Below are 140,809 nucleotides of genomic sequence, written 5' to 3'. Positions count from 1 at the left end.
GTGTTGTAATTTCGTAGAAGTGTTTGAAATAAGCAGATGAGGTTTTGTAACTTTATAGAAGTTTCTCATTTAAACCGTTTATGTGTATTAATTTTGATAGAACTGTTATATTTTTTAACTCTAGAGATGTAAATTTTGATAGAATTCACCTTAGAGTCGGTATTCTCCTTGATTGAACTGTTCTACTCGAATTTCTTGAAATTTTAAATTTTGGATCGTACTGGTGCTATTTGAAGAGTTACAGATGTACTTTCTTATAACTTTTGTACATAAAACATTTTTATGTAGTAGGTTTATAAACCAATCCTTTAAGCGGTTCAGCTTTGTTCTAACTGTGAAGTGTTTGAAATAAGCAGATTTTGTACCCTCAATAGAAGTTTTCTCTTAACCGTTTCTAGTATTACTTGTATAGAATTGTTGTATTTGGACCTGAGATAATTCTCTAATTGACCTGTTCTATCCAACTGTTAAATAATATGGTTCCTTCATAGAACTGTGTCTCATAGATTGTTGAGGTGTAGTAATTTGATGAAAATGTTCTTATTTAAAGTATTAAGATAAACTTTTTAGAACCGTTGTAGAGAATCTTTGAACTTTAGAAGATTCATAGAACTGTTTTAGTTAAACTGTTTAGGTGTTATTTTTTGATAGAACTGTTTTATGTAACCGTTTAAGATGTAGTGGTATTGACGAACTCTTTCTTTTAAACTATTCAGTTGCATTACATTCTTCGAAGTGTTCCAAATAAACCCTGATTTGTGTTTCATGAATGGAAGTTTTCTACTAAACATTTTTGGTGTATTACTTTATGGAACTATTCTTTTAGCGTTATGATAGTAGGTTTATAGAAGTGTTCTTTTAAACTATTCAGCTGTAGTAGTTCTTTGAAGTGTTCCAAATAAACAAGTGAGGTGTGGTACTTTCTACAGAAATTTTCTATTTTAAAGATTTTAGGTGTATTATTTTACAGAACTTTGTCTTTAGACTGTTGAGATGTAATATGTTGTAGGCCAGATCTATTTAAGTCGTTAAGAGGTTGTAATTTGATAGAACCTTCCATTTAGAGTGTTAAAGTGCAGTACCTCTCATAGAACTGTTCCATTTAGAGTGTTGAGGTGTAGTGTTTTTTTTTTTATATATGTTCTGTTTAAATGTTACGATGTCGTACTTTCACAGAACTGTTGTAATGTAAACATTTGAACAGTATGATATCACAGAACTGTTATATTTTAAACTCTTGAGATGTAAATTTTGATAGAATTCTCCTTTATGAGTCGGTATATGTTCTTTGATTGAACTGTTCTACTGAATTTCTTGAAATTTAGTTTTTGATCGTACGGTGCTATTTGAAGAGTTAAGATGTAACTTTCTTATAACTTTGTACATAAACATTTTTATGTAGTAGGTTTATAAAACCAACTTTTAAGCTATTCAGCTGTTCTAACTTTCGTAGAAGTGTTTGAAATAAGCAGATGAGGTTTTGTACCTTAATAGAAGTTTTCTATTTAAACCGTTTCTGTGTATTACTTGTATAGAACTGTTGTATTTGACTGTTGAGATGTAATTTTCTAATTGACCTGTTCTATCCAATCCGTTAAATATGGTTCCTTCATAGAACTGTGTCTCATAGATTGTTGAGGTGTAGTAATTTGATGAAAATGTTCTATTTAAAGTATTAAGATGTGTACTTTTTAGAACCGTTGTAGATAATCTTTGAACTTTAGAAGATTCATAGAACTGTTTTATTTAAACTGTTTAGGTGTAATTTTTTTGATAGAACTGTTTTATGTAACCGTTTAAGATGTAGTGGTATTGACGAACTCTTCTTTTAAACTATTCAGTTGCATTACATTCTTCGAAGTGTTCCAAATAAACCCCTGATTTGTGTTTCATGAATGGAAGTTTTCTACTTAAACATTTTTGGTGTATTACTTTATGGAACTATTCTTTTAGCGTTATGATGTAGTAGGTTTATAGAAGTGTTCTTTTTTAAACTATTCAGCTGTAGTAATTTCTTTAGAAGTGTTCCAAATAAACAAGTGAGGTGTGGTACTTTCATAGAAATTTTCTATTTAAAGAGTTTAGGTGTATTACGTTTACAGAACTGTTGTTTTAGACTGTTGAGATGTAATGTTTTAGTAGGCCAGATCTATTTAAGTCGTTAAGAGGTGGTAATTTGATAGAACCTTCCATTTAGAGTATTAAAATAGTACTTCATAGAACTGTTATATTTAGAGTGTTGAGGTGTAGTTCTTTTCTTATATATGTTGTGTTAAAATCGTTAAGATATCGTAGTTTCACAGAACTGTTCTAGGTAAACATTTGAACAGTAGGATTTCACAGAACCGTTCTATTTAAACTGTTGAGATGTAAATTTTTGATAGAACCTTTCTTTATAAGTCGGTATATGTTCTTTGATTAAAATGTTCTACTGAATTTCTTTAAATTTAGTTTTTGATCGTTCAGTGCTATTTAAACAGTTAAGATGTTGTACGTTCTTTCAACTTTCTACATAAACATTTATATGTAGTAGGTTTATAAAACCAATCTTTTTAAACTATTCAGGTGTTGTAATTTCTTAGAAGTGTTTGAAATAAGCAGATGAGGTTTTGTACCTTAATAGAAGTTTTCTATTTAAACCGTTTCTGTGTATTACTTTCATAGAACTGTTGTATTTGGACTGTTGAGATGTAATTTTCTAATTGACCTGTTCTATCCATCCGTTAAATATGGTTCCTTCATAGAACTGTGTCTCATAGATTGTGGAGGTGTAGTACTTTGATAAAAATGTTCTATTTAAACTATTAAGATGTTGTACTTCTTTGAACCGTTGTAGATAAACTTTTGAACTTTAGATGATTAATAGAACTGTTCTATTTAAACTGTTTTGGTGTAATTTTTTGATAGAAATGTTCTATTTATCCGTTTAAGATGTAGTGCTATTGACGAACTCTTCTTTTTAAACTATTCAGTTGAAGTACATTCTTCGAAGTGTTCCAAATAAACCTTTGAGTTGTGTTTCATGAATGGAAGTTTTTTTACTTAAACATTTTTGGTGTATTACTTTTATAGAACTATTCTTTTTAGCGTTATGATGTAGTAGGTTTATAGAAGTGTTCTTTTTAAACTATTCAGCTGTAGTTCTTCTTTAGAAGTGTTCCAAATAAACAAGTGAGGTGTGGTACTTTCATAGAAATTTTCTATTTAAAGAGTTTAGGTGTATAACGTTTGCAGAACCGTTCTCTATAGACTGATGAGATGTAATGTTTTGTAGGCCAGATCTATTTAAACCGTTAAGAGGTTGTAATTTGATAGAACCTTCCATTTAGAGTGTTAAAGTGTAGTGCTCTCATAGAACTGTTCCATTTAGAGTGTTGAGGTGTAGTGCTTTCTATATATGTTTTGTTTAAATCGTTACGATGTCGTGCTTTCACAGAACTGTTCTAGGTAAACATTTGAACAGTATGATATCACAGAAGTGTTCTATTTAAACTCTTGAGATATAAATTTTTGATAGAATTTTCTTTATAAGTCGGTATATGTTGTTTGATTGAACTGTTCTATTGAATTTCTTGAAATTTAGTTTTTGATCGTACGGTGCTATTTAAACAGTTAAGATGCTGATCTTTAACATTTTTTTCAGTAGTAGGTTTATAAGACCAATCTTTTAAACTATTTAGGTGTTGTAATTTTGTAGAAGTGTTTCAAAAAGCAGATGAGGTTTTGTACCTTGATAGAAGTTTTCTATTTAAACCGTTTCTGTGTATTACTTTCATAGAACTGTTGTATTTGTACTTTTGAGATGTAATTTTCTAATATATCTGTTCTATCCAATTCGTTAAAAGTGTTACCTTTATAAAACTGTGTCTTATAGATTGTTGAGATGTAGTATTTGATGAAAAGTCCTATTTAAAGTGTTAAGATGTTGTACTTTTTTTTAGAACCGTTGTAGAGAAACTTTTGAACTTTAGAAGATTCATAGAACTGTTCTATTTAAACTATTTAGGTGTAATTTTTTTGATAGAACTGTTTTATGTAAACCGTTTTAGATTTAGTGCTTTTGAGGAACTCTTCTTTAAACTATTCATTTGTCATAATTTCTTAGAAGTGTTGCAAATATAAAGCTGAGGTGTGGTAATTTGATGAAAGTTTTCGAGTTAAACATTTTTGGTGTATTACTTTTATAGAACTGTTTTTTTCGCGTTATGATGTAGTAGATTTATAGAAGTGTTCTTTTTAAAATATTCAGCTGTAGTACTTCTTCTTCTTTAGATGTGTTCCAAATAAACAAGTGAGGTGTGGTACTTTCATAGAAATTTTCTATTTAAAGAGTTTAGGTGTATTACGTTTTCAGAACCGTTGTCTATAGACTGTTGAGATGTAATGTTTTGTAGGCCAGATCTATTTAAACCGTTAAGAGGTGGTAATTTGATAGAATCTTCCATTTAGACTGTTGAGGCAGTACTTCATAGAACTGTTCCATTTAGTCTGTTGAGGTGTAGTGCTTTCTTATATATGTTGTGTTTAAATCGTTAAGATGTCGTACTTTCACAGAATTGTTCTAGGTAAACATTTGAACAGTAGGATTTCACAGAACTATTGTATTTAAACTCTTTAGATGTAAATATTTGATAGAACTCTCCTTTATAAGTCCGTATATGTTTTTGATTGAACTGTTCTATTGAATTTCTGAAATTTAGTTTTTGATTTTACGGTGCTATTTAAACAGTTAAGTATGTTGTACTTTCTTATAACTTCTACATAAACATTTTTATGTAGTAGGTTAATAAACCAACTTTTAAACTATTCAACTGTTCTTAACTTCGTAGAAGTGTTTCAAATAAGCAGATGAGGTTTTACCTTAATTGAAGTTTTCTATTTAAACCGTTTCTGTGTATTACTTTTATAGAACTGTTGTTTTTAGCGTTATGATGTAGTAGTTTTATATAAGTGTTTTTTAAAACTATTCATGTGTAGTACTTTCTTAGAAGTATACCAAATAAACAAGTGAGGTGTGGTACTTTCATAGAAATTTTCTATTTAAAGAGTTTAGGTGTATTACGTTTGGAGAACCGTTTTACTTAGATTGTTGAGATGTAATGTTTTGTAGGCCAGATCTATTTAAACCGTTAAGAGGTGGTAATTTGATAGAAACTTCCATTTAGACTGTTGAGGTGCAGTATTCTCATAGAACTGTTCCATTTAGTCTGTTGAGGTAGTACTGTCATAGAACTGTTCCATTTAGAGTGTTATGGTGTAGTGCTTTTATGTATGTTCATTTAAATCGTTAAGATGTCTTACTTTCACAGAACTGTTCTAGGTAAACATTTGAACAGTAGGATTTCACAGAACTGTTCTATTTAAACTCTTGAGATGTAAATTTTAATAGAATTCTCCCTTTAAGTCGGTGTATGTTCTTTGATTGAATTGTTCTATTGAATTTATTGAAATTTAGTTTTTGATCGTACAGTGCTATTTAAACAGTTAAGATGTACTTTCTTATAACTTTGTACATAAACATTTTATGTAGTAGGTTTATAAAACCAATCCCTTTAAGCTATTCAGCTGTTCTAACTTCGTAGAAGTGTTTGAAATAAGCAGATGAGGTTTTGTACCTTTATAGAAGTTTTCTATTTAAACCGTTTATGTGTATAAATTTTTGATAGAACTGTTGTATTTGGACTGTTGAGATGTAATTTTCTAATATATCTGTTCTATCCAATTCGTTAAAAGTGTTACTTTATAGAACTGTGTCTCATAGATTGTTGAGATGTAGTACTTTGATGAAAATGTTCTATTTAAAGTATTAAGATGTGTACTTCTTTAGAACCGTTGTAGATAAACTTTTGGAATTTAGAAGATTCATAGAACTGTTCTATTTAAACTGTTTAGGTGTAATTTTTGATAGAACTGTTTTATGTAACCGTTTTAGATTTAGTGCTTTTGATGAACTCTTCTTTTTAAACTATTCATTTGTCGTACTTTCTAAGATGTGTTCCAAATATAAAGCTGAGGTGTGGTATTTTGATGAAAGTTTTCGAGTTAAACATTTTTGGTGTATTACTTTTATAGAACTGTTCTTTTTAGCGTTATGATGTAGTAGATTTATAGAAGTGTTCTTTTTAAACTATTCAGCTCTAGTACTTTTTTAGAAGTGTTCCAAATAAACAAGTGAGGTGTGGTATTTTCATAGCAATTTTCTATTTAAAAAGTTTAGGTGTATCACGTTTATAGAACTGTTGTCTTTAGACTGTTGAGATGTAATGTTTTGTAGACCAGATCTATTTAAGTCGTTAAGAGGTTGCAATTTGATAGAACCTTCCATTTAGAGTGTTAAAGTGCAGTACTCTCATGGAACTGTTCCATTTAGAGTGTCGAGGTGTAGTGCTTTCTTTTTATGTTCTGATTAAATCGTTAAGATGTCGTACTTTCGCAGAACTGTTCTAGGTAAACATTTGAACAGTAGGATTTCACAGAAGTGTTCTATTTAAACTCTTGAAATATAAATTTCTGATAGAACCTTTCTTTATAAGTCGGTATATGTTCTTTGATTGAACTGTTCTATTGAATTTCTTGAAATTTAGTTTTTGATCGTACAGTGCTGTTTGAACAGTTAAGATGTTGTACTTTCTTATAACTTTCTACATAAACATTTATATGTTGTAGGTTTATAAAACCAATTTTTTAAAACTATTCATTTGTTGTAATTTCGTAGAAGTGTTTCAAATAAGTAGATGAGGTTTTGTATTTTTATGGCAGTTTTCTTTTTAAACCGTTTATGTGTATTACTTTTATAGAATTGTTGTATTTGGACTGTTGAGATGTAATTTTCTAATGGACCTGTTCTATCTAATCCGCTAAATATGGTTCCTTCATAGAACTGTGTCTCATAGATTGTTGAGGTGTAGTACTTTGATAAAAATGTTCTATTTAAACTATTAAGATGTTCTACTTCTTTTGAACCGTTGTAGATAAACTTTTGAACTTTAGAAGATTCATAGAACTGTTCTATTTAAACTGTTTGGGTGTAATGTTTTGATAGAACTGTTCTATTTATCCGTTTAAGATGTGGTGCTGTTGAAGAACTCTTCTTTTTGAATTATTGATGTGTAGTACTTTCTTAGAAGTTTTCCAAATAGACTGCTGATGTGTGGTACTTTCTTGGAAGTTATAGTTTTGAGGTTAAGTACTCTCATAGAACCGTTCCATTTAGTGTTGAGTTGTAGTGCTTTCTTAAATATGTTCTATTATAACCGTTAAGGCTCGTATTTTCACAGAACTGTTCTATTTAAACTCTTGAGATGTAAATTTTGATAGAACTGTCCATCATAAGTCGTTACATCTTCTTTGATTGAACTGGTCTATTGAATGTCCTCAAATTTAGTTATTGATTGAAGTTTCTTTTTAAACAGTTAAAATGTTGTGCTTTCTTAGAACTTTCTATATAAACATTTTAATGTAGTAGTTTTATAAAACCAATCTATTTTGAACTATTCAGGTGTTGTAATTTCTTAGAAGTGTTTCAAATAAGCTTATGAGGTTTTGTATCTTCATAGAACTTTTCTATTTAAATCGTTTAGGTGAATTATTTTAATAAAACTGTTCTATTTTGACTGTGGAGATGTAACTTTTTCATAGAACCGTTCTTCTTAGGCTGTTGAGGTGTAGAACTTTCATTAAAGTCTTTTATTTAAACCATTAAGATGTTGTACTTCGTTAGAACCTTTCTAGATAAACTTTTGTACTTTAGTAGATTCAAAGAACTGTTCTATTTAAACTTTTCAGGTGTATATTTTTGTTAGAACTATTCTATTGAAACTGTTGAGGTTGAGTAGTTTCAGAGAACTGTTTTGTTTATATCTTTTGGGTATTTAAACAGATGACGTGTAGTACTGAGTACTCTCTTAGAAGTATTCTATTTAAACCGTTAACATGTTCTTTGTTCATAGAACTGTTCTAGTTAAACCGTCAAAATGTTTTAATTTTATGGAACGATTCTGTTTAAATTGTATATTTAATTTTTTTGATAGAATTGTTCTATTAAAACTGTTGAAGTGTAGTTGTTTCTCAGTATTTTTCTTTTAAAATATTAGAGTGTATTACTTTTATGGAAATGTTCTATTTGAATAGTTGATTTGTAGTACTTTTATGGAACTCTTCTGTTAACCGTTAAGATGTAGAACTTCAATAGAACTTGATGTTCGATATAAATTCTTGAAATGTAGTTTTTTTCATAGAACTGTTCCATTGAACCGTGAAGATGTACTTTCATTGAACTATCTTATTTAAAACGTTAAGATGTAATAATTTCGTACAATTGTTCTTTTTAAACTGTCTAGGTGTAGTACTCTCATAGAACTGTTCGGTTTAAACTTTTGAGTTGTAGTACTTTCATGGAGCTGTTCCATTTTAGTGCTGATGTGTAGTACCTTTATAGAACTTCTGTGTTTGTACAGCCTAAGTGTAGTACTTTCATAGAACTGTTCTATTTACAGTGTTAAGATGTATTTCTTTTATAGATCTGTTCTAATTAAACTGTTAAGATGGAATTTTTTGATAGAATAGGTTTATTAAAACTGTTAAGATGTTCTACTTTTGTGGAAATGTTCTATTTAAACTGTTCAAGTATAGTTCTTTCATACAATTACAATTGTTCTTTTTAAACTGTCTAGGTGTAGTACTCTCATATAACTGTTCGGTTTAAACTTTTCAGTTGCAGTACTTTGATGGAGCTGTTCCATTTTTAGTGCTGATGTGTAGTACCTTTATAGAACTTCTGTGTTTGTACAGCCTAAGTGTAGTACTTTCATAGAACTGTTCTATTTACAGTGTTAAGATGTATTTCTTTTATAGATCTGTTCTAATTAAACTGTTAAGATGGAATTTTTTTGATAGAATAGGTTTATTAAAACTGTTAAGATGTTCTACTTTTGTGGAAATGTTCTATTTAAACTGTTCAAGTATAGTTCTTTCATAGATCTGTTCCATTTATAGTGCTGAGGTGTAGTACGTTCATAGAAACGTTCTTTTTAAATTTTTGAGGCGTGGTACTTTTGTAGAACTGCTTTGTTTAAACTGTTAAGGTGTATTACTTTAATTGAATTGTTGTTTTTAAAGTGTTGAGATGTAATTTCTTGATAGAACTGTTCTGTTGAAACCGTTGAGGTGTAGTTCTTTTATACAACTGTTCTGTTTAAACTGTTAACGTGTGTTACTTGTATAAAACTGTTCTAGTTAAACTGTGCTATTTGCGTTTCAGAGAACTGTTCTGTTTAAACTCTTGAGAAGTAAAATTTTGATAGAACTGTTATATATAAACCATTATGATGTTGTACTTATATCGAACTGTACATTATTGTAATTACTTAGTACATTGTACATTTTTGTATACTTAGTGTTTTGTTTTTTGTACTATTATCGTGAATAATAAATTAAGAATTGAGTATTGTGCACTTTAATGCTTTCGTGTTAATTTATTGCCAGAATCAGATACATGGTGCGGTTTTCACTTTACTGTTAATCAGAGCAGTAATGCTCTTCTTTTCTATAAGTACAGTTGTTATAAACCCAAGTTATAAACAGAAAACTGAATAGCCATTTGTAAACGCGCAACAATTACTTACAGTATCAGATTTTAAAACTTATTATTGTAGTTAGATAAATTACCCATAAAACTCATTAGAAAAATACTAACATAAGAGAGAACTTTATTCATTCCTTGGTCTTAACTTTCTACGTAGTATTATAATCCTGTTACTTAAAATTAAACGTCGTGTTTCGACGTTATACAGCATCTTTTTCTAACAAATATCTTAAATTTCTTCAGTTCTGTTTTATTCAATCCACTATTATAAACTATTAACAAGACATCTGGTAACAGGCATTATAATGTTTTTCCTATAATATGTGTTTATGTTGTTCTTTTGAATTAAGCACAAATCTACACAATGGGCTATCTATGCTCTGCCCACCACGGGTATCGAAACCTGGTTTTAAGCGTTGTATGTCCCCAGACATACCGCTGAGCCACTGGGGGCATGTATTTATGAAAACGTCATTCTCACATTTACATTTTATTTACAAAACTGTTACAATCAAATTATAAAACGTCATATTTGCTACACTGAAATGTGACTCAGTGTCAGTATAGAACGATATAACTTCTTTTGTATAGTCGCCTATAAAAGACTTAGCCGATCCTTTGTCGTTAATTTCAAAATGGTTCTTGTGCTTTTTTTGGCAGCGGTTTATTTGTCACCAGGTGCTATTTAAAACAATGCTTCCAAATAGAGCATCTTACATTCTCATCCAACTCATTAGCGTACAGTGAAGTTGAAAGACACCTTTTATTTTCGATACTTATAAGTTAAGTATTTTCAATGATAAAAGTAAATTAGACTTATCGGTTTATTGCGTACCATATGGTTTTCGAATAATACATTAAGACACTGTATGTGTTGTTACAATAACTTGTTGTTTTCATTGATAAAACATTAAATCCTTTCACTGTTAATTATTGCACGATTAACTTTACTCTAAATGTTATTGTGTTCACAACAGATCATTTGCACCTAACTTTTTAAAATTGTCCTTTAGAATAGTCCCTAACGTTTAAGTACTCACTATATGTTTACCAACTGCTACTCGTACACAAATCATGACTACTACGTACAAATAATCCACAAACCTAAGTTCGCACAGATGGAACTTTCGAAAGAGTTTGGCAGGAAGAGAGCAGGTGCTACAATAATGAACAGATCAGGTAGAATCACATTTGTGATTTGGTGTCACTAATATTTTGATGTCGGTGTTAATGTAACACCAGAGTATTATAGCCTTGTATAAGATAGGTAGTTCACTCATTACTTATTTGGGATATTAATTTATGAAAGATCAATTTGATATGTATAACATCACTGTTTTACTTCCCATTAATTTGATTTCATCTAAGCCCATAGCTCTACAATGGTCTGTGATGATACATACTACGGATATCGAAACCCGGTTCTTAGCATACAAGATTGCACACGTACCATTTTGCTACAAAAGAGCCTTTCCTTTAATTTAAACTACTATTTAATACATAGTTAATATATGGTGTATAAATTTTCATATATTCTATCACATTAAGCAGATTCTGGTGTTGGCTTATTGTGGTTCAAATCAATATTGAATTAACCTGTAGATTGAAATATACCATGAATACAGATATTCTCGGTCTATATCTGTCTCTTTATTGCCGCTTTAACTATTTACAGAGTGCTAACATTAACTGAGTTCCTTCAAATTCTCGGAAACTAGGGTAAAATGTGATATTAGTTAATTAAAAATTAATTTGTCTCTTCGTTATGACCAGCTGGTTTCTAATCTCGAAAAATTGCTTACAGATATATGTATATATTAAACGGTGAAGTAATATATTTAGATTGATATACCTTCTGAATTAATTCAAAGTTCTTTAAAATTGGCTCATGTAATCTAAATTCACGGCACAAACAAATATGTAGAATTGTATCTTTGCTTTATACTATCTTGGTAAACAATCACATTTCATTAATAACGTATAGCCCCTCGCTATAGCCCCTCCGGATTTACAACGCTAAAATCAGGGGTTCGATTCCCCTCTATGGGCTGAGCAGATAACCCGATATCCCGATGTGGCTTTGCTATAAGAAAAAACACAAAATAAAAATAACGTATAACAGGTGAACGATTGCAGTTTCGTATACACTTGTCTGTTCCTGGTACTTTAAAAGTAAATCATCATGTATTAAAGTATCCAATTTCATTATGTAACAATAAATGTCACATGTGACATAAGTCTATGAGATCCCTGTTAAACTGTTCACACATTTTATAGTAATATTTTTTTACACACGTGAAAGAACGTATTTTACCGTCTTTGTTCATTTACTGTTACGTGTTAGCTAATAGTATTTTCATATTTACAATAATGTTCTTTAAAAAAAACGAAACAAAAATTCTAGAAAATAATTATATTTTACAAAATTAATTTAACACTTTTTTAAAAAAATTTTGCTACATCGGTAAGAGAAGAACTCTTACTGACGATATAAGTTTCTCTTGAACTTCATGTTAAAGAAAGAATACACTTATATTTATACTCATTTATAACATTAATGAGGCTATCAAATATATAAAATTGTTATCCCATTTCTTCAGAGAGATGTCGTTCTTCGCTCTTTTTAATTCCATTATTTTGAAGGTTCGACTTAAAAATGACAACAAAATATTTCTAAAAATGGTCAAATGATTTTATTTGTTTTGATGAAATGTATTAACATGGAAAACGAGTAATGTTTATTCACGAAACATTATCCCAATATACGGAAGTCTGTTTGTTTTTTTGAATTTCGCACAAACCTACTCTACGGCTATCTGTGCTAGCCGTCCCTAATTTAGTAATGTAAGACTAGAGGGAAGGTAGCTAGTCATTACCACCCACCGCCAAATCTAGGGCTACTCTTTTACCAACGAATAGTGTAATTTACCGTCACATTATAACGCCCCCACGGCTGATAGGGCGAATATGTTTGGTGCGACCGGGATTAGAACCCACGAAACTCAGATTACCAGTCAAACGCCTTAACCAACCTGGCCATGTCGGACCACAGAAGTCAGAATCAGATACATGATCAGGTTTTCACTTTACTGTTAAAAATACTGTGTTATATCTTATATAGGTAACGTATTACTATTCCATATAAAAGGAAATTTTGATATAGAAGTTAATTAAGTATTAATATCTTTTAAAATTATGAATTTAGTCGAAAAGACTGATACACCCAATTTTATTTCTCAACAAAATATATTTAAATATACAAAAACTATACACTTTATGATAAAGATAACTAATAGTTATTACATATGATGAATTATATACTAAAGTTTTACAAACGTACTAAAACCACTGTCTAATATCTGGTCTTTCTTCAGTGTTCATGTAGAGCACATTAATTATTTGTTAACACACCTGTACAATTTTTTTGATGGGTGACTATCCATGAAGCAAGTATCCACAAGTTGCATTTGGGGCAATACGTAATATCCTTGTAGAAATAATAGTGTCCGAAGTAATTCACAGAAATTGAATGCTTGTAGTGTTCGAAATCTATACACGTTCCTGATTAAATACTGTTAAACGCAATTACAGCTTCTGAGACCTACAGCATACTGAATGTAGCTGTCTAATAATACTCTTCTTCTAATATCTCTCCACTAGCTGCTTTTATACGATTCACGTGCTTTTCTCTAAGTTTCAACAATTTTCCAAAATGAGCTAAGAGTTTTCTGAACACAAATATTGTTAATTTTTACTCTCAAGAATCTTCTATAAATTTAGATAACAAGCGGGTCTTCCGCAATACATAATCAACAATACACGTCACATGCAAATACAAAATACAGAAACAAGCGAAGGCATTAAAATAAATGTATAAAGGTAAATTCGTTACAGATTACAGGGATTTGTTTCAACCTGAAGAGTTTGATAAAGTACTAAATTCCACCCAAGGTAAACTAGTAACTTAATGAGAGATTCGGACCATTTCAATGTATTATTTAAAAATTTTGGGTTCCAGAGTTTGGACTAAGAACTTACTTTCTTCTCGAACATCATTTTGCTGGTGCAGAAACTATGAGGACTTTATAACAAAATTATTGGAAGAAGATTAACTAATTTACCATAAAAGTATTGCCGAATTAATACCAATGACAGGATCTGCAGTCTATGAACTAAATGATTATTCAATGATTCCTGCAAAAGAAATGTTAAATGTGTTTTCCATCACAATGATAGCATACATACATTTGTTCCTATTGTTTATTTGGTTTACTTGAATAAAATGTACGAAAATCATGAACTTCTTCATAACAAATTCAAATACAAATACCTCGGTTGGTCACTTTATAGAGATTTAAAAGTCCTTTCCATGATGTTGGGTGAACAATGCAATTATAAAAAAATTCACGTTTTTCTAATTTGAATACGACACGAAATCAACACTGGATAAAGAAAGAATGGCGATGCAGAGTCAGTCAGGATCGAAAATGTTTGAGCATGATGTTTTTGTTGACACAAAGAAAACCCTATAACCTGCACTCCATATAAAACTGCGTCGATGAAACAGTTTATAAAAGCCTAAGATAAAGATAGGCAACTTCATAAGCAAAACTTAAAGAATTGATTTTAGATGGTATCATATAGGGAAAGTGAAAGCGTATGAAATATTTGATAGGACAATGCGGAAAGTTGAAAAAGAAGCTTGGATTGCCTTTAAAGATGTTATTTAATTGTTTTAGAAAAGAAGAAAGACTCAAAATACGAGCAGTTATTAGGTAATTTCGAACTATGATGACTGATTACTGCTGGTTATAGAAATGAGATGTTCCACGTGCAACACATCGAAAAAGTCTATAACAATAACGTAGATTACTTATAAACAAAATCCGAATTAATCAGAATGCACACTGGTTTGACATCGATGTTCTTTTAATTTTAATAAAAGTGCTGACTATGTTAAATGAAATAATAATTTGTTCAAAATAATACCGTTATATTCATCTGATTTGTAAAATTCCTTATGAAAAACGGATTGTTTCGAAATCAGCTTAGCTGAATTAAAAACAAAAGAATCAACGTTTGAATTTCACATGATCAGGCTGATTTTTATAACGGATGGAACAGGGTTTAAGGGTCCGTTGGCTACAACATAATTATGCTTGTAAAATTACATGAATTACTTTATCCCCTTCTTTTTTGCTTCACTTTGTCTCATCAGCTACAAAAGCAGCACCAATCTCATCTGATAAAGTTTTGGATATTTAGTGAAACATATCATCCTAGATATTTAGCACTGAAAGTACTATCTTAAACATTTATTAAACAGAATTCCATTAATGCTGAGCTTTACCTATTATGTATGTTTTCATATTTGTTATTTCTTCACAACAACAAGTAATAATGTTAGGCTTGGTTGAACATATTGATCTCAAAGTGAAAAAGTTATCTTTTCTTCTAAGAATGAAATGAAACTTCTGATAATGTTTTGTTCAAAACACCGAATTCCTATGAAATACTGACAAAATGAAGATATACATATATGTACAATAATGTGTTAACTTTCATGGGTATTATTACTGTATTTGTAAATAAACTATAAATGTTCAAATAAACACCCTAACAAACAAATATATGTAACTATAGTTAAATTATGAACATGACAACAATCGGCAGTTACTACTTGAATTCTCTACCAGTAATGTAAACATTTATATATGTTAAAAAGAACAAGAAAAATAAAATGAGCTATGTTATAGGTCAAATCAACAATGAATTAATTACATGTACATATATTTTATTATTTATTTTATTTTCCAGAATGATATAATTTATTTTGCCACCATTTAACATAGAAAACAGTTTAGTGTATTGTACAGGAGTAAAACAAGTAAATAAGTATAAATCACGGTTACATTCGAGGAAACTATTCAACTTATAATAGATATTGTAAGACCTATAAAATTCTTTAAAGTAGAGATTTAGTTTTATTTTTGAAATAAAAATAATGACAGATACTGATATTATTTTCCATATACAATACTTGGTCAGTATCCACTGGTTTTTACATTCACTTAGCAAACATTATCAATCATAACATCTTCACGTACGATATATATTTCACAGTATGAATTATAAAAACAAAATATAAAAGTAAATGAATATTGACAAATTCAGAACTTTGTAATTATTTAGGATTTTCTCCGTAAAGTAGGTGGTGATATGATGTTCAAATAAAAAATTTAAGTTTACATGAAAGTAGTTAATTATATTAGCATGCAATACACAAATCTAATGTGTATTTACTTCTTCGAACAGTATGTTGTTTCTTCTCGTATTAGAATTCATATTGTTTGATAAAGAAGTAAGAAAAACAATCATTCAAGAAAAAATGTATACACTGATATGTTGATTAATTGATGACTACGTATTCAACAAGTACTGAAAAAGAACATTAGCTTAGGAAAGCCTTGCTATCCTTAATGAAACTGGATATGAAAGTTAAAATTCTTTAATTTACTATAAATTATTTAATGACTGAATTATTATTTGATTTAATATGACAACTAAAAATGAACAAAAAATTGTACCTAAGTAATTTTTATTAAAAGTAATAAAATATATTAATTAAAGATACAACAAGGCACTCATAATAGCAGAAAAAAGAGAGTGAGGATAATACTGTTCCTTTAAAGACATTTTGTTTGGTTTGAATTTCGCACAAAATTATTCAAAGGTTATTTGTGCTAGCCGTCCCTAATTTAGTAACTAGACGGAAAGCAACTAGTCATTACCACCACAGCCAACTCTTCAGTTACTCTTTTACTAACGAATAGTAGGATTGACCGTCACGTACTAACATATTCACGGCTGAAAGGATGAGCATGTTTGGTGTGACTGAGATTCGAACCCGCTCACTCATAGGTTAGCCACGTTTCAAGAAGATGTGTGAAGACCATAAGAAACCCCTGAAATAGAGAGGTGTGAAGAGAATGGGATCAGCCAAAGATCTCGCACCTTTAAAGACAACTTGATATGCCCCAATGAAGAATGTGTTACAAGATAAGATCAGCTAAAGGTCAGACGTACACTGCCGGCCAATATCTTAAGGCCAATGAACATAAAGAAAAAATATGCATTTTGTGTTGTTAGACTCATCCATTTATTTCAGTAGAGCTTCGAAAGATAAAAATAAGAAAAAGGAAAATAAAAAACTTTTTTAGCATTTAATAGGGAAAATGTAAACACTATGAAATTAGCATAAATACCAGCTGGTCAAAGGTTTAACGCCATACCAAAAAACAACCCAGTTTTTAGCGTTGTAAGTCCGCAGAAATACCGCTGAGACATTGGGGGGGGGGGCACTGGCTAATGCCAAATTTTACCTCCGGTGGCGAGGGTTATAAAAAAAATTAAATCCGAGAAAAGAAATCAAGAGAAAACGAAATTTGTTTGATAATTATTATGAATGTCAGTACATAAGTATAGAAAGTCGAATATTCATATTCAGGAATCATCTAATTCATTGTTATACTGGTTCTTAGCCTTGCTAGCTATTTACCGGTAATTTAAGTATGCTACTTAGGTTTATGAAAAGGTTACTTGTAATAGGGTAAGACGCTAAATTTGTTTCGCTGCTACAGATTTCCGACATTTATGTTTAGATATTCCACTATGTAAAATGGATAATATAAATTCTCTATTCACTTGCGGTCTATATGGTCTTAAATACACTGCTGGACAAAATTTTAAGGCCAATAAACATCAAGAAAAAATATGCATTTTGCGTTGTGAGACTCAACCACTTATTTGAGTAGAGCATCTAAAGATGAAAATAGGAAAAGGGAAAAAAAAACAAAACTTTTTGACATTTAATAGGGAAAATGTGAACACTATGAAATTAGCCTAAATACTAGCTGGTCAAAAGTTTATGACCATACCAAAAAGAAGTCCTAAACAAGGAAGGAAATTCCCAACAAGAAGTCTCAGTAGTGAATTGCACGGCCGTCATTGCGAATAACTTCAAACATTCTCTTTGGCATGGTCGATATAAGAGTTTGCAGAAGGCTGGCTGGAATGTTATTCTAAGTGGTGGAGATGGCTTCACGAAGATCGTGCACTGTTTGGAATTGACGTCCATTTCTAAAGACTTCCCTTGCCATCCACCCCGAAACATTTTCAATGGAGTTCAGTTCGGGCGAACACGCTGGATGGTCCAAAAGAATCACGTTATTTACAATGAAAAAGTCCTCTGTCCTGCAAGCACTGTGGATTGCAGCATTGTTCTGCTGAAAGATCCAGTCATTTCCACACAAGCGAGGACCTTCAATCAATAAGGATGCTCTCACCAACGTGCTAATGTAGCCAGCTGCTGTTTGATGCCCCTGTATAACCTGAAGCTCCATTGTTCCATGGAAGGAGAAAACACCCTAGATCATGATGGAACCTCCTCCACTGTGTCGTGTAGAAAATGTCTCAAGTGGGATATCATTATCATGCCAGTAACGTTGGAAGCCATCTGGACCATCCAGGTTAATTTTTTTTCTCATCAGAGAACAAAACCTTCGTTCACTTTTCTATGTCCCATGTTTAGTGCTTCTCAGCAAAGTTTAACCGAGCTGTTTAGTGGTGTGGTCTTTGAAGACGTTTACGGTTTTTAAAGCCTTTCTCTCGTAGATGCCATCTTATTGTTCTTGAGCTGAATTCTGCGTCCATAAGGGCCTTAATCTGGTTCGACGATCAGCTGGTGTCTTGCCAGACAACCCGTCGAATCCTCATGTTCAATGGCGATGAAATTTTCTTCGGCTGCCCACTTGAAATTTTTGTTCCATATCCCTCAGAGTCATTTAAGAAATTTGCAACAGCATATATATATGTGAAAACGGCTCATTTGGGTTGAGAAAATTTATATGTGGAAGAGCAAACAACAGGTTCACAAAGAAAGAAAGAGGTAACTGACCAATAGCACATGTTTGAAGGGGTTTGTGTAATTGAGTGTAGGAATGTAGAGGGCGTGCGTAGATGTTTGAATATATATATATTTTATTCTTGTTTATTTTACAAATTGACTGTTTTTTCCATTTTATGTTTCTTACAATCCCCACTTAACGTGGAAACATTATCACTTGATGTGAAATGTTTGTATATAATTGATAAAAGTTCGAAATAGAATTTATATTAGACAAGTCTTACTTCTCACATCACCAGCTTTCCCTCTTTTTGCCCCTCGGTGTGGATTCCTGTACGTGGTGAATGGTCTCCCAGGGAAGGTTCTGTTCTTTCAGTTTACCTCCTCCGGGATCTAAACATCCACCCACGTGTCTGCCGTGCGTGGCAACCCGTGAAGGGGAGGAGAGGATCCTGTGGTTGAGGGGTCCAACCCTAACACACCACTTTGGCCTTGAATTCCTGTAGACGGGCGGCCTTGGGGTGGACCCCCTTGGGTCAATTGGCTGGTCCACTCGGGCTAGGATCAACCAGGTACCAGTGTTGGATGTTCTCAACAGGTGTTGTGGACATTATATCTGACACTGGTGTTTGGGTATAGTGCTCACGAAACCCTGGCATTGCTGCAGCGTCCTTATTTGACATTGTAGTGCATCCCTTCGTCGATCTCCATGGTGAGTGGGTACCGAAATTTCACTTTCTTTATTGTTGACACTCCAATTAAATATCTTAATAAAATAGTGAAAAAAATCTATAGGTCAACGACCACGTCTTGAAGATTCTGAGCAGCAATCCTCACTATTCGTAATATCTGTTGTACCTCATTTTCTTACATTGCTCTCACTGTCAGACAATCCTTTAGGGCAATTGTCTCCCTTTTTCATTTAGAATGGACTAGTGGGACTTACTGGCTCTCCAAAGTCAGTAAAAAAGCTTCGATTTGGTGACATACTTGTGGAAACATCCACATCTCAACACAGTGAACTCCTGTTACATTCAAAGGCAATTGGGGATATGCCTATAGAGGTTACACCTCATGCTACTATGAATTTATCACGAGGAGTTATTGTTGAGAAGGATTTGAAGACTATCCTAGAGTCGGAGATTCTCGCTGGTTTCTCCACCCAAGGAGTTTTTGCAGTGAGGCGTATCTCCACTCCCAAAGATGGAATTATGGTGCCGACCAATGTCCTTATTCCGACATTTATGTCACCAAGTCCGCTTGCCTCAATGAAGGCAGGTTATCTTAATTGTAGAGTATGGCTATACATTCCAAACCCTCTCCGATATTTCCAGTGTCAACGGTTCAGTCACTCGTATACATAAGGTCGTGGTTCCTTGATGTCTGCTCGTTGCAGTGGCAAGGACCATGATACCTGTGAGGGTGAAACGAACCCTCATTGCATCAATTGCAATGGCTCTCACCTGTCATACTTTCGTTCTTGCCCTAAATGGTTGGAAAAAAAAAGAGGTACAGAGTTTGAAAACGATTCATAACATTACCTATCCTGAAGCTCGAAAATTGTTGTCCATCACCTCATATCAGACTATGCTGCTGCACTTCGTTCCACAGCTACTGTGGGAGTGGAGACAGATCTTTCTGTGCCTCCTAAAGAATCATTCTCCAAAAAAATGAAGTCTTTTGACCTCCACGCTTAAAAAGTTAATTAATCAAATTCAACACCTATCTCTGTCCCTGATATACATTTCACCAAACCCCAAGATCCATATCCTTTGGTTCCAGGTACATGCATTTCCTCGAATCCATCTTCCTCTCTCACCCCAAGATGCAAAACAATCATTCGTTCACATCCTCAGTCTCTGGGATTCCCTTCCAACAGCAAAGACCTGCCCAATCGACCCAGGACAGGATCCATGGAGGTCGATAGACCTCCCTCGAATAAGGAGAGTAGGGAAAAAGACGTGGTCGTAAACAGAAAGGTTCTCTGCCCAATTCACCTACACGTAAATAAAAATGGCCACTATGACACAATGGAACTGTAGAGGTTCCAATCTGGATGACATCAAAACACTGATTGCTTCCTTCCATCCTGTTTGTTTCTCCTTACAGGAAACATTTATGAAATTTGCCGATACAGTCACCTTACAGCAGTTTTCTTTGTACAGAAAGCCAGCCGTGTTTCATTGGGTCATACCACCACTGTTTGTTCATCTCACCTGGAGAGACATGATCAATCATGATGCTCTCATTTAACACTTGCCGTCTCCCTTTTGTATCCTGGAGGATTTAAATGGACATCATCACCTCTGTGTAAGTACTGATATTGATAGGAGGGGGTCGCTCTGTAGAGCATATGCTCCCTGATCGCAACTTCTCAGTTTAATACTGGTTCTTCCACTTACTTCCACGCACCTAGTCAGTCTTTTACTGCTATTGATTTCTCAATTTGATCCTCTTTATTATTTTCCCATTTTTCATGGAGGATTGACAATAATCCACGAGGCAGTGATCATTTTCTTATAATCTAGAGACACTGGCTGTGGTCAATACCACCTGACCCGCGTGCTCCGGTGGAATCTGGATCAGACAAACTGGCCCTCTATCACTGCTCTCGCAGAACTTGATCCTGCCATTGTCTGTAAGCCATCAATAAACGACTGTGTGGCAGCAGTAACTGACTGTATTATACAAGCAGCTACTCAATGTATTCCTAAAACCTCGACACGTTTTCCACTGTATCTTCGTTCATGGTGGAATCCTGCCTGCCACATGGCACGGAAGGCTCAAGAACGAGCCTGGGATACTTCCTGTAGATATCCCACACTCCCAAACCGCATCCCTTTCCAGTGAGCCCGTGCACATGCTCGACTGTTAAGACGTCAAAGCTAAAAGGAATCTTGGATTAAGTTCACAACCAGCATATCCTCTGCTACCAGTTCTAAAGTCATTTGAGACAAGATTCAAAAGGTCAGTGGGCAATATCACTCTCTCCCCCTCTCGATTTTGCTCTCTGATGGCCAGGAACTAACTGATACCCAGAAAATCGCCCATACTCTAGGTGAAAGCTTTCGCCGGGTATCTAGCACTTCTAACTCTTCTTCCACTTTCTTAGCCATCAAGACTCTGGCAGAGCAATCACCTCTTTCCTTTCGAGCTGATTGTCTCTATGACTATAATGGTACCTTTACACTGATGGAACTCAAACTGGCATTTCATCGGTTGGACCTGATGATATACACTGTGGGATGCTGTGCCTTCTATCTCCTGCTTTTCTTGCTATCCTTCTAGTTGTTTATAACCAGATCTGGCAGGAGAATATTTTTCGTGATGCCTGGCACCAGTCTATTGTCCTGCATTTCTCCAAACCTGGAAAGGATCCCAAGATTCTTTCAAAATACCATTCAATTGCTTTGACGAGCTGTCTCTGTTAGACCTTAGAGAGGATGCTTAATACTCGTCTTGTTTGGTTCCTCGAATCAAACAACCTCCTCTAGCACACTCAGTGTGGGTTCCGACGACAGTGCTCCACCATGGACCACCTGATTCGACTTGAAACGTCAATCAGAGAAGCCTTTCTCAAACGACAACATCTTGTATCAATATCCTTTGACATTGAGAAGTCTTATGATACAAGATGAAGGTATGACATTTTGCGAGACCTCCAAATATATGGGTTACGTGGCCATTTGCCTATTTTTATTAAAATTTTTTAATGGACAGGAGATTCTGAGTTCATGTAGGTTCGACACTTTCCCGTTCTTTTCTACAGGAGCTTGGAGTCCCTCAGGGTTATGTTCTGAGTGTCTCAGTTTTCAGTGTGTAAAAATTAATGCCATTACTAAACAACTTCTCACTGTTGCAAACGGGCACTATGTCGACGACTTTCACATCTCATGTCAGTTGTCGAACATGAGATATATTCAGCGGCAGCTACAGAATGCCCTCAATTGTTTATTGAAGTGTACCACAGCAAACGGCTTTACTTTCTCTCTCTCTATGGCCTGGCATGGCCAAGCACGTAAGGCGTGCGACTCGTAATCCGAGGGTCGCGGGTTCGCGCCCGCGTCGCGCTAAACATGCTCGCCTTCCCAGCCGTGGGGCGTTATAATGTGACGGTCAATCCCACTATTCGTTGGTAAAAGAGTAGCCCAACAGTTGGCGGTGGGTGGTGATGACTAGTTGCCTTCCCTCTAGTCTTACACTGCTAAATTAGGGACGGCTAGCACAGATAGCCCTCGAGTAGCTTTGTGCGAAATTCCAAAACAAACAAACAAACTCTCTCTCTAAAACCGTTTGCAAGTTATAAAAAAATACCGCCGCCCACCAATTAAATTGTCTAAAGCAGGGGTGTGCAACATTTTTCGTCGGTGGGCCATATAACCAACTTCATCAATCAAGCGGGGCCACTTAAAAAACAAGCTTATTCGTGTACATGCACAATAAATTAAAAAAAAATTCTCAAAATGCAAGCAATAATATTTTATATTTTTGCATGAGTGATCATTTTAGTGCGACACTTGAAATTTAGAGTCCTTGCAGAGCTTGTCAATATCAGCTTTGACAGAAGTGGTTGCCACTCTTAACTGACTGGTCAAATGTTCATCAGTCAGCTGACTTCTACATTTGGTTTTGATGAGCTTCATTTTGGAGAAAAATTGCTCACAGCAGTAGGTGCTACCAAAAAGGGAGGCAATTCTTTGTGCATGACGGGACAAATTGGGAAACTTTTCACGTACACAGAGTTTGTAAAAGTCTAGCAAACTGTTTTCAGAGAATTTCCTTTTAGTGTCCATGTCAGCCTGCAGTTCAATGAGTTCCATTTGGCAATCATCAGGACTGTCTTCCACTGCCAAATCAAAAGGTTGAGCGAACAATTTCAATCTAATTTCAGTTTGTCTGAAATCTGGAAATCTGTTTGCAAACTCATCACGCAGCTTTTGTACACTGGTTCCATATTTGGTGCAATCCAGATTAGGAAATTCCAGTTTCCTGGTTGCAAGACATGTAAAATGGGTCAATATGGCTCTTGTCAACTGAACCTGGAAAAGTTCCAATTTCTTCTCAAAAGCACAAATATGCTCAAACAACTCATTCACAAGTTGACTTTTCCCTTGTAGTTTTAAGTTTAAATCAGACAGATGCTGTGTAATGTCTGTGAGGAATGCCAAGTCATTCAGTCAGTTCTCATTGCTCAAGAAGTCCACATTCTGACGTTTGCTCTCCATGAAGAACTTAATCTCCTCTCGCAGATTCCAGAATCTCTTCAAAGTAGCAGCTCTACTAAGCCAACGTACAGCAGAGAAGTACAAAACATCTGAATACTCACTGTCCAGCTCATCTAAAAGTTTTAAATTGTCGATGATTTAATCCTCGTGTTCGAATATAATTTACGCATTGGACGACATTTTTCATGACTTCTGCAAAATCCAGAACTTTGGTGCACAAGCTCTCTTGGTGAATAATGCAATGGCTTACAACTACGTCTTGTGCTCCAATTGCAGTTAGAAATTTCTTGGTGAATCCAATTGTCCTACCTGTCATGGAAGGAGCACCATCTGTTGTAACACCACATAATTTATAAGGATTCAGTTCAAACTTTTCTACAACCTTAAGCACTTGTTCACAAATATCCTGTCCTGTGGTTGTGGAGGAAAGGCTTGCCATATCTAAAAACTCTTCGAAAACATCAAAGCCTGCAGTAACAGCTCTGATGAAAATGACAAGTTGGGATGTGTCATTGATATCAGTGCTTTCATCCAAAGCCAGACTGAAAGCTTCACACGAATTCAATCTCTCTTTCAAAGTTTCTTTGATGTCCTCTGGAAGATCTTTTGTCCTGCGTGAGACAGTAAAGCGGGAAAGGCAAGTTTGCTCCACCAAATATTTTTTTCTCTGGACATGCATATTCTGTGAATATTGTTAAACAATTTTTAATAAATTCTCCATCACTGAAAGGCTTTCCCTTTTCTGCCATACATTCACAAAGCTTAAAACTCAGTTTTGTCACCAGTTCTGAATTTTTCTTGAAAGTGGTAAAAACACCTTGTTGCTTTTCAATGGATGTTTTTAAATGTTCAATTTTGTCCTTTCGTGCCTGACCAACAATTTCATCAAACTGGGAGGAGTGCTTAGTTGCGTAATGTCGCTTAATATTGTACTCTTTCATGACTGCAATTGTAGTTTGACAGACGAGGCAGACAACACCTTGATTATGTGGGACAACAAGATATTTTGTGCACCATTCACTGTTGAATAACCTTCCCTCATCATCAATTTTTCGTTTCTTAACTGCTGACATTTTACTAGCCCTGAAATCAAAACAAAAATTATTCTCACGAAAATAGCAAAGTAGAAAAAACATAGAATTTATTTACACATGGAACCTCTTATGGACAGAAACACATGTTTCTAAATTGGCATCCCGATCATTGCCTTCCGGTACTTAAATTAATTGAGAATAGCAAAATACAGTGTGACCTCGCCTATTCGCGGTTCGCCATTCGCGGCCCCTCATATTCGCGGGTTATGCGCGAACTGCGTTTTTGTAGGTCACAGAGACTGAAAGGGCTTTTCGATGATATTTCTGTTGTATTTACTCAATCAAGCCGTTTTTATCAATTGTTGTCTTCACCAAACAAGATTGGACTGCTATTGGCTGACTGCCTCAGCTTCCCCAACAACGCAAACGGCAAAGCACAGCCCGGTAACGCACGGTACAATTTAGTGAAATACATAACAGTATGCAATATTGCTACATTATTACTGCATCAATGAGTATAAGTATCATTAGTGTTTGGGAAGCATTTCATATAGTATATAATCGCATACATATACGTTTTAAAACTGCGTCCAATATTCGCGGTTTTCGCTATTCGCGGGAGGGTAAAGAACGTAACCCCGCGAATAACGAGGTCACACTGTACATAGAATCAGATGCATCTGAAAGCAAAAATTTTAATAAATTCAGTAAAGTCACAACAATATGCTAAATAATAATCAATTTACCTTCAATCTCTTGTAGTAACTGTAAAAGGTAATAAAATTTTCACCAATAATGAATGACGGACAGCAGAGGTTAGGGAAAATTGTCGCCAGCGGGCGAAGGCGAGGTTCAGGACATAACGTTGAGTCGTAGACAATAGTGCTAGTGCACGTCACCTATTCATGCCCTAAGGAGGCCGACCAATCGAATTCGGCCTGCTCCTCTCTAGCAAAGATAATTTTAGAAGTTTGTCGAGTCGAAGCCTGGGAATCCCGTAGGATCGATGCTTTTAAAAATATTCCATTTGCGTTGGATTACAGATCAGGCCACATGGTTAGATTACAACAACTAGGGCCACACTAAATGGCTTGGCGGGCCGGGTTGTGGCCCGCGGGCCGCCTGTTGCACACCCCTGGTCTAAAGAAAAGATGAAAGAAAAAGGTGATTGACTTTCTGATATTTCGTTTATACAGTTTGATCTTATAACCATTTAATTAAGTCTAATTTGTTCGTTTTTCAGCTTGAACAGTGATTTATTTTCTTTCGATTTTCACATTTTCTTCTCTTGTTTACACAGGGCACTTGCTGTGAATAGATATATATGTATGTACCTAATATTAATAATTCAGTAAAGTAATAATAACATGATAAAACAAAGAAACAAAAAACGAGTAGTTTGCTGCAAATCGATTACATATCAGTTATCGCGTGTTTGAAATTTAAGATGGAGCTGCTCTTCCCGGTCTGGGCATTGAAAAACGTAATGCGGTAATACTCTCTCTATAAACAAAGAGACAAGAGGTGGCGATGGATCCTACAGTAGCGTCAAATATGATAAAATATGTTTGTTTGTTCTCTACGGCTATCTGTGTCATCCATTCCTTATTTTAAAATACTAGGGAAGGCAGCTAGTCAATATCGTACATTATCACATACTGTCAAACCGACTTGTGGAATTTACCAGAATTCTTATAGTGCAACTACACCGCCATAGTACGGAGCTTGATTTTTATTCACATATTTCTTCATGAACTAAAGGACGAGAACCACTAAACCTGTTTTACAATTCAGCACTTTAAATTCCTGTGCCGATTACGGAACTTCCTTGAATCCCTTATTTTTGTCATGTATAATTATGCTTTTTAGTTTTAGCGGAGCTGTTTATAATACGTTTTAAAATGTACTCTGTATTCTTCAGTGAAGCATTAACATTTTTAGGCTTGATATAGTTACATGTAATTGCTTCTGTTGGAAAATCGCAAGTTGTATTGCTACTGTTAAGTTTTGTAGGCGAGATTCTTTGTAGTATGTAATATATTGATTTACAGTATTGTACAAATTAATAATATAACTTAACTAATCTGAATGTAAACAGTACAGTACTTTAAAATAATAAAACATTTATGTTAATTCAAGTCTAATCCCCATGCAATTTTAAAACGATGATTTGTTGAATAGTCATTGGATGTTTGGGATTTTATTATGTGAACAGCTATGTAATTGTTGTAAGCTGTATTGACGCAGAACTTCGTCCAGGTTTAATCCCACAGTACCTATTTTCGACCAATTTTACAACAGACTCAAGCTTTCCATCCTCACTGTCTCCTTTTTTTTTTTAATTGCATGTCACATACAAACAAAAATAATTTTTATTTAATGACAAAAATTTCTAATGTGGGTAAAATAGGTATGATTTAACCCGTACGTTACAAGTTTTTTAGCAATTTAAACAGCTTCCAAAGAACAACTTTTAATCTTTGCACAGTACTCTTTTGTAAAACTACACCTTCCATCCAAATTAAAATTAAATAGATATTATTGTCCTAAAAGAGATAGGTTTCTAAATGTAAAACAAAACTGACAAACAACATAGAATAATAAAAATCTTATTGTAGAAGTCTAAAACAGTTTGTTCATTTTATCAGTAAGGTGCATAATTTCACTATGATATGATTCTAGTAACTGCTGTTGAAGTACATTTTAGTATGGAACATAATTTTAATTTTTTGTTCACATAAGTATGAATAAACATTTTGAATCTCAAAACATCATATGTTAAATTCAAATATAAACCACATTTCTCCATAAAGTGCCTCATGTTCATAGACACTACCCAGAAAAATTGATGACCACCTAGACAAAAGACTAATGTTTTCACGACAATAAATCCATGACCTAAAGGTACAGCACAACATTTTGTTGTGCATTCTTTATACTGTTGTACAACCAACATAACTTTCATACTCAGATATAATATTGTGAAAAATCAATATTTAAATGTTGACCTAAATGTGTGAAAAAAGCGCTTTTTCTTGCCACTCTGTTCTTAAAAGTTGTCACACTTCAACATTAACAAAAACAATGAAAAGATTAAAAACTCTAAGCTCATTATTATAAATGTTTTCCTCTAAGGTACAACCTAACATTCAACAAGACTTTCATTGAAATAATTCCTCACACTGTAAAAAATTCCAGGAAAGTCATATCTTTGACAATAATCAGTATTACATTCTGTTATATAGAAATATAATTCCAGAATACATTACTTACCCTAATAATTTCAAATTTTATTGTGCCTTTACAATTCAAATTATCTTTTTTAATTTTATTTTATTAATTTTTAGGGCAAAAAGATTTATTATTGAAACCAAATTTAATTTTATTTACTACTTTTTAACATTTTTGTTTCATTGTGATTTCTTTTCATAATCAAACTTTAAATTTTAGACCATGTGTTCTTGACACTGGTATGGTTTCTTGAAAGGGGTGTGCTCCATTATCATTAAAACTATATTTCCTGTAGGGTAAGCAACTTTATGGACTTACAATGTTAAAATTCAGAGTTCAGTTTCATGTAATGGATAGAGTGCAGATAGTCCATTGTGTAGCTTTGCTTAAAAATAATGATGTTAACATTAAGGTTTTGCCAGATGGAAAAAACTATTAGTTTCATCTATATAACAATGGATAAGTAACACAAACAAATCTACAAATGAAAACATCAAAAACACAAAACTAAAAGAAAAGACAAAATCACAATAATAAGATTAACATTTATGCATGGAAGAAGCAATTATTGAGTATGCATTCTTGCAACTGTACGGAAGTTTGGCATTTTTCAGCCCCATCCTGATAAGCCTGTACTGCTGAGACCTTCCTTTTCTTTTGGAGGTCAGCTTATTTGTGTTGATTGCTGAGGCTCTCTAAGTTTGTATTGGTTCTTAATATATACCCCTTTCACTTGGAGCTCTTTATGAGCTCATTTTCTGAGTTGGCTCAGTCTTTTGACATCTTTGAGATAAAGAACTATATCACTTTTTTATACCTATGCCAGATTTTCTGTTTTTTCTCTGAATGCTTGTCCTTTTAGAGTTTATTATTGCTTCTGATATATCCATTTGCATCCTTTCCAGTGGACCCTTATAGATCAACTGAATATATCCAGTTTGCCATTTACTTTCCCTCCATATTTTCACATCTCACTGTTGTGTTGACTCAGTCTGTACCACATGACCCTAGGCATCCATTTTTTTTCTAACTTATTTGGTTGTATGTTTATGTATGGATCCTTCTCTAGCTAGGTAGATTAAAATGTTGCATTTGTTCACCTTTTCTAGTGTTTGGTGTCCAGAGTAGTAATTTCCCTATATCACAATATTTTTCAATGGCTATTTAATTGGCTTACCATCATCTTTTATCATTTCTATGTAGTCATCTTATTATGATCAACTGGTACAACTCATCAATACTTTTGTACATCAGTCAATAGGGAAGAAAAGCATTCTTGTGATCTCAGCTTTTTTCATTATTTAACTTTTATTTGGACCCATGACCAAAATATCTAGCTGTTGACCTTTTTTTAATTGAGAAGCTTGAACTTAGAGGTGTATTTGGCTGTTTAATCCCCACTTGATACTTTCTATACAGTAGGACTTCCATCCTTTTGGTTTTAGTGGCTTTGTTTCCATTTCTGGAGACATCTTTTTGCTCATATCAGAGGCAGTTAAGTTTTCCCCTTTTACTTCATCAGTTCCAAACTTTGTGCCCTAGTTACGTAAGCTCTTAGTTTGGATTTTTGACAAGCCCAACTTCTTTCTGTATGTATATTTTCCTCTTTAACTTTGTCTTGGAGTACTGCTTCTAATTTGCAACATTTTTTGCAGATTACCCATTAATTTCCATTTGCTACACCAGTCATGGTTTCTGATTTTTCATCAGTTTGTGATCCAAAAGTCTCTACCTCTTCCAACTTGGATGTCCATCTCTTATCGACATGCCATGCATTCTTGACTTTTTATTCAAAATATTCTATCACAACTGAAAAAAAAAAACACTGGCTACATTAAGTTTAATTTCACCTTATACAAAGACACTGTCTGTGATATTATATACTGCTGATAATTTCATCTACTCATAAACATTTTGATTTTATCCAAAAAATACAGATGCTGTTCGATTTATCTTTCCCAAATATTTAATGTGAAAATTTAATGTTAGTACTTAGGAAAACAATAAGTATTCTATTCCGTGAAATAATACATTATTTATCATCAGTTGCAATTAACCTTATGAGGTTTTAGCATTCATATAAAATCCTTTATTTATATTCATTTGTAGAATGCTCGTGTTCTTTATATAACTAACTTCATGTTATGTTCCTAAATGCATATGGGGCAACATACATATATTTATTTGAACACGTATATTACCACTTAGAGAGATCTTTATTACACATCTTCCCATACATCAGTAGCTTACAAAGAAACCTCCTTCTATTCCCACAAAATTACTTCATAATTATCTCTGGTTACTCTTCGAAGCTACCACTTGATATCTCTAGTATTGTAAATTGCTGTCATTTAGGAACTGACAAACTAAATAGTTTTTTTTTTAAATACCACATAATAACTAATCATGCACAGAATTCATGTAAAGTAAGAGACTTAATATTTGTTCTGTTACTACAAACTATATCAGTACAAACTGTCATGAAATACAACCCCTTCACTACATGTGAAAAAGATAATTTTCAGGTGTACCAGATAACATCTAAAGAATATTATACAGTATTCTCTTTAGACATCTTGCAACTCAGCTAGGCTAAATGAGTTATTCTTTTAATATGTCTCTAATAGTTTGTCATGGAAAAGAGTTTAACAGCTCAGAAAGCAGTGGTTACAAAGCACTTAAATATGAATTTTCACACCTTCACTACCCATTAAGACCTGGATGATAATGTGATTAAATCACATTCTTGTAATACTGTTATCCAACGTGCTATCATTACTTTGTAACTTATAAAAATTCATCAATCATTTCAGAAATGCGTGGTCTGCTCCATCAGTGAGCTATCTACTAAATATCAAAAGTGTTTTATGAAGATTACATTGTTAATATTATGCAAAGCAAGGAAACTGGCCCTTTACTGTGGATGCTTTTACATGATAAGGGGACCTACCAAAGAAGGTTCTTTCTATTCAGTTAACCTTTTCTGGAACGTGAACGTCTACCCATGTGTTTCCTGTGTGTGTGGTGACCTGTGAAGAGAAAAGAATCTTAGTGGTTGAGGGTTGTAATGCAAATACACCATTTTAGCCTCGAATTCCTATAAATGAGTGGCATTGGGGTGCACTCCCAGGACGAATTGGCTAGAACACCGAGACTAGGGTCAATTGAGTTGCAGTATTAGACGTTCTCAATAGAATTTGTTGTGGATTTTATGTATCATAAGTTTCACTTAGCCACCAGATTTAAGGTAATAAGATGAAATTCGAATCTTCACTACACATAATACTTCAAATAATTCAGAGTAGTTTTCTCTTAAAATTAGCTCTTTTATTCTTGTGGGTTTATTGAGGTGCTTCATCCTAGTAGCACATTGCTCGAAAAGTATATCAAGCACAGATTGTGTGGACATATGTGCTAACATCACAAAGTAATCAACTGCATTTCCTCTGGGTGCCTCACACTGTACAGTATTCACATGAATGCTTAATGTTCTGACTCATGTGACCAGAATAGCTTCCATGGATTATTAATACAAATCCATATAAGACTTTCTTGCCCTCTAGTCTTTGTGCTTATATAAATTCTGGATAATTTCTCAGAATTTTGGGTCCCCTAGTTGTAATGCAGGCTGAGAATCATTGCTTACTGGTTGATAACTATGGTAACATAGGTAACAGGTATTTGAGTAACTTTCCACAATCTGGGCTGGTCTTTCTTTACCTTGCTGAATGACAAGAATTGCTCTTGCTAGATCTGGGTAGGGCTCAAAAGTGTTGTACATAAATCTATGGTCTCATCCAATAGTATGCTACATTTTGTTCAACCATTTATGGAGATTTTTATTTATAAATCACCAAACTGACAATAACTAATCACAGGAAGTCTCAATAGTTATTGATCATTATAGTATACTCCATCTAAGTGTTTTGGAATAATATAAAATGTTTTAAAATTAAGAATTTTAGGAGAGAAATACCCTTGAAAGTTGTCTAAGAAAGTAAAGTACTAACAGTTAGTTATCTAACTTCAACATACTCTAAGAAGCAATTGGTTTTCTTCAAAGTGACATAGTACTCAAGTGTAATTCTAGATGAAAAGAGAAAAGTATCTACTTTAGCTGTGAAATTCTGGGTTACTATAAGGACATGTCTTGCCAGTTTCAATTGATGACTTAACAAATTCTGGAGACTTAATAGCAAGCAATAAATGTTGCTATTTCAGATTGAGAAAATTAATGTAGCCCAACTGGAGTCTAGTTACTGATTGGAAGAGCATAATAATTAGATTGTGTGGTCAGCTCATCTCTAAGAGAGCTGATTGTATCTTGGTATGTAAGACTACAAGGATGAGAGAAATTGTGTTTTTAGTTGATTAAAGTGTTATTTATCTGCTATCAACTTTTGTTGTTTGTAATTACTATGGTTTGAGGAACACAGATCATTAATTAAATTTAAATGTGTAATGGAGCTGTGAATTAAGTAATTAACAAATGCTACTAACTGTTCAGCTCAAATCACAAGAAGTAGAGCATGACATCATTCTGTGCAGTCGTGAATAGTATGTTTTGCTTTCAAATTATGCAGAACAGGTAGATGATAAAAATCAACAGATGGTGTTGTACTGCATTGAAAATAAAAGCACCATAATATTCAATCAAATAAAAAAGGAAGTGCTCCTAAACAAAGTGAAGGTAATATGCTTCAGTAGAATTGTTGTAGCCCTGCATTACCCTTTTCAAACTGAACATTTATATGGTCTTGTTTATGTTATGTATGTGTATTACACCAACACATGGATGGGATATGGCAGCACAATGAAAAGCTACACTAAATTATTTTAGTGTTTTTATGATATAAACAAATTATGTGTAAATATGCTACACTACTACATGTGGCATTACATCTTGAAATTTATGGTTTTAAACTTTTTTTTTACAATACATTTTACAAATCACAAGTTAGTAATAGTAAATTAAGATAAATGAAAAGTATTTTTGCAATATCAGTCTGTGTGTGTATATAGACACACACACTATATATATATTTATTCTTTTGCTTCACATATTCACAATTTTATACATGATTTTCAAGATTTGCCTCAAATTATCAATGTGGTTTTCTCAAATCAAGTTAAATGTTTAACTTATACCACAGTTATGGTATCCTTAATAATTAGAATTTTACGTACATCATGATAATCAAGTTTCTGACTGAAAGATTTGATATGCAGCAGATATAATGGGTGATAAAAATTTAAACTATCAATACTAGAGTTGGATGTGAAAAACTTAACCTTAACACTGTCAGGTAAGAACAGAGATCTTTATTTACAATGGTAATGAAGAACAAAGAAACAAAAACGTAAACTTAGATTTTAGATTAAGAAATTGTTTTACAACCACAAAATTGAATATATCACAGCAAGAACTGGTTCAACATGTTTATCTTAATTAATAATCCCACAAATCTGAATTCCAGCATAAGTGGAAGAAAATTCATTAAGGTGAACTCAATCTAGAACAACCAATAACACAGTCTTCAAACCAATGATTCATCAAGGCAATAAATATGGATATATACTGTTATATATGGATACACTGGTAAACTGAGAAATTTCACTAGAGTTCCAAAATCAATAAACTTTATGGTACAACATTACATACAATAAGTAAACATGCAATGTTAATAAATGGTTGCTCTTAAAATACGAGAATAGAAGAAAAGACCGAATTTCATTCATGTGAAAATGAAAGGACATGTCCTAGAATACCAGAGTCAGTCACCCATAAATTGATATATGAAAGAACAGACAAATTAATTAGAATTAAGTTCTTTTCATGCCTACACTAGACAGTAAAATCTATAATGGCTAATAATAAAAAAAGCCTACAATATTCATCTTTTTTGACAAAAATATCAAAAGTGATAATTCCTTACATTTTATTTAAACTTCAATTTCATTCACGGGTTGATCAAAAATATAAAAAAACAAAACAACAACATATCACACTCTTATTTGTTCTTAGAAGAGTTTGAACAGTCAGAAGAAAGTTTTTATAAACTTAAGTATCCATATATTTATATCATGCTGATGTTTTTTTTCATGGTGATATATATATAAATATAAAATAAAAATACATGGAACATTTTAAAGAGTAACATGGTTAATACTCTTATTAATTTATAAAAACATTTAATATTTAATCAGCCAATTTTTATTATAAAAACTCACATACTTGTATAATTTACCATTTCATTGATTTTGGTTTTTTCGTCCATATTCTATGATAACAGGTCTTCCCCTAAGTAAATAGCCTGTGACCAATTGTTGAGCAGCAACTGCTTTCTTGACACCTACATGGAGAACATAATAAATGTACTAGAAATGTCATTATAAAAAAACTTTTATTAAATACCATTTGACCATATTAAAAGTGATCTTTAGTTAAGCAAACAAGAATAATATATCTATAGGAATGATTAATTACTAAACTTTCAAGCTGTCTAACAGAAAACGTCACTAAGTATTAAAAGTTTTTGAGTAGTACAGTAATGCTTTAACAAACTTTACAAAAGTTTTTGGTTAGTTCTAAGAGGACATATTTCAATATAGAAAATGTATTTCTGAAAAGCGACTAAGCATCATTCTTTGATGAAATTATCAATAAGACTTGAAGACTAACAACTGTAATGTAATTAACAAAATCTGATTGTGGATAATTGTTTTGAGTTCTTTTGTTATTAGAAGTTTAAACTTGATAAAGCAGACAAATAAAGAGAGTACCAAGTCACAAAAACATTTTTATGTTGGATGTTTTTGCTTATAGAAAATGTAATTTTAGGGACTTTTAGAGTAGCAGCCTTTAAAATAACTATTTCATAAAATGAAAATTTACCTACAAAAATAAGGGAACACTACAGTAGCAGTTAATAATTATTTACAAAATTGAGGATAATAAAGACAATTCTGCAATCATGGAGTTTCACCGAGTACCAAAAGTTTCAAATGTCAATTAAGTGGAATAACAAAACCTATGAAAACTCTACAATCAATGATACTTCAGGGAAAACAATATTTACGTGAAGGCCACGAAGATATGTGCATATCAGTATGGAAGTAAAAACTTTATTTTTGTGAGTTTTAATGTAATCAATTTAGAAATCCTTGACTTAACTGAAAATAGTAACCAGAATTCAAAATGGAAAAAATTTAGTTGCTTGGATAACTGAAGTAATGGAAACAAGTAATAATAAGAAACAAACTTTAATTAACCATAATTTTATGTCACACTTATTGATATAATTAAGTCAATTATCCAGCTTTAGTCCCACTGTCAAACATGCTTGCCCTCTTTGCTGGGAGTGGGTGGGATGGGAGGGGTTATAGTTAGCATTTTTCTTATCTGAAAATGTATTTCAATAAATATTTACCACTCTAAGAACAGTAGCTACTTATTCCATATGCCTCTAGCCTTAAGCTATCTCACACATAAGATGTGCATTATGAGGTGAACTGCACTAGTGCATGATTTAACTGCTGACCAGAGGGAAGACAACTGGCTGGCAGCATCCTAAGTTAATCTTTTATGAATGGATAATCTGCTCTACCATAACATTATAATAACTTAAGGCTGAAAGGCAAACATGTTTGGTGGCACTGGTTATCAAACTCACAAGACAAACACCTTGACATCTATGCTAGGCTGGCTTGTGGTGGTGTTATATCATGAAATCGTGCAACTTGTTCATGGTAAAGAGAACATCCTACGAGTTGGAGACAAATGGGTACTGAGGGCAACTTGCCTTTCTCTGTTAATCACTTCAAAGTTAGGGACAGCAGCAGATAGAAAAAAGGATAGAATACCTATTCAAAGTGCTCAGAATATACTGAGTTCATTTAATTATGATTTAGGTATATTTATTGTCTTACTTCATCTCAAAAAATTACGATATCATCAGAAAACGGTTTTTGCTCAACAATGTAAGTGATTACAAACTGTTGCAGGGATTACAAGTTATGAATTATTGTGCACCATTTGATGGAATGAGTTAATCCTATTGAACTCACAATTCTTTTAATGAGATTACAATCATGCATGCTCAGTAAGTTGTTCAACTTTAATGAAACTTGTTAATGTTTGTTGGACAATGTCTTTAATCTGCTTGCAAATGATGAGATAAAATTTATAGATAAAAATAAAATCATCATGAAAGACATTATAATAAAATACAAATTGCTGTTTCCTCATATGAAATGAGTTATTACAGTATGTACTTATTGGGCTTTACAAGGTTGTTGGCCTACCTATATTTAGTGCCTTACTTGTTCTCGAACAAGTGTACAATCACGTTACTGGTATCCCTTTCTATGACAGCTACGATCTGTCAAACTAACCAGGAAGGCTATTTTCACATTGTCACATATACTTTAAATGCACATCTGTTAAACATTTTCAGCCATAATTTTGCTAATTTTGTTTTCATATATAATTTGAAAAATTATGCTATAATTGGAACCCAATATTCTTATGCAAGTTTTCATAATTTCTAGGCAAAGTAACAAGTCCCATCTAACTTTATATAAACTACATAAAGATGTAATACAAATATTAGATATTGATAAATTTTAATGTGTTCTGTTGAGTAGAGCTAAAAAAACTATTTTACACAATTAATAGAAAATGTTGCAATGACTATATGGGTAAAGAGATTTAAAAATTCAAAATAACTAATGCATCAATGTGATGGTCAGACTGAATGCACAGTTTAAACAAATTCTGTTTGAAATCTGGCATCTTTCTTTAAAATATAAAGACTGTCCCATAGCTGATATTAATGAATTATAATTAGACTTGGTAAAACCTTGATTCTTTCAAAGTACAAAGCCATATTACTTAATAATTCTATCTGTATAAAATTACTGATTAGGGTATAGGTAACATGTTTCACAACATATTAGTTTCTTAACTGTCTTTATCCCCGAACCAATGTCTGGTATTAACATTTCCTTTAGTTGTGTAGGATATTCACAAAGTTCTATTCTGGTTTTAAAAATGTATTTCAATAAAATCAAAGTAATTAAGATTATACAGTCTTTAGCCATTTTGTGGCTTTATTAATGAAGGTTTTCTCTGAATTTACAGGTTGTAATCCAAGTTTGTAGTTGTTAGTGGTTCTAATTTGAATGAAAATGGTACTACACAGCTCATTGTATCATCAATGATAACTGTCCAACAGAATTACTGCTGTCAATATGTCAAAGATCCTACAAATACAGAATTAGGAGGTCATTTCACAAGTTCAGGGAAACAGAATGTGTGATTGACTTGCCTTGAAGTAGACATCCAGGTGTTTCTGAAGAAACCATTGCTAATGTCCAGGAGATATTCCAATGCATCCCTAGAAAGTCTATTCATCACGCTTCAAACAAATTCCAGCTATCAAAAGCAATGACACGTAATATCCTACATCAGATATTGCATTTTCATGCATATGAACTGCAAAGAGTCCAAGTTTTACAACTAAATAATATGCCTTGGTGATATCAGTTTGCATATTTTATGCTGAACTCTATTGATGAAGGAAACAAGTACCTAAGAAGGGTATTATCTTTTGATTAAGCCACCTTTCATGTGTCTTAACAATTTCACCACAAAAATATGTGAATATGGCAGTCTGAGAACTCACAGGTTTTGTGAACACATTCATGACAGCTCAAAACTTAATATTTGACATGGGCTTACACACAACAGGATGACAGGCCCATTTTTCTTTGCTGAGCAGAATGTCATAAGAGATGTGTATCTTGACATATCAGACAATTACTTGTGACTCTGGTTGGAAAAGTTGCAACCATTTGTTATTTTTCAACAAGATGGTGTGCATCCATACAAGTTTGATTGTACACAACTTCCTAGATGAGAACTTCCCTGTCAGATGGATTGGACATGAAGGACTAGTATCCTGGACCCCATGGTCATTTGATATTAAGCTTTAAGACTTCTATTTGTTGGGGTAAGCCAAGGATTATGTTTTCCAGACCCTCAGTTGCTGATATTGAAGCACATTGTACAAGGATAATTAATGACATCAGAAGAACAATAAAGGATATGAAGGGCAAGGGACAAACTGAAATGGAGTATTGGTTGGATGTGCTATGGACCAATAATGGTGCACATGTTGAGGTGTACTGAAAAGCACATACAAGCATATGCTATCGTTTTTGGTTTCATTCTAATATACTTTTAAAATTGGACAGGTCTTTGTGGACACCATGTACAATAAGATATTATTCCTATTAATGTTTTAACCACTAATTTTCATTAAAACATTAATCATAAAAATGATTTGTCTTTGCAAAAGTAGCAGAAAGTATACTCAGCTTCTCCCCAAAAGTTTTCAATTCTTTCCCACTTACCAAAATATTCTATAACAGTAAGGCTTTTCATACTGAGCTATTATAGCAGGTTATTTTTGAAGAATCTGTTTTTTGTAGTGGTGGTAAAAACAAACTTATAAAGGACTTACATTGCCAAGTATATTGTATAGAGGGCTAAAGATGTAAAAGTCAGGAAATTGCAAGCCAAAAGACACTATCTTAACTCGACTGACAACATAAGGAAGCAGCTGTAAACAAATGGTGCAACTTTGGAAGAACTTGTAGCAAAAATAGAAGGAAATACTAAATGATACTCTCAGAAACTGGTAGAACTTTTGTCTGAATAATTTGACAAAAGATACAAAAGTAAATGAATATATACTAAGTGTTTATCAAATAAATTATTTATCCTAAAATGAACTTGTTGTACTTAACATTCTAATACAGGGTAAAATACAATAAATGTAACTAAAGTATGTATAGAAAGAAAACAATTAAATATCTTTTACCTAAATGAATATGTTAAAAATTACGGTTGTTATGCTATAAAGAATAAGGTGCAAACCAAAGCAATTCTCTTCTTGTTGCAACCTTTTATGACAATATGTGTTGACACCTTAGAGTAAGTATTCTCAACAATATTATTTTATTAAAATACTGACAATTAGCATTTTAAAAGTGCATAATAATTTATTGTATAAAGATTAAAGCAATAAAATGATGTTACACAAAAGATATTAGAATCAACAACTTATTTTATGAATTTCTTCAACAAAAACTGTCAGTTGAATTTATATTAATGATGGTAGCTGGTTTGGAGATTTCACTGTGCAAAGCCATGCAGGATTATTTATGCCAAATAAATCAGGGGTAGAAATATTCTAAATTTTCAGCAGGACACATATCCTGCTGGACAGTAAAACTTGCTGGACATTTGAAATTTTAGCAGGACACCTCAAAATTGTCACCGGACATCACCGAAAACAAGAAATCAAGTAGAGACAATTATTATATAAAACAGAATCATTTTATTTATGGCACTGAAACATTATTTCAAAGCAAGTGGCAACAAGTCTTGCATCCATTAAAAATGACACATCAATCAAACTGGTAGATTTAGTCATCAAGCACTAAGACATCAGCTGATGTAGGCTCAGTATCTCTATTGTCTCTACGTGTGTGAGTTCCATGTGGACTCACAAATCGTCTGGTTTTTTTTACTGTCTTTCCATCAGGATTCTACAGACTTGCACAGTAATTCCGTGCTTGCAAGATCACAGGTCTTATTCTTAGCTAATTTTATTGTCATCAAGTCATTAAGAGAATCATTTATTAGTTTGGACCACCAGTCATTCTTAATAACTGCCATCTGGGAAAATCCATGTTCTGGTTCAGCAGATGACACGGAAACCACCTGCATGAGGCATACCAAGGCCAACACTGTTGATCCAGGGAAAGGTTTACTGTCCTCAACAGTAATTTGACTTAACATGTGGGCCCACAATCCACTTGCACTACTAGCCAGGGACTCATCTGATTTGGCAAATCTTGTGGCTTTGAGCAGTGTCTTGTGTAAGTTAGCTTGGCAAATATCAGCTGCAATGTTGAAACCCTTAGCTTCTAGCAGAGCACCAAAGTGGTCCAATAGTGTCTGGAGTTCATTACGACCACAAGATGACAATGCTTCTTTGCTTTTAGGCCAGTTGCTTGGTTGAAAAATTTGAAAGGCAGCAATAAAATCCTTATCAAATTCTTCAAATCTCTCATTCAGATATGAGACAATTTTACCTATGAAGATGGCAGTTTCTTCAGCCATGGATTGAGCAACTATCTCTTTTGTGGCACTTCTTGAGCCTCTGGCCCTTGTATGACCACTAATAGCAATCACCTTTCCTCTAAGTAACCACTTGCCAGTTTGTTCACATGTGAACTCTTTAACAATTTTCTGGGATCTCTCAACATGATTCAGATTGCCCAGCTTCTCTTTGCAAACAGGAGTTTGTCAGAAACAATGTTCAGAGTAGCAGAATTGTTTTGCATTTTGAGACTAAGACATGTCAAAACAGGCAGAACTGCCAAGAGTATGTCCATGTACAGGATGAATTTAAGGCTTGTCAAAGTACTGTATAATCCTGTAGCTTTCTGTCCACGTTCCCCTTTGTCATACAGCTTTACTTGATACAAATTCTCCACTAAAGCTGACCAGTTATGAGAAACTTGCCATATATGAACAAGGCTGCAAGTACAAAAATTTAGTACCCAATATTAGTTACTTTCTGTAAAAAAAAACAAAATATAAATTTGTACTTTGAAAAATTCAATTGCTCCATTATCTATTATGCTAGTTGTGCTAGGTTAAGCTCCAATTCTGTCAGTGGTAAATACATGGTTCTTCTTGGTTTAAATCAATTGAAAAATGCTTGAGTTTTCACTAATGTACATTAATAATGGAATGACAATATAAACCTGAATTAAAACACAAATGTACATGAAATATTGTCCATTTTAATTTTTCTTAATTAGGAATTCAGGATAGATCCAGAAAATTCTCATCCCAGGTAATTAAGAAACCTTTACCTGAACTAAGTGCCTGTAGCAAGTGTTCAGAATCAGCCTTCTCAACTGATTGCAGACACAGGAAGTGGGTTACTGGGTAACAGTCACTGTTCAAGTATCTTACATAGATTATCTCCTGCTCAATGTTGGCAATGTCTGTTGAGCTGTCAGTCATAATGCCAAAGAATAATGAGGTGTGCAGACAAGATCTGACATTAATTCTAATTGTTTCTGCAATATACTTCATAAAGATAACTGCTTGTTTGTCACTGGCATAATGTTCTGTTAAGTTCATACCAAAGTTGTGCTCCTGCAGCAACAGAAGCTCTTGAAAATTGCTGAATGGTTTGGCATTTAAAGGCATATAAAGAGCAGTCCTGAACAGCACAAGCAAACAATCTTTCTCAGTCTGGCTAAGTTTGCTCAATTCTTTCATCATAGGAGTTAAATCAGGTGTTTCTTTTACTGTCTTAGCTTGACAGCTTAGACTGTGGGCATGACTGTTTTCATGCTCCTTAACAGAACTTGCTCTCAGGTTGGAAGATCCTGTTATGAAGGTGTTCTTCTGCCTTCCACTACTTTGGTCATATTTCTAACAAACTGAGTAAAACATCAGTCTGGTAGCGTTATTATACTCCAGCCATGGTCAGCCTCTATTCCATTCATCCTGGAAATGACGAGGAGGCTTAGCGCCAGTACTAGCAGTAACAGTTTTTGCTTTAACACTTGGGCTTGGGTCAACAAGCTTGGGTTTTTTCACTCGGGCTTCCACAGTATTGTCTTCTGATTCATTAGTCTTGCTCATGAAGCCAAACTGAAATAGATTGTAAGACTTTCCCCTTTTTTTACTATCAGATGCCATGGTCAGATCATTGTGAATGTTTGGCAGTCACGTGACTATCTGGGACAGCACGGAATAGGCGACCTAAAAAGCGCATTTTGTGAGCATTCAAGACCGTTTTTAAAAATTTGCTTTTTTTTGTCTTAAATTAAATCTTAGATTTTGCAATTTATTTTCCACTCATTATAGAATATACTTTTAAGCAAAATCTTTGGGCTGTGAATACACAGCTTTTGCTTCACTTATTTTGAGGAGAAGATGTATTTGTGTCCAATATGTTCAGAATATGACCACCGATCACAATGTCCAGTGATAGATGGGAAAGTGTTGGCCAAACTTGAGTTTTTAACGGACATGTCCGGCTTTAAATAGAAAATTTCAAACCCTGTAAATGATTATGTTATACTTTTGTAAACAAGTAATTGAAACATTTTAAAATAAAAGGTAAATATAAAATTTATAAGAATAAAATTATGTGTCAAAAGAATGAAAAAACTTGGTCTTTAAAAACTGAATACGTAGTCATGGTAAGTCACTTACTTGAAAACTCAATGAAAGCTTGGCCTTTCATACGCCCTTTCAGAAGTCTATACTTCACTGGCTCGAAGCTACTGAATAACGCTACCAACTCTTCAACGTGTACTTTTGGATGAAGATTCTTTAAAAATAACACCTAAAAGAGCATGAATTAAATCCAATAAACCTTAAAGAAGATTATGCAGACATTACAGCAGTGTTTATCATAAATCATAAACTTTGTCATTGAGCAAATAGTGTAGAATATCTCTTTTAAGACCAACAAAAATACACACAATGTTTATTCATGATTTAATACTGAAAAATGAAGAGATGATACAAGCATTAACAATCATGTTCAACACTATTAAGACACCAATAATAAAAAGCACCAGTGCTTCTGATTCAATAGGTGCTGTTGCACACTGTGGGTTTGTAAGTGCTATTTCCATAATATTCAATAGTCTTCTCCCCCAAAATAAAGTGGATCAAATTTCATCATTTGTCTTAAATACCTGCAGCTTCCGAACTTCAGAAATTATACATCAGAGTCTTGACTCAAAGACATTAATTCTTTACTTAAATATGATGAGCCATATACAACATGAACATGTGCTCCCAATTATTCAATAAACTATGATGTTCATCTATTTAGTTGTTCAAATATTTAAGCTCTTCCAAAGGTAGTTGATAAATTTTTCATATTTTCATATTTGTTGAATTCTCTTTACTATTATTTAGTGTGAATGTAACATAATGATTGGCATAATTTGAAGATGTCATGCATTTTTCATACAAGTTTTTTTTTCAAAAACACTTCTGGCATTCATCTACCATCTGAAAGTCAGTAATCAACCCAATTACCTTCTATGTACAGCTTAAATTATTGAACAAAGAAATACCTTATACATAACAACAGCCTTTCTTGTTTTCATATCATAATTTTTCAATGATTTTCTAATTATCATAAATTATGAATAGCCTACATTATCCAATCATTCCAGAGTTTCAGCAAGGTAGTTCCAATATATGTACTTTTGTATTTTCTTTCTTGTAAAACATAGCAGGTGTTTCTTCTCATTGTCAACACTTACAGTCCTTTATGCCTTCTGATAATATTGGAATATTTCAAGAAGATAAAACCCACTTCACAGTATGTTCCACCAAATACTCTTTACAATGATGGACAATTATAACAGTAGAAAGCAGCACACTACAATTATTCAATAAACTGAAACATCTCTGAAAGCTTTCTATTGCCTTATGTCAAATATTACACAATTCCAAAATTCAACTGATAGGTAAAGATGTGCCCAATGGAGCCAGCAATACCTTTCTTCTTACTGATTTTCTGATATGTTTCTCCTGTTTATGTACCAAATTGTGTAGTATTTCTGGTTATGAAACATGAAAAGTCACTGAAGCTCCTAGGGACATCTTTTCAACTGTGCAATGTAAAATGACATAGTTTTTGCTATTTTTCCTTCTCAGACAGCTAAATTTCATAGTTCACAGAACATGTTTACTTGGTAGGTTGTCAACATTTACAGTCTTTATGACTCCTGTTAATTATGGAATATTTCAAGAAGATAAAACCAACTTCACAGTATGTTTCATTAAATACTCTTTAAATTGATGGGCAATTCTAACAGTACGAACAGCACACTACAAATATTCAATAAACTGAAACATCTTTGAGAAGTTTTCAATTGCTTTATGTCAAATATTAAACAATCCAAAATTCAACTGCTATGTAAAGATAAACCTTACAATATCCCACAATGTAGATAATTTATTGTCGCTTTACCTTTATTATGTTTGTTATTTTGCGCAACAGAACTGCTACAAACTTGAACAAGATCATTCAATGTTGTAATTCTGTAAGGACTATTCTGAGCTTCTTTCAGTAGCTGCACACATTTATTGTTATTCTCTTCAATCTAATGCAAGAAATCACTGCTTTCTCGATAGTTTTTTTATTTTTACCCAATGAGAAGCTTAGCTGTCTTGTATCTTTCTAGATGGATGTTTAGTTTTAATTGACAATCCATATCATTCACAGCCACATGTACATTTGATTCAATGTTTAATCTTATATTTACACATTAAGGGACTCATAGCTTTCTTTTGTGTATGTTCAAACAAGTTTTGATTGTTAATCCAACTTGGGTGTTCAAGAATCGAGGGAATGGGATCAAAGTGTCCCTGATGAGCCTGAAAGTTGAAAATAGGCTAAATCAATATACTTTTTACAAAGTCAATCCATATGAATTTATATGGTGAAAGAAGTGACACCATATATTTTCAATCATCAGTAAACTCTTATCTTGGCTCATTTGATGGCTGTTGAAAAAACTGATATGAAAAGTAATTTGTTAAATGACAGTTGAATTACAGCAGTATTTAATCAACATCTAATTAGAGCAAATATTGTGAAACAAATGTACTTTTCATCCTTCAAGTCACTAATATGTTCTTAATTATAAATGTTTAACCATAAAAATATGTGTTTTTACTAAATATTCGACTACTAATTACCATTTCTGTTGGATATCTTGAAAACATTTAAATCAATAATCTAGAGTCACATGAATGCTACAAAATATAAGTTACTCTTGTTACAAAAACCACAAATAAGAGTTTAGGTAATATTACCAATTTTAATTTACAGTCAATTTAGAATACTAAGTACTTACCTATACACAGCTTATCAATAAGTAAACATACACACTTGACAATACAAGTCAATCACTTCTTTGGTTTACTTTCTGCAAATTATCAATATCAAATACAGGTATAGCTTGACAATAATTAGAGAACATAACAGCCATTATGCCACAAACAAATGAAACCCAGTAATTAATCATATTTTCACAAAGCCACATTGTTGGACAAGATAGTGGGAGTGAAAGGCTGTTACAAAAAAGGAGGTAGCAATTTAGTTACAATGATGTCAGAAAACAACAGAGTGTCATGATTCAGGCACCCAAAATCAGTACAAACATTTTGTTGCTGGGAAAAACAACATGGAGGGTTATCCATGTTAGATAGTCAGTACTGTTGCAAGACAAATGTGACACAATATCTGAAACAACTATACTTTCATAACATGGGCTACAGGTAGATGCAAGCCGCATCTCACTCCAGATAATATTTTATGTCAAAAGTAGTAAACATCACAGGTGCTAATTACATTCTCCTTCCTGTTGAGACATAATACGTACACATGCTTGGCAACTACCCTCCCAGCTACATTCACTAACCCATCTGCAAGTATTTCTGTTCTGATGTGGGTGTCAGTTAGGCATGTTGACAAACAATCAAAGATGGTGCTATGCTAAGGAATGGTCACTGCTGCTCAAAACTTCACAATTCTTTAGCAATGCCTTTTACTTATCTATTCCAATGACCAGCTTACCAGACAAGGCACTGTTTTAAGAAGGGGTCTACCTGAATCACAAAATGATGGCTTGAAGGTCAGGGTATTACTGCTCTCCCATGACTAAGTCAATCACCAGCTATAAACCCTTATCAAGCATATGTGGTACATGTTTGGGTGTTTCTTCCAAAAGCTTCCAAACAACCATATTCTAGGGATACCATCGTCCAGGTCTTTGCCTAAAGTGAGTTAAATACTGATTGATTGATTGATTTAGTGTTTAATGGCACAAAGCGGCTAGGCTATCTGCACCAAACGTCCAGTAAAAAGGTGAAAATAAATTAAATGTAGTAAAATACAGAAAAGGAAATGAAGGTAAAACAAAACATCATTGAAAAACACAAAAAAGCATAAAACTAATGTTGACACCTGGTTCACAATGGTAAGAGAGAAAGCAGAGTAAAAGAAGTTGTAAATTACTTACTCTAGCAAAATGGTAATGATCATAACCCGCCAGGAAGACTAACAGGTAAGTTCAAGAACCACCGTCAGTCACCTGAAGTTGGCCTTTCCAGTCCTAGTTCCGGGTTATGTGTCATAGCAGCCATTATCAAAATGTAAAATAATAGAAGTTTTAAAAGACATATAGAAAAATCGTATTAATGAGTAGCCAAATGTCCAGTAAAAAGGTAAAAGTAAAGTAAATGTAGTAAAATTTGTAAAAGTAGACGAAGGTAAAAACAAAACAGCAATTAAAAACAGAAAACTGCATAAAACTGGGTGTCAACAATGGTAATGATCATAATCCACCAGGAAGACTAATAGGCAAGTACCAGAACCACCGTCAGTCACCTGAAGTTGGTCTTTCCAGTCCTGGTTCCGGCTTATGTGTCATTATGGCCAGTACCAAAGGGTAAAGTAATAAAAGTTTAAAAGACATGCAGCAAAATTGAAATAATAACTCGCCAGGATGACTAACGAGTAGTTCAAACAGCAGTGTTAGTCACCTGAAGTTGGCCTTTCCAGTCCTGGTGTCGAGTTATTTAATGTTCTGGCCATTTTTCAATGTCAAATTTAACTAGAGAGAATGAAACTGTGAAAAGGGAACCACAATTAAAAAGGTGTAATGAATAAATATCCAACACTTAAATGAGATTAAAAAGGTTAATGGCCATTAAAAAACTAAAAACTTTATCAAGGTGGACAGAGTCACCATCACCAATAACACCATCCAATGTTACAGATAAACCCTGGGAAAAAACATTAAAATATTGCAGTCGTAGAAAATTGTAACGATGGCAAGAAAGTAAAATGTGGCTGATAGTGATTTGAGCACAAACTACACACTGGTGCATCAGTTCCAGATAAAAGAAAACGATGAGTTAAAAAAACTGTGACCAATGCATAGTGTAGTTAGAACAACTTCCTCCTTCCGAACCTTACGGAAGCTAGATGGCCAAAGCCCAATATAAGGTTTTATTTGACAAAGCTTGTTGTTGCGTTGCTCACTCCAAGTAGACTGCCAGCTGGCACGTAGCCGAGCCTTGAATACAAGATCATAGTCCATGTACGGAATAGGCACAGTGGTGATAGTGCCTGAGTAGATAGATTTAGCTGCCGTGTCTGCAAGCTCGTTCCTGCGAATACCAAGATGGCCTGGTATCCAGAAAAACTGGATAGAAGTAGCAGTTAATGAGAAATAGGCCAGTCGGTCTTGAATATCAGTGAGAACAGAGTGTGAGCCAACGTGTAGCGATTCCAGGGCCAATATAGAACTAAGCGAGTCAGTATAAATAGTGCAGTTGGAGTACTGCTCAGCTTCAGTATGATCCAGGGCAAGAGATATGGCATACAGTTGAACACAAAAGCTGTAGAGGGGAGTCTGCTCGCAACCACTGAACCGCAGCAAACCATAGCAGAGCCCACTAAATTACCTGATTTGGAACCATCTGTATAAATGGGAACGGAATGATTGTTTGAAAGATGTTCATTAAATAAATCACAATACTTCCAATCTGGAGTATCTGCCTTTTTCAGATGACTGAAAGAAAGGTCACATATGGGGGCTGTAATAAGCCATGGTGGGATGGGCTGACCTGTTGAATCTGCAATGTTATCCAAGGACAGACCCAAGTCATCCAATTGGGCCTGGATGCGAAGGCCAAACGGAGCAATGGCAGATCGTCTGTTCTGAAAAAGTACAGCCCACCGAGGAAGGAAAACACATCCCCAGGTGGGATGCTTTGGTAAGGAACAAAGTTCTGAATAATATAGTAAAGATAGTTGCAAACGCCGAAGGTGTAGAGAAGGTTCATGAGATTTAACGTATAAGCTTTGAACTGGTGAGGTACGGAAAGCCCCAGTGCAGAGTCGAAGTCCTTGGTGATGAATGGGGTCCAGCATCTTTAAGGCCGAGGGTCTGGCAGAGCCATAGGCCATTGATCCATAGTCGAGTTTTGATCAAATAAGAGCACGATATACCTTTAACATAGAACATCGATCTACTCCCCAACTGGTAGTAGAGAGGACACGGAGGATGTTCAGTGCTCTTGTGTATTTGACCCGTAGCTGCTTTAAGTGTGGTATAAAAGTCAGCTTACAGTCAAAGATAAGCCCCAAGAACTTGGTCTCTGGGACCACTGGCAGCAAAACTTCACCGATATGAAGTTCAGGATCCAGGTGAACACCCCGTTGGCAGCAAAAGTGCATGCAAACGGTTTTAGAGAGACAGAAATTAAAACCGTTCGCCATAGTCCACTTCAGTATACAATTGAGGGCAGTTTGTAGTTGCTGCTCAATATATCTCATGTTCGACGACTGACATGAGATGTGAAAGTCGTCGACATACAGCCCATTTGCAATAGTGAGAGGGAGTTGTTCAGTGATGGCATTTATCTTTATACTGAAAAGGGTGACACTCAAAACACAGCCCTGAGAGACTCCAAGTTCCTGTACAAAAGAACGGAAAAGTGTTGAACCTACACAAACTTGGAATCTCCTGTCCATTAAAATTTTTTTAATAAACATGGGTAAATGGCCACATAACCCATATGTATGGAGGTCTCGCAAAACGCCATACCTCCATGTTGTGTCATAAGCCTTCTCAATGTCATAGAATATTGATACAAGATGTTGGCGTTTGAGAAAAGCTTCTCTAATTGACGTTTCAAGTCGAATTAGGTGGTCTGTGGTGGAGTGCTGTCGTCGAAACCCACACTGGTTGGGCGTGAGAGGAGGTTGTTTGATTCGAGGAACCAAACAAGACGAGCATTAACCATCCTTTCTAAGGTCTTACAGAGACAGCTCATCAAAGCAATTGGATGGTAGTTTGAAGGAATCTTGAGATCTTTCCCTCGCTTAGAGAAAGGTAAAATAATAGCCTGGCACCAGGCATCAGGAAAAACATTCTCCTGCCAGATCCGGTTAAAGACAATTAGAAAGACATCAAGAGAAGCAGGAGATAGATGGTGCAGCATGTCATAGTGTACATCATCAGGTCCAACAGATGTACTGCCAGACCGATGAAGGGCCATTTTCAGTTTCACCAGTGTAAAGGGATAATTATAGTCAAAAGACAGTCAGTTCAATAGGAAAGAGGTGAACACTCTGCCCAAATCTTGATGGCCAAGAAGGTGGAGGAACAAGCAGAAGTGCTAGATACCTGGCAAAAGCTTTCACCTGGAGTATCAGCGATGCTCCAGACATCAGCCACCTCCTGACCATCAGAGAGTAAGATCGAGAGGGGGACAGAATTGTAGTGCCCACTGACCTTTCAAATCCTGTCCCATATGACCTTGGAACTGGTGGTAGAAGATATGCTAGTTGTGAACTTAATCTAAGATTCCTTTTGGCTTTGACGTCTTACCCACCTAGCATGTACACGGGCCCGTTGGAAAGTGACGCGGTTCGAAAGTGTGGGATATCTACAAAAGTATCCCAGGCCCGTTTTTGAGCCTTCCGTGCTAAATGGCAAGCAGGATTCCACCACAGATGAGGATATCATGGAAAACGTGTCGAGGATTTAGGAATACACTGAGCAGCTGTTTGTACAATACAGCCAGTTACCGCTGCCACACACTCGTCTATTGATGGCTGATTCACGATGGCAGGATCAAGTTCTGCGAGAGCAGTGAAAGTGGACCAGTCTGCCTGATCCAGCTTCCACCGGGGCACGTGGGTAGGGTGGCATCGACCACGGCCAGTATCTCTCAAAAGTATATGAAAATTATCACTGCCTAGCGGACAACTGTCAACCCTCCATGAAAAATGGGAAAATAATGAAGGGGAGCAAACTGAGAGATCAATAGCAGTAAAGGACTGACTAGGTGCATGAAAAGAAGTGGAAGAACCAGTATTTAAAAGAGAAAGATTGTGATCAGAGAGCATACGCACTACAGAGCGACCCCTCCCATCAATAACAGCACTTCCCCAGAGGGGATGATGTCCATTAAAGGCCCCCAGGAGTAGAAAGAGAGACACCAACTGTTCAATGAGAGCATCATGGTTGGATTGATCATATGTCTCTCCAGGGGACAGGTAGAGAGAACAAACAGTGATGGTACGACCCAAGGAAACACGAATGGCTACGGCCTCGAAGGGTGTGTTGAGTGACAAAGACAGGGTGGACACATGCTGATCAACCAAAAGTATATTTCCTTACTGTCCTTAGTCGGAGGAGGTTTATCAACCTCCATGGATCCTGCCCTGAGTCAATTGGGCAGGTCTTTGTTATTGGAAGAGGATTCCAGTGACTGAGGACGCGAATGAATGATTGTTTTGCCTCGTGGGGTGGGAGAAAAAGATGTATCAGAAAAAAATGCCTGTATCTGAAACTGAAGGAAGTGGATCTTGAGGTTTGTTGGAATGTATGGGAGGAACAGAGATGGGTGTGGAAGTCAATTCATCAACCTTTTTAACCATAGAGGTCAAAAGGCTTTTCATTTGTTTTGAAAACAATTCTCCTGGAGGCACAGAGAGATCTGCCTGCACTCCCACTGTAGTTGTGGAATAAAGTGCAGTAGCATATGTCCGAGATGGAGTGGCGAGCAGCAATTTCCAAGCCTCAGAATAACTAATGTTATGAGTCGTTTTCAAACGCTGCACCTCGTTTTCCTCCAACCATTTTGGGCAAGAACGAAAGTAGGAAGGGTGAAAACCATTGAAGTTGATGCAATGTGGGTCGATGTCACATTCATAGGCACTGTGGTCCTTGCCACCGCAACAAGCACGTCAGAGAACCATGACATGATGTCTTTGAATGGCCGAACCTCTGACATTGGAAATATCGGAGAGGGTTTGGAATGTATGGCCATACCCTGCAAATTAGATAACCTGCCTTGATGGTGGCAGGTGCAAGTGATGATGTAAATGTCAAAACGAGGGTATCTGTTGGCAGTGTAACTCCATCTTTGCGAGTGGAGATGTGCCTCACTGCAGAAACTCCTTGAGTGGAGAGACCAGCAAGAATCTCTGACTTGGGGACATTCTTCAAATTCCTCTCCACAATAACTCCTCATGATGAATTCAAGGTAGCATGAGGGGTAACCTCAATAGGTATATCTCCAATTGCCGTTGAATTCAAGAGGAGTTCACTGTGGTGGGTTGTGGATGTTTCAACTAATATGTCTCCAGATCGAAGCTTCTTTACTGACTTTGGAGAGCCAGCAAGACCCTCTAGTCTCTTCTGAATAAAAAAGGGGGATAATTGCCCTAAAGGTTTTTCTGAAAGTGAATGTAATATAAGTAAATGAGGTACGCGTGTTACAGATGTCGAAGATCGCTGCTCAGAGTCTTCAAGACGTGGTCGCTTACCTATTGACTGTTTTTCACTATTTTATTTAAATTTTTGAAGGAGGATCCATAGGAAAAAAGAAAAATTTTGGTATCCACTGACCCCACCCACCATGGAGCCCTACGAGGGGACGCACTACAATGTTATGCAAGGACAATGCAGCAATGCCAGGGTTTCGTGAGCACTATACCCAAACACCAGCATCAGGCACAATGTCTACAACACCCGTTGAAAACTTCCAACACTGGTACTTGGTTGACTCTAGCCCAAGTGGACCAGCTGATTGACCCAAGGGGGGCCACCCAAAGGCTGCCCGTCTACAGGAATTCAAGGCCAAAGTGGTGTGTTAGGGTTGGACCCCTCAACCACCAAGATCATCTCCTCCCCTTCATGGGTCGCCACGCACGGCAAACACGTGGGTGGATGTTTAGATCCCAGAGAAGGTAACCAGACAGAACAGAACCTTCCCTGGGAGGTCCCCTCACAACATACAGGAATCCACACCGAGGGGAGTTGAATACTATCCTAAATTTCAGATGTTGTAGTTATGATGTGTAATCATGTTTTGATACTAAATACTACAAATGCTATGTTAATTAATATTAATATATATTAATGTTAATCATGTACTCTTTGTTTCATGTTTGTTTATTTAACAAAGCAACATTCCTTCTGGAATGGAAATCTTGTTATTTAATGGTACACTTGATAAATAATTCTCTTACTTTTTAATTTCTACTTCTTAATTTTGTAATAAACAACCTTACATGAATATCTGGAAAAATTAATTTTGCCAAAGTATACAGTTCGTAGAAACTCATTTTTGCAATTTTTAAGTTTTCCTTCATCATAACAAAAATACCAGTATTTCTTTAAAAACAGCTTGATCCACTTATACATTGATATACTAATAATTACTTGAATGTCTTTTTGCTGCAATATCAACTTAGCAAGAACTGAAGATACATAAGAACTATTTGGTAAATTGTTTAGGCAGAATATTGATGACAAGTAAACTGAAATGGATGGTAACTACGTGTTGTAAAAAAATCCAAGTGTAGAGGACAATGTTGCAAAAGTTTTCTGTCTTTCATTTTAAGGACCTAAAAATGAAACATCAACCTCTACACTCATGTTTTTTCAACAGGCAGTTGCCATCCATTCCAGTTTACTCATACATGGGCACTGCTTGACATACTAAATCAATTATACCACAAAAATATAACTAAACTTTATTGAATCAACCAAAAATAATTGTTTTTTCAGTCTTATTTTTGATAAACTTACATGAATACCATATAAAAGCAATTATATAGTGGGTTGAGTACATTATATGAAAACAATCTGGATGCCTCACCATATTATTACAATGTTGCTAGGTTCAGTAATGCTCTATATAATGATCATGCACCTTCACAACTGCAGCACAGTTTACATTGCAAAAGGCTTCATTGTAAAATTGTTGTAACCAAAAGCACATTTTCCTCTCTGCAAAATTTTCCATAATCCATCAAGTGAATAAGAGCAATGATTTCCCAGCAGAAATTCCAAGTCCTATCACAAAAATGTTCATAAACACTGCATTCAGTAATACAGACAATAAGTCTTTCTAACAAGAACACCTATCACATTCTGCAGCTATGTGAAGTATGTGACTATTGAACAGGAGAGGTATGACATGAAATGTTATCTTAATGAATATATACCCTATTGGCCTTATTTCCTTTTCATTATAATAAATACTGTTGCTTCGAGCACATGAACAGCCTTTTTCACTGATCTTTGTATCTATAGATACTCAACTGTTAAAATTTCACTTTGCTTACCAAGGCTGAGACATGCTTGTTGCAGGTCTCTTTCTTGACAGTCGTGGTGTTCTATACTGATCTAAGATCTAATATAATTCAGTGCAAGGGAAATCCTCATCATGCAAAGTCTATATCTGTGATCTGAACATATCTTTATTATCTAAATATATGAATATTTTAAATCAAAAAGAGCTGTTACATACTTTTTCCCAAAGCAATTTATATCAGATATAGGTTGTCATTTAACTTGCTGATTTGCAAACCATTATTATTGCAATATAATTTACACAAGCTCTGTACTTGTATAACATTACATTAAGTTAAAAAATAAAAGAAATAAAAGGGAATGGAATTATACCAAACAGCATTAGCTACTACTTATATTATATTAATTAATAGGTAAGTGTAATCACTAGAAGTGGATTTCACATTTTCTTATTTAGAAATATATGAAACATCAGTAAAAATAATATCTTGTATATCACTAATAAACTACTTTGTTACAAAATAGGAAGACAAACCGGACTCTCTTCCCCTGGATGGTAGTCATTAAATCTTGATAACTTCCTAATTTCATCCATGCTTAGTTTGTTTTCTCTGATTTCTTTTTCTTTAAGTGGAACACTAACATGAAACACTGAAGGATTCTTTGCTGATGTCAGACTTTCCTTTATTTCAAGGTCTTTGTCAGAAAGTTTTATTTCTGAAGAACTTTTCACTGGTTCTAAATTGCTTATAGTTTTAGAATCTACATCAAAGTTCTGTTCAAAATCTGTTTCCTTTTCACATTTTATATGACAACATTTTTTGTTCTGTGAGAACTGACAGTTACATTTTGGTTGAAGCTGTGTGAGACTGTCATATTCATTGTGATTGTTAATCATGGAGCTATTCTGTCCAATTTGTTGGGCTAAGCCACTAATATAAGCAAATGGATCATCAGAGGATAGCTCTGACATTTTTCTTGAAGTGACTAAAAACTGAAGATGCTTCTTGGTTTCACAACCAGCATAGAGAGTCTTCTCAATATCCATTTCTTGGCGGGTTAGCTTTTTTATCATGCTGCTGTCAGAAACTTCATTAATTGTTTTATAATGTGAGCAAATTTTTTCCTTAATTTCTTTCAGCCACTTCTCTTGAATAGATGGTTCCATAGAAAGATAGCGTTTCTTTCCACCCTATAAAAATAATAACGAAACAAAAGAAATTGTTTTTTTTTGTTTTTTAATTATCATGTACATACAACATAAACATAAAAAATGAAATAAGTTTTGAGTCAACTTCCTTGAAATATTATACATAACAAATGTTAACTTAATTTAATTACTGAAGGAACATGTATTGATACATACGGGTAAATGTCCACACAAGCAAATAATAACTGCAGAAAAAGATATCCTTAGTGACCCATAAGATATTCTTGATATATCAGAAGTTCATTTATAAGCTTATGAACATAACTACTTGTAATAAAGTTCATAAAATCATGAATACCTATACAGGAATTTAAAACAAGTCAACAGTGTTAAGATACTCTATTTATGTATCTACTGTATCTAATATATAGAATCCCTTCCTTAAAAAAAAAGAAAAAACCCAAAATACACTATTCTGTATATTTTGAAAGGTAGTCCCATTCTCATTACCAAACCTAGTCCTCAGTTATCCCATAACGTAAAAATTAACTGTGGGCATGTTATCAAATTATACGTACAAATGTCATAAGAAAAATCTATGATGTTAGTTTTGACACCTGAAAAGTGTGTTATATATCACAATTAAAGCTTTTTCATGTTCTCAATCAACAGTTTTCAATGTCTTCCTTTATGGAATTACTTATTGTATTATAATCACAAAGAATTTAACCCAAATCACTAAATCAGTTTTGTTTGTTTGCTAAAGGCTTAAATTATTTGTTTTATATCTATTCATGAATGAAAAAAACAGAGGGTAATCACACATGAGTTTAATCAAAGTGGCCAGCTCGTGTTTTGGAATAAACTTTTTCCATCATTTACTTTTCTTATCATAAATTTGGTAATCAGCAACTGCACTGCCTCACATCATAGTTAATGTTGTGTGCTTCATCACTGCCACAGACTTCACCGATTTTGTATCATCAGTCTGGTTTAGATGTTTGTTATTGAGTGTGCATTGTTTTGCATGCTCTTGCAAGCATGTTTTTATTGTGCAACTTTCAAGTGTTTAAATATATTTTGTTTTCAATCCCATGATTAGGGCAAAATTAGGATTTGTTTCTCTTTTGAAGCAGCATTTAATTGAAAATAATGTGAAGTCCATGCTTCCATCTTCCCATTGCATTTTGCATCAAGAAAACTTATGTGATCAGATATCTAAAAGTGATGAATTGAAAACTTTGATGGACATTGTTGTAAAAATTGTGAATTATTTTAGAAGTGGAAGCTTTCTCATCCATTGAAAGTTTGCTGAGTCTTTGAAGAAAAGCAGTGACTGTACTTTAAAGATAGTAATTTCAAAATTATTTTCCATGTTTGGATCCACATGGGTGTGTGAATGAACATTTGCTATGCTAAACTTTCTCAAGTTTAGACACAGATCTCAGCTTACTGACATAAATTTAGTGGCAAAGCTAAGATGCTCATTGAGCATAAATATTAAGCCAAATTTCATGAAACTTGTTGATGAAAACCCCCATCAATTTTCACATTGAAGGTTAGTTGAAATGCAATGATTTTGATTAAACTAACATTTTTTTTTTTTTAACAGTGTGGTCAACGTTATTTTCATTATCCGCATTTGTGGCCACTATGAAAAATAGGTAGCCACCCCTGGTCCAGATGGACAACCAGATCCCTTGTTGTTCTCAAATTGTATGATCTTAAAATCTGGTTATTTGCTTACAAGCCAGTGTGTGTGTAATATACACACACACTGCTGACCAAAATTTTAAGGCCAATGAACATAAAGAAAAAATATGCATTTTGCATTGTCAGACTCAACCACTTATTTGAGTAGAGCTTCAAAAGATGAAAATAAGAAAAGGGAAAAAAAAAAAAAAATTTTCAGCATTTAATAGGGAAAATATGAAAACTATGAAATTAACTTAAATGCTAGCTGGTCAAAGGTTTAAGACCATACTGAAAGGAAGTGTTAATCGATAAACACGTAATGAAATTTAGTCATTTGTGTTCAAGCATTAGCATTGTTAACATCTCCCACTGACATCTCCTGTGTTACATTGGGTAAAACATGGCAAGTGCTAAAAAGTTGGCAGAGTTTGAAAGTGACAGAATTGTCAGTTGCAAAAGCAAGGTTTCTCTCAAAGTGCCATCGCTGGTGAGATTGGGTGTAGTGAAACTGCTGTTATAAATTTCTTAAAAGACCCTGAGGGATACGGAATGAGAATTTCAAGTGGTTGGCCCAAGAAAATGTTGTTGGCATTGAGCAGGAAGATTAGACGGGTTATCCGGCAAGACACCAGCCAATCGCCAAAAAAGATTAACATCGTTACGGATGCAGAATACAGCTCAAGAACAATGAGACAGCATCTACGAGAGATAGGCGTTAAAAGCTGTAAACGTCTTCAAAGGCTACGCCTCCTTCTACACCACAAAACAGCTCGTTTAAACTTTGCTGAGAAGCATCACACATGGGATAGAAAAGTGAAAGAAGGTTTTATTCTCTGATGAGAAAAATTTAACCTGAATGGTCCAAATGGCTTTCAATGTTACTGGCACGATAAGGATATCCCATCAGAGACATTTTCTACACAACACAGTGAAGGAGGTTCCATCATGATCTGGGGTGCTTTCTCCTTGCATGGAACAATGGAGCTTCAAGTTATACAGGGGCATAAAACAGCAGCTGGCAACATTGGCACGTTGGAGAAAGCATCCTTATTGACTGAAGGCTCTCGCTTGTGTGAAAATGACTGGATCTTTCAGCAGAACACTGCTGCAATCCACAATGCCTGCAGGACAAAGAACTTTTTCATGGCAAATAACGTGATTCTTTTGGACCATCCAGTGTGTTTGCCCAAATTGAACCTCACTGAAAATGTTTGGGGGTGGATAGCAAGGGAACTCTAGAGAAATGGACGTCAATTCTCACTACTGAGACCTCTTGATGGGTATTTCCTACCCTGTTTAGGACTTCTTTTTGGAATGGTCTTAAACTCTTTGACCAGCTAGTATTTAGGTTAATTTCATAGTGTTCACATTTTACCTATTAAATGTTAAAAAAGTTTTGTTTTGTTTTCCCTTTTCTTATTTTCATCTTTTGAAGCTCTACTCAGATAAGTGGTTGAGTTTAAGAATGCAAAATGCATGTTTTTTTTTATGTTCATTGGCCTTAAGATTTTGTCCAGCAGTGTATGTATGAGGCTAATACTTAGGAAGTTTGTTTTCTTTTTCATGCAATTTGGTTTAGTATTTCCACTATAACAAAGAATGACTAAGTGATATCAGCATCCTACCTTAGGCTGGAAAAGGTTGACATAACTAAACATGTAATTCATTCTCATTCTCAGCTATTCTCTTTCAGTGCTGCCCCCTATGTACAAGAAAGGTATTTTGCATGTCACAAGCCTTGTGCTTGTATCTAAATGAAATTGACTGCTATACTCTTAACTGAATGGTTTTATCATCATTTATGTAAGTTTAGTGTATATATACACACATACATACAGGGGGTGCCATACCAAAGTAAACATTTTAAGCTAATTCATTTGTCTCATTACAGAAAGTTCAAAGAATTATAAGAATTGTGTATGTAAAAACGGCTGGTTTGGTTTGCGAAAATTTTTATGTAGAGCAGCGATCAACATTTTGACCTTCTTCTGTCATTGTCAGGTTCACAAAGAAAGAAGGAAGTAACTGCACGAGAGCTAACCACGTTTAATGGGGTTGTGTAACTGAGTGTAGGAATGTAGAGGGTGTGCTTAGATGTTTGATTATATTTATTAATATAGGAATAAAGGTGTTCCTTTGTATTGGTTTATTTTGGGCTTGAGTTGTATAAGTAAGACTTCTTTAATTTTGCATTTGTTTATGTTTGTTTCTTTGTTTAATATTTGGGTATTTTCTATGGTTATGTTGTGTTTATTTGATTTGCAGTGTTCAAAAATGTGTGAAGGTGACTTTTTGTGTTCTATGAATCTGATTTCCATTTTTCTACTTGTTTCTTCAATATTAACTGGAATGTCATTTTTTTTTTGGCAATTGTTGGTTACTTTACTGCTGATGTTAAAATATATGGTATGCAGCTGTATATGGTTTCGTGATTTTTTTAATTCATGGGATATGTTTAATTTTGTTTGTTGATTTTGCTTTTTGTCTAGGTGTATGCGTATAATGTTTTCTATGGTTTGTAGACGAAGCTTATTAATGTTGATGAAGTATTGTTTTATTTTGTCTAATTTGCCATTAATTTTATCTGGTGAGCATAGTTTTATGGCTGTGTTTATTTGGTTTCTGAGTATGTTGAGTTTTTGTTTTGTTTCATGTGCTGAGTCCCAAGGAATGTATAGTCCAGTATGGGTGATGAAGAACATCCTATCAGACACAAACAAATTTAAACCAATACACACAAATCCAACAAAGACACATAAAATGCAACTAAACAAAATACTACTAAAAATGAAAAAAAGCCAACACAATTTCAAAAACACTTTATTCCTACCTATGTAAGACCAACTCATGCACACCACAAATATACAGCATCCTCAAACCTCATAAATCAGATTGTCCATTACGACCAATAACGTCCACATATGAATTGTTTAATTACAATTTTGGTAAATACATAGCATGGGCATTCTCTGAATATGTAACATCAGCCAGCTCATTCATCAAAGACTTTTAATTTCAAGCCTAATCTTAATCAACTTTATCATAAAGCCTTAATGGCCAGTTTCAATGTTATATCCCTCTTTACAGAAGTTCCAACCACTGAAGCCTGTAAGATAGCCTTAGAACTCTATATTCGAGACCCTAACCCAACTATAGACATTCCCAGCAACCAATTAGCAACCCTCATAGAATTCATCAGATGAAGACAAATTTCATGTTCAACAACCACAACTATATACAAACAAATGGCCTAACCATGGGCAAACCAGTATCACCAGTTCTAGCCAATATTTTTATGACACAAATTGAAACACAAGCAATTAACACAGCATTATATCCACTACTATATTGGTAAAGATATGTAGACAACACGATTGCAGGATTCACATCTACAGAACACGCACTTAATTTTTTCAATCACATTAACTCAATACATCCCAACATTAACTTCACATGTGAACAGGAAGAAAACAATCAAATATCATTTCTTAACCTCAGAATTACAAGAACCGACACACAATTTAAAACAGAAATCAACTGAAAAATCACCCATACCGGACAATACATTCCTTGGGACTCAGCACATGAAACAAAACAAAAACTCAACATACTAAGAAACCAAATAACCACAGCCATAAAACTATGCTCACCAGATAAAATTAACGACGAATAGGACAAAATAAAACAATACTTCATCAACATTAATAAGCTTCCTCCACAAACTGTAGAAAACATTATACTCACACATCTATACAAAACGCAAAATTAACTGACAAAAGTAAATATATCTCATGGATTAAAAAATCATGAAACCATATACTGCTGCATACCATATACTTCCAACATCAGCAGAAAAATAACCAACATTTGGCAAAAACTAATAACAAAATATGACATTCCAGTTAATACCAAATTTATTCAAAATCCAGGCACAGGTCTATACAATGTAAAAACTACACCGACAAACACTACACCAATATTATTTAGAAAATACAATGTGATAACTGCCACAACTTCTATATTGGAAAAACAAGTAGAAAATGGAAATCAGATTCAAAGAACACAAAAAGTCACCTTCACACGGTTTTCAACACTGCAAATCAAATAAACACAACATAACCATAAAAAACACCCAAATACTAAATAACAAAACAAGCATAAACAAACGCAAAATTAAAGAAGCCTTACTTATAAAACAAGTCAAGCCCAAAATAAACCAATGCAAAGGAACACCTTTATACCTGCAATAATAAATATAATCAAACATCTAAGCACGCCATCTACATTCCTACACTCAGTTATACAACTCCCTTCAAACATGTGGTAAGCTATTGGTCAGTTACCCCTTTCTTTCTTTCTTTGTGAACCTGATTTTGACCGAAGAAGGTTGAAATGTTGTTCGCTCCTCAACATAAAAAATTTTCTCAATCTAAACCAGCCGTTTTTATATATACATTTCTCTACAAGTAGTTTTTTTAGTCATTACGAATTATAAGAATGTCTAGCAAATAATTTAATATCATCCAAATATTCAAAAGTACAGCTCAACAGTGACTTTATTCAATGACTTATAATAATAGTGTGCCATTAACGTTTACTCAGAAACTGTGACGTGGCACACATTAACTCACCAATTTTCCAAGAAAATTTAAATAAGTGTTTATTTCTTCTTCACTAAGCCCACAATTCTTTAGTTCTCCTTGTTGCTCTAATACACACTCAATCAGTTGAAATTCTTTCATGGTACGCTTTCCTGACAGTTTCTCTGAAATTTCCTTAAAATCTCCAGAGTGTGAAAAAGTTTTATGTTGTTGAAGCTGCCTGAAAATAAGAAAATTTTCAATTAACTTTTATTTTTCTAATAACATTTTAAAAAGACACATATTGCTTGAGCAATGTTTATATGATGAAAAATCAATCTTGAATAAATTCAAATTCATCCACACTTTCATTCCACAATTATTTACAAGTACACATGTCAGTGTTTGAGTACATGATTCTAACTTCCTTTGATATCACTGACTGAAGAAATGATACAATTTCTATCATACTTGAATTTTTCAGAGCTGTTTTTTGCCCTATTACAAAACTACAGGGTGTTCAGAAAGTCACTGTGCACTTATATATTTATTAACAGACAAAACTGTACAGTGCATATTTGGATAAATTCTAATGTATACCTGAAACTTAAACACCTTTAATGATAAATACAAGCCTACTTGATAACCATTTTTTCCAGAAATTCAGTTTATCCAACAGTCTAAAGTAATTAGAAATACACCCTTAAAACTGTGTTATGTTGGCTTTATAAGTGTTCTATACTTCATTTGATATAAAAATTTCCAAAATGTTTGTTCATAGTGTACAAAGTTTTAACAAAAAATACTGGGTTATTAAAATAAGGTGTCATATGCACTTTCATGTGGGGAAGATTGCTATAAAATGGAGCATCTGGTGTACAAGTGCATGATTATCTTTTCCTCTCAAAATTCAGCTGATAAGGGAAGCTACAACCTCCCTTATATTGTTATGAATATGGTCGCTAATTACAAGAGTTGCATCTTCACACTGGGAAGAACAAAGCAAGTCTTTTGTGGAAATAATGTTTTTTTTTCAGACTGGAATAGATCACTAACATCTTGTTTTCTGAGCTCTCTCCAATAAAGCAGCATCAAATACACTTGTGTAACTTTGATTGTTTTTGTAAATACTGATTAACAATTCTTTTTTATTGTTTTAAAAATATAATCTGTCTCTTTATTTGCTTCAAACTCAGTCAAATTCAGATACATTTCATAACAAAATTTCTGGTGAATTCTTCTGTTATTTTATGACTTCAACCTGACCACTACTAAAGGAAAAACCGTACAATTGAGAACACCACACACATTAAAGCAACACAAAAGATATATGCACTAGACAAACACATGTACAACAGGCCTGATGTAAACTTTTCTTCATACGTGTAATCAACTATTAACTTGTACCTTCACAAAAACTAGAATATTAATGAAAATTAATATTTTGAATTACAAGTTCCACAAAACATTCTTGTATTATTTGTATTTTCTCCCAAGTTTAGGATATAAATTTAAGCCATATGCAAAAAGTGAGTTAAGGTATAGTAAAAGAGTTAGCTCACAAATAATCAGTGGATAACTTAGTTGGTTCAGTGCAGTAAATATTGAATACATATTTCCAAGAAGACAGAGATAAAAATAAGCAAGCAAGTGAAATTTTTGTCACATGTTCAATTTTGAGGTTAGGTCTATTGGTGAATGTTAGTTATACTAAATGAGAAGCTTGAATACAATAAAATGACTACTATCATTACGTGGACTGACATATTCATTATTCTTTGAACTCAATAATTCAAAAGAACCACTCAAAAACAGATACCATCACAACAATGATGTAAGGAGTTGGATAATTTGGGTAAAAAGAAAAATAAAGAATCCATACCAAACTTCAAAATTATGCCAAACACTAAAAGCAAGATCGACAGTTTAATAGAAGTGATAAAACAACGGAAAGACAAAGAAGAAAGTGAAAGAAAATAAGATGAAATGGGCAGAAAATAAAAAAAACCTAGATATAAAACTAGAAAAAACATGATTTACAGAACTACTGTTAAAAATATTAATTTTGAATGAAAACTGTATAAAAAATATTAGAAAAAATGCAGAAGGATTATAACAGCAAAATTTCATATGTACAAAAGTTCATCACTGATGTACAGCAAAATTATAACAAAAAATGTACCCATCTTTTTTTTTCCAGGTTATGAATTTACAAAACATTGAGAGTGGATGCTATGATAAATTACACAAAAATCTTAACTTTCACAGAATTTATTTATAACATATTTTTACAGTGTTTATTATTGCCTCACCAAAAGTTGTGTGTAACCTTTAAGAACGCAATAAATATATATTTAAAACATGGTATATACTGTGTTATGGTCAATATAACTTTGTAGGAAGAGATAGCAGTCAAAGCAGTGCCAGTAGGAGTGCTTTTTCTTTCCTGCTTTCAACACCCACCTCTTAATATTCTTCCAGAGAGTTTCAAGAAATTAATTAATTAACATTCATTCAACCACAGATGTGTTTTACAGGCCAAAGTTGGAAGTTCACAGGTACAGTAAAAAGTGGTTATGACTCATGAAAGGGAGTAGAAACACCATTAAAAATGTGGTGGCTAAAAGAGCTAGTGCACTCTCTGACATACATAACATTTATATGCTTTTTAGTTTTTGGTGTAAGGATGTGATGCTATCTACAAATATAACTAATATAAACTTATGCCAAAAGATAATAAATACTCAATAACAACAATAATATGGGGTGGAGGGGGTTATGAACATGCTCCTTCCAAACCATCACTGTACAAAGCTTGGTTGAGACTTGCCCAGCAGCCTAGTAGTAGTTAGACAAGTGACAAACTGATTTTTGTGCTTTATATATTTATATAGAAAGTCCCTGAAGTAAAAAAACAGCATAAGAGGATTAAAACAAAGAAATACACACTATACCTGGACTTATTAGAAACAACTTCAAAGTCCAGTAACCACAGCATGATGGAACCAAACACTTCAGCTTGTTCTGAGAGATTATTAATTGAATAAACTTTCGTGGATCATGAATAAACTTATCATTATTAGAATAATAAGCACAAACAGCTATGACACCTAAATCAATTCTGTATGGAACATCAATACATATAATTTTGTTTAAACAATATTTCTATACCAAGAACATCTTAGAAACAAGAGGTAGGAAGTTCAGTGTTTATTCTTCATCTGATGAGATCTTATCAGCTTGTTTACAAGAGCTTATAACCTACCTGCACCACAGCTCACATGAATTGTTTACATAATACTAAGATAGACAAATAAAATATCTCATAAGACTAATACCAGAAATGCAGCCCCAATACATAATTTGGCAAGATGACTCTCAGTTTCAAAACAAGCCCAGACTCAAAAAGAAATGAAAGCTATAAAAGAAAGAATAATAGAATTGAGTTCCATTCCTTGGGCATCACCAACTGTACTTGTGAAGAATGATTTCCATAAAGTTCTATATCATCTACCAGAAGTCAAAAAGAAAGATCTTATCCACTGACAAAGATTCACTCTCTCTGAATGATTTACATAAAGAAAATACATATTTCATCAAATAAGTGCAAGTCAATAAAGCAACCTGAAAAAAGATAGCCTTTACTGCAGATAATAGGTCAAACCAATTTGTTGAATGACTATTTATGTAAGGAATCTATAGCATCTGAATGACTAATGCAATGTATTCTCTATCAACTTCCTGGAATGTTGTACTCATTTATTTGGGTGACAATCATACATAGGAAGACCTTTATCAATGCTCGAGATGGTACAAGAAATATACTTGGATTAACTAAAGAAAGCAAAACTTCAACTAAATTAAAAGAACTATATTGTTTCACTGCTAGGCAGGCTTTCTGAAAAATATAGTCAATGGATGGGGAGTATCTACTGATTCAGCAGAAACTGAATTTGTTCAGAATTGGTTAATGTCACAAAACTTGTTATCTATACAAATAATAAGTAGATCAACTAGTTTTCCATGATATTGGTTGTAGAAAAACATTCAACAAACTGAAGAAAGAACTGACTACAACTCTTCAAGAACCAATTTTATTAGATACAGAAACCAAGGATTTACTAGTGGAAGTAATGCTATCATAAGTGCAACTTTTGAAGGAACATGTGACCACCTATTATACTATGGAAACAAGTTCTGATGCAAAGAAATGTTGTACAATTTGTAAAGTATTAAGTGTCATACAAGCTCTAAGTCATTTTCACCTACATCTGTAAGAAAAAATGTTTACAGTTGGATAAAAACAAAAGAATACAACTAAGGTGTTTAAGGTTACTAAAGGAATTCACAGTATTGATATATCAACTTTTTCTTATACAGTGATGAAACTGGGAGGCCAAGGGAACACAAGCATAAGTTTTAGAAAGGTAAAAATCATCTTCAGCTTAGACAATTTTAGTTTCCTGACAAGGTGGTAGGCCTTTGAATTGGTAACCTTCACATGTCATAGATGTAATAAATTTAGTGAGTTTAATAGAAGAATTGTTAAATATTTATATAATTAAGTTGAATTTGAGTTGTTTTTTAGGTGGATGAAAAAGCCACAATGTTGTCTCTTAAGTTTTATGTTAATTTGTTTGTTTGTAATTGAGCACAAAGCACTATCTATGCTCTGCCCACCACTAGTATCAAAACCCAGTTTTTACCAGTGTGAGTCTGCAGACATACCATTCATGTTAGATACTGAGTCATTTTTGGAGGTAACATAATAAGCATTGAGATAAAATATATTATGTACCCAAAAGGAGAGTTGGTACAAATGCAGTGATGATTTCTCTTAAACATAATTAAATTACTCACAATGAGCTTGAAATTTAATAGGTATATATAAAACATGATATGCAAGAGAATATACATATTTCAGTTGGTCTCAACTAGCCTTTCACCCAAAGTTGTTGCATTTAAGTTTGATCATCGTAGAATAGCTAGGTATCAATCTGTGGGATGCAGTAATACTTTTTTGAAGGTTTTCAGTCATTACTACTACCACTACTACATACACATACATACATATATATACAAAACATGTAACACACATTAACTTAAAAAAAAAGCAAAAGAATACAACACAATCACAGAAAGAACTTCTAACATACAGTAAAGTAAGCAATGCATTCAGACAAATTTAAAATTTCATAACATAAACTAAAACTTTGTAAGATTAAAATGTTTTATTTCTAACTAATAACTTACAATATTTTTATAAATTACCAAAAATTTAATCACTGATTTCTTTTCTTGCATACTTTTAAAAGCAGAAATACTAACAGCTACAATTACAGATAAATTGATTGCTATATATAAATTTTTGAGAAAAATGTACATAAAAAAAGTAAAAGAATGCATTCAAAACTTAGAAATTTCTACATACTGTTTAAGTGAAATTTTTGTATCAAGCTGTTTATCAACAATACTTCTGAGTTGTTTCTCTCCTTCTGTCTCTGTACCATAATGGCCCTCCTCCTCAAAAACTGCATTATTAATTTTTCTGATCATGACTCTTATCTCCTACATTAAAATAATTACAAAAAAGGTAAAGAATAACAATTGCAACAAAAATAGTATTTATTTCAAACGTTATTACTTGGATTTATGACACAATAAATTTGAAACATTAAACATTTTGCAATGATCAAGAGACATGTTCATTCTACATTCACATATTTGGTTCATACACTAAGAAAGGTTTCACTTTTGGTTTTCAGCCTAATCTGAAGTAGGCAGACTAAACCAATAATGTTTTGAAATGTTTAATAATTCATATTGGTAGTATGACTGATTTACATAAGTACATAGCCTGATTATTGTCAATAAATTTATTAGATGTCATTAAAGAATCCTTTAAAGATTTTTTTTTTCTTTTCTTTCAAGAATATCAGTTCTAGCACTATATATTTATATATATCACTTTCCTAATAAATTTTCGACTTACTTTGTATCTAGCAGGAAGAACCTCGTTAGGTAGGATTAATGAAACTTCGTAAGTGTTGTTATATTATAAAAGATGTAAATGTACTTGACTGAATATACAAGGTGACCCGTAAGTCCCTACCCATCCATATATCTTATGTATCCAGTGTATCTGTGTGCTGTTCCTCATTCTCGCTGGATAATATTATGCGATGTTATGTACTGTGAGACATTTTCCTCAACATAGCAGGGATTATTGTTCCAAATGCCGCGGTAACAGATGCTTTCAACTCATCATTAGTATTATAACGTTGTTTATAATAACATATCGATGGGTAGAAACTTACGGGCAACCATGTATATTGAGGTTTTGATGACAGTATCTGAAGCTTTAGTTAAAGTAAAATAGCATCTTTTCTACTCTTAGCAACAGACTATTTCACATGGTGTTTAACGTTGAGAAAAACAATATTCCATTGCCATGATTTCAACTTCATACCTCTACTGTCATCAAAACCTCAACATAGCAGGGATTATTGTTCCAAATGCCGCGGTAACAGATGCCTTCAACTCATCATTAGTGTTATAACGTTGTTTATAATAACATATCGATGGGTAGAGACTTACGGGCAACCATGTATATTGAGGTTTTGATGACAGTAGAGGTATGAAGTTGAAATAAAGGCAATGGAATATTGTTTTTCTCAACGTTAAACACCATGTGAAATAGTCTGTTGCTAAGAGTAGAAAAGATGCTATTTTACTTTAACTAAAGCTTCAGATACTGATTTTACTACTAATATACCAATTACTATCAGATTAAAAGTATCACTAGTTGCAAACTTTTTCAAACTCAAAAGGATGGATATTTATTTTTAATTTTATTATAATATTGATAAATACAATAAGAGGTTTAATCAAACATACTTAAAAATAGGTCGGGTTTTTCATGTGAAAAATGTGTTGACAAACGAGGGTACTGAAATCTAACTGCTTTAAGTTAATTAACTGAAAAAATAAGAACTAAAATGAATAACTTACACCAAATGTCAGTAAGCAGAAACTTGCTACCAGTTCGAGGTTTCTATCTGAAACAAACATGTTATGGAAAGCAAAATGGATAAAATGAAATCGATCACTTGATCTAACTAATTATATTTCTCTCTCACTTTACACATATATATATGCATATAGATTGTTACATTAAAGAGAAAATTACCACTACTAAGAGTTGTATTCATTTCACTTTCTTTTCAATTTGAATGGTATTTATAAAAATGTATTATGACAAAACAAGTCTACTTCTAGACCCGAGACAGATAGATGCTTGTAATGATCCTTTCCAGCTGGAAAAAGCAAAAAAAAAAAAGCCAACTTTGTGTTAAAACTTCTTTGCTATCCTTTCAAATCACAATATTCTTGAGGCTTTATGACTCCATCATTAATTTTGTGAATTACTTATGTTCATTAAAATAACGAAACAATGTATAACATCCATTTATTCAGTTTTATGATATTTCCGAATAACCCCTGCAACTTTAAGTAATGCGTTTTCAGTAGGAAATCACCTTCAATCACCTGAAAGACGTCAGTTCTATTCGGTATTATGTGTAACTTTTAAATGTATGTTTCATATACTTGAACTAGGGCTATTTACCTCAATATCTTTATTTTGTATTGATAGACAAGAGGGAAGACAGCTAGTAACAGCACCCTTCCCCAATATTGGGTTAGTCTAACCGAATAGTGAGATTTGACTGCCAGCAAGCGGACTTAGAGTGCGAAGCGAGAGTTTGCTACAAAGGAACAAAAACCAAGGACATTCAGATTCGCAGTTCGGCACACTATTTACTGTACGATGTTTTAAATATACAAAATAAAAATTTTTGAGTAAACCTTGAGTAAAAAAAAAACCTTGAGTAAAACCTTTTTCTCTCACATATGTTGTGAATATCTTTGTTATTTTTATCTTTTCCATAAAAATTCACTACAGCTGAATATGTGAATATAAAACTAACACCATGGCCTAGCGCGTAAGGCGTGCGACTCGTAATTCGCTGGTTCGCGCCCGCGTCGCGCCAAACATGCTCGCTCTTTCAGCCGTGGGGGCGTTATAATGTGACGGTCAATCCCACTATTCGTTGGTAAAAGAGTAGCCCAAGAGTTGGCAGTGGGTGGTGATGACTAGCTGCCTTCCCTCTAGTCTTACACTGCAAAATTAGGGACGGCTAGCACAGATAGCCCACGAGTAGCTTTGTGCGAAATTAAAAAAAAAACTAACACATCCTTTTCCTAGTATTAATGAAAATAATGACTACACTGTATTTGCAAATAATATTTTTCAGGCTAGTTATCACAGCTAACAGCATATCACCATATCTTAACATTAGTATCTTATGTCTCCATGTCTAATATTGAGTTATTTGTATAACTGATTAATTCGTCCTATATAACACTCACCAATGACTTTCTGTAATGTTCATTTGTGTGCGAGATCACATATTTATATTTATTTATATATGTATATTACTGTTACACATTGTTAAATATTCTAGGTCTTTATCACACATTGTTAAATATTCTAGTTCTTTTCCACACATTGTTAAATATTCTAGTTCTTTATAATACATTGTCTCCAGCTACCATATGAATTATTTTGGTAACTTTCTCGAGTTATTTTCTACACCTATATCTTGGTAGTAATGGTATTGCCAGGAACTATCAAAATCAAGTCGTTTTATTATTTTATTCATCATGAAATAAATAATTGCTGTCAAACATCAGCCAAACTAAGATTTTTTACTAGCAGTCTAATTAGTCAGGATTAATATTCATTATGTCACTAGTGTATTTCAATTTACACATAGATGAAATAGAACTCTATCACCGTATATAGAATTAACGTGCTTCCCAAATATATTGGTGAAAATCTAGTGAGTACGATGCATCAAGTTGTTTAGAGTTTTCATTGCTCAGCTAGATCATATATGTGATACTGCACCAGAAAGTTTATTCACAACACATTTTCAGTTAATGATTTTGCAATTATATGACCATCTTAGTTCATGAAGTAAATCAAGTGGTAAACGCCAAAGAAGAGCTTACATCATGCTACGTAATAGCTTAGAAAGCAAGGATTGCAAAACCATTTCAATTGAGTTTTTGGAACTTCAAGTTACTCTGTTTAGTTGTGTAAACGGTTGATTTACTGGATATTACGCCTTATCACTCCAGCTGTCTTGGCTTGAGGCGATCAGGTGGTAATCACAAAATGTAGCCCATGCATTCTGCTGAACAACATTACTCTCTAGCTCAGAAAGCAAAGGTGCTCAATCTACAGGTCATTCTGTATGTGTATTTTCTTATAGCAAAGCCACATCGGCCTATCTGCTGAGTCAACCGAGGGGAATCAAACCCCTGATTTTAGCGTTGTAAATCCGTAGACTTACCGCTGCACCAGTGGGGAACAAGGTCATTCTAACCGTTGGTCATACTGTAGTTCATATGGTTACTCCAAATGGCGTAGCTCATATTTCATGTACTATTTGAGAACTAAAAAAGCAAGGGTGAAAACACCTTTTCAGTCACTAACTTTTCAGTCATATGATTGTCCTAGGTGATGAATGAGTGGTAATCATATATTGTAAATTACACATATTATCTGAAATACCTCTTAACAGTTTGAAAAGCAAAAGTCACAACACTCTTTCAACCACTAGTCACGTGGTCTAATTAATGTTCTAACTAACGATCATCTGTCCAACCCATATTAATCATAAAATTGATGCCAATAGCTTGTCTGTTACTTGAGCTTTTATTTTCACCTAACTTCAGCAATTTCTCAAATTACTCACTATAAACAGTCAAGGGAGTATTTTTAGGTTCTTTTGTGCTCACTAAGCGAGTTGTTATGACTTAAAGCAACATCATCATCCTCGTCTGACTCATTGGGCTTAAACTCATACTCCTGGTGAAATTAATGGTCGAGAGTCTAGTGTTTAACATATTTATAGAGCTTATAAGTACACTCTATGCAAGCCTCATGTCCTCTGTCACTTGTATATTAATGAAATAATTTGCTGTAATATAAGATGTGGACTGGTTCAGTAAATCCAAGTTACTCCTGCCCTTCTGGCATGTACATAACCAAATTATTTGTACACACTAATACATCTGTTTCTTAATAATCTTGCACAGCACACTTGTATTCGGGTCGCCTTTCCTATTATTTGGTGAGCAAGCAAAAGCATAAAAGGGAATTATAAAATTTAAAAAAAAAGTACAGGACGGCCAATAAAGATAAAATTAATTACTTGTAGTCATTAATCATATTTAAGATTAACTACTTCCAATTGAGGTTAAAAACAAGAATATTCAGCTATTTATTATATTTTTATGTTAATTCTACCCTCCTTTCCTTTTGATTGAACAAATTTATTACATCTTTATAGAAACTATCAGTCTTTATTTCTTTAAGAAGCTTTTTTCTCAATCACGATTAACGCTAAACTTGCAAGTCTTTTATGTCATTGTGCATTTTTAGTGTAGCTTTGCATTCTTTTTAAATGAGAGAAGGAACTCTCAACTAAGACACTGATGGCTGGAAGAATCAAGGTTAATTCATACAACTCTGTAAGCTGTTGCAGGGCTGCATCTAACTTGGTGTTTCACAAAGAATAAAGTAATTAATTCACTGGGTTTCCTTTCAAATTAGCGTCAGCGAATGAAACCGAAAGTTCACTTTTGAAGCAATGAATATCAAAGTATTCTCCATGATTATCTTGCAATGGTTTTAATGCTAATTCAGGAAATATATATATATTTTTAATTACAGTGTATCTGAATATTACCAAAGTGAAGAAACCAAAAAAGTTTATTTGTTGGTATAAAAACAAAGAATCAGGATTTATTACTAATCATTATGTGAGTTAGGGAGACATGTTTAGTGGGTTGACTACCAAAAAAAACACTACGGTACTTTTTTAAAAATTCTGAACAGATGTTTGAATTTATGTGAATTCTGAACTGACCAGTAGTGTAGTCGAAGATGAAATATATTTTACTGACTTACAGGTAGTAAAACTCATATCCTCATCCAAAATTTCACAAAAGAGATGGTTATGGCCTCGCCTATTCCATGATACAAGATATGATTTTATAACTCTATAAATTCGTTTTTTCTGCTGTTTTCGGGAGTTATTTCGTACATGTCTGACTTCTATTATTTTGTACATGAGTCTGGCAGTCTAACTAAACATTCTAATCTCTGCATCTTGGTGATCAAACAATATTACTAGGCGGGTTCTTTTGACAATTGAGTGCTGTTTTTAGGCTTACAGATCGAGATATTTATTATATTTATTATGATACATTTTTGCTCAAACTTGAATACCAAAAACAGCGATTCCCTTCAGTAGCCCACCGAATACCCAGAATTTAGCCTCGTTATCTCGCAGATTAGGTGGATCATAAATACATTCTTGAAGAACTCATCCAATGGTAAGAAGCGAACCAAAGTTGTAAAGGATAAAAGAAAACCCTTTGACTTCCTTACTTCTAAAGAGAGATTTTGAAATTAATTCGGTGTCAAAGACGATTAACAATGAATGATTGCTTCATCTCCTCGTCATTTAAAACAGAGAATAAGCGAGCCTTAACACATATTTGATATCTGGACAAATTGAGAACTGAAAAATAAACCGATAACGAAAACTGTTCAGTGGAATTCAGTTTTAGGAGATCATGGTGCTGCACTATAACATCAGTGTTTATCGTCATTTTCAAAGGATTTCTGAAAGCAGTTGTGTTTGTTTGCAAGAAAAATGTTTCATGATTATTTTGGGTGGTTAAGAATTTCAAGATGCTTTTTGTGAGTTCATTGTTATTATATCATTGCTTAAGCCGCTATAATATTAATCGGATTATCATATTACTGTTGTTTCCAGTACCTAATTTAATTACGCGAAATAAAGTAGAGCTAGAGCGAGCCCATTGTTCAATTAAAGAACTATCTATTTTTGGTATAAATATAAAAAATTCAGTCTGTTTCAATAAACCACTAAATATAGATTCATCTAGACTATAAATCAATTGCTAATCTAAACAAAACAAGTTAAAGCCTGTTATATAATTACAACGTTATAATGTTTGAAGAAATTTGTGAAAGTCTTAAATGTTAAATATCACAGTAACTTTGAAATTAGTAAATGACTACTAAATATTTTGCACTGTTGCATCGCAATATGTTACTACTAGACACTTTCACATGTTAACTTTTTTACATCTCTCGAAATTAAATTTGATTTTAAAAAGTTGATGATTATTTTCCTAAAGATTTTTTCAAGTATTAAACACAAGAATGGTTTGCAGTCGCTCAACTGTTAATTTATGATTGGTTGTTTTTCACGATAATTTCGAAAAAGATATACTTTGTTCAAAGTTTTCGAATACCATAATTATTAGTGATTAATGAAAGTATATTTAGATTTTTATGAAATAAAATATAATTTTGTGCAATAATTATCTATAGAAGAAATATTTCAAATTTGGTCCTATAGTGGTTTTTTAATCAGATGAACAAAAAGTAAGTTGGATTTGGTTTGTTTTGAATTTCGCGCAAAGCTACACGAGGGCTATGTGCGCTAGCTGTCACTAATTTTGCAGTGTAAGACTAGAGGGAAGGCAAATAGTCATCACCATCCACCGCCAACGAATAGTGAGAGCCCGACATGGCCAGGTGTTTAAGGCACTCCACTCGTAATCTGAGGGTCGCGGATTCGAATCCCCTTCACACCAAACATGCTCGCCCTATCATCTGTGGGGCGTTATAATGTTACGATCAAGCCCACTATTCGTTGATAAAAGAGTAGCCCAAGAGTTGGCGGTAGGTGGCGATGACTAGCTGCCTTCCCTCTTATCTTAGATTCCTAAATTAGGGACGGCTAGCGCAGATAGCTCTCATGTAGCTTTGCGCAAAATTTAAAACAAACCAAAACGAATAGTGGGATTGATCATACATTATAACGCTAACAAGGTTGAAATGGCAAACACGTTTGGTGTGACGGGGATTCGAAACCATGAAGTTGGATAACAAAGAAGAAGGTAACGTGTTATTTTTATGAATAACAATGAAGAAGAATTACACATTTATAGAGTTATTCCATTTTATTATTTTAAGACTAAAAATGACGAATAAAACAAGAATTTGACATTCAAATACTAGATTTGAGATAGTTTTGTTGATTAGTAATGAAAATATCGACACTCTTCTGTGGACATTATCGCTTTGGCATTATTTCCCTGTGAAACTACTTGCCCCAGTGCCTCTCGCCTGGACAGTACCGACCGCACAGGTCACGGCCTCTTCTTCTAATCAGTTTTTCGACGTCTTCATCTGTCAGACCCTATATACGAGAGATAAAATGGAAGACTTTTATAAAACTGCCAAGATACAGCATTATTTGAATAATTATGTGTAACTATCATGTAATAAGTTATAAAAACTGTTGGTAGACTTATATACATACAGTTTTGCATATTTTACTTTAAATTTCATAAGAAATGTTCTTTGTTAGATGTCAATAACATTTTCTGTGTCATATGTTACATAGTGTTTCATCAAATAACTTATTTTACAAATAATTAATATTAGCTATTGCACTATTTAAAAACGAAAGACGTAATTGTAATTAAAAATTAAGTGCGAAAAGTGTTTAAATCCTATATTTTCGATAACATATTTTTGTCTTGTCTGAACCATTATTTGATAGTCTGTGCGCATATTTCCGCTTTTAAATGGCATCTACTTTAAAGGCTCCTCGTAGAATGACATAAGGGTCACGGTTTGGATCTGATCCCCCTTATGCTATTTTCACTAGTTCTCTCTATGTTGAACGAATACGTCAGTTAGTAAGGCAAAACAAGGACTCTTGGTATATTATAAATTTGAAAAACAAGTATATATATGTATAAAATTAACTTATTTTCTCCAAATAATTAAATAGTGGATAGTTGCCAGAGGATATGGAAGTTGACTACTGTTTCTTCTATTTTTCAAGGATGGTGATAAAAATTATCCCAGTTGTGGGGAAGATTTGGAAAATCTGATAAAAGGTGCTTTGCAACAACAAAGCATTGAACAAAGTTAAGAATTACATTGAATAATCAACATGGTTTCCGTAAATGAAAATCTTGCCTTACAAATCTTTCAACATTCTTTGAAAAGGTTACTGCTTATTATGTAGATAAGTATGCAAGTTTGGTGCATCTGGGTTTAGAGAAAGCATTTTAGACGGTGCCATGTAAAAGGCTTTTCAAAAATCATCTCTTTAGATGTGTGGGCTAAGTAAACTAATTGGTAGAAGAGCGGTTGGGTGGGAGAAAGTAGAGTATAGCTACAAATGGAGTTCAGTCAAACTGGATTAATGTCACTAGTGGGGTACTTTAAGAGTCAGTATTAAGACTTTTTCTCTCTTTGACTTACGTTCGTGACATATATGAAAAAAAAAGGAATGGTTAATAAAGTACTGAAATTTGCTGATGATATGAAAGTCTTGGATGTTGCTGGCTGTAAGGAGGATATTGCTTTTTTACAAAGAATTTAGATCATTTATCAAGTTTAGCATATAAATGGCAATTGCTTTTAATTGTAATAAAAGCAAAATAATGCATATGGGTTAACATGAATTGACTTATAAATATATTCTGGATGGAAATAACCTTAACAGTGTTATGAAAGAAAAAGGATTTTGGCATAATGGTTGATCAGTCTCTTAAGCAATCCAAGCAATGTGTTATTCCTAGTGGTAAATCAAATACGATTTTAGGTTTTATCTACAGAAATACTGAATACATGTCTAAAGATATTATAATTTCATTATATAGGTAACTGGTTAGACTACGTTTGAAGTACCGTGTTCAATCTTGCACTCTTTACTTTAAGAAAGACACTGAACTGTTAGAAAGTGTTCAGAGGAGGGTTACTAAAATGCTACCTTGAATGGAGGGGTTGTCATATGATGAGAAGAGATTAAGATCCTTGAAATTGTTTTCTTTTGAAGAAGAAGAGTTATAGAGATCTGATGGAGATGTTTAAGATTGTAAATGAAACTGATAGTGTTGATGCATGCATTATTTTCTTCACACTTAATGGCGAGAACAGTAGGAATAGGGGACACTAATATAATTTTTACAGGGAAGAAGTCATCTTCACCTAAGAGAGTGTTATTTTTCTAATATGATCGTTAGCTTTTAGAGTGGGATGCCTTCAGATGTTGAAGAGGTAGTAAACTTAGGTATGTTTAAAAGAAAGCTTAATAAGTATATGAATGATAAGGACTGGGTTTTACGGTTATAATTATTTAATAGAATTAATTTAGTTTAAAGGATGGGACAGCTAAGATATCTCTGAACATTATATTATACGTTACATGAAACACTTAAGTGAAATCAGTGCTATGTTTTCTAAAGGCAAAATATTCATAATTGTGTTTATGAATACAAGACACTGTCGTAAGCATCTGTATCTAATGATAGATTCCTCTAACTTTCTTGCATTTCCTATTGAGATATGTAACTTTCAGCGTTATTTTGAAGTAATTCTACTTAAAATTATCTTTTTCCAAACAGTTTTTGATTTATAGATTTTTATATACTTCAATTATTTTACGATTTAACTTGTTTTTAAAAGATTTACTACTATCAACTTTATACTTAATAACACAATTTGTTTGTGTGTGCGTGTTTGTTTTCTTATAGCAAAGCCACATCGGGCTATCTGCTGAGTCCACCGAGGGGGAATATAATACAAGTTGATAACAAAGTGAAATAACTAATATTTCTCATTCAACATTCATGTGATGATTAACGTAGTAGATTTATATCTACAGAAAGATAATTACACACAAGTAAAATTAATTGTATTTCCACTTTAAAGTCCTCTGCTGGTACAGCGTTAAGTCTACGGATTTACAGTGCTAAAATCAGCGGTTCGATTTCCCTCAGTGGACTTAGCAGATAGCCAAATGTGGCTTTGTTATACGAAAAAACACAAACCCCCTTTAAAAAATAAAATATTACTCTACAAAAATGTCACTGCAGACATATCTGTTTACTTTTGGCACTTAAGAATATTTTATTTTATATTTCCTTTTAATGTAATATGCTGGAAATGTATTATTTAAATTTTTAAAAAACAAAGGTAGAGAAGGTTTAGTAGAAAATAGTTAAATCTTGTTTAAAGAAACGTATTATCACGTATAAAAATTACATTGCAAATTTAAGATTTTAAAAGAAAATTCGAGATGAAACACATGTTTAAGTTATTAGATGTATTGTTCAAATATGAAATCAAATAGTATGTATGAATGATATCAAATATAGTTGTGCAAAACTAATTATCATTTTACAAAGATAACTTTACATTTACTCATTGGACTCATAGATAACTGCTTACGGCGCTTGCTTGCTAATTTGATAGTTACTGGTTGCGTGGAATTTCAACTAGGGTTAAACGATTGCTGTAGATAGATTAATTTAACTGTTCTCGGTTTATGAAATTAATTTTTTTCCACCCAAATGTTTTATGTTAATTGGTGCAGAGACTAACAAGTTATATAATATTGCCGAGCTTTTAAAAATAACACTAAACCGTAAACATCAAATGTTTTACTTACACTATCGCCCTTTGGTCCTGGATGACCTGGATTGCCTAGAAAAAAAAACAATATTCACGTTACTGCCTATTTCAGTTGATAAAAAAGATAAGGGTAAGTTTTCAACAGTTTTTTTTGTTTAACTTACCTATTTTTTACGTTACAGCTTTACATGGTTTGTAGTTTATGTAATATGAGTAGTTATTTTTTATATCACATGTTTATGTGGCTGATTCCGTTTTGTCGATTTTGTTTTTCGTACATGTAATATGTTTTGACAGATATCACAACTGCTGATTTTAACGAGATATATAATTCACTTATATTACTTTACAGGTTTTAGGAAGATGTGAACTCTTTATTGAAACAGCAATTTATATATATATATATATACAGTCATGTGAAAAAGTTAGGACACCCTATGAGAGCCTGTGTATTTTTGTAACATTTTTGGATATATAGATATTTAATCTTAATTTTAACAACACTGAGAGATTATAGGAATATAACTAAACAATTAAAAATGAAGAAAATACTTTTCAAGATCTTCTGTAAATGTAATTCTACAAAAATGCATATTCTAACTGAAGAAAAAGTTAGGACACTCTACTCCCTAATAGTTAGTGTTACCCCCTTTGGCTGAAATAACTGCAGTAAGACGCTTCTTGTAGCCATCTACCAGTCTCTGACATCGGTCTGAAGAAAGTTTGCCTCACTCCTCAACGCAAAATTCTTTCAGCTGTGAGATGTTTAAGGAGTTCCTTGCATGTACAGCCCGTTTTAAGTCACCTCACAGCAACTCAATGGGATTAAGATCTGGGCTTTGACTCGGCCATTTCAGAACTCTCCATTTCTTAGTTTTCAGTCAGTCCTTGGTGGATTTACTTGTTTGTTTTGGGTCATTGTCGTGTTGCAGGGCCCAGTTTCGCTACAGCTTTAATTTTCTTACAGATGGACTCATATGATCCTCAAGCACCCTCTGATACACAGTAGAATTCATGGCGGATTCTATGATTGTGAGTTGTTCAGGTCCTGCTGCAGCAAAGCAGCCCCAAACCATGATACTTCCACCTCCATGCTTCACAGTTGGTATGAGGTTCTTTTCCTGGAATGCTGTATTTGGTTTACGCCAAACATGTCCTCTGTTTTGGTGTCCAAATAATTCAATTTTGGACTCATCTGTCAAAAGAACATTATTCCAGAAGTCCTGGTTTTTGTCTACATTCTCTCTGGCAAACTTCAGTCTGGCCTTGATGTTTCTCTTAGAGAGCAAAGGTTTCCTTCTTGCACACCTCCCATGTAAGTTAAACTTGTTAAACTCTTTCTGATTGTAGAGGCACGCACTTTCACATCAACAGTAGCCAGAGCCTGCTGTAGGTCCCGCGATGACATGTTATGGTGTTTGGAGACTTCTTTTAGCATCTTGCTGTCTGCTCTCGGGGTGAACTTGCTTGGACGACCAGACCTGGACATTTTGGCAGTTGTTTTGAAAGCCCTCCACTTGTTGACTATTTTCCGGACAGTGGAATGGCTGATTTCAAAATCTTTTGGGATCTTTTTAAATCCCTTACCAGACTCATAAGCTGCTACAATTTTCTTTCTAAAGGCCTCAGACAGCTCTTTTGCTCTCACCATGGTGCTCACTCTCACTTCAACAGTCAGGAGCACACCAAACTAAATGTCTGAGGTTTAAATATGGCAAGCCTCATTCAAAATGTTGAGTAACGATCTTCTTATCATGTGCACCTGGTGTGATACACCTATGTGTGAGTTGAGCCATTTTAAGTAGGAATAAATGTGGGGGTATCCTAACTTTTTCCTTGGTTAGAATATGCAGTTTTATAGAATTACATTTACAGAAGATCTTGAAAAGTCTTTTCTTCAGTTTTAATTGTTTAGTTATATTCCTATAATATCTCAGTATTGTTAAAATTGAGATTAAATATCTATATATCCAAATATGTTACAAAAATACACGGCTTTCATCGGGTGTCCTAACTTTTTCACAGAACTCTATATGGATACGTTGTTTTGTCCACTTATGAGTTTTATAATGCAAAGTATAATAATATTTGTATATACTTAGAGCTATAAATGGTTTTCGTACAAAGTATTCGAATTTGTTATCACGTGTATTGTTTTGATACTGAAGAAAAACCCACAAATGATAAAAAGAACAATATTTTTACCACTCTTTGATTGCTTATGTCCTATAATACATAATTCATTTTGAGATGGTACATTAAATTAAAGTATATTTTTACCCAAAGGGGATTCGAATCGCAGTTAACCAATAGAGACGTGGTTGTAGATCATTTCCCATTTCAGATTTTTGCACCTCTACCTAGGTTCTTATGTCAATACCTTGACCTAGTTAATGTGGAAAGCAATTCATCATTACACTTATTAATCAGCAATTTTTCAAAATCTTCAATTATCAAACCCTAGTTCAGAATACTATCTTCCAGGGGAATGCTGTTCCATGCTGGTCCTCATTTGTTTGCTTTATTGGTTTGGTGTGTACTATTTTCGATCGTATTGCATTGTGGGTTCTGAATAATGTGACTTTTTGTTGATCGAATATATTTTGAGAATGCTTTTCTTTATTTTTCTTTTTTATCAAGAGCAATAAAACACAAAAAAGGTATATTAACTACACCGCACAACAATTTTTGAAAAGTTTTTGTTGATTGTGACGTCTGGGTACGCACAAATATAGTTTTGGTTTTGCTTCATCACGTAGGAACTCTGAGAAATAGACAGTTAACTGTTTACCGGTAATAACGTATTTGATTGCGTTTATGTTTCTAATGCGCTATTAAGTTCAACATAATTAAAAGTGTTTTGCTCCTGATTTTCGTTTGTATTCAATGTCCGGTGCATCACGTTGCAGTGTCCAACAGTAGTCAGCAAGCATTGACGGATTGCAGTTGCCCTGACATCGTTTTTCCATTGTAGCAATGTCCTGGTGAAACTGAAGATTTCGATGAAATGGTACGTGATGGACAAATTTGGATGTGATTTTCGTGATCAGCAGCAAAAAATCTATAAGGAACACCCAACAGTGTTCAAGAAGCAAAAATTTTGTTGTTCAGTGCTATAAGACTTACGCGTTTGTATTTGATATTAAATGAGGATAACTTATATCATTGCCACACACTTCTACCTTTTGCATTACATGTTAACATTGCAGATTTATTTATATTTAATCTGTAAACAAATTAATTATTAATCAAATGATATCATTAGTAATGTTGACTTGAATATACGGTAGAAAATATACAGATTGATAACCACAAAGTTAAAACAACTTTGAAATTACAATTTGTAGTGAACTAAAATATGCACAAAGGATATGTAAAATAGTATTCTAGTTTTACGTCTTTCTTTCTTCTTTAAACTAGTTTTACCTCATCAATAATACTTTTGGTGCAGTTGGGAAGAAGAAATGAAATTTAAAAAAAAAGTGTTAAAAAGATACATCAAACATTACTACTGAAGTTTCCCAAGTACTACTACAGAAGCATTTGTTTGGTTACCTACACAAAATATTACAAAATAATGTTTGGATGATGTATATGAAAGTACATGTTTGCACATGAGCATATTCACCTGGTGGGCCTGGTGGACAAGGAGGACCAGGTGGTGGTCGGGGGTAGTGACCAGGCCAGTGAGGTCCAGGAGGAACTATCTGTGGCTGTCTATAAGGATTGTAAGGTCCAGGTGGAAGAATCTGTGGTTTGTCTTGATGGTCTCCTGGTTGGTAGGGACCAGGAGGAAGAATCTGTGGTTTGTCTTGATGGTCTCCTGGTTGATAGGGACCAGGAGGTAGGATCTGTGGTTTGTCCTGATGTCCTGGTTGGTAGGGTCCAGGAGGAAGAATCTGTGGTTTGTCTTGATGGTCTCCTGGTTGATAGGGACCAGGAGGTAGGATCTGTGGTTTGTCCTGATGTCCTGGTTGGTAGGGCCCGGGAGGAAGAATCTGTGGTTTGTCTTGATGGTCTCCTGGTTGATAGGGACCAGGAGGTACAATCTGTGGTTTATCCTGGTAATTTGTTGATGGAGGTCCTGTAGGCTGAATTTGAGGCTTATGCACTCTTGGTTTCCAGTCTTTTCCGTTTCGAATTCGTGGTCCTGGTGGAACAATATGTACACTTGAAGTCCCTCCTCCTGTAAGAATACTTGAGAAATCGGAATGACCTGTTCGAGGGCAACCTAAAGATAATAAAGAAAACATTTTTGGAACACTGTACGATTTGTGGTTACAAGTAGTTTTATAACCTTAATACTACTTAAACGTGAGGATTTGAGAAATACTTCATTTTAATTTCAAAAAAAAGGATTAACATTAATATATTATTGGGTGAGATCATGGGAACTATCCTGCCTTTTTTAAACAAAATCACTCACTTGTAACCTAATTATTTAATAGATAAAAGCCCGTCCTAATACTTAACTTAGAAATTGCTCACATATTTTTCCATTAATGCATATTCAGAAAATAACATTAACTTCTGATCAGAGAAAGCTAGCTACTTAAAATGAAACTAAATATTAACCTTGTGGTGAGTACAACTAATTACTTATACTTTTCTTGTGTTCTCACTTATGAAGTTACATATACATAGTTTACTATTTCTAATTTTAGAGTAATCAGTAATGTATTTTACAAAGAAAAGATACCCGATACACATTATGATCTCTACAGTGTTAATAACTAACATATTAATAGTACAACATCTAAGTTATAAAAATAAGCGAAAGGCCTGTAGCAGTATAACAAAATTGATTCTCACATAAAAACTGTTGCCACGTCTATTAGTAGGTACACGTATTAGTTTGTGTTTTAAACTTCTAAAAATTGTTTTTATTCTGTGTCGCTTTCAAACTGAAATCAATTTTCATCGTGTATACGTTTCTAGTAAAGCACAAAGCTACACAAGAGGATATTTATTCTCTGCCCACAACGGGTATTGAAACGCGGATTATTGCGTGGTAAGTCCACAGACATGCCGCTATGTTAATGAGGAACTACTGTACAGCTTTTATTTCAGCAGTGTTTTTACACTAGTGCCGTTTTGTATTTCCTTTTTTTTTTTTTCTCTGCTGTTATGTTTCTGGTATGGGCATCATTTCTAAATATAAATATATAAATAACACTTAAAGGACATAAAACTACAACAGTTAGTTATGGAAAATACTTTGTATTAAATGCAATGGATTTTAAGGCTTAAGTAAAAAAAATATTGGACAATAACGCATGGTTAACACCTAATCCAATGATTTATTATGCTGTTTTGCTATATTATTTTTAATAGGATAATACGTCTCTTATTATTAAAGTAATAATAACCAGTTACATTGTGGAATAAAATTACTTTTATTGATATAATAATGAAGAGTAGTTCTGTTATTGTGGAAAACATTTTTTACTCTTATGGAAATAATGACTGGTTATATCGTTGCAGAAAATGATTTTTACTCATATTATTACGATGATTGGTTGTATTTTGGTAGAAAATGACTTTCCGGTGATAAATGAAGCTTAGAAATGGTTCGATTTGAACATTTTAAATTACTCATATTTTTTCAGTGTAAAAATCTTGCTAGTTGCTTGAAGTTACCGCATTTAAACTGTGAATCTATGAATTCGTAGCTTGCATCTCTTTGCTCCAAGTACGTGTTCTGCACTACAAAGCCATAGGTAAAATAGTTAGCGCTGGACGCTGTTCATTAGAACTCTGTGCTTAATAGAGTTAGCACTAACGCTGTTTGTTACCTGCTTTTCCTCTAGTCTGTCAGGGACGATTAGTGCTTATTGTCTTTTGTGTAGCTTTGCGCGAAAATTCTAAAGCCAACGAACAATGTAGCGTGGGTTAATATTAGGAGCACATCAACAGTCTAAATATTTAGTTTAAACGTAAACAAAAAGATTCTTGTAGTTAATATTTTGACACACTGAGGCTATAGCATCTGTACTGGAATTTTTTCAAACCACTTTTATATCAAAAATTGAACTTTATGAAACTAATTGATCCGCAGTATCTGTAAATATCAAAAATCATTCTTTGAAAATGTTATGAAGTTAGTACTTGAAAGATGACCGACGAATGACAAAGATATTTATTTTTTACATAAATGCTCATATAAAGATATCTTACCTCTTTCCAAATATTTAAAATACGCATTAAGAACTTTCCCTTCCAATTTTTTCAGAGTGTGCCAAATAGTATAGAAATCTGCAATATATATAAACATTTCCTAATTAAATGTTTGCGCGTGCAGACAGACAAACATACACACACACTTTATTCAATGATAATATCTTTGAAAATATTACACAAACTTCTATTAATTTGACAAAAATATGTTTTAATAGTCTTAATAACAAATTTCAATGAAATAAAACTTGAGACACTGTATGTTTTAATATTGTGTCTATAAAAATAGCGTTGCTGATAGTAAAACTTAAATAAAAGCTAAATGCAGGTAAGAGATATAAATTTTATAAATACCTGATGATTACTACTTTAATAATAAAAATATGTCAATGATACTACAATATTTGTGAAAGTTGTTTTCAACAGTCTCTTAATGACATACGGTGAATAAAACTGATTAATAAATTAAATTACGACATTTATAATGAAACGATATTTAATATGCAAACTGGCAACTAACTTGACAACAATAGTCGATACAAATTCGCAGAGTAACTGAATGCATCAGAGGTACATACTGACATTCTTTTTGGTTTTCATAGGTAAACTAATTCTTTTGGAACAAATATGTAAGAACCACTTCTGACACAAAATTTTCCTACACTTAGTAGATCGGCATGGTAAGATGGTTAAGACGCTCAACTCGTAATCTGAAAGTCGCAGGTTCGAATCTCCGTCACACCAAACATGCTCGCCCTTTCAGCCGTGGGGGCGTTATAATGTGAAAGCTAATCTCCCTGCTCGTTGGCAAAAGAGTAGCCCAAGAGTTGCGGTGGATGGTGATGACTAGATGCCTCCTTTCTAGTCTTACACTCGTGTAGCTTTTCACGAAATTCAAAAACAAAGAAACAAACAAACCTACGTTCAGACTATAAAGATATGTTCAGAAGAGAGGCTTAGAATTTAAAAAGAAACAGTGATATATCAGACATTTAAAACAAAGGACTATATTTCAACTTAAGGCATTAAGATCATTCAGAAAGAAGCCTGCAAAAAAGTCATGGTACGCAATCTGTGGTATCTTATAACAACTGAGTAACCATGAATACAAATACCATTGCCATCCACATATCCAACATAATCAAGAAGAATTTCTGTATTTCTAGACACAAGCTATGTGTACATAAGCTGTTTTCTAACAAACCTGTAACACAGACCAAGTTGGTAGCATCTTTCTCACTTTGTTGTTGGAGTAACATGGTGCCTCTTTTCTTTGAAGAACTCTTGCCTGATTCACCAATTACTGTCCTCATCATCAAAAATCCATTGTACCTTATGCCAATACAACAGCTCATCAGTCCACCACCAATGGCCTCTCTCTTCTGTGACTGGACTCAATGGCCAGCCAGTTCCCACTCTTGGAAGCTTTTTGTCTCATTACAAACTCTTTCCATACCTATTAAGGATTAATGTTAGGTTTCTCGTGGTGGAATCCATCAATGCTAATTGCCTTGCTTGTGGCAATACAACCCATGTTTATGAGCTCTTCCACTAATGATACCTCCTCGCTTTTTCCCGTGAATAGTTTCGACCAGAGCTGGGGCTGGAAACTATTTTAGCAACTAAATACTTTGGGGGGCCCTGCAAAGACTACTTAAATCGGTCTCAGGCATTATCAATCACATTTTACGTAACTTTAATATAACGTTCAAAACACACAGGAAGACTTCTCTATTATCTTACCACTCTTCTCGCAGACCTTTCAGCTCCTACACAGGATACACCCCCCTTCAGTTTGTAGGACAATTATCCTGTACAGAAAACCATCTCATGTCAAACAATAAGACCCCTCAGAAAGGTTTCAATCCTCTATAATGCTGATATCCCTGGTTGTAAAATTCTCTGATTCTTGCTACTCTGTTTTATTTTCTGTCGAATGGACTGAATAGGCCCTCTAACTGAAGGTTCATAAGATTTGTTTGTTTGCTTGTATTTAAGTACAAAGCTACCAAATAGGCTATCTGTGCTCTACTCACCACGGATATCGAAACCAGGTTTCTAGCATTGTAAGTCCGCAGACATATCACTGTTCCATTGAGGGCGTGTTTAAAAGATAGCAGACTAAGGAGTGTGACTGTGAATCCTTTGATATTCAAATAAAATTGAATGCAAGACAAAATCAAAAGATTCATAAAGGTAAAATGTTCATTCACAAACAAAAGAAAAATAAAACTAATCAAAGGCAATTATGTGTGTCAAACCAATAGAAGCAAGGTAAATATTTTACTGAAAATCTCTTACCAGCCTGTTGTATTCTCATTGCAAACTGAATTAAAAGCTATAACTTAAAATATAAATGAAACCCCAAAGTTACCATGAAGTAAAATCTTCAAACATTAAAGGTAATATAGCTAAAACAAAATTATCTTTGCTTTGAACAAACAGTGATCTCGAATTTGAATCGAATTCACTAAAACATACATTAACAACTATTGGTTCATTAGCTATGCCGGTCTCTAGAGCTTTCCGGGGTTTAATGAATCACAGATACATAAGTTAAAGTTCTTTGAAAAGTTTCTAAGCTAAGTTTCAGAGGTAGACCTGACTTTATATACAAAAGTATAGCACTAACAAACCAGGTTTGCATCCCAAATGCCTATTTTATACATAGTATTCACTATTTGCCAAACTCTAAAGCGTGGCTGTTCTTACATTATTTAAATTACTCGATAAGAAAAACAGCTTTTCATTTATGGACGTTACATATTATCTTTCCTATAAGAAAGTCAGCTAATTAAAAAGTACTTAGCTCACATTTTGTATGCTATACAAACTAGGAAAGATAAAGTATTAATTGTGTTTATATTCGTATTAAAATTGGAAAAATTAAAAAACAGTTATTTTAAAGTAAAACATTTTAATTAAGGGGTAACAGGCACATAGTATCGTTCCATACCACATCTGTTAGGCTAAGTCAGTTAGTTCTTTCAGCAAACGTTTTTCACAGATCAATAAATGAGTTTTTCAACTTTAAAATGCTAGAATAATAAAAAATAATAGCAAATACTATTCGATGCATAAGGCCATATGATACTTCGTAATGACGAATACTTATAAATTAATAATATTTCCTGAAGTACAGAATGTAAAAATTATGCCACTTTTATGCATTTTATGTTCGTAAATTGTCACTAGTTTCATAGCATCTCTCTTTCTCTTATCATGTAGTTAAACTATTGGCCACTTTCAAAAATTCACATTAGTAATTAAGTAAGAAAGTATTAATATGTAATAGAGAAAATAAATGTTTGATTTATAGACTTAAAAACAACAAATTATAAATCTGTCTCGAAAACAAATATATATATATGTGTATATACGTATAAAGCCTGTCACAGTTGTCATAATGTTTAAACATTAGAAAGTCCGAGGATTTCCTTAAACTATTAACAGTATCTAAATAAATGTAACATGTACATTGTAAAATACCTTAATTACAGCAATGGATATGCACATTTTAGATTTACATTAGACAAAGAATCAGTTTAGAAAATAGTAGCATAATTTGTACATACTCAAAAGAATATTTAGAATACTTTTATAATACTTTAGAAATTTCATCATTATGGCATAGAATTACTATTTTAATATTGTGTATTCGATTAATAATAATATATATTAAATAGCAAAAAGTAGATTGAAAAATATCTTACGTAGGTCTACTTCTGAGCAATACTCACTAGCATTGAAATTCTTATCTGAACGTTTGTAACTAAAGACTTAATCAGGGATACAGAGTAATACAAGAGTTACCACACACATACAAAGAGAGTTATTTTAATCGTTATTTGAACGAAATATTTCACCTGAAATGTAAAATCTGCGAAGAAGACTTTTTGATTATATCTAACAAACTTTCTACCTTTTCATACCAGTGTTAGCAATTAAAACATAACTTTGATGGACTTTCTGTGTTCATATTTAATTTATCTTAGAAGCTTTAATAGAGTTTTTACCAAATTGAAAACTATGTAGAAAACCACAATATTTTATACACACATATTGTTGGTGATTGAGGTTACTCCTTGTTCGTTTTATGGAACAAACTCAGCCTAAGTAAATAAAAAACGAAAAACGTTATTAAAACATTAAAAGTACAGAATAATCTACAAATCAAAATGCTGTTCTTTAATAAAAATTGCAAATCAATTTATTGTACAATCCCGCCGTTTATCCACTTCGCTGTTTGTGGGATATTTTCAGATTTAGATTTTCCTTTGGATAATCGGTTATGATTCATAAGGTTCAACACAAAACATTTTAGAGGAGTAAATCTAATTCTCTGAATGTGACGGAGATCAAAGCAAAGACTAGAATAATATAAAACACAGTAAAATGATATCTGCCAACACATAAACTTTATTAATATTAATAAGAAAATTAAAAACTTAAGCTTTACTTTTTCTGTTGAGGATTGAGCTTGAAAGAATGTGTGTGTGTGTGATAAAAAGAGCTAACTTATAGGGCAAAGCATTATATGCGACGTTTTATGATAACATTATTTTCAGGAAGGATATTCTATTTACGCCACTGCTTATCCAATAGAGATATAGAAAATAATATATTGTCAAAGTTTCTCCTGACTCGCCAGTAGAAAAGGTCTCTGCCTACTTTGAATAGTATATTCTCCTTTAAAGAAGACTTTCCTAGAAGGAGGCGGGTGTGATACACTAGGCGAATTATACATTTCAATAAGTAACTTGAGCAAAAGAAATGTAGCTACTTTTTGAAAAAAAAACATTGTATAATTAAATTAACATGCAGTTATACTTACAAAATATTACAAACTCTTATGTAAACTTCAAGAGTTCAATTTACTTTATAATGAAGATAGGAAACATATAATATATATTTTATTGTTTCATATTATGTTATGGCCTAGCGCGAAGGCGTGCGACTCGTAATCCGAGGGTCGCGGGTTCGTACCCGCGTCGCGCCAAACATGCTCGCCCTCCCAGCCGTGGGGGCGTTATAATGTTACGGTCAATCCCACTATTCGCTGGTAAAAGAGTAGCCCAAGAGTTGGCGGTGGGTGGTGATGACTAGCTGCCTAGTCCCTCTAGTCTTACATTGCTAAATTAGGGACGGCTAGCACAGATAGCCCTCGAGTAGCTTTGTGCGAAATTCCAAAAAAACAAAACAAACATATTATGTTTTACATCACGGTATGTCACATAATGGCATAAGTAATTAATTTTAACATAATTTAGTCATCGTTAAAAATTTTGGTTTAAAATCTTACTTCTAAACTGTTACCAAAACAACATATTATAATACTATTTTGTTTTTAAGAAGATATTTTAAAATTTCAAGAATGGTTCATACATATTTCCAGTTACTAAAGGATATTTCTAAAAGAAAAATACAAAAGAGAAAATTATAAAAATAGATTATTGTTTTTGATGAAGTGCGTCTGATTGTAATTTGAAACAAAAATGAAGAAATATTAGCGGCCATGACTAAAAGTAAACAAAACTTACTGGAAATATTTTATCATTTTTACTGCAGAATTATGCATTATAATGCAGTGATGTGCAAAATAAGAAGGGATGTTTTCTCTAGTAGTATTGACGATAAAAACATTTTAATCAGACTGTTTTTGTCCTACGCTAGTACAGCAGTAAGTCTAAGGATTTATAACGCTAAAATCAGGTATTTGATTCATCTCGGTGGACTCAGCAGATAGCCTGATGTGGCTTTGCGATATGAAAACACACACATTCACTATTTTTATCTTCTCAATCAAAATTAGAGCTTCAACATTCGTACTAACGATAATTTCCCAAATTTATATTTTTGTTAAGATTAATTTTGTTTGTGGTTTAGCAACTTTGTATTATTTCCGTTTATATTTTAATTATATCCGCTTTCCATTCGAAATAACAAAGTGCATAACAAAAATAAAAAACAACATTTCTTCCATAATTTATATGGTATTATATGATATTAATATAATAATAATAACAACAAAGAAATCATTCGTGTTTAAAATTAGATGGTAAAGTAATATTCTATTTCAATAACGCACAGGTCGCTGTCGTGGGTAGTGTGAGAGGTGCGTCATCAAACTTCGGTCGCCATTGTTACAACACGAATTTAACTGAATCGAACCACACAACTTGAAATGTGATAGCTTTTATATTTTTTACGTTACCGTTGTATTTGTGTACTATTATACATAAATTACACAGGTTAAACTGAATTAATCTTAACAGGAAATAAAGGTTTTGTGAAGTTTTAGTGATTTCAAACTCTGAGGCTCCAATTTTGATTGAATTGATAAAATTAGTATACATTGTGATTAAAATATTTTTCACTGATAATACTGCTAAAGGAACATCCCTTCTGTTGTAGTACACCACTGCATTATAGTGCATGGTTATTTTACAGTAAAATAGAATACGATTTCTAATGCAATACTATTTTAAAATCTTTAACTTACATTAATACACGAGATGTGATTGCTTTCCTACAACCAGCTGCAGCGGAAAACAATAGAAGTTGAAGCGTTATGAGTCAAATCAAAGCACTCCTAGCCCCTAATTCGATCTTTCGTATCCGCTTACAAGTTTTTACAAGTTGAGTTTATGTCATGTTTAATGGAGGGACTAACCCTAACGTATTTGGGGATATTCAGACATAATGAGTTAAAGTATATGATATGAATTGGCAATGGACATTCTTATTTTTTTACTTTTTGTGAGTTTGATAATACATATCTCAGTTTTGGGTTTTGTTTGGGTTTAGTGCACAACAAGCTTTTCGGTAGAATATGTAACTTTTTTTTTCTACAAACTAAAATAAATACATGTATAGATAACAATAACATTACGAATGTATTATTGTTTACCATGGTTATTTCATAGAACAACCTCGGATTGTCCTTTGAAGGGAAACAATTTTGATATTTTTTGGTTGCAAATATACAACATTATTCTCTTTCACAAAACACCTCGTATCTGTGTATCTTTCCCGAATTTTTTATCAAAATAATTTTGTGTTCGCAAAACATATTAACAGGCTAACTGTCTATTGATGTGGTCAACATTTAAGTTTTACCAACTCTCATCGCTAGACTCTCTGGGTCTGACCTCATCCATAATTATCAGGATGGTTTGTAACGTTATTAGGACCAGAACGATCCACTTTCATACAATACATGTCTGTAAAGTTCCTTTTTCCAAAGCAATAAATTTATGGAAGAACTTATAAATTAGGTATCAGCTAAAATATCTTAAGGACATATATTATAATGCTCATTCCTGAAATACAACATTTTACAAAGTATCAGATGCTCATGTTGCGAACATTTATTATATATAATCTGCATTTTAAACGTCTTTAATGGAAATAAATTGGTACATTTTCATATTTAATTCAAGAATTTAAAATGCTAAAAGTAAGAATAAAAATAACGATATTTTTTAAATTATTGTTCTTTATTCATACCAAAACATATTTTAAATTTATTCTTACCTGGGGGATGTGGAGGGGAAAACCTTTTAATTCTGTAATTAATTTCATTATCAGTTGCGCTGTTGCTTTCAGCAAAATGAAGCTCCAATAATCCAGACAGAATAAAAAACAAGGCGATCTTTATTAGGCCTCGCATACTGACCAGTCTTTTTTTTTATATATAAGTAAAGCAGTTGCTTTACTATGACAAACTCAAGCCAAACTAAGGCAAACAAGAAAATTCTATCGGTTTGGAACACTTGTTATTCAAGCAGGTATGAAGAAAACACTCTGTTTATTATTTATTAGTTGGTATAAAGCCGTTCACGTGATAGGACGAAAAGTTACTTTTCAGATGATTGACAAGATTCACATACCACGAGATCCCTCCTACTTACTCTGTATTAACTAATAATACAAGCAACATGTCAGAGTGAGTTAGCTAGTCACGTGGAACTTTACTTGTTAGATCACCATCCATCCAATTCTTTCATCAGTCTCCTTAAGTTATTTATACTGAGAGGCATAATAAAGTTTATAGAAAAAACATGTTTCTCACGCTCTGTGCTTTAATTGGTTTTGTACAAAAGTACCAATTTGGTTTTACCTTTATTGTCAGGGATTTTCAAAGTTAATAAAACATTTTGAGCTTTTATGGATATAAAAATACTTATTTTCAAGTTTTTCAGTTTTTGTCTTTATTAAACAACGATTACTTACTTTTTGATAACACAGAATATTAAGGTTACTTCAGATTAATTTACAAACATATAAGTGTCATCCCTAAAATGTGTACACGATGCGAAAAACATTATGTATTTGCACTTAAAATTAAAAAGAAATATTATGGAAAATATTTAAGATTTTCAAGTTATCAAGTTTTTAAATATAAGTGGTCTGAGATTTTTCTACAGTAGGTGTCAGTGACTTGTTGACTATAAATTTTAACAATAAACAGACAGATCACAATCCACTTGCTTTAAAATAATATGTTAAAATCAAGTCAAACGTATGCACGAAATTTCTTTTCACTATAGGAAATAACATTTTTATTTGAAACTCTAAGTAATTATATTTTCTTGTCAAAAGTCCACACAAGCTAGTTCAGTTACTTTAGAACTATTAAAGTCGCTCACGATTAAAAAGGGAGATGACTACTGTTCATTGAGAGCATCAAGATCTGACTGATCATAGGTATCTCCATCAAGCAAGAGGAGAAAAAAAGTGATGGTACAATCCAAGGAAACCAGGATGGCGACATAATCAAAGGGTGTATTAAGTGAAAACGACAAGGCGGGGAAGTTCAGATCGACCAGTGTTGCTACCCCACCATGCATTCGTTCATCACACAATCTGTCATTCCGGTATAAAGAATACTGTTGAAAGGTGATTGTATCAATAGGTTTCAGAAACGTTTCTTATAAGGAAAAACACACAAGATGATAGGAATCAATGAAGTCCATAATGTCATTTATGCAGGTGGAGGAAAGCTGGGTGGAGTACCCTTTGGTTTTGACCACATCGTTTTTCTTTATTAGAAGGAAGTCTTTCGATCTCCATGGATTATGCCCTTGATCGAGTCGGCAGGTCTCTGTCAATAGATGTAGATTAACGACTGAGGGTGAAAACAAATAATAAATCTACATCTCCGGACCAAAGAAGATGGATCTGAGCATACGCCAGAACCCGGGGCTAAAGGAAGTGGATTCAAACAGTCACTGGAATGAATGATGGGAACAAAGACAGGAGTAGATGTTAACTTGTCAACGTCTTTATCCAAAGAGGGCAAAAGATTCTGCATATGGTTTGAAAACGACTCTGTTGGAGGAACGGAAAGACCTGTCTGCATTCCCACTGAAGTAGTGGTATGTCGTACAGCAACATATGTCCGAGAAGGAGATGAGGACAATAACTCTGATAATCGGGATAAGAAATGTTGTGAACTGTTTCCAAATATTGTAACCCTTTCTCCTCCATCAATCTCTGGACAAGAAGGAAAGTAAGAGGGGTGAGAGCCACTACAATTACAACAGTGAAGGTCCAGTTTATACTCGCGAGCATTATGATCTTTGCCACCAAAACAAGAACGTATCAAAGAACCATGAACCATGAAAGACAACTTAAAGACAAGTGACCGAATCACTGATACTCAAAACATCTGAGAGGGTTGTGAATATAGCAGATAACGCGTCTTGACTGCGGCCATTGGACGAGATGACTTAAGCGTCAAAATTAGCACATTCCGCCCTTACGAGTGCAGATTTATTCCCTTCGTATGCAAGACGAGTTCACTGTGTTTTGCGAAAGATGTTTCCACAAAAATATCCTCAGAACATAGCTTCTTGAGTGACTTAAGACAGTTAGCAAGTCTCTCTATTCCCTTCTGAATAAAAAGGGAGACATTTGTCCTATTGCCCTAAAGATTTGTCTGACAAAGAATGCAGTATCAAAAAATGAGGAACAGGTGTACAAAAGTTTGAAAACTGCTGTTAAGAGTCTTCAAGACAGGTTGTTTACAAATAAGCTTTTTTATTATTTCTCTTTTATTTGGAATTGGAGATCCATAATAAAAGAAAAACGATTCAGTATCCAACGACCCCAATCATCAAGGAGCCCTACAAAAGAACGCACTACAATGCCAAACGAGGACGCTGCAGCAATATTAGGGTTTCGTGAGCACCATACCCAAACATCAGTATCAGACACAATGTGTGTACAGCACCCGTTGAGAACGTCCAATATTGGTACTCAGTTGACCTTAGCCCAATAGGACTAGCCAACTGACCCTGAAGGGATCATCCCAAGGCCACTCGTCTACAGCAATTCAAGAACAAAGTAGTGTGTTGGGGTTGAAACACGTGGGTAGATGTTTAGATCTCAGAGGAGGCAAACTGAAAGTTCAGAACCTTCTTTGGGAAGTCCCCTTACCTAGTACATGAATCCACCTCAAGGGGGCATGCTTGAATAATTATGTAAAAATACTAAAATATTGAGTTTGTTGACCATGGGACTCTACATGTTTTCATTAATATATAGTTTTGCGTTTTGCGTAGTTTATTGAAGTGTGCTTTTGATGCATTTATCCATATTGTACAGGCATATTCTGTAACTGGTTTTATACATGTCTTGTAAGTTTTTGTTATGTCTTTTAGTGAAGCTTCTTTTGTTGCCAGTCATATTTCTAAGGTAACTTGCTTTTTTCCCTCTAGTTCTGGTTTTTATGCTATTAATGTGTGGTATCCAGTTTGATTTTGAGTCAGATGTAATCCCTAAGAATTTTGCTCATATTTCTTTCTGTAAGAGATTCCCGTCCAGATTTTTTGTACGATTTTGTAAATAATGTAATTTGTGTTTTACGCGTATTTATTTTTTCTCCACTTATTGCACTACATTTTCATTTCGTTTATTAGCAATTGTATATTGTATGATGCTGTTGTTGGGTAACACACGAACAAAACATTTTACACAATCTTGTACTGAATTTTATGAAAAACCAAAAAGAACATTTTACAGAGTCGTGTACTGAATTTTATGAAAAAACTCACAAACAGAAAACTTTACAAGATCATGTACTGAATTTTATGAAAACAAACAAACAGAACATTTTACAAAATCTCGTACTGAATTTTATGGAAAAAACAAACACACAAACAAACAGAACATTTTACAGTCACGTACTGAATTTTATGAAAAAACATAAACAAACAGAACATTTTATAAGATCGTGTGCTGAATTTTATGGAAAACACACAAACAAACAGAACGCTTTACACAATTATGTACTGAATTTTATAGAAAAACAAATAGAACATTCTAATCAATCATGTGCTGAATTTTATGGAAAACACACAAACAAACAGAACGCTTTACACAATTATGTACTGAATTTTATAGAAAAACAAATAGAACTTTCTAATCAATCATGTATTGAATTTTATGAGAAACGCACAAACAGACAGAATATTTTACAAGATTATGAACTGAATTTTTTGGAAAAACACACAAAAAACATTTTACACAGTCATCTGTTAAATTCCATAAGAAAGACAAATAAATAGAACTTCTGTGTTCTGGTCACTATTTCACAAAAACATGTCTGAAAAGTTTCAATGTAATTCTAAAACCTGAAAGTAGCATGTTTAAAAATATTATAAATTCTTAAATAAATCCAGGTATGGTATAACCTATCTAAGATGAACCGGATAAATTGAATTATTAAAAATTTCTTAAATGTATCACCTGTATATTTTTCCTAATCTATTTTTATCTTTCACTAAAAAGAAGTAGTTGAAACTATTTCAAAACCAAAGTCAATTTTAATATATTTGGAAAAAATGTGGAATAGTTCAACAAATTTAAAGTCAATTAAATAAAAGTATATCAATTCTGTAATAACTATTTTCAGATGAGAGTTGGACGGACTCAGTTTTCCTGTTAGAAAATCTGCTTATGATACACGATGGGTTATCTGTACTGTGCCCACCATGAGTAGTGAAACCAAGTTTCTAGCATTATAATTTAGCAGACTTATCGCTGTGCCACAGGGACGCCGCTATATAGTAATATATACATCCATACCTTGTTTCGAACTAAACATTTTCAATACATGTACCAGTTAGGGTGAAAAACTAAAACCCAAAAGAAAAATACTTTTTCTTATAATTACAAAATACATCATGTCATTTATACATCTTAAAATGAACTCTTGTTTCAAAAGGCTCGGTTAGCTTTCAACAAGACATAGATGTTATCGGTAATTACGTAAAAAGGGACCTTTGATCTTTCTTTAGGCGTCATAGGAAAGTAATGATAAATATTTGTATTAGAAATCTCCAAGTTATAACACAGAAGGACAAAATTCTCATAGCAATTGAGAAGAATTGACAAACGAAGATTCAAGGGTATTGTTATTCTAGGTTACTTATGTATAGATTTATACGTAGAGAGTCGATGGCTTGAAACATTATTTTATACAAAGAATTGTTAGGATGAATTTGCCTCCAGTTAAGCCTCAAGTTGGAAAACGTGTACAATACTAAGATTTGTTTGTTTTTAAACTTCGCGCAAAGCTACACGAGGGCTATCTGCACTAGCCGTCCCTAATTTAGCAGTGTAAGATTAGAGGGAAGGCAACTAGTCATCACCTCCCACCACCAACTCTTGGGCTACTCTTTTACCAACGAATAGTGGGATTGACCGTAACATTATAACGCCCCCACGGCTGAAAGGGCGAGTGTGTTTGGCGCGATGGGGATGCGAACCTGCGACCCTCAGATTACGAGTCGCATGCCTTAACACGCTTGGCCATGCCGGGCCGTCGTTAATCCTATAAATAAACTCCGTGCAATGGCTGAAGAAAAAGTTAAAAACTGTATAAGTTTAACACTACGTGAAAACCAAAGTTTTACTCCACGTAACTATTTTATCAAACTATATTGTTTGCCTGATTTTCCACAGAGATATATTTCTCGATAACAGGATAGAGAAATAAATGAATTATAGTGTAAACCCTACATCCAAGGACATTATAATGTCCTCATATCTGAAAGGACAAGCATGTGTGGTGTGACGGGAATTCGTACCCACGACCTTCAAATTACGAGTCATGCGCCCTAACCACCTGGCAATACCGGGCCTTACACTACTAAGAACCTTTCATTTCTGAATTGACGTTTGTAACTTTGCTAGTGCTAACTCTTATGGAATAAAAGAATGCGTAGTGCATACTAATTTCAAAATATAGAAGTAAATTCTGTTTTTCAAAGAAAAAATGTGAGTAGGAAAAGTCCCACTCTGTTTGGACAAACTGTAGACATTGAAAGGAGAATTATTTTCTGGAAAATGTTCCACGGTTTTGTGTAAATATTTTTAAACATTTTATGCAACAGATCAGTCTAAATTGCTAATTATTGTGATTGAATTAGACTAAAATTGCAACCTATTGGTTGCAGAAAATAAGTTCATTCAGATTACACTAATTTATTGTTTGATGTACGTTACTGTATCATGTTTTATTGTGATGATTTTAAACTATAACTTTCTATTTAGTAGTTCTGTCATTACTTATTTGAATGTAAAATGGGAAAAATTCGTGGCTGCTCTATAAGATTCTCAGCAGGCACTTTTCAGTAGATGTTCTACTTTGAAGCATTTCAATGTATAGTGTTTCATTTTCATTCAGGCTAAATCCTTTATTTTTATATCGGGATTTCTAAAATTTTAGAGATTAAAGCTAGTTTATGTAACTGAAGTAAAAAAGATCTAGACAGTGATAAGATAACAGAGAATGAACAACAACATTTGTTATCTTCAGGTATAAGAAATCGTTTGATGGAGTGAAAAAATGAATAAGCTAGCAATGGTGAAAGATGACGTGTAGATGAATTGAATAGAAATAACAATTCAGTAATATTACAGCGGGATGTAGAGAAGCATTTCAGTGACTTATGGTTAGTGATTGTTAATGGTTAAACATTTATTTCTAAACAAATGTTCATGTTAGAAAGTGCAATAAAAACAAATATTAATTTCGATAAGCCCTGATGTTATGATTATAGCTTGTAATGTTTAAATGCAAAACAAAGGTTTCTCAATGAAGAACTTACAGGCACTAAATATATATCTACAATATAATCTATTACCAACAATACATTAGGATGCTGAAAAATAAATAAGAAGCCATGCGATCTATCACTTGTCGCTGAGTTGTACTGGTTTTTGGAAGATCCATCCATGCTTAGTAACTATGGACGAAAAAGTGGTTGCATGTGTATTATGTGTATGGTTTTTCAAAATGTATTTTTGCTCATAAAGTATTTACAGAAAACCTGAGTCAATTACTTAAGTTTTGGATGGGTAACATCATGAATGGGTCAGGGACAGTTAATGTTATGGCTAGCATTGTTACACGGTAGAGTTCAAATCTTAAATTAGCACAACTAACAAACACTTAATCACTTTTGTAAATATTTTGCATTGTCTGTACAGGAAAACATAAATCGCCTGCAGATCATGAAGATATTTTTGTTGTTAATTCATTGTGAGTCTAATTAAAGCATCGTGACACCACATGGATGTTACGTATATGTATTTTTCATTACTTAGGCTATTTATGTGGTAACTTTGTTTGAAGTACTAAGTTTATGTCAGTTGCAGAAGTGAAAAACTCCACAGTAGTAGCTGCAGCAGTTACATTTCAGCAAGAACAATATTTAGATGTTTACATTATGGAAAGCTTGAATAACACCCAAAATTCGTCTGCGGGCAATCTCCCTCTGGTGTTTCAATGCAGCCACACTAGATACCGATAAGTAGTCAGAGCTAACTATAGTTCTTGTAAGAGTTATGCTACAACACAACAGAAACCTAACATTTTGCGCAGTTAGAATTTGTAGTTGTTGTTCATATTACGTTTTAAGACAAAATATGGGTAATGTAACGTCCTGCCCAACTCTAGTGCGGAAGCTAAAGGAACGTTATCAAGTTATGGCTTCTCCCTCTCCTGACACATTACATTAATGAAACTTATACTGAGTTATTTAATGAGAAGGATGGAGAAACCAGCTTGTGTCAAAATGTATTGAGGTCATCTTAGGTCACACAAACATATATGAGGCTTAATATATGCCAGTAAAATTTAAACAGAATTGAGATCACCTTTATTTATATAGAAGCCACCAGAATGTTAGTTGACTGTACAATGTTTCAGGACGCCATATAAAACAACTGCTTTACCTACCCTATACAAACTTAATTTTGGCCAATGATGACTATCAAACATGAATGGAAAAGCACATTTGACTTTATTTTGGTTCCATCCATCACAGAGGTAGAAGTGTTTGATTTTTGTCTAAGCATGAACCTATACAACAAACATTGTCACCTAATTTTATTTGTGTAATAGATGAATTGCAGTTTTGCAGAAAAAACTATCCTGTGTTGAACTGACTGGGTCAAAAACACTTGACTGCATGATTACGTATTAATGAGGAGACCCCATTAACTCTGCACTTATAAGTGGTGTCTCACTCTAGATTATTATCACCATATGACAGGATCAGGCTATGTCCATGGAACACGTTTCCTTCCAAAAAGAAGGTTAACCTAGCCAAACGATTATTTGTACAAGCGATGATATAGTACCAGTGCTTTTATGAGACTAAGAATATTTAGCTCTTTAGTTTCATATTGGACTGGCTTGTTGAGTAAAGTAAACGTAACTAGAATTAACTGTACATATAACGTTGTTTCATTGCACTGCATCCAATAGATCATTGTTTGTTTGTTGACTGACTACATCAATGTGATTGTAGAACCAGATGCTCATTCTAGTCAGACAATCTTAGGTAATATATGTGTGCAATGGCCTATTGAGTATGCTGTCATGTTTATTTTATTAACATAACACACAAAATAACTTTTTATTAACGATAAACAAATTATAATTACTAAACATAAATTAATCTCTTTCCAAAATACTCTTGTCAAACTTTCAACAAACGACACTTGAAAGGTGAATTCATTGGTCACCAATAGATACTTTTAGTCGTGCTGTGTTTTTTATAATTTATACTGGAAATTTGACTATTTCAGTTGGCAATAAAGTATTAAAATATTATAGTGAACATTAAACAAATTAAAACCGCATAGACACTTAAAATAATTTTTCGGACGCACATGAAAGAAAAAAAAATTACAACAGTGTTTTTATGACAAAACTTCACGATCTTTACGGCCTTAAACATGGTACATATACTAAATCAAATTTATTTAGTTTTCCAAGCAGAAACTAGACACTAAATAGTTCGTACAGAGTTCCATACAATTCATTAAGCATGTACATTGTAAAAATGTAAAACAACTAGTATATGCTTCCAAAAACTGTGCTATCATTACAGTGTTAATCGCTAAAAAGATGCGGAAGTCCTTTATTCCAAATCAATCAAGTGATGACTCACGATGAGTTATCAGACTGCTGCATATGAAATGTCGGATTTTTAAGAAAAACGTGAAACAAGTACGTCTTTTTGTTGTTTAATTTTTTATTCTAAATATTCTCCTTTAGACTCAATACACTTCTGCTAACGAGGTGTAAGTTTATATATGCCATCTTTAAATAATTAGACGTCCTTTGATGCAACGAAGTTTTCGAAGTCATTTTAAATTCATCTTTGGTTTGCAAACATTTTTCCCCTTCAAACGCATGCCCAAATGTTTAGAAAAGTAATAACCTGTGGGAGAAATATGTGGTGAATATGGTAGATGAAGTCAAGTGTCATATTGAAGTTCGTTTAGTGAGATACGAAGTGGAGCATTGTTATGAAGAAATATTGGGTCCACTGCAATTGACTATTGTTGGAAGTTTTCGTGACAACTTTTGGTAACTAATTTCAAGTTTACAACAATATTTCTCCGCTGTGATTGCTTCTCATGAGTTTAAAAATGAGTAATGAATCACACCCAAACAACGACCATAAATAACCTTCTTAGAGTAAAGAGCTTGTTTTGGCATATGTTTTAGTGCTTTTTCATAATTAAGCCATTATCTAGATGGTCGTCGATCATCGTAAAGTGTCTATTTTTCATCACAGGTGACAATTCTATGGAGAAACGGGTCGTTGTTATTGCATATAAGAGGTGAGAAACAAATTTCAACTCGTCTTATTGGTTTTATTGTAAGGCTTTCAGTCAATTCATGAGATACCCATTTATCGAGGTTTCTCACTTTACCAATTACTTCAAGATGTCAGGAAACTATTGAATAATGAATATTAACTTTGTCGGCGAGTTCTCTCACAGTTTGGTGGGTATCTGATTCAACTAAGGCCTTTAATTATTTCTAATTAATGACTGTCTGAGGGCGGCCCCGAAGCTCATTGTCACCAGAGCAAAATCTCCTAAACCAACTTTATGGTGTGTGCTCATCAGCTGCGCTGTTACCAAATCGTGATTGATATTACGAGCTGCTATCACTGCATTGCGACCAAGCTTGATCTCGTTGAACAAAATTACACGAATATTAATTTTATCCATGGTGACAAAAATCAATGTAAATATGATTTAGTTTCTCAAATAAGAAGAATAAGGCGAGCTTGAAACGAACACCAGTCAATATACTATATGATTTTGACGAATTTACGATAATGCTTCTCTTTCAACCACTAAAAATTGAGTTCCAGATTGGCACATGAAAATCCGATATTTCGTATGCAACAGCCTTATATTATCAGAATACTACTAGCTGATATTTTTTTATTTCAGTAGAACTTGAAAAAGTAGTGTCATAATTGAAAAGTCTAGATTATTGTCAGTTGGTAAGACTGGAAATTATTGATCAAGTCAAGAAAAAGACACTAGCAACCAGATAATGCTCCATGAAAAGTTTTCTTCAAACTATGTTTCACTAAAATGATATATATATATATATATATATATATACCTCTGACGACATGATCCAGAAATCAAAGAATATTTTCCAGAACTCAAGCATAATACCAAAGAAGTCTAAGGTAAAATCTCTACAAGTAATTAGTTGGTTGTGTGTTTATAGGAGATGAATAAACAACAAGAACAGGACCAAGGTAAACAGCCTTGGATAACCCTAGTGCTTTATAGGGTTCATACATAACTGGAGAGAGATCTGCTATAAACCAAAGAAATAGTGTGAAAAGTCATATTATTTCTTAGCCACCTAAAAAAAATTTGTTATTGAAATTGTAGTTTCATGCTCTAGATGACTTCGTATTTAAGACTTCTTTATAAAACTGAAAGTCTGGTTTACATATTTTATCAAAAATATTGGATATATATATATATATATATATATGTTTAAAAACTAAACAAGAAGGAATCTTCAATCGCGGCACTTGAGATTCTTTTAGGCAGAATTAGAGTAAGTGAATCTATGTGACCTTTTCTATTCCTTTTTTTATTAGCTATATTTCTTGTTTTATTATTCAGCATCAACTCTACCTGCCTACCCTCAAGTTGAAATTCTTTTAGGCAGAATTAAAGTAAATTAAGCTACGAGACCTAAGGGACTGTCAACTAATAAATAGAGGGTTTAACCTCCTGAGTCCAAAATTGTTATTAGATCTCATATCGGTAAAGAGATGACAGAGTTAGGAGTTAAAAGTTTGTACTTGAAAAACAAGAAAAAAGTGGAAAACAAGAAAACAAACTCAAAGCTGTTCTGTCAGCCATTATGCCGCGGCTAATATTATTATAGACGTCTGTTAGCCATACGAAACGTAAGTTTTGAATTACCAAACGTTTGTTTGATATTTTACACAAATTTGTAAAACTGAAAAAAGTTAACATTTGTTAATTAATTGATAATACACAGTAATTACTATTCAATTTGTAAATACATAGTTTTCTGTTATAAGGCTCATTTGTCTTGCAGCTATAAGGAGTGAAAGGTATTTTGTGGTCTATTGTCAATATTAAAGGCTATTTTCATTAAGCATATAATCATGTATTACTTAATTGAGAGTAATGTTGGTGTCGCTTACCATTCCCATCTATTTATACTGTGAAATGTATTTGTCTGGTACAAAAATTAAATATTGTTATTGTTTGTAATTAAGCACAAAGCTACACAAAGTGCTATCTTTGTTTTGCCTACCAAGGGTATCGAAATCCGATTTTTAGCGTTATAATTCCGCAGAAATACTGCTGTACCTCTGGTAGGCCAAAGGTTAACTACCGTAGATACATAAATGGCTCAAAATGTTTGATTTTTGAATGTCGTTGATGTTTTAATATTTTAAATATAGGATAGCCAAAAGGCGTGTGTGTTTTTCTTATATCAAAGCCACATAGGGCTATCTGCTCAGCCCACCAAGGGGAATCGAACCCCTGATTTTAGCGTTGTAAATCCGGAGACATACCGCTGTACTAACGGGGGGCAGCCAAAAGGCTCGATTGTGGTTTGTTTGAATTTCGCACAAAGTTACTCGAGGGCTATTTGCGCTAGCCGTCTGTAATTTAGCAATGCAAAACTAGAGGGAAGATAGCTAGTCCTCACCACCTACCGCCAACTCTTGGGCTACTTTTTTACCAAAGAAGAGGTGACTTGATCGTTACATTATAACGTCCCCACGGCTAAAAGGACGAACATGTTTGGTGTGACGGGGGATTCAAACCCGCGCCCCTCAGATTACGAGTCGAGTGCCTTAACTACCTGGCCATGCTGGGCCTAGGCAGAAAGCCTCAAAATTAAAAGAAGAATGAATATTGTGTGTGAAAAGCACTATGTGTTTCTTTCTTGTTTTCTTGAGAAAGGTTAACATTTCTTTTTAACCGAAATCTTTTGCACTTGTATAAAAGATAACCAGCTTTGTAATATAAAGAACTTATTGTTATGTTAGTCATGCACCATCAAGTTTCATCATCGTTTGGAACTTCAGGAACATTCTCGTGAAAGGTATCACTGAATAATTTATTTCACTTCTAATTATGTGTTATCATGCAACATCAGTCATGCAAAAGTTTATAATTGTCTTCACGATTTGTGTTCTGTGTTTTTGCTAGTGGGATGACCAATTAGATGAGAGTCATAAATGTATTCAAAGAGAGATTGGTATTTTAGTATATAACTGTTGATTCCCTCATTTTTAATTTACATTTTCTCCCGATTATCTGCACACATATTATTCTCGTGTTTTCTTTTTCATTCAGTTTAGATAGATCAATTTTATTTCACTAAACTGTTAAAAAGGTGTTACGTATACACGATTCAAACGTAAAGTTTAACATTTAGAAAAACTGGCTAAGTATTGTATTGACCTTGCTGTTTGTTCTGGTAATAGATTGTTCAGGGCTTTTATTCTTTGGTATTTATCAATCCTTCCACATAAAGTACTGATGTAGAGCATTTTTGATCTAATATTTTATGTTCTTTAATGACATCAATCATTTCTTGGCTTAGCAAAACCTAGAAGATACGTCCTTGTCATTTTTATTATGGGATGATCAAGTTGTATGCTAACACATGCACTCCAAAAGAGCTGGCCTTATTTCTTCAAGTATATAATGATTTTCTTATTTTGATATGGTAACATTGCATCTTAATTTTTTATGTCTACACTGAGTTGCATTTTATCCTGCATTACAAACGTATAAATTATTTATTCTAGACTTTGCATTACATTGTATATAGTCTCATGTACTTGTATTCTGTTACGACAGAAGTTCAATTCAAATCTGTGAAATATTTTCTACAAGTTCTACAGTTGTTGTAGTTATTATTCTTAAGTGAGGATTAGAAGCGCAAGATAGAAAAGATGGACTGTTTTTCAAGAGATTTTTCCTTTTCTTCACAAGTGTTTTTTTGTTTATCGTTGCCTTGTAGATCATAAGTTTGTATTTTGGTAAATCTTAGAAACGACATCTTCTCTCCTGGTCATTTGGCTTTCACTACAGCTACAATGAGTTATGTGTACAAACTTGATCAAGCCACAAACAATTTTTATAGCTGCTGAACAGGATGCACCTTGCCATTAATACCTGGAAGAGTTAAAAAAGGATGAAGTTTGAGATTGTCATTTGGAGCTGTCTTGCAGTTGTTAATAAGATATTATTGGAGTAAATAATATTTTTTCTCCAGGAAAAAATGTAATGATGGGATCACTGTGAATTGTGAAGCACACTGGGACTATATAGCAAAGGGAGACAAATTTCCTAGAACAACTTGCTATTCTGTTACCCAGGAAGAGGAAGCATTTGACTAATTTTCTGTATTTCTGAGCATCTTTTAGATACTTAGAGTATCTAAACCATATATTGACATAGGTTCTATAAAATTACTTATTGTTTCTATAAGTATAGATCCCTAATGGCGAGACATCTCCGACAGTATTCAAGGGCACAGCTAAGGAAGACTTAGACTATTTTCTTAAAGATTTCAAGGAGGTCATGGGACATAATTGGCCAACATGCTCATATAAATCTTACGATCTTCAGCTCACTGATCAGCAGTTACGACAGTTGATTGATGTACCTGTTATAAACTGAAAGAAAGTGGTATTTCTTGCTTTCCAAGATGTTAAGCAGAAGTTTAATAAAATACATCAAGCGGTAATTGCTTGATAATATTTCAGCTTATTATAATTTATTATATTTATATTTATTATATTTATAATTATATTTATTATAATTTATATCGGACGAGCCTCCAAGTTATTATATTACTTATTATAATTTGAAAGAGCGTCAGCTGAGTTCAACTGTTGGGAAATATCACAAAATTAATAAATATCGATATTCAATTAACTTTGTAACATTTGCCAACAAGATTGATACAATATTCTTCATTTATAGAAATACATGTTAATATATAACAGTAATACAATTTACAATAATGGTTACTACAAATAACGATTAATATACAAAAGTTTTACAACCTTACAACCAGTATTGAGCCTTCTGTTTACTCTGGAACTGAATATTTTATCGATTGTTAACGACGAGCGAATTAATTCTGAGTTGATAAACTGGTTAGTTATCTGTTCTTGGCTGGCCTCACGCTGTTTATAAGGTGACTTTTCTTCCAACATGAAACATTTTATTTTATTATTTATTTTACTTAAATCTAATTTTAACTAACCTAAAAACGGCTTTTTTTTTACATTTTAGTTGCTTTTATAATTATAAAGAATAGACATGAAAAATAAGAAATAAAATACTTATCAAATCTTTTTTCTTGGTCTATGTTGTCGAAAAGATTTAACCCTAATTTTTCATACTACTCATAGTATTGTAGTTAATAATTTTTATTTAATTAAATTAAATAATGATCTAAACAATATAGTCTAATAACATGCAAAAACGTGGGCAAATTCCCTTACCTCTCAAGAATTTTTTGGCTTTCTAACCCTGTGACAACAATTACAAGAAATCCATCCAAGTCAACCATTAACTTTCTCACGGGAAAAATGTTCATGCTCTTAGTGAAATTGACATTTAACCGTCCAGAACATAACGTTATACAACACGTCATTTGATAGATGAAAATCTTGAGTTTATTTTAGTTATGATAATACATAATTAAACGTAAGAGTGAACTATTAATGAATTGTGAAAGAGAAAATGCAACAAGTGGATGATGCTGATTTTCTATCAATAGCTCTATAATCAAACCAAGTTGAAAGCTATAATAAATATGGTTTATTTTAGCACCGAAGATTTTATAGAGAGTAATTTACGTTCAATTTCGTAATTTTTCAAAGGATGGTGATAAAATAGGGATGATGACATGCTAAGAAATAAATTTGTGTCACGTCTTTCTGGATTTTTCAAAATATTGTCTCGTAGAATTAAAACTTGAACTTATATACTATTAAAATATGGATAATTAGCTTAAATTTTAGGCTATTCTAATTGCTATAACATAAACATTTTGAATTTAAGACACTAAATCTTTGTGTCATGCGCAATAAAACTATCCGGGCGAATAGGATTAACGGGTAGCCAGCTAGCTCTTTGACCACAGAAGTTTTTCACCGCCGAAGTTACCTCACGTTTTAATAGAAATACTGACGTCTAATAATAATCCACTGAAGATAAAACGATTTCTAATGTTTGAAATCTATAAACGTTCCTGGTCAAGTATCTGTAGTTTTCCGAGTAATAATCATTAATCACGATTATAGTTTCTGAGGTTCATAGTATATTAAATGTAGCAAAAACAACAATATATACTGTCTCTCTGTGCGTTGCAATGACTACCTTTTATTATCATCAGGCAGGGTTCTCGAAATTTCAGTTAACGAAAATACTGTTATTTACATAGATATATACATTGTTGATTTTTACGCTTGAGAATCTTCTACAAATTTAAAGAATAGGCCATAATTTCGTAATACACGTTCAACACTATAAGTTACATACATTTGTAATTATATATTTAACTGAAACAAACATCGATAAAATAAATATATAATAGTAAATCTATCACACAGCGAAGAAGGCTGATGTTAGTAGATATAATGCCTAGAATACCGACAATTGGCACTACTAAAAAAGAAAGTTAAAAGTTTAAAACTATTTGCAAACGGAAAAGGTTTTGAAGCTCTTTCTGCACTATTTAGTGGTACTTCGCAGTGAGATGTGTGTATAGCATTTTATTTTAGCCACCAATTTACAGCATGGCTAGGACAGTTGATACAGTTAGACATAATGCCTAGAACGTTGACAGTTTACATCACTTGATATGATTGCTAGATGTTTGTGTGTTTTTCTTATAGAAAATCCACATGGGCTATCTGTTGAGTCTACAGAGGGGAATCGAACCCGTGAGTTTAAGGTTGTAAATCCGTAGACTTACCGCTGTATCAGCGGGGGACTGATAGATGCTCAAAGAACTTTGTAATTCTTACTTTCTGATTGTTCGAATGGAATTATTTTGTGAAAGTTGTCGGGATGGTTACATGAGAAACAAATAGTAACAGAATTGTGTTTTGATGAACAAAAGAAATGAATCAATCTATGAGTATACCTGTCACAGACGACAGTGTGATATGACGACTGTTTGTTTGCTGGTACTTTTAGTTTTTAACGATGGTACCTGCACTCTACGAGGTCTGTTCAAAAAATACGCGGACTGTTTGAATTGCGCGGCTCCAGTTGGTTCAAGGGGAAACCGCTTGGTGTCGCTAGGTTCGCACAGATAAGCTGATTACGACGCCATGTCCCGATTGCAGATATCTTCATTTGTGTATTAGCTACGCGGTTTTAAGTGAAGTGCGATTTTTTCGTTTGGCGGATTTCAGAATGAATGACCTGAAGGAGCAACGACTTGCTGTGAAATTTTGTGTTAAACTTGGAAAATCTGCGACTGAAACTTTTGCTATGCTTAACACGGATTACGATGATGTTGCTATGAAGCGTACGACATGTTTCAAGTGGCATGAACGTTTTAAGGATTGTCGACAGTCCATTGAAGATGATGAGCGTTCTGGACGTCCTTCCACGTCAACTGACGACCCACACGTCGACAAAATCAACACCCTGGTGCGGGCAAATCGACGTCTAAGTGTCAGGAAGCTTGCTGAAGAGTGTGGGATATCAGTTGGATCTTGTTACGAGATTTTGACCGAAAAATTGAAGATGCACGGCGTTGCTGCGAAATTTGTGCCTCAGAACTCGTGAGTATTTGGCGAAACACTCGATCACTGTTCTTCCCAACCCCCCCTACTCACCTGACCTTGCTCCTTGCGATTTTTTCTTGTTCCCCAAAACTCAAAAGACCCTTGAAAGGAAGAAGATTTGAGACGATTCCCTAGATTAAGGCAAATGCGACGAAGGAGCTGGAGGACATTACAAAAGAAGCGTACCAGGACTGTTTCAACAAGTGGAAACACCGTTGGGATAAGTGTGTGCGTTGGGGAGGAGAGTACTTTGAAGGGGTCCCAGACCTGTAACTTCTAAATAAAGTACATTTTGTTTTATGACGTCAGTCCGCGTATTTTTTGAACAGCCCTCGTATTGTTGAAAATTTTGGTAGTCTGGATCCATCTGAATGTTAACTGATATGTGATGTAATAAACAATATGAATATTAATCTAGCTTACGTTACTTTGGTTACAATACATGAGTTATGAAGCAATTTGTGAGATAATATGAGTGTATACAATGACATGTAATGTTAATAAACAGTGTCGAAATATTTGATGACGAGAAACCCACTTGAAATAAAAATGTATCTCAGAACGGCTGGTAATTTTGAGAACCTTGCCTGACAATAAGTACTTGGAAGTAAATGGCCAATTCATTATGAATGCAATACATTATTGCAGAAAATACAAAAAAAAAGTTGTTTGGCCTTAATTAGTTATCATATATGCCTATACAACATTTGCAACAGTTATTCCAGGCCTTTGTCTGTTTCTGCTTCAGATATCGTTTGATACAACTGCTGCATGATTGGATTCAGTCTTACAGGAAGATAAATCCTTGTCCAATTGCTCTTGATCCTGCATCAGCAGGCAAGATGGAGTCAATTTTATGTTAGTTTTCGACATCATTGACTGAGATGTTGTTCACACTGTTGTTGTCCAGAAGCATGATTAACCATTAATTTTGTTGATTATTGGATTTATCTGTAAAGATCACCATACTACAGTTTTGTTGTTCACCACATTCTTGATGACAAGAAACCCACTTGAAGTAAAAATGTATCTCATAACTCCTGGTATGGGTATTAATATCTTACAGATCTGGGCATAACATTTAAACTTATAGCCAAGTTAGTGTCAAGACTTTTCTACATCGACCACTTTTATTAGCAGCAATATAAGTTCCATGTACCTTCAGAATTTCTTCAAATTTTCTATTCGATGATGAAATTTAACTTCAATATGTGAAAAGTGTGATTTCTACACAGTTCTTATGTGGAATTTTTCTCATAGAAGCCATGAATTCGATCTAAACACTGTAGCCAGAACTAAAATTTTCAGAGTCAATAAGCTGGTCTGGCGCTGTTTGTTTCATTGGATGACAGACAATCACGAACTAAGCTATCAAACATAACTTTATTTTGGTGCAGTTTATATTTATCCAGTTAACGCGGTTAAATTCCATAATATTTGTAGTTTGTATCCATTTTATTCAAATATTAATCAAATGGACTGAGAAAACAAGAGAAAGCAACAAATAAAAAAAAAAGATTTAAATGTTAAGATGATAATTATGAAATGAGACTGAGTTTATTGATTTGTGCCTCATTACTAAAATATTTTCAGTACTCAGTATTCCCAATGAGAGAACATTTTCAGATTTGGAAGTTGGAATATTTTTACGTTGGTGAATTCTTTATTGAAAAGGAAAAACAATAGGAAAGCTTATACTACATCAAGGGAAAATACAATGTTATTTAATGTTTTCATTAATGTCAGTGAATAATATGATTTGTATTGTATTTAAATATTCCTTGGCGAGTGAAATTTTCTATGATGAAATGTTTCTCGTTATCAAAAGCTTGAGGCAGGCATCTGTACATTTGCTAGTCTGTATTTAGTTATTTGTGTAGAAATATGTATCTCTTGTTCTACCTATTTCTAAACTAGACAGTAAAGAAAGTTAACTTTTATATGAGTGATAGTCATCTTAGCTTATTGCATGCTAATGGTCCATCATGGAAATGAATTTATGGTAGTAAATGATATGTACAATATGAAGTCTGGTGGACTAGAACATTGATAATCGAACGTAGAAATAAGACTCAAAATAACACAAACCAGTTTCACAAGTTAATATTTAGTCGGCATTACCTAAGATTTCAGTACTGTTTCATATCGACGTGGTATGCCTTCTGCCTGAATGACTGCCATCCTTCTTTGAGTACATCAAAAGTTAATCATCAGTGTCTGGCTTACAATCTTTCGTTAATTGGTTCATCTCAACTCATACATTTTCAATCAGATCAATATCAGATGATTGACCTGGCCATTCGATAACATCAATTATCTTGCAAAGAAATGTGTTCGATCATATCGTAGGCTAATTGAAATAAAAAGATACAAGAAACTACAGCAGGTGCACAACACTTTATATGAGAACATGTAATTAATTCGTGAAAAGTTCAAGTATTTACGAAAGCCAGTGTTAAAATTAGAATTTGCGATCACTTTTGAATATATCTCGTCGATTACATTCTAAAAACATATAGTTTTTAATATTTGTTTCTGTTATCTAATAAAAGATATAACAAATTAACAAAATATTCAGGTGGGGACACTTTTTTGTCTATCCATTGAAAGCGAAGTACCATCAGTTGTATTGTGTATTCATCCTGACTGCAATAAGTTACATTCAATGTGTACTAAGAAGAAAACAAAGTATAGTGTCTACAGTTTGTTTTATTTGTGGTTAGTTTGGATAGCTGAAAATATTTTTTACTTTTTAGTGATTCACCGTATTAAAATAGCAGTAGTGACTGTCGCGTACATTAGGTCCCGTCAGAAACAAGAGATTGAGCAACGATGTATTCTTAAGGCGGCTGGTATTGGTATTAAAACCCTAACTGAAATAAAGCACAGAACAACGTTTCGATCTTTTTAGGCAATCTTCAGGTTAACAATGAGAGTTTGCAACTGATGTTGTTTCTGTACTTGCTTCTCATTAAAGTTTTAATACACATACCAGCCATCTTGAGAATACATTTTTACTTCAAATGGGCTTCTCGTCATCACAAAGATTAAGCAACGATCGACAGGACTGCAGCCCCAGGGTTTCACTAACTTTTAAAATTTATAAAATTGCATTAGTGTGCCTATAAAAATACGTTAATTCAACCCTGTCCCACTGTGGTGTACATTTAACGCATATTGCTGCTTGAGCCCTGTACAGAAACAACCACAGCCCAGAATGCTGTTTTTACTAGACCATGCCCAACTACTATATTTGCTGTTATTAATAACAGGGAAGAAGTATAATTTAAATTAATTTTATAATATTGTTTCTCATTTCGTTTTTTAAATAAAATGTACTTTCCTGAAATAAGTTGGCCACGAAGTAACTAGTGTTTGTAATCGTTTATTAATATTCCATATTCCTAAATTTATGTGCTTGCTAATCAAATCTAACTGTTCCACTGTCTGGTGATAATCTTTGTGTTCTATTGAGACTTCTTGACATGGTCTGAAAACTCCTAGACTGAAAGTAGCCCTTGTTTTTTGCTTTAACGTTGAGAGACACATACATATAAAGATAAGGTGGCGAATACTAAGAATACTACTTTGGTAATTAACCACTATTTATTTATTGAATAGTGTGTGTGTGTGTTTTCTTATAACAAAGCAACATCGGGCTATTTGCTGACTCCATCTGTTATTGAATAGTGACAACTCTTGCAGGGAGCATTTATCACCCACGTCGTTATTTCGTATCATTAGAACAAACAAACAAACGTCAGTACAGAATATATTAGCATAAATATCAGATATAGAACGAATCTTTATACTGTGTGACTAATAAGGTTGAGATTCCACAACTATGTACTTCTACACTACACATGGACTAAACACGTTTAAAAACGAATTTACATAAATATAAACTTGCTATTTAATAATTAAATTTTGAAAACAAAATTAACAAATTAATTTCTGTGTCATCACTCGTACTTAATTTTGGCATACAATAATACGGAACATACACCCTAACTATGAATTCAGCCCTAAGTATTCCAACGACCAACTTCGCCAGACCCATCAAAAAATGACGGGTTGGAGTTTTGAAAAATCTTCTTTTGAATCCCCTTCATTCATCGTAGAAGAAAAACAATCACACACATTGAAAAAAAACACCAACAAAAACAGTTTTTAAGTGTCCAGAGTAGTAATAACAACTCTAGGCAGTCGAAGTCCAAGGCCTCACTCACATGACCTTGTTATCTAAACCTTGACACATAAGGTCTCAGTAAAATTGAAGTACACCAGGCTTATCTGTTTCTCGAAGTTATCTTACTCAAGTGACTCTGTAGTGAATGGAAGATTTCACAAGTAAACTAGTATTTCACGCATACAAGAACGTATTTTTCTAATTACTTCATAAAACCCAAAACTTTCCGCTTAAACGCCGAAGCTTAAAAGCTCATCGCAAAATAGTAATTGTTGAGTATTTCAGTCATGCTAAGAATCACTCAATAATAACAAATGGTAAATCTACGTTTTTACCCTTTAAGTTATATCAGATTTTGAAATCTAAATGAGACTTTGATTAATTCCTAACAAGTATGTGTAAAACATATAGGGCACAAATTTAACACCAACATTGTTCTTGCTCATTCACCCTTGATTTCAAAACTGTTTGTTTTTTGGAATTTTGCGCAAAGCTACACGAGGGCTATCTGCTCTAGCCGTCCCTAATTTAGCGGTGTAAGACTAGAGGGAAGGCAGTCAGTCATCACAACACACCGCCAATTCTTGAGCTACTCTTTTACCAACGAATAGTGGGATTGACCCTCACATGATAACGCACTTACAGCTGAAAGAGCGAGCATATTTGGTGCGACTGGGATTACGCCGAATGAAGCCAAAACACCCAAAACCAATAGGCTTAAGGTTCATGATAAAAATACCGTCACAAGGCTTACAGATAAAATTAATTTCAAGTATCATCATTAGTTAAGATTAATGACAATACTTTATTGGAAGTGGGAGGAAAGAAAAGATGTTTTGTCTGAAAGAGTAATAAAAAGCTAAAACTTATAAAAAACGTACAAATTATGATCAGTAACCTGTAACTTAGATGTTTTTATAACTTATCAAGAACTTCGAAATGTCTTCATCGAGTTGGCCCGGCATGGCCAAGCGTGATAAGGCGTTCGACTCGTAATCCGAGGGTCATCGGGTGCGAATCGCGGTCGCACCAAACATGCTCGCCCTTTCAGCCGTGGGGGCGTTATAATGTGACGATCAATCCCACTATTCATTGGTAAAAGAGTAGCCCCAGAGTCGGCGGTGGGTGGTAAGGACTAGTTGTCTTCCCTCTAGTCTTACACTGTTAAATTAGGGACGGCTAGCGCAGACAGCTTTCGTGTAGCTTTGCGCGAAATTCAAAAACAAACAAACAAATAAACAAACCAAAACGCGATTTCTAGCTTTGTTAGTCCGCTACTCAACACTGTGCCATTGGGAGCCATTATTAAATAATAATCATTTTTTTGAGCGAAGCTACATAATGGCCTATTTGATCTTTGTACACCACAAGGAATCGAACTAACTTTGTCAGTAAATTACAACTGACCAAAGGGGTACAAAAAGTTCTCAAGTTATAAATAACTTACTTCAACAAAACTTGATATTTTTGCTAATTCCAATATATATGATCTTAACGAATCTGTTCAATTTTGTTTGTCGGTTCATCACATAAAATAAAAATGACATACAAACAAACGAGACAAGCACGCAGCGTTAATCATATTCGGTCTCAAAAATAGGAATATGTATCCTTATGTCCGTTGTTATCAACAAACATGGACCATTTTTGGCTGCAGAATGAGAAATAATATTCTTCGTGTGTAGTCTTGAGTTATAGGGCAAAAATAGTGTCAAAAATCTGTCCTACTTGTTATAAGTTGTTTTTTAATTTTAGTAAACTTGTTGTTATTTTGACTCTCCAAAAACAGGTCACTTCTAAGTTGTATCACAATCCAAGAGTGCTCAAACTTTCATGCAAATCCATTCAGCCGTTTTATAGAAATCTTTCTCACAAAACACATACAGACACAATGGTGAAAATAAAACTTCCGTTCATCTTCGGTTTCGGAGGTAACAACAGTCATGTTTGTTGTACATTATTTAATTGTCTGATGGTTGTCTTAAAATCAAAGAGAGAATGTGGTATGCAAATACCGCATGTATGAGTGTCCTGTGGTAATATTTTATATATTCAAAATAAAAACGTAAAATTTGGTGATGTTCTAATTCAAACCATTCTAAATTCATTTAATCTTGTGTCCCAATTCTTTCCTAGGTATTCCATTCTCTAGCAACATTTATTCATGTAATCTATCAGTTTTCATGTTTTTTTTTTTGTATTGTGTCCTACTTTACCAAACGTAATTCGCACCTATATGCGATAGTTACTTGGAGAATATATATATTTAGATACTTGTAATCCAGTTTTACGATTGGTCAGTTCCAGAGAAAATGTGCAATATGAGAACAGTTTTGTCTTTTTTAGCCAGACTCAGTTATGTCGCTAAAGAATGTTGTTTTATTAACACAGAACTACAAAATGAGCAATTTTTACCCTGCTCACCGTGGAAATCGAGTCTCGGATCCACTGGAGGACGACTGGATGAGTCAAAACTTGCTTTAGAAGTCTCCTCTTTGCTTTAAATTATTAGACTGCTAATCCTGTGTGTGTGATTTTTTTCTTTCAGTTTATCGCTATATCCGTTTTGGTTCATGACCATTTAAAGTTTTTATTTTATTGTATTTAGATACAAATTTCTTAATTTAATCTTAATTCTAATACAACGTACGTTACTATTTAATTTTGACTTCATAACACCGCTATAACATTGCTGTTGATACGCCATTAGTTCAAACTCAATTAATACATGTTCAATTTATTTTCTTACAGAATCGTGCCGTTTTCTTTTAATCTAAAACAAATGACTGCGCCTGTCATTCTATATACTATATCCAGTATTTTATTACAAATGTTAAAAAAATATGCAATACAGATTAACCAAACTTTAACAAAGTAATTCAAATGTTTCTTACTCAACATACACTTTCATTAAGATTAAAATTACTGATGAAAATCAGATTTTAAAAACATATTTTCTAAGATATTACGTTTCAAATTGTTTGTGGGTTTATATTTTTGTTGGTTCCTGATAACATATGAGATATACAATCGATTGATTGAAGTTAAGCACAAAGCTACACAATAGGCTATCTGTGCTCTGCCCATCACTGGTATCGAAATCCGGTTTCTGGTGGTGTGAGTCCGCTGTGCCATTGGGAAGGACTTGTTATTGTGAGAGCCAGGCAACTATGTGTGCTTGATTACTATTTGGATTATTACAAGGATATTTATATCAGTTGCCAAAGACTTTTCGCACATTACTATGTAGTCTTGTAGTCTACTGCGTCTTACATATAATCACAAGTACAGCTTTTATAACATTATGGTAAATATTGAAATACCATGCAACAGTTTACCTGATATAGTTATGGAGCTAAAACGTAATCATATTGAACAAGAACTTAACTTAACGCCATTAAATAATAATAAAGCATTAAATATATTATGTCTCAACACTGAAAAAAAACTTTGCGAGTACTTGTAATTTGAGCTACACAGTGTTGTCATGAATAGTTTGAAAAGGGATACGTTCTTTCAATTACAAGAGTTTCGACCACTCCAGATATCAACATTAGATCATTTAACATAAACAACCAGAAACTTCGCTAACATTTTCACCTTCACCTGCCACTCACGTCTCAATCAACCTTGTCTTCCCGTGAGGACTGGCCTCACTTATGACCTAAATATAATTCTAGTGAAGCTAACATGTTGATTTCGATATTGTAGTTTCATTTCGTCACTAGTTTCATTACCATTAAGTTCAGTTCAATAAAAATCCTGAGTTTAAAATACGACCAGGTTTATTGGTATAATGAGTGTTATTTATTTTTGTTTTTGTACGTGGAAATTCTTCGAGATTTTCACCACCAGGTCCGCTTTTTTTATATACTACTCTTCCGTGAAAGGAAGGTTTATACTTATGAATTATGACGCTGTTTATATGTTCATTCGATAGATTGCGTTGAATCATCTGACAAGGGACACCAAAATTGTAAACATATCCGGCCTTTTAGAGAATGTTCCAAACTAAAGTTTTCTTCAACAGTTTTTTCTCAACTTTTTTTTTTCAATACATGGAGTGAAAGGCGCGTACAGTAGCTTTAATTCCAGGTTCATTGAAGTCACTCAAACAAACAATATTAGACTACAGCTCAACCTGTTCATAGCAAACTGGATAGCTCAAAGTCTATACAAATCATTTGTTTGGTTTAGATATGAGGTTCGTATTAATTCAGTATTAGCAAGCGTAACATAACAGTTAAAGTGTTAGATTCACTCCATACATATGTTACCTTTGAGTCGGAATCAACTATTTATTTGTTTATCAGATACTAAGCTTGAAAACGAAATAAAAATAAACTGTGTTTCAAAAGAATGATTTAATGCCCAACAATGATGTATCGTTTCAATTTGGTTTAGACACATTATATTGAAAATATGAATGTGTTATTACCAAATGTATGTTGGAGCAGCAAAAAATAATAAATAATTTTAGTTAAATAATTTGTGTTAAAATAAAATAACGTGCTATTAAATGATACTTTAAAATGTTATTTATAAATGACTTGAAACGAAATTCATAATAACTACAATTCACTTGCTTATTATGATTAACACAATAACATTTATTGTTCATAAAAATTGATTATATATATTAATGTATATAGAGCCTAGACCACTACTATGTCCATCATGTCCCAGCCAGCCTGATAATTCCTGGTAGTGGGTGAAAGGTCTCGTTGGCGCTGGATGTACCAAACGTAACGTAGCTGAAGTTCATAGCATACAAGAAGAGGTACTTGACCTCTGTCCGAGGTGTGGATGGGTGGATGCTATGATAAATAACATCAAAATCGTAACTTACATACAGTTATTTATAACATATTATTACTGTATTTGTTATTACATCAACGTAAGTTTTGTGTAAGCTTTAACAATTCAAAATGTATGTAATTAAACATGGTATACACTATTAGATGGTCAGAGAGACTTTGTACGAATAATTAGCGGTCAAAGTTGTGTTATTATATTTAACGTTGAAGTCCACAGACGTGTTTCTGTGTAAAGTTGTGGCGGTAGGAATGTTTTCTATCACCCACTTTCAAAACCCACCTCTTAATTCCATTTCACAGTGTTTCACTATATTAATTAGTTGAAAGTCATTGAGTGAATGAGTGACTTACGGTCTGAAAGTGAAAAATCGCTGGTCAAAGAAAGAAATGGGTGTATTTCAAGAAACTTTTCTTCATATGAACCTTACCGTGGCTATTGGAGAAGAAACTGAGTTTAGGTATTGTTACAATAGTCACGGCCATTTTTTTTTCCACTGCGTTACTGTGTAGAGGTTTTATTTCTTTTTGTTTTTGAATTTCGCGCAAAGCTGCACGAGGGCTATCTGCGCTAGCCGTCCCTAACTTAGCAGTGTAAGACTAGAGGGAAGGCAGCTGGTCATTACCACTCACTGCCAACTCTTGGGCTACTCTTTTACCAACGAATAATGGGATTGACCGTCACATTATAACGCACTCACGGCTGAAAGGGTAAACATGTTTGGTGCGACGGGGATTCGAACCCGCGCTCCTCAGATTACGTGTCGAACGCTTTAACCCACCTGACCATGCCGAGCCTACTCTGTAGAGAGTGCTTGCGCAACCTCTGAGATGTATAAGACGTTCGTGTGCTCTCACCCACACGTCACATGTTCCAGTTGGACTTCCTGTATCTCTTTTCTCACCGACCTTCTCAATGTTATCAACCCTGTTCTGTCACATTCACACCCCGTACTTCTAACACTGAACAAAGTAAGCTCTCCGTCTCCTTGAGTCCATCGACCAGCTTTATCTTTATGGCTTTTTATGTGATTGCTTGTATCATTCAACAGCTATGTTAAGAAGTAATTTTTAAAATCCTTTTTATCGTATTACGTTTAACTAAACTTCCTTATCCACCACGACGCTTACAAATCTAGTCTGCTGATTTAAATCTCTAAAACCATCTGTCGTGGCTGTAGAGAAACAAAAAATTCGGAGCGCCCATAGTTGTTTCTTAATCCCCTTCCGGGGTTGGGAGATTTAAAACCAAAACCTCTACCAAGATAATTATATTATATTTCTCACATTGTCTGTATGTTGTGTTATAGAAAATGTAATAATGTTTATTAAAGAATGTTGCACCTTCTATGAATGTAGTTAAGATTAGCTTACGTCTAAGATAATAAGTGTCCAATAACAGCAATAATGGGTTAGCGGGATTATGAACTTTTGTTAACATTCCCCTTGTTCCAAGCTATCATCTCATAACGTTTTGTTTAGGATTTAGGAATAATTAGATAACGAACACACAGGCGAACATATTTCTTCATTATTTATATATACATTTGTGGATGGATTCTCCATTGCTTTCACTCATGGATTCATAGAATTACATATTATCTCTAGACGACTGGTATGGGTATTAAAACTTTTATTAAAATAAAGTAGAGAACAACGTTTCGACCTTCTTAGGCAATCATCTTCAGGTAATATATTCGTCATCACGAATATTATCTCTGTTCAAGACATAAGACTCTCTGAACAGTTGACTATGTATTCAACTATATTTCGTATCACTTACTCTATACCAGCTTTAATATGTTGAAACTATATTTTTGTATAGTTTTAAAAGTTAATCTCAACAGTTACTTTGATTATAATGGGCTAAACTTAGCATGGATAGAAATGTTTCACGCCATTTATCGCCGATGGTTTTAGTGGTTTTAGTAACAGAATTTCTACTTTTTATTGTTCCTGGGCAGAAAGTGTTATTTTCCAATTGCTTGTGCTTAAAGTAAATGGAAAAGACCTATTTTTCTCTTCAAACTTTGCTTTTGTGACCTGGGTAATGAAATTTTCAAATTTACCCATTTTTCCAGAACATTCCAGGTAGATTCAGTGCTGAGTAGCTGATAGAGAATTTTCTAGAATGTTGTAGAACTTACGAGAATTTTCAAGAACCTTCTAGAACTTTCCATAGTAATATATATAAAGTGCTCACAACTCACCACTTTAGTTTAGTTCTCGCTGCCTAAGAGAACATATAGACCTATCTCATGTTATCAAAGATGGCATCAAGGAAGCTGCAGAATGCATGCTTTTACCCACGAGTACTGCAAAAAAAAAAAAAAACTCTAGAAGGTAAGACGGACAATGTTTGCTTGCTTCAATAGTAAGATTTTATATTATATAAATTTTAGACCTTTTAAAATTTAAATATCTTTTACTTTTTTCCAAGAGTATAGAAAAAATATCACATAAAATATTTTGCATGAACCTCTTACACATTAGTTGTGGATGAAATAAATTTATTCTTCATAATAATAATTTTATTTTCCTCTTTTGCAAGATGGTACAGAGGGGAAAAGAGAGCTATGAAGCTTGTTATTCCCAGTATTTCGCGTGAACCAACTGACCACTCAAGCAATTGCTTCTTCTGCATGGTGGACCCTTACAAACGTCGGGCTGGCAAGAATGCATCTGCTATCATGTACCCGGAACTTCCACCATCCATCGCCCCAATGTCACATTGTCCTGAGCTCGCTGTACCAGAGTGCCAGAGAAAAAGCATCCATCCTCAGAAGAGATCAGCAAATCAGAAGAGGGAGTAGACGTTGAAGATCCATATTACAATTTCAGAGGTGCAGCTGGTGAGAAAAACCTATACTACCCCAACCAAATAGACCTCAATGACTTGATCAGAAATCTTGGTCTAACAAATTTGCCCGTTTTTACATAGAAAATAGGTTAATTTCTAAATTTCATTATCCAAGTCATAAAAGCGAAGATTGAAGGGAATAATGGCCATTTTCTGTTCTTTTACAACTTAAGCAATTAAGAAATAACACATACTACAAATGTGTGTTACATAGTGTTACTGATGTATATTTGTTTGTTAAGTCACAAATCACTTCAAAAGTTATTTTTGAGGTAAAGGCGACGAAAGAAACACGGTTATTAAAATGTTTGCATTCAATGCATGGTAAAATATTTTTGCAATTAATTTATGGTGAAACTACAGGCTTTATCTTCTGTCGTCCCTAATTTTGAACTACTGATCAGAGAGAAGATAGCCAATCAGCTGCACCCTATCCACAATCCACGCTAAATAATTGACATTTACTCATGTAATACACCCACAACTTAAAGGTACGTAAAATACTTGGTGTTATCACTCGGATTCGAACGCATCTCGTCATTTCCAAAACCCTTAGCTCTATCACAAGGCCGACCTGTACCTATTCTTGCTTCTACATGTTTTTCAATTCTGGACCCGCTGTGAAGTATATCGCTCATTTTCATTAATACCAAGCAAAGTTGAAAATGGTTAAATTAGTCTTAGACTAAAATTTTTAAAAGATAACTTGATTTTTATAATATTAGGTTGAGGAATAATTCGCGAGCGTTTTTAAATAATTTCATTCAAGCATTACATGCAAGACTATACAATACTTCAATGCATGAACACATTACACCCAAAACATTTATTATGATACTTTATTTCATGTAATACCTAGGTATATAGTATGCATTGTTTTAAACGAAATTGTAAGAAATTAAATGCGAAAAGCAGATGGTGTCGAAAATGCTCGATTTTGTCCACTTGACATTCCATTTAATGAGCTGAAAATGAAAGCAAAAATTAAACACATATGAAAATCAAACACACCATCTATTAGAGCAAGAAATTATCTACCAAATGACATGAAATATTTTGCGAAAGCGTTTCATTTATGAATATATTTTTTTAACTTGAAAAAACGCTCACGAATTATTCCTCAACCCAATATTTAATATTATTAATTTTTAATTTGCTTAATCTATTACTTATATCTTCCTGGGTATCATAATCTAATTCTTTTCTCCACATTTACCCCATTGACCAGGGGTTCTCGAACTCTTTAGACCTGCGGAGTATCACATTGGAAAGAAAAAAACATTCCGGAGCCTTAATAAAAAATATACTAAAAATAGAAACAATCGGTCACTCGCACCAGATAGTTTATTTCAAGCTTTTAGAATATAAATTTATTAAAATATCAATATTTATCGAAAAACTTTTACTTCTACTTACTTATTCAAAAATTCCTGATTACAAAATATATATTAGTAAAGTACAATGTACTTATTTATTTATTAGTGGCTTGCTTTTGTTTACAAAGTAGTTCAGTATTTGGAATTATGGTTGTTACCTGTAAGCGCTAATCATCTTCAATATTTAGTCTGTTTCTAAGTTTCGTCTTTGTAGGTGTATACAGTGAAAACGTTTGCTCAAAAAGATATGTTGTTGAAAACGCATCAAAATTTTCAAAGCTCTGCTACTTACTTCATGGTATTCCATGGCTATTTGAATCCAAAATTGTGTAATTTCTTCCTGCTGAAATTTTATTTTTAGGGTATAATCAGCTGAAATTTCTATTAGCAATTCTTTCTCTTTCAAAGTCTGTGCTTTGTTCGATTTGTTGATATAGAAGTTTCACCAATCCCTACAAAATAGTGAAACAAGTTTTTATTGTAATAAAATTAATTAATTCGTCAACATTTATATTTTGGAATAAAATAGCTTTGTTTATAAATTACTAACCTTTTGAACATCATTAATTGTTTGTTTGTTTGTTGGAATTTCGCACAAAGCTACTCAAGGGCTATCTGCGCTAGCCGTCTCTAATTTAGCAGTGTAAATTACTAACTTTTTGAACATCATTAATTGTTTGTTTGTTTGTTTGAATTTCGCACAAAGCTACTCAAGGGCTATCTGCGCTAGCCGTCTCTAACTTAGCAGTGTAAGACTAGAGGAAAGGCAGATAGTCATCATCACCCACCGCCAACTCTTCGGCTACTCTTTTACCAACGTATAGTGGGATTGACCGTACCATTATAACGCCTCCACGGTTGAAAGGGCGAGAATGTTTGGTGCAATCTGGAAACATCATTAATGAAAAATCATTTTGTGAAACAGAAATTATATAAACGTGCTTTCAAATATACTATTTCAGTATTGTTCATTTATAACATATATTGACTTATTAACAACTCAGTGAAGATGACTGAGATTGAATGCACTTAGCCTTTGATAATTTACAATTTACTATTACTAAACATAACATCTTTTGTATTATCAGAATATGTCGAATTCGATCATTAACTTTCATAAACACATTTCTAAGTTCATTATTCTTAACAGTGTTGCTTTTCTCACAACGTTTTCATAGTAGGGTCAAAACTTTAAAATAACTGTCTGACCATTCTTACAAGTCACGTGATATAGACATTGGTGATACATTATATTTGAAGCACGAGAAATACTATTTGTACAAACAATTGTTACTAAAATGACTTAATAGCGGAAATGACGCAGCATTTCCTTCTATAGACCCCTCCAGTACTATATTATACTGTAAGGCTAGTTCAAAGAGTATTTTCGCTGTGATTAAATGATGGAAAATGTTTAGTTACTTTGTATTGATGAAGTGTAACAGTGGACACACACGCAGTACTCATGGCGGAAACTGTTTCAGTTTGTAAATAGTAAAATACGATATAATGATTAAGTACAATGTTTTCATAACAAAAATCAATATATGATGTAACATAATCTCAGTTTTCGCGATCATTATGCTAGTGAGAAAATCCAAGCAAATCACACGCACTAGGAAGTGTTCTTAAAGAATGAACGGGTTGGTGGTCACGACAAAAAGATTTAAATTTTAGAAAATATTGCATGGTTTTAAAATACAGTAACAAAAATTGCTAAAGTAATTATTTTACAAAAGAACCATCTCGTACAATAAAATGTAAGCGGTTTATTTCTAAATATCATACCATATATTTTATTTTGATTCGCAGAGTGATACATAAAACCACTAAGTTGTTAGATAACACTATGTAACACAAATTTTGTTCCTGGATAGTATGTGTTATTTCTTAATTGCTTATGTTGTAAAGTACAGAAAATGGCCATTATTCCTTTCAAACTTTGTTTATGTGACCTGAATAATGAAATTTAGAAATTAACCTATTTGCTATGTAAAAATAGGCAAATTTGCCCATTTTCATTTACATAAGGTCTGAATAAATCAACATATGAATCAAGATTTACATATATTTACACTAAAGTTATACAAAAATGTTTAGAAGCGAGGAGCTTTAGAGATTTGCGACTGTAATGTAAATAACTTTCACGTATCAGCCCCCAAATACAGTCTCCCATCATGTTTTCGTTATACGCTCCCAGGTCACAAAAGCAAAGTTTCAAGAGAGAAATAAGTCTTTTCCATTTACTTTAGGCATAAGTAATTGGGAAATAACACTTTCTGCTCAGGAAAAAAAAAAAGGTAAAAATTTTATTAAATGGTGTAATTGATCTAACAGAAATATTAGATAACTGAACTATGTTGGCTATTTTTCCTCTGTTTATCAGTTTTCGCGTTTTTTTTTTTACTGGATCCTTCATACCTTGTCTACTGTATATATTTTTCTATTTTTCTTCTTTCTTTCTACGACAGAAATATCGTCAGTCTTAATGCAGCTACTTTCTTGTATTTTTTCTTCTTTCTCTGATTTTCAAAGGTCGCTTGAACTTCTAAATTGTTGTGGTTTGAATCCGAAGTACAACCCTGATCGTATGTATTAACGTCGGCTCCACTTTGAGGACCCGAAGATTTTATTTATCAGCTATTGTTTTACTTTGTCATTTTAACACTCAAGCCAAACACTACTGGATAAAATTTTATCGTTACTTGCATTTCTTGTTCTCGATGACGGCAGTAATCGAAGAGAAGGTATGATATCTGGCTTTAATTAAGTTTGCATTTAAAAATAAGTACTTCAGTTTTTAAATTTCTCTCGGAACCACAGTTACTAAGTGTTCCGAAGAGACACGACCGTTCTTATTGAAGAGAATCAAACGTATCTGCTGTCTCTCATATACGGATTCAAATATGAGCTAGTTAGCTTTTCACGGAGAATCTGTGAGAACTAATATTATTGATTTTATCATGACGGGAAGAAACAGCTACTACAGCACGTCAACGAACATATGTCACGTCATCGTTTTATTAACAAAATCAAACGGATTTCGTGATTTCATATCAATCGTTTTTAAAGAGGTACGAGAGAAACCATGTGGCCAGGTAGTGACGTAACATGCTGTGAGCTACGAGTTACGTAAAAGGTGCTAATATCAAACTTCGTAATGTAATAGTGTCGGACTCATGCAACATGGTGAAAGTGGTTGCTGAGTTTCCATATGAAGTACAGTCATCATTACGAGAATTCACACTGTTAACAAGGTTTTATTTCGTTGTGAAGCACAAACGTGGAAAGGTTTAGGTGTCAACGACACGGCTACCACGCCTTCCGTGCTGGGAGGCTCCTCACCCTCAGGTACTCTCAAGTTGAACTGATGCAAAAGTCCAGTTAAAAATAGAAACAATTCCATTTTTGTGAGAACGTCCCCAAGGCATACCCTCCTACCTGTGAAACAGAAACAGCGTTGGTCACACTAAGTCATGTGTTTTATTTTTAACTTAATTATTTACGTTTAGAAACTCAGTGTTCCATCTATCTTTCAAAAATAACATGTTCTACCTATTTCTTCGTTCGGTATGTTTTTGGCACGTTCTAACGTCTGATATTTGACTAAATGTATCCCTTTGCTTCAAAACTAATTCACGAAAAAGGAAATATTGAATTTAATGTTTTAGTTATTTTAGCTAAAAGTAAAGACACATCATGAAATGATTTCAGTTTCAAATATGAATTGTAAACTGTCTGTGTTACAGCAAAGCCCATTAGGGCTGTTTGCTGTATCTACAGTGAGAATCGAACCCCGGATTTTAGTGCTTCAAGTTTGTAAACTTACTGTAGTCCCACGGAGAACAAATTGGTAAGTGCCAACAACTGAGAACACAACTATCGCCAAAAAATGTTATTTTGAAGAGAGTTTGATGGAACTGAACCATGGTATTAAAAAGATACACATCTATATTTATTGTTGCTTACAAAACTTAAGAACAATAGGAAAATACCAAATAAAAAAGTTAAAATCGCTGTAAGAGAAATTTGTTCAAAATGACCTTCACTGAGGTCTAAAATGTGTGATGCTTAAAAAACATTTATATTGTTGAGTACAAAAACACTACATGTGAAAACTAATTTTTCGTTGTCCCAATCAAAATAATTGACTTTAACAACTCAAATAATGTATGTTTATGGATAAAAATACCAAGTTTGAAATATCTGTACCAAATCCACTATTGTGGTATCAAATAAAAATGGAGAAATTGTAAATACTGGTGTAATCTCAACAAAAACTTACTTATGTGATATACTTTAAAATACAGACCATTGTATAACTCTAAACGTAGTAAAATAACCAAAATTGTGGGGTTGTCATAACAAACTGAATATTGGTTCTACACTGTGAAATATATGTATAAAGTGTAGCACAAAACTCACCCACAGAGAATGGCATAAAAAAATCTGGTTTGGATACCTTCCCGTCTAACAGGAACCTTTCTGGTTTAAACACTTCAGGTTCGGACCAGAGTTTAGGGTCCATGTGGATGGCCCAAAGATTGGGCAGTACATGAGTGTCTTTGGGGATATGGTAACCTGCAAACTCTGTATCTCTATATATGAAAAATAAATCGCGCAATTTATCTTACCCAGATGGAGCCGTTTATAAAATATCAAGTTACTTAATTTGCATTAAAACCAAATATGGACATCTAAGAGAGTAAGTAACTCAAATCACGTGACAAAATGCTCAATATCAAATGTTATTACCACATCATATTCAAAAACAATTTCAGTTGTATTGAGAGTTTTCTAAGTTTCTAATAAATTTTCAGTTTATGAGATAAAAAAGTATAACATGGTTTCATGCATATTTTTAGATATGAAGGACGGAAAATGGATAGTTACAAGATAGATTCTTACTCAAGCGTGGCATGTGCATTTCCTAAAGCAATAACGTTCGCTCTTCTTAACACTTCCAAAATTGTAGCTTCCGTGTATGGAAGATCTCTTTGATCAGCTAAGCTGGGTAAACGGTTGCGCCCCACAACCGTATCTAATTCTTCTTGTACTCGTGTCTGGATATCGAGATCTCTTACAAGGAATAGAATTGCCCATTCAAGTGTTGACGTCACTGTTTCCAGTCCCGCACTAAATATGTCTCCCATTACTTGCAGAAGTTGCATTTCTGTATAAAAATAATCATATCACTGATTTATGTGATCAAGTTAATACGATTATCCAAACTGAAATTAGTGATATACGATTTATGAACCATTCAAATAAGTTAAATTATAAGATTGTTTTTGACAGTAAATAAACAAAACTATAAATTTCTCTGAGAATAATATGAAAGTAGAATAACGAATTTGAATTTCGCGCATAGCTACATGAAAGCTAACTAGCCTTCCTTAATTTAACTCTTGGATACTCTTTTACCAAAGAATAGTGGGATTGATCGTCAATTTATAACGCCTCCATGGTTGAAAGGGTGACCATGTTTGGTGTGCCAAATTCGAACCCGCAGCCCACAGACTACGAGTCAAGCGCCCTAAGTGTGAAAGTGATGTAAGAAGGAGTTGTAAAGTGGGGCAATTGGCTATATATGAAGATTTTACAATGAGAGATTGAAGATGTAAAGAGCTATTAAAATTAGAACTCGTGCTATCAAAGGCACCTCAATCTAGAAGGAATGTTTTGAGACTTATCCAAAAAGAATTAATGTAATAATATACTATTGCTATATGTGTGAAACACGTAAGAGTAGGGGTGCCATAGCACCCTGGATCCGACGCCTTTGTTAACCATACGCATTTTTAGCAGAGATGAAAGACAGGAGATAATAAATCATGAAGACTAATGCTACATGAGAATTCAACATATAAAGTTTGTTCATAAAAATACATAAAACTCTAAACAGCGACTTGTAATCTCTTCTGTAACGGTTCGTTTGTTTGTTTTTTGAATTTCGCGCAAAGCTACTCGAGGGCTACCTGCGCTAGTCGTCCCTAATTTAGTAGTGTAAGACAAGAGGGAAGGCAGCTAGTCATCACCACTCACCGCCAACTCTTGGGCTACTCTTTTACCAACGAATAGTGAGATTCACCGTCACATTATAACGCCCGCACGGTTGAAAGGGCGAGCATGTTTGGCGCGATGGGGATGCGAACCCGCGACCCTCAGATTACGAGTCGCACGCCTTAACACGTTTGGCCATGCCGGGCCTTTTCTGTAACGGACATGTCGATGTTTGACATGCACTAGTATCTTTAAATGTCAGCTAAGACACTTAAAATCTTGTAAGCAGTAGTGAATTTTTAAAACTGACATGGTCGTTTATCCATCTGGGCAAATAGTCTTGATTGATTGATTGTTTGTTTGGATTAAGCACAAAACTACACAATGGGCTACCTGTGTTCTGCCCAACATGGGCATCAAAACTCGGATTTTATCGGTGTGAGTCTGCAGGCATACCGCTTTGCCACTAGGGGCAAGGCAAAAGAATAAATACAAACTACAGGAGCACTCAGCGGGGCGGATACTTCCGCTGTGCAGAGATAATCAAACTCGGCCCTGAAGAAAGATACGAAAAAGTATCTGTTGTCCAGCATTTCTGATGGACATGGTCTATTTTTGGCAGGACATCGAGGAATAATATTCTACATATGTCCATCAGGACTAATTAAAATCAGGTTATTTTTTGACCAAGTTGTAGAGTAAAAATAGTGTGAAAAAATTGGTCATCCATGTTAACAGATAAGAATTTTCGTGACCTTTCAGAAACTAACTGCTTCTAGGTTGGGTCCTAGTCCAAATGTATACCAACTTTTGTACAAATTCATTCAGCCAATTTCTAGAAATTATGCTGATAAACACACATAGAGATAAAAATATAACCTATCTTCCCTTCGGTGGCGGAGGTGCAAATCCTGATACCTCAGAGCGCACATTAAAGATACATAAGGGTAAATGGTACCTTATTGTTTGAACTGTTCATTTCTTTCCGCAATTTAACGAGTTTTCTTATTTTTATGCTGTGTAATAGCTTCCATAATTTTCTTTTGAGCAGGTGAACAGAAAATATTAAACAAGAACGAACACTATACTGCAAAGTATCGTCATAAATATTGCTCAGTGATTTTGTTTAGAATATTATTAATGTACTGTAATATGTACCTTTAAGTACCTACGTTATTGTTTGCTAACTAAACAAAATCAATTAGGGAGATAATTCAACTTTTCTTTCATTCTTTCATGTATTAAAAATATGTCATTTCGCTCGAGCGTCTTTACTGTTATACATCAGTGCTTTCAACCATGCCTATTTATAAACAAAATCTAACGGTGTTATTTCAAACAAAAGCGTTTTTGGAATTTCGCACAAAGCTACTCGAGGGCTATCTGTGCTAGCCGTCTCTAATTTAGCAGTGTAAGACTAGAGGGAAGGCAGCTAGCCATCATCAACCATTGCCAACTCTTGGATACTCTTTTACCAAAGAATAGTGGGATTGATCGTCAATTTATAACGCCTCCATGGTTGAAAGGGTGACCATGTTTGGTGTGCCAAATTCGAACCCGCAGCCCACAGACTACGAGTCAAGCGCCCTAAGTGTGAAAGTGATGTAAGAAGGAGTTGTAAAGTGGGGCAATTGGCTATATATGAAGATTTTACAATGAGAGATTGAAGATGTAAAGAGCTATTAAAATTAGAACTCGTGCTATCAAAGGCACCTCAATCTAGAAGGAATGTTTTGAGACTTATCCAAAAAGAATTAATGTAATAATATACTATTGCTATATGTGTGAAACACGTAAGAGTAGGGGTGCCATAGCACCCCTGGATCCGACGCCTTTGTTAACCATACGCATTTTTAGCAGAGATGAAAGACAGGAGATAATAAATCATGAAGACTAATGCTACATGAGAATTCAACATATAAAGTTTGTTCATAAAAATACATAAAACTCTAAACAGCGACTTGTAATCTCTTCTGTAACGGTTCGTTTGTTTGTTTTTTGAATTTCGCGCAAAGCTACTCGAGGGCTACCTGCGCTAGTCGTCCCTAATTTAGTAGTGTAAGACAAGAGGGAAGGCAGCTAGTCATCACCACTCACCGCCAACTCTTGGGCTACTCTTTTACCAACGAATAGTGAGATTCACCGTCACATTATAACGCCCGCACGGTTGAAAGGGCGAGCATGTTTGGCGCGATGGGGATGCGAACCCGCGACCCTCAGATTACGAGTCGCACGCCTTAACACGTTTGGCCATGCCGGGCCTTTTCTGTAACGGACATGTCGATGTTTGACATGCACTAGTATCTTTAAATGTCAGCTAAGACACTTAAAATCTTGTAAGCAGTAGTGAATTTTTAAAACTGACATGGTCGTTTATCCATCTGGGCAAATAGTCTTGATTGATTGATTGTTTGTTTGGATTAAGCACAAAACTACACAATGGGCTACCTGTGTTCTGCCCAACATGGGCATCAAAACTCGGATTTTATCGGTGTGAGTCTGCAGGCATACCGCTTTGCCACTAGGGGCAAGGCAAAGAGAATAAATACAAACTACAGGAGCACTCAGCGGGGCGGATACTTCCGCTGTGCAGAGATAATCAAACTCGGCCCTGAAGAAAGATACGAAAAAGTATCTGTTGTCCAGCATTTCTGATGGACATGGTCTATTTTTGGCAGGACATCGAGGAATAATATTCTACATATGTCCATCAGGACTAATTAAAATCAGGTTATTTTTGACCAAGTTGTAGAGTAAAAATAGTGTGAAAAAAATTGGTCATCCATGTTAACAGATAAGAATTTTCGTGACCTTTCAGAAACTAACTGCTTCTAGGTTGGGTCCTAGTCCAAATGTATACCAACTTTTGTACAAATTCATTCAGCCAATTTCTAGAAATTATGCTGATAAACACACATAGAGATAAAAATATAACCTATCTTCCCTTCGGTGGCGGAGGTGCAAATCCTGATACCTCAGAGCGCACATTAAAGATACATAAGGGTAAATGGTACCTTATTGTTTGAACTGTTCATTTCTTTCCGCAATTTAACGAGTTTTCTTATTTTTATGCTGTGTAATAGCTTCCATAATTTTCTTTTGAGCAGGTGAACAGAAAATATTAAACAAGAACGAACACTATACTGCAAAGTATCGTCATAAATATTGCTCAGTGATTTTGTTTAGAATATTATTAATGTACTGTAATATGTACCTTTAAGTACCTACGTTATTGTTTGCTAACTAAACAAAATCAATTAGGGAGATAATTCAACTTTTCTTTCATTCTTTCATGTATTAAAAATATGTCATTTCGCTCGAGCGTCTTTACTGTTATACATCAGTGCTTTCAACCATGCCTATTTATAAACAAAATCTAACGGTGTTATTTCAAACAAAAGCGTTTTTGGAATTTCGCACAAAGCTACTCGAGGGCTATCTGTGCTAGCCGTCTCTAATTTAGCAGTGTAAGACTAGAGGGAAGGCAGCTTGTCATCACCACCCACCGCCAACTCTTGGGCTACTCTTTTACCAACGAAAAGTGGGATTGACCGTCACATTATAACGCCCCCACGGCTGGGATGGCGAGCATGTTTGGCGCGACTCGGGCGCGAACCCGCGACCCTCAGATGACGAAGCGCACGCCTTTACGCGCTAGGCCATGCCAGGCCTCATACAAAAGCAAAATAGCAAAACAATAATTTGTATTTTTCAAATTTCATAAAAATCATTAGAAATGTTATTTATAATATTTGAATTAATGAGAATATTATCAAGTTGTTTCTATTATTGTTGCTCATTGTAATGCTTAATATCACTTTTTAGAACATCACTAAATTTGACCACAGTAAAAAACCATTATAATTATGTTCTACATCTTGCAAAGAAATTAATTCAACAAAAGCATAGACTATAAATTTACACTATTACAGATATTTTAAATATAGAATCATACATGTCACGAAATGTAAGAACAAAAAATATAAGTGAAATCAAAATCACCTGAAAAATATGACTCTTTATTATCATTTTGGTTCTCTTGAAGCTGAACTAAGTAGGCGTCCACAAAGTCACGGAGATCTTGGGGGTCTAGGGTATGCTTGTGCTCCTCGGCTACTTCTTGAAAGTATGCTGCTGTCTCTTCACGGTTCTGTTTAATCTTTTGGTAAGCGTAGTTACCACCTGGTATGTACCGCAATACAGGAATGAAGTTTACTGGAACGGCCAAAGTTAGTAAACGAAATCCTTCCTCGATAAGCTCCAAGAGACGAGTGAAACGTGGATCTTCCTTTGAATAAGTGACACTCATTAGTAAAGAGCCAACTACGTTACTAACAGCACGTGCAATTGTTGAACGTGGTCTGTAAGGAGTCCCATTTAGCTTAGAAATTCCATATAAAAATTCTGAGACTTGATCCTAGAAAAAACATTTCTGGCGTGTTATTCATGCTACAACAAATAATTAAGAACTTGACGATGCTGAATATGAAAAATCAATTATTAAGCTACAAGTTTTTAGATGTAATAGTTTTTTCTTCTGATTACAGTTTTTACTTTTTTTTCTAAACGAAAAATCATGGTTAACGTGTTTTGTAAAGCTCCTTTAATATTATAATTAAACGTACTTTACATATTAGAGATAGCATGTTTTACATTTGCGTCATAGCTTAGGTCTAAAATATTATTCTCTTAACTGAAATCTTTAATGAATTAGAGGTAAAAACTCCTTACAAACCTTCACTTTTGTCTCAAGTGCAGCTTTTCCCGGGCCAATGTTTTTCGCGCCAAACTGTCGCATAATGCAGTGAAGAAACGCGCGCTGTTCGCGCCATAAAGCTCCAGACGAATTGATAATACCTGCCAAAAACATATTTGATTAAATTTTAAAAATACTTCAACCCATATAACGTTCTTTTGAATAATATGACCAATTACAAATCTGAATCAATTTTATCTTTGGAACTTAATATCTAACTTGTCTCAGGAAGAAAAGATGTTGTAATTTGAACGAAGTGAATTATAAAACTCTGTAACAAGCTACAATATTAGTTAGCACTGCTTAGAAATTTTGCAGAAAAGTAGCTTCTACAGGGTGCCATTACAGTGAGAATGATTACAAAAAAAAGCAACAAAAGACGTTGCAAATAACGTTAAATGCACGACATTATGTTGTTTTTTATTCTCTTTCCTTTGGCAAAAATATTTTAATCACTATTGGTTATAGAGCTGATATATTTAAAATTGCTTTTCACAATACCAGAATAAATAATTCCAATCAATCAGTGTTCAGAAACACATCCAGTTTCATTGAAATATAGAAAATGGATATAAAATAATGCGAATGTGTGTTGAGATGACTTAAAATGAATATATATAGCAGAAATTTAACAATGTATACATGGTATGAACTGTAACAAACGGTGACATCAAGTTACGTCACTGTAAACTCTAAAGACTTAAATATGTAATTAGTTAAAATTAAATGTAAGTAAAACTGTTTATATTTATTTGGTAATTCGTAAAGAAACCCTCCAACAATAGATGGAGGTTTTGGTGATTTAGGGGCCTGGCATGGCCTAGCGCGTTAAGGCGTGCGCTTCGTAATCTGAGGGTCGCGGGTTCGCGCCCGAGTCACGTCAAACATGCTCGCCCTCCCAGCCGTGGGGGCGTTATAATGTGACAGTCAATCCCACTATTCGTTGGTAAAAGGGTAGCCCAAGAGTGGCGGTGGGTGGTGATGACTAGCTGCCTTCCCTCTAGTCTTACACTGCTAAATTAGAGACGGCTAGCACAGATAGCCCTCGAGTAGCTTTGTGCGAAATTCCAAAACCAAACCAAACCAAACCTTTGGTGACTTAGCGGAATGTTAAAAGGACTTAAACCTGAAACTGTGAGTTAAATCATCAGCACTGCCATCTCTTACTTAAGTTGTAATTTATCAATTAACTTGTTCACATGATTAATTGTTGTTTTTTGTTTTTTTTAAGCAGTATTCCGTTTTCAATATCTTTGTTGGTAATATATTTTATACAGTTTCTTCTATTAATGATACTTTGGAAAGATGTTTGTTTGTTTGTTTGTTTTGGAATTTCGCACAAAGCTACTCGAGGGCTATCTGTGCTAGCCGTCCCTAATTTAGCAGTGTAAGACTAGAGGGAAGGCAGCTAGTCATCACCACCCACCGCCAACTCTTGGGCTACTCTTTTACCAACGAATAGTGGGATTGACCATCACATTATACGCCCCCACGGCTGGGAGGGCGAGCATGTTTTGCGCGACGCGGGCGCGAATCCGCGACCCTCAGATTACGAGTCGCACGCCTTACGCGCTTGGCCATGCCAGGCTTTGGAAAGATGTAATATATTTGTGGAATTTGATCTGATGTTGAATACCTTGTATATTTGCAAATATAACAATTTTTTGCTCTTTTTTTGTTGTTCATTCTTTACGTATACATTTTATTCTTGCCTGGTCTGGCAAGCCATTTTTATTAAATCTTGAGGTTGTTTTATCATAACTTTTTTTATAATCTTAGTTGGAGAATATTTGTGTAAATTTTTGCTAGTTTGTAAAGTATTTTCCTCAACTATTTTCAACCTAAATGACAAGTTCTTACGAGGTTTTTGTAATTCATTTGAACATAAACTAATCTTAATTACATTACATTTGTTGAAACTCTGAAAATATTATAACAAGGAGAAAACCGGTATGCATATTTAAGCAAATGTAAAACAATTTTTGTGTTTGTAAGTCAACATGTCAGAAAAAATTAAATATATTCGGTTATGTGAGTAATTATAAGTAAAATATACTTTGTCTAACTAAACTTCATGGTTATACTAATATAAAGTAATGTTTGCACAGACAGTCAAGTGAGCCTGTGTAATATTCTTTATCATGGAAATCAAAGATAATGTATATCCTCTATTTAATTTGTCGCGGATATTTCATAGATTTGAAGCAAACGGAACTAATGAAGAGGAACGTGTTTTTAAGATAATTTAGAAAGTCCAAAAAATAAATGAAACTAAAATTTTCCGAGTGCAGCTGCATTTTTAAAACCTTCACTATTAAAAAGTTTAATAATCGTCACTATTAAACCATTTCAAGGACTGCTGATTTAAAATCTAAGCATTCATTTATATGGACTTCCGAACACTAAAAATAACTTCAAAACTGTCCATAGTTTCATTTGGTAGGAAGTAAATACGTTTATTATATCATTAATATACAACAAAACCAGTAATTTAGATTGGTGTTTAATATTCTTTTAATTAAACAAATGTTCTACTTATTTGTACTAAAGAGAACAGTCTGGGTCATTAAACCCGAGTCATATGTATTGACAAACCTTTGCATGGGTGTGGATTTTATTGAAAATAAAACAAGGAAATGTATTCCAAGTGGTAAGTCAAGGCCGTCTAGTTGCATAAGACAACGTTTATTGAGATTTGTTTAAGGAGTCAAGGCTAGCTAACTTAAAAAAATCTACGTCTTTTTGTTTTAAGGTTTAATTAAAGAGTTAATGTTAGCCAATTCAGTAAGCCCGTCTGATCTAATGTTTCATTAAGGATTGATTGAGAAGTCAAAATCGGCCAATTTCATAAGCCTGCTTGTTTTAGTATTTTATTGAGAAGTGGTTAAGGCCGGCTAGCCTAATAAGCCTGTCTGTTTGTGTGCTTAATTCAGAATTGGCTGAAAAGTCAAGGAGAACTACTTCAGTCATACCTTGTGTGAAATATTTCTGTTACCAATTCATGTTATTATAATTTATAGTTCACACACTCCATTTCTCTCCTACTTATAGGAGATGAATCGCCTTTTGAAGTAATACAAGTAGCTAAGAATGTCTAAACGTTAACACATAATGAATGGAAAAACTTGCATTGCTAAATACTCGTGAACTGAGCTTTTAGAGACCTATTAAGCATTTGGTGCTGTATGACCTGAATATGTGTAAAGAAAATAAACATTTGAATGTTTTTATGTTTCATGTACTTATAATGTTGTGATATTAATCATGTTAGACCAGTATGTATAGAAGAAAATATATTTCGTTGAAAATTTGTTTAATTTTGTTCAAAAATCGCATCTAATTATTTTCCACGTAGTAACCTGTTTAAAACTAACTAATCGCAATGGTTTCATTTGAAAACACCATCCATTTGCATGTAACTATCTAAACACACTTTCAACTTAACTCACGTATTAACGACTTGTTTTTATGTCGTTGACTAGGTCAACCTATTACGTTGTATTGAGAAATCTTTGTTTTACCTATTACACCATCGGTGTAAAGAAATTGCGCAAATAACTGGTAACATCGCTCATTTCCTACGTAAATTACATAAAAACCCAAGCAGCAATAAGTGCATTAGATGTAATATTCAGTGGCGTATTTAGAGGGGCTCAGCCCCAGAACCCATGGTCTCAATGGGTGCCCATTGATAATTTTATTCTATGTAAAATTACATGGGATGTAAGTCCCATACAATCTTAAATCCGCCCTGTTAATATTCATATTATTTTTGATGTGTATAATTCATGCCTTTCATTGGCACAGCGGCATATCTTTGGACTTACAACGCACAGCCCAGACAGCCCGTTGTGTAGCTTTGTACCTAACTTCAAATAATCATCCAATTGTATACCTCATATTTCATTAGGAACCAACAAATATATAAACTCACAAACAATATGAAACATGATATTCTGATATCCATCAGTAATTCCACTCTTAACGAAAGTGTGTGTCAAGTAATAAACATTTGAATGACAAAAAGAGTAACTTAACTGAATAATAATAACTAAAGCGTGTTAGTTATGTAAACCGGAAAGAACTTTACTTAATTTCAATTACTCTGAAGAGATAATAAAAACACGTTGCAATTGAATATATTTTTGGGTATTTTTATTTTTCTCTTGATGTCAAGAGCGATGGTATTTGTCTTGTTTAAGCTGTATATATATATGTGTGTGTGTGTGTCTGTCTCCACATTATTTATCATAAGAACTATTTATGCATGCTATTGTTTTATTCATGTTTATAGAAATAAAATTATATTTTAGTTTAGAATTGCGTTTTGAAAAGGGGTAGTAAATATACAAACTTTAGGATAAAGAGTTTTTGTGAGGAAACATGTTTGACTGGTTAATGATAGATTACAAGCATACATGGGAACTCCTCAAACATGACAAACCTGACACAATCGTATATAAATACTCTTGATCTTCAAAACTGTTTTAGAAGAATAGTTGTTATCAGATTTTCTTTTGAGCACATGATAAACAGTTGTTATGCCACACCATGATGGACACAAAATAAAAATAAAATTCATAAATTGCTCACGAAAGCCTTTACTTTTTAATTTTTATCATATCACTGTATAAAGGTTATACAAAACATAAAATTAACCAATAATTCTTTTTTTTTTTCAGATTGAATTATAAACTCACCATAACCTTGCAACAGTTTCGTAAGTTCAGTGTCCGGTCGGCCTGAAAACACGTGCTGGCGGAAGGCTTGCCGAACCATTTGGGGCTCATTGAGGACCACCACTCGTTTACCGCCTAAAAACATTTGGTAGATGGGACCATAACTTCGAGCTAGTGAGGTTAAGGTCAAGTGGAAATCCCTACCAAGGAAAGGAAGAGACCCTAGGAGTGGAAGGCCGCGTGGTCCAGGTGGCAGCGGCAGTCGACTGCCGCAGAAAAACGTTAGTCGTGTTAGAAAGAGGACCATGAAGAAAACAAGAAATAGTGTCACAGAAGAAGGAAAATACCTTTGGAGGAACTGTATAAGTTGTAAAGTGTAGTTAACAAATAGACTCATGTCAACTGTAATGAATGATTTGAGGCTATCTTATGAAGAATGTATGTTAAAGCACACTATTATAGGGATGAGGTCGAATATCGTGGAATTAGTAACCGATGGTGGCTAGGATGGAGAGACGCTACTTACACTGCTTTTATAGGATTGGTCGAAGGTTAAGCTTTTGGCAGTAGACATGACCCGAGGTGGTCCAGGGACGGTAATGTTTACTTGGGCCCAGGTCTGGCCTAGAAACGGCGGTGGGTGGGCTCTATCCTGGGGCAACCAAGCAGTCAAGCAGAACTAAGCCAACAGAATCACTGGGTTAATTTCTCTAGGTGACGACGCAACTTTTATTGGAGGAAAAATTGATAACTATAAAAATTGAACTTAATCAAAGTTATAAGGGTATGTGTTTGAAATATGTTTGGGAAGGTAGATTTTATACTTGTACTAACAATAAATGTTAAGTGAAATGATGGAAAAGTGCTTTCTCACCAGAGGTCGTTCACCCCAACGAGAGAACTGGATACCTGAATACTTTTTTAAGGAACGCGGTCTTATTTATGTTAAAAACAGCTTTTTAAATAATAACTGCTCTTTATTTTCATATACATAATAGTAGTGACTGGTACAGAGGTAGTATGACTCCGTGTTTGTTAAGAGTTTGAAGCTTCAACAGTGATTTATACTGTGTTAATGTGAACTCGAAAGTTATACACAGGTCAGAGGAAATTTTAAAATACATAAAAGGCAAGAATGGGTGTATTGGAAAAATTTCAATCACACATTTCATTGTATAACATTTAGGAAATATATAAATATAAAATGTTGTTCATAGTGCACAACATGTAAGTGTAATGTAAATAGTATATAGCTGACCATACTTTCACTAGCATGTAAATAATGCGTCTTCAAAATTACCATGGACTTTGAAACTTTCTTACAGAGATTCTAGGGCCGTTATAACCACGTGGCTAGTCTTATTACTGCAGTTGATTCCTTCAGTAGTTTTGTTGTATTAGTGTTGAATTAGGTAGGTAGATACATCACACATGGCCGTGTTGAATTAGGTAGGTAGATTATCATTATGGAATGTGTGTCAATCACGTTTTATTGTCGCTAAAAGCATTTCTAGTGAGAAGTTAATATTTACAAGTATGGAGAAACTGCTAGCTACTGTAGACAACAAAGCATTTAATATATAATTTTAGTGGTTAGTCAAAGTTTGAAGTGTTCTCTGCCAAATTAAAATCGCAGGTGGGGGTATTTGGCAAACTGTTCTACTTTGTTATAAAAAGATCTGTTCAGAGATTATTATCCTTTTATTTGTTTTTTACGCAAGATAAGTTTTACTATCGGTTGTTATTCACTTCCTGTGCTTGGAGTCAAAATATGACTGGAGCATATTAATACAGTAGTGTGTTTGAAAACATTTAATTAAAAATGTTTTATAGTTTTCTAAGGAAATTTTTTATAAAATCCACAAAGCTTCCTTGTACTGTTCTAACCACCTCATTATTATTAAAACCTGTTATTCTACATTTTTATTTTATTTTATTTTTAACTGATTAAGTCTCAGAACGAAATAATAAACACAGTGGCTATAAAACGATTTTGACCTCTGATATTTTATCCAGTTGATCAAAATGCTGTAACATAGAGACACAAATTTATGATGAAAAATTGTTTATTTAGCAACATTTATGTTTACATACATATATATAGATAAAATATGATATATGGATACGATATAAAGCAATATATTCACGTTGTAGTTATACTATGACAATGACTGCCGCTCCTCTGTGTTCGTTAAACGGTCGTTGACCCTAGATACTGTACACGAATGTGTATCGCTATTTTTACACAACATTCTCTATTGCCTCTAAGGTTCACCCTCAGCTATAGATCCCTAGAACTCACAACACTGAACTTCAAAATGTTTTCATTGTTCGCTGCTATGGTAGCATTGTTCATTTTAAGCAGAAGGAGTGTCACTTCAAATGGCATAAAAATACTGTTTTCAGGAAATACAGAACTGTGAACATATGACGTTTCGTATGTATATCTATATATATATAGATTAAGATATATCAGCTCGGTATGCATATGCTCTTCGATGAAAACTCAATCACGAGAGATTCCTAATATATCAGCCCCCAGCAGCACAACGGTATGTCTACGGGTTAAAATGCTACAAACCGAGTTTCAATATGCATGGTGGGCAGAGCGCAGATAGCTTATTGTATCGCTTTATGCTTACTTCACACAAACAGACAAACAAACCTAATATACCAGTTCTGTATGCATGCATACTACTGGTGGGAACTCAGTAATGAGACATTCTTAATAAGTTGTGATAGGAGTATTAGACGACTGTTAATAATTTGAATAAAATGTTCCACCTGAACGATAATTTCGCAGCATGTGATCTAAGCAGCTAGGTCAGAGACCTTAAGGAATTAGCCATTCTTTATTTTAAACTACTAGTCAGTAATAAGGAAGTCAATCGTCAGCTCCTATCGTAACAAAGGCTTTGTCTGGCTGGTTGAACCGAACAATTGGGTTGGTTGAATAAAGTGCGGAACATGTTCGACTTCTTGAGTCTAGAAGTTTGATTCTCAGCTCGACATGTTAACTAGTTGGCCACATCCGACCTGGAAATGCAAATATCCAAAAGAAGTATTTCGTGACAATTTAAAAAAAAAACTTTCACAAAGGATAAAACTCAAGAAAAAAAGGTGTTAGAAAAGAAAACAACTTAATTACTATTCAGAATATCATATTTTCGTTAGACCAGGATTTCTTAAATGGAAAACCAAAGCAGCTACTCTAATACATAGGTATTATTTTGATTCTCGTGTTTTTAACGTTTCTCTGTACAAATCTATACACTTAAGATATTATTGTGTTGAAAGTTGTTTTGAGGTAAAATCGATGTTCTGTTGTTATTTTTCCAAATGAAGTATAGCACAAAAGAAGTCTGGAAAGGTGAAATGTGTATTTGTATTAAGGCTTTGAAACACTTTTAACACCTCCAGATTATTACTTATTATCTGGAAATTACTAGGCTATCAATACTAAACTCCTTTCATTGTGTACAAACATCGACTGTGTTCGATAGAGGACGTTATCATGTAAATTTGTTGGTGTTTTTCATGTTCAAACTTTCAGCTCGCAGCTTCGTCATCTCGTGACCGATGTGAGATCTAATTTTTTAGTTTGTTTGTTTTTTAATTTAGCGCAAAGCTATACGAGGGCTATCTGCTAATTTAGCAGTGTAAGACTAGAGAGAAGACAGCTAGTCATCAACACCCGTCGTCAACTTTTGGGCTACTCTATGGCCACTTAATAGTGAGATTAACAGGCACGTAATAATGCGCACACGGCTAAATGGGCGAGCATGTTTGGTGTGACGGGGATTCAAACCCGTGATTCTTAGATTACAAGTCAAGTATCCTAACCACCTGGTCATGTCGGGCCTAGATCTAATTTTGGACGATGTATTTGACCATGCTCATAGTCTCCTAGATTAATTTACTGTAATCCACTTTAAAAGAATTTTAAATACCGCGACTACTGATGATTTCCTCTTTGTGCGTGAGAATGTACGCATTTAAACTTCCGGACAACCTCCAGAGTATCTAT

The 140,809-nt window shown here is 33.8% G+C and overlaps 3 protein-coding genes across 9 annotated transcripts; all 3 read right to left on the bottom strand.

Moving 5' to 3' along the window:
* Positions 1-25,751: 25,751 nt before the first annotated feature.
* Positions 25,752-67,837, bottom strand: LOC143225971 (RNA-binding protein 41-like). Of its 5 annotated transcripts, none has more exons than XM_076456271.1 (7): positions 67,669-67,837; positions 66,089-66,225; positions 60,709-60,898; positions 53,768-54,424; positions 42,293-42,425; positions 34,214-34,331; positions 25,752-25,887 (listed from the first exon to the last, which is right to left on the bottom strand). In XM_076456271.1, exons 1-6 carry the CDS (start codon positions 67,726-67,728, stop codon positions 34,231-34,233), a joined length of 1,278 nt encoding a protein of 425 aa, XP_076312386.1. In that variant the 5' UTR covers positions 67,729-67,837; the 3' UTR covers positions 25,752-25,887; positions 34,214-34,230. The 5 variants fall into 5 exon arrangements, with proteins under 5 accessions (XP_076312386.1, XP_076312366.1, XP_076312376.1 ...); XM_076456251.1 differs by lacking the exon at positions 25,752-25,887 and adding an exon at positions 28,793-29,787; XM_076456261.1 differs by lacking the exon at positions 25,752-25,887 and adding an exon at positions 30,801-31,007.
* Positions 67,838-73,772: 5,935 nt separating this feature from the next.
* On the bottom strand, positions 73,773-91,259 carry LOC143225962 (uncharacterized). Of its 2 annotated transcripts, XM_076456232.1 has the most exons (6): positions 90,977-91,259; positions 83,441-83,518; positions 81,054-81,494; positions 80,892-81,002; positions 77,301-77,335; positions 73,773-74,030 (listed from the first exon to the last, which is right to left on the bottom strand). In XM_076456232.1, exons 1-6 carry the CDS (start codon positions 91,110-91,112, stop codon positions 73,935-73,937), a joined length of 897 nt encoding a protein of 298 aa, XP_076312347.1. In that variant the 5' UTR covers positions 91,113-91,259; the 3' UTR covers positions 73,773-73,934. The 2 variants fall into 2 exon arrangements, with proteins under 2 accessions (XP_076312347.1, XP_076312343.1); XM_076456228.1 differs by having other exon boundaries at positions 80,892-81,494; positions 90,977-91,253.
* A 31,895-nt stretch (positions 91,260-123,154) lies between these two features.
* LOC143225951 (cytochrome P450 18a1-like) lies at positions 123,155-137,358 on the bottom strand. Of its 2 annotated transcripts, none has more exons than XM_076456221.1 (6): positions 136,804-137,358; positions 132,083-132,204; positions 131,350-131,764; positions 126,253-126,517; positions 125,770-125,942; positions 123,155-124,785 (listed from the first exon to the last, which is right to left on the bottom strand). In XM_076456221.1, the coding sequence occupies exons 1-6, from the start codon at positions 137,177-137,179 to the stop codon at positions 124,586-124,588; spliced, it is 1,551 nt and encodes a 516-aa protein (XP_076312336.1). In that variant the 5' UTR covers positions 137,180-137,358; the 3' UTR covers positions 123,155-124,585. The 2 variants fall into 2 exon arrangements, with proteins under 2 accessions (XP_076312336.1, XP_076312342.1); XM_076456227.1 differs by having other exon boundaries at positions 131,350-131,635.
* Positions 137,359-140,809: the final 3,451 nt, after the last annotated feature.

Source organism: Tachypleus tridentatus, chromosome 1 (genome assembly GCF_004210375.1).
Source record: "Tachypleus tridentatus isolate NWPU-2018 chromosome 1, ASM421037v1, whole genome shotgun sequence".
Taxonomy (NCBI): Eukaryota; Metazoa; Arthropoda; class Merostomata; order Xiphosura; family Limulidae; genus Tachypleus; species Tachypleus tridentatus.
Note: the sequence above shows the minus strand (reverse complement) of the source record. Positions and strands in the feature narration are given on the sequence as shown.

Excerpts from the sequence above, each read along its gene's own strand:
- LOC143225971 (XM_076456271.1), bottom strand. The coding sequence starts at position 67,728 with ATGTTTGTTTCAGATAGAAACCTCGAACTGGTAGCAAGTTTCTGCTTA. Across the intron at positions 60,899-66,088 it reads ACAAAAATTTCACTTAAACA|GCAGCTTCAACAACATAAAA; the intron begins GTATGTAGAAAT and ends TCTTATTTTCAG. Across the intron at positions 54,425-60,708 it reads TAAATTTTCTTGGAAAATTG|GGTGGAAAGAAACGCTATCT; the intron begins GTGAGTTAATGT and ends TTATTTTTATAG.
- LOC143225951 (XM_076456221.1), bottom strand. The coding sequence starts at position 137,179 with ATGAGTCTATTTGTTAACTACACTTTACAACTTATACAGTTCCTCCAA. Across the intron at positions 131,765-132,082 it reads CACTTGAGACAAAAGTGAAG|GATCAAGTCTCAGAATTTTT; the intron begins GTTTGTAAGGAG and ends TGTTTTTTCTAG. Across the intron at positions 126,518-131,349 it reads TAAAGAGTCATATTTTTCAG|AAATGCAACTTCTGCAAGTA; the intron begins GTGATTTTGATT and ends ATTTTTATACAG.
- LOC143225962 (XM_076456228.1), bottom strand. The coding sequence starts at position 91,112 with ATGCGAGGCCTAATAAAGATCGCCTTGTTTTTTATTCTGTCTGGATTA. Across the intron at positions 77,336-80,891 it reads TTGTCCACCAGGCCCACCAG|GCAATCCAGGTCATCCAGGA; the intron begins GTGAATATGCTC and ends TTTTTTTTCTAG. Across the intron at positions 74,031-77,300 it reads CAGGACCAAAGGGCGATAGT|GGTCTGACAGATGAAGACGT; the intron begins GTAAGTAAAACA and ends TCTCGTATATAG.